General features: G+C 36.7%; 1 protein-coding gene across 18 annotated transcripts; it reads right to left on the bottom strand.

The window, feature by feature from the left end:
- Positions 1-3,634: 3,634 nt before the first annotated feature.
- RBM26 (RNA binding motif protein 26) lies at positions 3,635-87,383 on the bottom strand. 18 transcript variants are annotated; one of them, XM_061133309.1, is made up of 24 exons: positions 86,863-87,380; positions 60,634-60,752; positions 59,869-60,005; positions 55,683-55,771; positions 54,796-55,013; positions 52,832-53,092; positions 51,821-52,060; positions 51,031-51,171; positions 50,549-50,704; positions 47,124-47,235; positions 45,856-46,015; positions 43,531-43,695; positions 42,712-42,834; positions 41,360-41,431; positions 35,016-35,141; positions 34,592-34,666; positions 33,486-33,653; positions 31,739-31,843; positions 27,335-27,535; positions 24,108-24,194; positions 14,096-14,209; positions 11,298-12,459; positions 10,606-10,664; positions 3,635-6,866 (listed from the first exon to the last, which is right to left on the bottom strand). In XM_061133309.1, exons 1-22 carry the CDS (start codon positions 86,931-86,933, stop codon positions 12,370-12,372), a joined length of 3,030 nt encoding a protein of 1,009 aa, XP_060989292.1. In that variant the 5' UTR covers positions 86,934-87,380; the 3' UTR covers positions 3,635-6,866; positions 10,606-10,664; positions 11,298-12,369. The 18 variants fall into 18 exon arrangements, with proteins under 18 accessions (XP_060989292.1, XP_060989291.1, XP_060989284.1 ...); XM_061133308.1 differs by having other exon boundaries at positions 42,712-42,843; XM_061133301.1 differs by having other exon boundaries at positions 10,606-10,661; positions 42,712-42,843; positions 51,031-51,201.
- Positions 87,384-144,179: the final 56,796 nt, after the last annotated feature.

Here is a 144,179-nt window from a genome sequence, read left to right on the forward strand (position 1 = left end):
AATTACACACATCAAGGCCGTTAATTGTTCACATCTGGAACGTTTCCAGGTCCAACTGGGGAAGAACTACTACAGGTAGGTTATGTACACAGCACAGTTAAAAAAAAAAGAAAGAAAGAAAAAGAAAAAACCTGGAACATTAAATCTGGACATTAGGCGTGAATGGTATGGCTCATGCATTCCTGTCAGATTAGAGTTCTTTATGAGGGATGTGAGAACTAGCTCAAATTGCTATCCTCATCCCCACCTTGAGTGCTCTCTCAGGAGAAACACAATTAGGACCCTGAATAGATGTGCCCTGGAGACATGCTTTTCTATGGCATTTCCTTGTCTTTTGGTGCTATATAAAGCTTATCAGTTGAGAAAAATGAAAATGTACTACTTGCTTCCAGGTCAGAACTTCCACAAATGCAGGACTAAATCTATAACCTATCCTCCTCTTCCCATCCTTGACACCTTAGATGGGTCTGTTCTTTTGTGAGCACTCCCGCTCTGGGAATTCTCTCCTTTTTTCACTGCTTGTTGTTTAATCGCTAAGTAATGTCAGACTCTTTTCGACCTCATGGACCGCAGCCCATCAGGCTCCTCTGTCCACGGGATTTCCCAGGCAAGAATACTGAAGTGAGTTGCTATGTCCTTCTCCAGGGGATCTTCCCAACCCAGGGATCAAATCCAGGTCCCCTGCATCGCAGGCACACTCTTCACCGTCTGAGCCACCAGGGAAGTCCTTTCCACTGGAGACCTTGCCACAACAAAATTTAAAAGACCTACTTCTTTTAGGTTGACTGACTTGTTGGTTACAATTGTTTTTAATATATGCAGTTTTCATCCACTTACTATTATAAATACGACATGCATGAGGACTGTCATGACTAGTAACTGGTTCAGTATTCAGTGTTTTTGTCAAGATACCTGTTTGGTTTTTACTTAAATTCTTACCTTAGGCAGACATGATAATTGTTAAATGCCAGAGATCTCCTTTCTAATCATTAATTTGTTAATTCTGAATATTAACTTGATAAAAAAAGCTGGCACATCATCTACTAGTTATTTATCACCAAAAACCAAAACCCTAAACAAGAAAAATACTGCATTAAACTTAGTACAAATTTGCTTCTAATTCCAAACTTTCAGACAGCTATAATTTCTAAGTATTTCTCCAACACAGACTTTAATTTAAAAAAAAAAAAAAAAACAAACAAAAAAAAACGGGGGGGGGGTTATCTATTAAGTTTTAAGTCACAGATGTTACTTAAAAAAAAATAGGTTGGTAATGTCCCTGAAAACTCTGATTTAAATGAGATATTAAGGACAAATAACATTTTAACATTAAAAACAAAAACTGGTCAAAATGTGAGACTCTTAAGGTTTACTTTTTCATAATTTGTACTGTACCCTCTTTGAACTCAGAAATATAAAATTTATCTTTTCATTAACTCCATGACCTAACTTCAAAATCTTGAACACAAATACAGGGCATATTATATTTTAGATTATCAGAATGATTCTCAAAGCACTGAATACAAATTCTTGCATAGTACTTCAATAATACACATTTGAGATATATGAAAAGTAAATTAATGATCAACTTAAGAAAACTCTAATACTGTAAAACCCTTGAATACTGGAACTGTCATATTATATTGTATATTAGAAAAATATTAGATAAAACATGACCATGGATAGCTCAGGAAAATATTCAAGCAATATTTTGCAAAAAATCTTATTATTCCAAATAAAATGATTCTTCTAAAAAATGGACTTTTATATAAGGAAATATATGGAACCCATCATTTTCTCATTTCTACGTAATTTTTTTTCTTTCAGTTTACTTCTCTTTAATGTACTTCAATCACAAATGTTCATGAACTTCATGGGGAAGACAAATGTTCCTGGAAGCAGTTTGCAGAGCTGAGATAAAAAATAAGGGGAGTTTGTTTTTGCTCTAAATTATTTGATACCTCTTTGAGTATTCTTATAGCGGCTATGGTATTAAGAAATGGAAATTCCAGTCCTTATTCTGTCATTTGTTTTAATTTATTTAATGAAAAGGTCATCTGCCCTACTGTCCAATAAGACTAGTTATGAGGCTGTAGAAGTTCTTGAAAGTTTATAAAATGCTGTAACAAAAGTATACAAATCTGTAGTTCCAAGGGAAAAAAAATTGCTATGGTAGGGAATATAAAATCCTGCCAACAACATACTATAGAAAATAAAAATAAAGCTTAACCACTAATAACAAGCATTAATTTGCTGCCATGTTTAGAACAATTTCAGTAAGTTCTAACACATTTACAAAGAAAACTGAATGAATGCTCTTTTCCAAAGCTAAATTATGAAAATAAGTGTTCATACATATCTGCCTGTAAAAGATCAAATTAAAATGTATCATTATAAAAATAATATACTTTGATGCAGCAGTTCTGAGAAAATATCTTGAAGAAATAATCAAAGATGTTTAAGGATATGGCATTATTTACAATAAAAGCTGGAAAAGTCCTAAGTGCCCCAAATGAGGAGACAATCCACTATGAGGCATCTACAAATGGAAGGGCTTTAAAAATGGCATATAAACCTATTACCATACATGGAAAGACTACAAAGCAATATGCATTATATAATCCCATTTTAAAATGTCTGGGGATCATTTGTAAATGACAAGCTTTCTATCATCCTACCTCTGTCTTTTTATTTTGAATGTCTAGCTTTTCGACAATGTCATATGTGATTTTTTACAGGATTAAAAAAGACCAAATCCATTCATACTCTATACAGAAGTATTTCCCAGGTTAAGTGAAGGCTAACATGATTATTCTGCAAATACTCCACATATTATATAATTTTTAATAATTTTACTGTCATTATGTATTAACCAAAGTCCTCTATTTCAAGCTGGAGACTTCTATTTCATAACCAGATCTCTAATTGGATTTTTAATGACTTATGCACTTTGAGATGATAATGTATTTTCCTGTAGAAACAGAAGAAGACAGGCTATTACCAAACTTATTTAACCCATGTTATAGATGACAGAAGGAATATCTGCAATTAAAAAAAAAAAACAAAAAATAGCACAATAGTGATCATTCAATAAAAGCATGAAATGAACATGCTGAATGCTGGAAAAGCAGATCAAATTAGATCAGGAGAATAAACATTCTGATGAAAACTGAAAATTATGGAAGGACGTTCTGAAAACTTTCATTGGCCTTTGAGGTTGACAGAAATGCTTTATGTCTCTAATTTCACTTCAGAATCTATGGCAGTCGTTCTCTGATATCACAGTATCTTTATACTATCACTCATGATAAGGAGAAACTTTTTAGCCCCCAAATGAAATAAAGAGAGCACTTCTAGCAGTAAAGAGACAGGAACTAGGGAGAAATGCAATACTGAAGATTTTTGTATATGTGTGACAAAAGGAGTCAAGAACACTTTGGTACCAAAGGTGACTTAAAACAATTTTAAGTGAGAATGACTGTGAAGAGAGGAAGAGGCAATATAGAGCCATTTCTTCATATAAATATTTTCAGAATTTTCAACTGTACAATGCCTGAGAGCTGCAAATTTTCCTTGCTTTTCTATGTTAATATAATTGATGCAAAATGCAGGACAATTTTAAAAAGTTAACAACTGCTTTTAGTAAGACTATTTTATTTTAAAAATTTTCAAAATATAAAAATAATAAACATTATGGGTATTAACAAACAAAACAACATAATTCAACTATAAATAATAAAAAATGTTGACAACCCCACAGAAACACGTAATACTATAAACATTCTAGGCATACAAGAGTAGTTTTCTAGTTCAAGTTTTACCATTTTCAAGTTTTATCACTTTAGAAATAAACAAAAAAGCTGCTACAGCTTAACCAATTACTTTCGCTCCACTCAAAGAGCAGGGAATTTTTCCCCCATGCCAACACACATTCATGAAATGGGATACTTATGGGCACAGGTATTAAGAACTGGAATAACCCAGTCTCCAGACAAGAAGGAATTCCTTTGGTGTTTTTAGGTTCAACAATCCACAGAAATTAAGTTAAACTAAACCACTATTAAAGGAAATCTTGTGCCAGACATGTTCTGAAGTAATATCACACCCAAAACAGGTTCAGGATTCTGAGAATCAAAAGTAAACATCTATGAATGCTTTGCTGATACTTAAAAATTGTATCTTAAGAACATTCACTAAGGTGCTGGAATGAAGTCTTGCAGATGCAGAAAATCTGCACATCAACACGCAACTTGTACAATGTAAATAATACATCTCTTTACAACTCATCAAATGTTCTATAAATATTTAAGAATTACCCTGCCTCCTGATGAGTAAAAGACAGATGGGAATTGAAAGCAGAAGAGGATTACACCATTTTTTAGGACTAGAAACGTTTTCCATTTGCAATTGGGAAAATTGAGCCATGCTCAATGTATCTTTTTTTTTTTTAGCCTAGTCATATTGACACAATTCCTCTTATCAAAAGAGCTGCTGACAAATTGAAGAAAATATTTTCTTTCTCGGAAGTTGGACACCAATTAGCATAATGTCATTCTGCATCCTTCTCTTTAAATTACAGGGTGTTTCTAATTGGCTGGGCTCTTTACCTGACTCATCACAGACCACTTTTATAATTATGCTGCTAGATTAGATTAAGTTATAAGCAATCATAGATTTAAGCTCAGCAAAGTCTGGATAACAGGTTGAAAAATGATATTGAAAGGTTTTGTAGCACCAATGACTTTTTCCTAAGACACTTGAGGGGCTGCATCGCTTTAAAGTATTATTTCTCTTGTAAACAAGACCAAAAATATTCAATTGATCTGTACTTTGAGCACAAATATTTATAAACTCTATTTGAAAAAAAAACAACACATATAGCATGACTAGGGCAGCTAATAGTGTAATATCTAGGTATATTGAAAAATATAAAGATATATAAAAGGCTTTCATAATGTAATCAGGCAGAGGTAAACTGCTTCATTCAATTACACAAAAGTGATTCTGTACAGTTATCTACATATAGCTCCATGAGAATCTTCTTCAGGGAAATAATGAAAATCCTCATCTTTAATTAATAAACATGAGAACTTACTAAAATATGTACCTGACCTACCAGATCGCAAAGCAATTTTTCAAAAAGTGCAATGATTTTAACGACAATTAAATCATCTCAATTTCTGATCCCAATGGCATGTTCAATTTCATTTTGCTTTATTTTGTTTTTAATTTAAAAGCAAGGGGGGGGGGGGGAAGAGGAAGATGACAAAATAAGAGAGAGTAGTGGTATGTGATCCACAGCTATTAATCAACCCAAAGCTGTTAACAGCAAGTATGGTCTCTTCAGAGAATTATCTTTGGGTTTTCAGACCAGCACGTTAGAACTATTCTAACTATTACACAGACAGAGACTCTTTCCTTATAAAGAAAAAATACTGAACTGACCTGGGAAAATATCTCTGAATTCCCAGCGGCTACATGTTAGTTTACAATGTGCACTAATACAAAAGTCTAATTTTTAAAATGCCTTGTAGGCTACAAGGTCATAGGTAAGAAAAATTTCCAAAATACTTACTGTTCCTTTAAACCAAGTCTACATTAACCATGCTGTTTTCAATTAATATGAGTCAAAATAGATAATTTACATTATGTCTGATGTATTCATTCTTTTTTCCTGACAACAAATGCAATGCATACTCAAGAGAAAGTGCTTGCAGAATAGTTAACTTTGCACAAAAAGGTGAAAATGTGAGCATGGCTGAATGGAACTAAAAACAAAAGGAAAACAAGGGTGAAGAGAATCAAATATAATTTGGACCCTTTTAATGAAAAGTTGCGATTAAGTGTAACTTCTAACTTCTAAAATGTTAATGAGAATCTAAGAAGGAATACTAACAAATCAATAACTGAAAACTTTATGGTGCCCATTATAAAGAGGGTATTTTGGATGAAAATTTAGAATAAAATTTAACTTCACTCTTTATAAATAATTCTACACCATATTGCTTATAAACAAATAACACAGACATACACCTCTTAAGGCAGGAAAACTACAGTCTAACAGTGTTAGACACACTATTTCCCCTTGCTTTTAAGATTGTCTTTGATGTCTTGGTTGCAAGTAAAGAAAACAAGGAAATACTGTGTAAATCAGACATTCATTAGATATTTCTCAATATTTATAATTCACAGATCATCCCATACTACTTGAAAAGCAAATTATTCTCCTTGTTGATTTTGAAGAGTTAAGAATTTTTAAAAATTATTTGGGTAAGTGGCCTTGGCATAGACTTCAATAAATATATTTAGAAGAAACAGGCAAGTTATTACCATGTGAAAAAAATATTTTAACCATTTGTTCAAAATTACTGTAAGTAACCATCCTAACTCCAGAAACATATCCTAAAGCCCAGAAAAATTAAAGCCAAACCACGGTTTAACTTTTTAATCACTTTCATCATTCTAGATTGTTCATGCTGATGAACATAGTATCATGGCTTCATAGATTTCCTAGATACAATTTCAACTTGGCTGAGCCTGAAAACTCATTTCATGTTAGGAAAACCAAGAGGATTTTTTTTTTTCCTTCTTAAGAGTGTTTAAAAACAAACGGCTATAAAGGGGAGAAAACATTTAAATATAACATCAGACAAAGCACACACTCAGATTTACTTCTGGACTCAGATGTACCCTAAAAGAACTGGAAAAATAAAAATGCTAATTATGGTACATGTAAACATCTATTCAAACTGGTAAAGGGCAAACATAAAGTGATAGTATCATATTATAACAGTCGTCTCCAGACAGGAACAGGTCTTGCTGTTGTAGTCACAAAGCTAAATTCAGGCAATGATGATCTCCCTCTGCTGGAAAAAGAGAAGACTATTAAAAAAAACTCTGAAAACAGTAAATAAATCTAAATCTTGAATTATACCATACATTGACCTCCAACTTTTAAAAACATTACATCTGAGAAAGGAATCAAAATGAAAGTTGCAGACAAATTTTACAAATATCAACCATGGTTTAAAATGATTTTAACAAAACCTCTCTGCAACACGCTTCACTGAAACATTAAGCTGCACAGATCACAGCTCAGCAACACGGTTATGATCCACATTTTGCATTAGGAAATGTCATCATGGATCATATAGTAAATTTTTATCAGTGTGGGTTGGCAAAGTAACAATTTTAAGAAATCATTAACAAATTTCAAGATATTGGTTAAAAAAATAAAAGCAAGAACAACTGTCTTAAGCTTCCCAAGGACTACAAATAATCATGAGTTATATATATAATTTCCTTAAACTCCATGGGATAACCATTTCATTCTTCAATCACACTTTATGACATAAAATACTATACTAAGCATAATGATAAACAACAAAAGTAAATAAAAAGGAACATATCAAAATGAGACAGTGTTTGGTATACAAAAGAAGACTAATTTGGATGATGAGATGGTAAGAGTATGGATGAAATAAAGTAACAGGGAGGGAAGGGTTAGAAAGAAACAAATATAAATTGGTACAAAAGAGTAAAAAATGCTTCAATTATACTAAGCTAATAAGTACATAATACTGATAAAATGCAAGAGCCAAATTAGGAATTTCTCTACTGAGTAAGTATAACATTCTCATTAGAAATTACTAAGCATGTCAATAAAATTCACCAAGGTTTCTTTCTTTCTTGGGTCTCTTAGATAGCTGTTCTGGATATCAGATAGCTGTCATGTGATAATTTGCTGTCCTCTGATAGGTATACAATAATCAGAGAGCAAAAAATCTTTTCTTCTCTAAAAGCCTATATGCTGTATACATACCTTAAAGCAACTAACTAGCCAGTTCAAAAAGTTAATAAGATAGTTTCTGAAAATATGGGAAAAGGAAATTTTTTCTTTCTGCCTTACAAATATTGTATGCTCATGATTTATCCCTAGATTAAATTTCTACTTTTAATTATACAGGGTTTCAGAAGAATGCGAAAAGCACTGTGAAAGACCAAAAATAATAATAATAATAATAAGCTAATAAGCTTATTGAAGTAAGCTAACAAGCCAAAATTTTTACACCGGACATTTTTGTTTTAAAATGCTAAGATGTTTTTTGTAAGGGAAGAAAAAAAAATCTTACAAATATTTACATAAATTCTAGGACTAAAACTAATTTTCTATAATTAGTTCACACTACAGGTAAGGGGAAAAAAGGAAGAAAATATAAATTGATAAAATTTGTATGATACTCTAAAATAGCCATTGATATTTCAACATACTAGACGAGCAACTGTTTGTTTTCTTTTTGTAACCTTTAGAACCAGTGAGTAGTATTCCAAGTAAGACTGCAAATACAGTCCCCATAAAACAGTTCTAGTAAGAAGAAATTTCCTCCAATTAAACCATACTTTTCACAGGTAATCAGCTAAAACAGTGAAGTCTTATCTTAATAGTAAACTATCATTTAATACATTTGATCATATCACAAAGTAAAACAAGAGCTATGGAATACTATCCCATTCATGCAACATAATTTCATTAAATGTTGAATTCTGGTTAACTACCAAAATTAATTTTTAAATGTTACAATTATCCAATAACATTTAAAACAACACTGCTATGTAGAGACATAAGATACTGAATGAAATATGCAAAATGACAACTCAACCATCCCTTGAGGTAATCCTAATCAATCTTTTAACAAATGATATATAATTTCCTTCAATTTTTTTCCTGAAAAAAGTAGCTGTCTACATCTCAATTCCTTCTTCATTCCCACCTCAGCCCAGATCTATACTATGGCAAAGAACTTCTAAGGAAAATTGAAGAATTAAAAAATGTATTTCAAGTTTTAGGTAGATACTATAATAAGAAAGAGTTTTAAACTCTGAGTTTAGAACTGAAAGGAAAAGTTGTAAGTACAAAGAAAAAGTACAAATACAGAAGTTGATCTATACTTTTTAGGTTAAATGTAATTTGTGCAGCAAAAGCAAACATCTGGGAACAGTATACAAAACTGTACCAAGATACACTGTATGACTTATCATAACCAAATCTAAGTTGCTTCTACTGATGATAGAAACAGTAACAGCAACAACAGGTAGGGAGAACTGGTATAGATATGTTAAACTGTTTTAGATCAAACACTAATATACTGCCAGGGAAACGAAAGATGTGAAAGGAACCTTAAGAGATCATCTAGTCCAACCCTTTTCATTTTACAGACAAGGAAACAACCCTGGATAAGTTAAGAGACTTGTCTAAGGCCAGAAAATTAGTTACAGAGCTTGGGACCAAAAGCTAAATCTCTTAACACTTGTCCAGTTCTCTACACTCGCTCATCATCTTTGAATATAAAAAATTAATGGGATGGACTAGATTAGTGGTTCTTGACATTTCTATTCTTACACACTGATAGAAACCAAAAGGCTAACTTACTCCTTAAATAGACATTTAATACTCCAAAATGTTAATAGCTTACTAATTGCTATGGAAATTCCACTAAGACTATGTGTATATTCCTCCATCACTATTTGTAACAAACCCCACTGGTACAATACTTAACAGAATCAACTGTTTACTAAGACAGTCCCAAATAATTGAGAAGACCTTCAAGAAAGATTTCTGGAAAATTGATAAGAATTAACAAGGGAGGTAATTGTCACTCCATTATTGGAGATTTAAATATGCATTCATTCATTAATTCATCCCACAAACAACTGAATGTTCACTATGAGCCAGGTTTTATGATAATCACTAGAGATAAAGATGAATAAGACATGGTCCCCTTCTTAGAGGAGCTTGTAATCTAGTGGGGAAGACAGACATATAAACCAGATAAACTATATTACAACATAAGTACTATAACAGAGATATGAACAAAGTGCTGTATTAAAAGGGATGGTTAAGGTATGAACTGGCTAATGACCAAAAAGACTAGTAATTTTGCGTAACATCTACTATATTTACTGCAAACACAATCTTCATGCCCGACCAATAATTAGGAAGGAGGTAGCAACATAGTTTTTAAAAAAGCTGGCACTGAAATCAGAGTGCCTGCATTCAAATCTAGTCCTTCTTTTACTAGCTATCACTTTGGGCAAGTCATTCCATCTCTACTAGCCTAAGTTTCCTTATCTGTAAAATGGATATCTTTTAAGTTTTAAATGAGAACACATGAAAAGTACATGTAGAGTACTAGTATTTTTTTATAAACATATCCATTAATTTAAAAAATCCAATAGCAATTTAATACTAAATAATATTTACAATTAAAACCATATTAATGATAATAAAAATATAATTATGAACCTGATAAATGTTGCTAATATTTAATCCCCATACTTCAGGACCTGATCAAAACATACTTGCGTTCTGATTCATTCAAAGCAACATGGTATAAAACATTTTAATTTTAGGTTATGACAGAATTTAAGAATAGGGAAAGTGATTAGCTATTTATGGATTTAAATAAACAATATGTAATTTCAGTTATAACTGAATTTTACAATAATTACACAATATCACACTAAAATTTGCTAATCAAATTATAAAGCCAAAAATCAGTATGGAGATTTAACTGGCCTTTGAAAGATTTTCTTTCTTTATAATACCTGTTTGGTGTAAAGAGAAGAAACGTGAGCCTCTGCCAATTTGGCATCTTTCACGACTACTAAAAAGAAAAGAAAACAAACTTACCTAATGAATCAGAATAGCACATAGTCAACATACAAGAGACTATACATAAAAATATATCACAGCTCTAAGTATAGTAAAGAAGTTGAGTAAAGTCACTATTTTGACAAAAGAAATCTGACTGTGAAATTTTAAATATAAACGTGTGCATCAACTGCAAGCCAAAACGTTCCTATGAAACAGAACTACCATCGGGAGTATACACAACTTTAAGTGGAGGAAGAAAAGAAAAAGAGGAACAGCATCCATGAGCTACTCCACTGGCAAAAGACTATGATGGTGAAACTACAGTTTGTGACTGTGAGAACCCCAGCATGGGAAGAAAGTTTTTTTGTGTGTGATTTTTCAATATAATCACTGTAATCTCAGAAAGGGCAGAAATACTTGCAACCAAACAGATAAATTTAAAAGATAAATATGTAATCTCCCACCCTCCATTCTACAAAGAACGCATTTATTTCCTGGAAACTGCTGTATCAACTTTCAATGATCATGTTGTCTGTCAGAGAAGTCCACTTAAAAATCACAATATTGTTGCAAATGTCAAAGATTTTTTTTTTTATAGAAGTATAGGAAATGCACACTTAAAATATCAGACTGGAACACTTACCAAACAGTGCTTTCCTAAAGTAGTATCTATAGTACATTTCTTTATTCATACATCTTCAAATGGTCAAGTTTTCTTTCATACATCCAAAATGTAATGTGATGTTTTCTTATTCACCAAATGTTATCTCTACTTGAAGTCTGGTTCCAAACTAATCAGCCTGCTTTTAAATTTTAAGACATCTGTTGAAAGTTTATAGGATCAAACCAAACTGAAGTGGTATAAATTTTAAACAATGGATTGTACATTATTGTAAAGGTACCAGTAACCATTATTAAGAATAAGTTAGTGATTATAGCTCCTTTGTGATAACTGGGGAGAAGGGTAGATCACCATCTGGAATGGTCTATTTATTTTAATTCTTTTTCTTTTCTTTTTTTTTTTTCTTTTTTCTTTTTTTAAATCAAGGAACATTGTCTTTTTTTTTTTGTCATTGCTTTTTTCTTTTCTTTTCTTTTCAAGAGACCATTCCACTTTATTTTTTAACATCTGAATGCATAAGGACTCAAATGCAAAGCAGTCATACACCGTTATCATTAAAACCCATATGGTAAAATACATACACAAGTCCAACAAAAGGCTAATACATAGTAAAGCCTAAGCATACTACTATGTAATATTATGAATACATAACTTGGAGACTTCAGTTAAGAGTACTATGTTATCTATTCATTTTTTGAAAACATTCATTAAGATTTTAAATGCAAATTCATTCCTTATTTGGAGTAAAACAAAATTCTCTAAGTTATAACAAGTATTGGTCATTAAGTCTTCAGACCTATTCATTAAATTACAAAGAACCCAAAGAATTCTGTAATGTTCAGTAAGTAATAAAAACATTGCATATGTTTCTAGTGTGATGTCTTTACCAATTGTTTACTGAAATAAAACGCAAACATCAATCTTTCAAAATACAGGATTCAGAAGGTAGTTTTCTTCTCTTTTGTCTATTTGTGAAATCCATCTTCATCACATTTTACCAAAAATTGTTTTTACAAATATGTAAAAGTACATTAGATAATACTAATGAAACACAGGTAGAGTTCTATCATATGCAGATCAATGATCAGTCAAATCATCTTCTCCAAGAACGAGATTCATTGTCCTCTTCTTCTTCATCATCATCTTGAAGTAATGAATCATCCACCAAAGACTCTTCCTGAAACTTTAGGTTAAAATGCATTTAGGAATTTACCCAAAAAAAAAAAAAAAAAAAAAAAGAAAAGAAAAGAAAAAAGGTGACACTTTTAAATACTGATTACTCTCAACAGAGTCGAATACAAAAGGTATTTCTATAGCTAGAACAGTCAAGAAACAAAAAGCAACCTTCATCCGCCCAAAGGTTTCTCAATACTATCTATTCTATTGCTTATATCAAACAGACACTAAAAAAAAAAAATCAAAGTAATAAGCCTTTGTACATGCCATTTCTCCTGCCTCTCTTTATTAAATTATGCCATCTTCTACACCTACAAAACATTGCTGCACACCTTTTTTTTTTTAAAGAAAACATCAGTAATTCTTCTCTGATACTAAATCAACCAGTAACTTGAATAAAGTTTATCAATATTTATATTTCTCTTCTGCTGTATATAACAAACATTTTCTTTTACAGCATTCTTTTCTTTTCCCCATTCCCTTCATAAAAGCTTCTCAGACTACTTTTCAAACTTTTCAAAATACCTAATACCAGGAGCTCTCCTGCTTTTCTCCCCATTCAATTCAAACTCATGGAAGGACAAAGGTATAATCTAAAATATAAAATGACAAATCATGTATATGAGTTTCAAAATACACATTTTATTCTTGCATTTGACTATGGACATGTATAACAGTCTCAAATGCTCTTCAAACAAAATGAAGTGCCATAATGAAAATCTAATCAAGGTAAAACATGGAACCATTTAGTTTTCCCACCTTACCTTTATTCCCTAACTTCCTCAATTTTTTTTCCTACAGCTTATTTCATGATTAAACAAACAGAGTTGCTTATTTTTAGATTTTTGGTTTCAAAGGGCTCTCCCACTTCAGTGGTCTTCACGCTCCCCCCTCTCAGCCATAAGACTAACTGCTGTTATGCAAGAAAAAATATACTATTCCACACCTCTATCTCTGCCAATTATAATGCCTCTCTAACTATTCCCAGTCCAAGTTCTTGGTTATGAAAAGCTTTTTTTTATCACTTGGAGTTCAGCTACACTGCTACCACCTCCTTCAAGATTCTTCGGGAAAGAAACAATCATTCCTTCCTCTGGGTACCCACAGCATATTGTTCAAATCTTTATTCACCATATCATTCTGCCTTTTATTATAATTAGTTTCTTGTGTCTATCACCACCTTCTTTTCCAGATTGTATTGCTCCTTGTTGATAGGGACCGTGTCTTATTCATTTTTCTGCCTATCGTAGTATCTACCATATAGCAGGCATTCATTCTAATGAGCTAAAATGATATGAATTAAAATAAAACCTGAAATGTTGATAAAGTAATTAAGTAAAATATATACTCTAAAAGTTAAAATATCACAAGACTTCCTGTGGATAAAAATCTAATGAGTAATTATTGTCTACTAAGAATAAATGAAAACTGAGTATATATATGATTTTCATATATTCTTTTTGGATTAGCAATCCAGTTCTCATTAATACATAAAATTTAGTTATCTGCATTTTATCTGCTATCCCCTGCCTGGAAGGTAGCTCAGGAATAAAAGCTCTATGTTAAAATCACAGCCATAGATCACATTTTATAGAAAAATGTAAACATTTAAGGTTAAAAACAAATGAAAAAAAAAAACATACTTCCTCTTCATCAGGTTCAACTTCTTCTGTTTCAACAGCTGAAATATTAGTTACTGGCTTATTCCATGCCAGCTTTAGATCCTGCCCTTTGAAACGAGCTCCATGAACTGCAGCCTAAAACAATGAAAAACATTGGAATACAGAACATTAATAATTTGTGAAGAAAACAATGAAATGTTATAGTACCTAACATTAAATACAAATGAAGACAGTTGTCTATTTTTGCTTTGTGGTTTATTTCTCTATTTACTGTTTATTATTGCAGTTTATAATTTACTTTATATTGTTATTTATTTCTAAAGTCAGCCTAGTCATTTGAGTAGAGCTATTTCAGTACTGGCCAATATCTGACTAGAAGAACTATGTCTCCAAGTCTACAGTAAAATGATAACTGCTACTCAAGGCAATTATTGCAAAGCACTTCAAGATTCTGGTTTTAGATTTTAATTCTTATTAATTCACAAATGACTCATACAGTAATTCACAAATGACTCATACAGTAACTAGAAACTAGAAGCCTCTAATAAATTTTTTTGCACCTGTATTTATATTTAAATTACATCAAATAATCACAAATAACATAAAATGCCTGATGTATCACTAATACAAAATACAAATATCTCAATGAAGAAAAAAAAATTGAGCTTTTCTATTGAAAACTAAAGAACTTCCCTACAAAGCTTTCAGAATTGCATATAACAAAAACTGAGTAAGCAGTCAAGCCTAAGTACTTGCTACATTAAATGGCTGGTTCAGAAAGAGTGCTTTCAAACTAAAGTAATGTGAACTAATATAAATCAATGTTAGCAACATACCAAAATAACTCATAGTCACCAAAGATTTACAGCACACCTCAAAGTACAGCATAATGTGAAATGGAGAAACAATTACATGTTTAATGACATCTGACCATGAGTAGTACGATATAAAGTCCCCAGGTAAAAATTTTAAATCTACACATATAAATTTATGGTTAATTTAAAAGATTTCATGCCTATTAAAATGTAGCTCAGAAATTTTTAGCCCATGACCCCATCATGTCATATAACTAAAGAAATTTTAAGTACTTATATATAATATTTAAGTCCAGAAACAAACTGTAATTTTTTGAGGCTATAAATATTACATAAAAATATATTCTTGTAAGGAATTCCAACTATGTCATACAAAATGTCTACTCATAAAATTCATGTTTTCATCTAGCTAAAGAGGCAAAAAATGTTAGTGATGTCATCTATAGTAAGTTCTTCAAAAATTTCTTATGATCTAATTTTGCACATCTCTATATTCAATACTTACTTCAAATTCATAAGGTGAATCTACAACTCTCTAAAGTTTTAGTTTTAAAATTATTTACTGGGTGCTGTCATCCAGGCTTTGTTGTTCAATTTACCCGTTATGCGTATGCATTAGTCTCTCAGTTGCGTCTGACTCTCTGAGACCCCAAGGACTGTAGCCCTCCAGGCTCCTCTGTCGATGGGATTCTCCAGGCAAGAATACTGGAGTGGGTTGCCATTCCCTACTCAAAATTTACACATTATAAGGCAGAGTAAAATTAGCATAAGTCTAAGTAGCCTGGGTTTTTCGGAATGCTAAGTGACCTCTGGTTTCAGCTTCAAGGCATCAGTTGTGGGAGCCCCTAACAAAAGTCACCTGACCTTTGAAGTCAGGCAATGACTTTTCTCTAGCTATGAATATCCTAGATGGCATTTTCTTTCAATATAAGGCTCTTTCATCTACACTGAATATCTGTTTACAGTGGCCATCTTCATTAATTATTTTAGCAATAACTCACAGCAGCTTCTGTATTGGCACTTGCATTTTTATACTATGGAGATAGATTCTTTCCTTAAACCTCATGAACCAATCCCTGCTAGCTTCAAACTTTTCCTCTGAAGCTTCCTCATCTCTCTCAGCCCTCACAATATTGAAAAAAGACAGGGCATTGCTCTGGATTAGACATGCCTGAGCAACTTCACTTTCTTTCTTTACGAGGATGTTGTCGCCAGATTGATATCCTCTCCAGACCACTAAACCTTTCTCCATATCAGCGATAAGGCCTGTTTCACTTTCTTTTCATTTGTGTGTTTACTAGAGTAGCACTTTCAATTTCCTTCAGGAACTTTTCCTTTGTGTTCACACCTTGAATAACTGGCACAGGAGGCCTGGTTTTTGTCCTAGCTCACTTTCTGATATACCTTCCTCACTAAGCCTAATCATTTCTAGCTTCTGACTTAAAGTGAGTGACGTGAGACTCTTCCTTTCACTTGCATGCTTAGAGGCCACTGTAGGGTTATCAACTGGCCTCATCCCAAGGTTGTTTTGTCTCAGGGAACAAGGAGGCCCGAGGAGAGGGAGAGATGCAGAATGGCTGCTTGACAGGGCAGTCAGAACACACATTTATTAACCAAATCTGCCATCTTATATGGGCACAGTTTATGGTGCCCCCAAATAACCACCATTTGTTTTGGCGTCACCAGAACAAATATAATAATAATAATGAGAAAGTTTGGAATATTGCAGAAATTACCAAACTGTGATAGAGACATACAGTGAGCAAATGCTGTGGGGAAATGGCAGCGACAGATCAGCATAAAGTGCTGCCACAAACCTTCAATCTGTCAAACAAACAATAATATCTGCAAACTGCAATAAAGTAGAGCACAATAAAACAGGGCATACCTGTATATGTGTGTGTATGAAAACCACACACTACAGAATTATATGGAAATATCAGGAGCCTTCAATTTATTTTCTTTATACGTGTGGATATATGTGCTATACATGTATATATATATATATGTGCACATCTGTATATGAATGCATTTTCCCCCCCACTCCCAGCTTTGACCTCTGAAAAAAATTGTTATAGTTAACCTACTCAGTAGTAATGAGCATGCTTAGTACTCAGACTATGTTCTTTAAATACCTTTCCCAGTAATAAGAACCAGAGCTCCTTAGAGAAATGGCTAGTTCCTGGTTTGGAAGAGAAAATGTGTAAGATGAACCTAGAACACCTTTTCATACCAGAAAGAAAGAAAATATCATAACCCACTAGACTCCTGTCAAAACAACTCACAAAAAACCTATATAGTAGCCACTAGCCAAAGACAGGACATATCAATAACTGAGAACAATGGATCAATACCCATGAAATGTTTAAATCTATGAATTTACAATTGTATAATACCAATCAAGCTAAATCAAAATATGCACTTATTATGGATCCCTAAAGGAAGTAAGTAAAATATTTATAAGAAAACCAGGGAAATGTAAACTCTGACTGGGTATTTAATAATATTTAAGGAATAATAATCATTTTTAGGTACAATAATAGTATTTATTTATTTTATTTTGCCTCTAACATGGAGAGAGACACACTGGAAGGTTTACAGCTGAAATATGACTGGGAATGGCTCCAAAACAAGGAGGTAGAGTGTTGTAGTGGGTAGAATATAGACAAAAAAAGATTGGCCATAAGTGGATAATTACTGAAGCTCAATGAGGAACATGTGGGGGTTCATTTTACAATTTTCTCTAATTTCTATGCTTTGAAGTATAAATTAAAAGCCTGTTTAAGTGCTGAAGCATTTTATTCATAAGCTTGCTCTAGACGTTTGCCTGTTTAGTCTTACATAGAATCATTCAAAGGTTGCACCAAATTAGAAGTAAGGCAAGCAGGCAAACATATGACAGAAGGGGAAAAAAGAAAAAGGCTTGAATCTGCCAAATGAAGGAAGAAAAAAAAGTATGAAAAGTAGTTATGAGGTAGGCTCCGTATCTTACATAGAAAATGATTCTAGAAACAACATTTGGAAAAGGCTGGAATAAGCAAGGAGTGTTTGCCTTTTAAACACAAGTGTTTGCCTTTTGCCTTTGCAAGTTACTTAGATTATAAATCTAAACTGAACATACAAAATGCAGCTCTTCACAAACTTACTGACAAGAAAATCCTTTGTTAGAGCTCTTATAAAACCAATGTTCTGCAAAAACACTGTGGGGAAAACGGACCTAACGTTAGAAGAGCTAAAGCTACAATCCCAGTATATCTTTCTTTTTTAGTAACCATAATGGTAAAACTATCTATAAAATAAAGTTAAAACCAAGTTTATTAATGTTTGTAATAACCACAGTATATAATGTTTAGGCAGGAATTACATTAAAGGACCACCAAAACAACAAAACTCTAAACATGTAAAATCTGATTTTCAGAATTTAGAGAGAAAGACTTCTACTTCTTTAGCTTTCAGTTCAAGTTACATGGCTACTTTCTCACAAGCTTCAGACTTAGATTTAATAATTCTCATAGCAGTGTTCATCATGTAGCCAACACTTAACTATTAAGTAAATCAGTAAGAACACACAGACTATTAAGAACACAATTTTCACCTCGAATAGCCAAAGTAATCTTGAGAAAGAAGAATGGAACTGGAGGAATCAACCTGCCTGACTTTAGACTCTACTACAAAGCCACAGTCATCAAAACAGTATGGTACTGGCACAAAGACAGAAATATAGATCAATGGAACAGAATAGAAAGCCCAGAGATAAATCCACGAACCTATGGACACCTTATCTTTGACAAAGGAGGCAAGGATATACAATGGAAAAAAGACAACCTCTTTAACAAGTGGTGCTGGGAAAACTGGTCAACCACTTGTAAAAGAATGAAACTAGAACACTTTCTAACACCATACACAAAAATAAACTCAAAATGGATTAAAGATCTAAATGTAAGACCAGAAACTATAAAACTCCTAGAGGAGAACATAGGCAAAACACTCTCCGACATAAATCACAGCAAGATCCTCTATGACCCACCTCCCAGAATATTGGAAATAAAAGCAAAACTAAACAAATGGGACCTAATGAAACTTAAAAGCTTTTGCACTACAAAGGAAACTATAAGTAAGGTGAAAAGACAGCCCTCAGATTGGGAGAAAATAATAGCAAATGAAGAAACAGACAAAGGATTAATCTCAAAAATATACAAGCAACTCCTGCAGCTCAATTCCAGAAAAATAAATGACCCAATCAAAAAATGGGCCAAAGAACTAAACACACATTTCTCCAAAGAAGACATACAGATGGCTAACAAACACATGAAAAGATGCTCAACATCACTCATTATTAGAGAAATGCAAATCAAAACCACAATGAGGTACCATTACACGCCAGTCAGGATGGCTGCTATCCAAAAGTCTACAAGCAATAAATGCTGGAGAGGGTGTGGAGAAAAGGGAACCCTCTTACACTGTTGATGGGAATGCAAACTAGTACAGCCACTATGGAAAACAGTGTGGAGATTTCTTAAAAAACTGGAAATAGAACTGCCATATGACCCAGCAATCCCACTTCTGGGCATACACACTGAGGAAACCAGATCTGAAAGAGACACGTGCACCCCAATGTTCATCGCAGCACTGTTTATAATAGCCAGGACATGGAAGCAACCTAGATGCCCATCAGCAGATGAATGGATAAGGAAGCTGTGGTACATATACACCATGGAATATTACTCAGCCATTAAAAAGAATTCATTTGAACCAGTCCTAATGAGATGGATGAAGCTGGAGCCCATTATACAGAGTGAAGTAAGCCAGAAAGATAAAGAACATTACAGCATACTAACACATATATATGGAATTTAGAAAGGTGATAACGATAACCCTATATGCAGAACAGAAAAAGAGACACAGAAATACAGAACAGACTTTTGAACTTTGTGGGAGAATGTGAGGGTGGGATATTTCAAAAGAACAGCATATATACTATCTATGGTGAAACAGATCACCAGCCCAGGTGGGATGCACGAGACAAGTGCTCGGGCCTGGTGCACTGGGAAGACCCAGAGGAATCGGGTGGAGAGGGAGGTGGGAGGGGGGATTGGGATTGGGAATACATGTAAATCCATGGCTGATTCATATCAATGTATGACAAAACCCACTGGAAAAAAAAAAAAAAGAACACAATTTTCTTTCTCTTGACTGAATCCACTTATACACTTGGTTCTTGCCACAGATTTACTATTTATTCAGTTAGCCCCATCAATTTCTGACTTGATATTGAACTATCCTCTATGAATCCAATTTTGTGCTTCTATCTTCAGGCCTAAAGAATTAGAGTTTTGAAATCACTTCTTCTATCTTGTTACTATTCAGTTTCATTGAATTAACAATCAATTCTCATTCACACACAGACACACACACAAATATTAATAATAGCTAACACTAAGATGGTTTGGGTTTCCCAGGTAGCGAACCGGCGCCTCCGCATTGCAGGCGGATTCTTTACCAACTGAGCTATAACGGAAGTCCACAGTGGTAAAGAATCCACCTGCCAATACAAGAGACATGGGTTCAATCCCTAGGCCTGGAAGAATCCCTGGAGAAGGGAATGGCAACCCACTCCAACATTCTTTTCTGGAGAATCCCATGGACAGAGGAGCCTGGCCAGCTACAGTTCATAGGATTGCAAAGAGTCAGATATGACTGAAGCAACGTAGCATGCATGCAAGATGAATTATGTTCCAGGCACCATGTTCTAAGTATACTTTATAAGTTTTGGATCCTCACAAATACTGGGAGTTGAGGCATGGGTGTCAAAACCTACCAGTAGAACAAGAGTCTCTTTCCTTTTACTATAAAAAGCTACATACCCCTTTTGAGTTTGAGACTGTCGAGTTTCATTTTTGGGATTGACTCTTATAAAACAGGAACTTAACTATCCTATTCTAAAACCAGATACTAGTTGCTTACAAAAGTACAGGAACAATTCAGAGTAGGAAAACTAACTTTCTAACCAGTCATGGGAAGAGGTCACTTTTTTTCTGTCCTCTTTGGGTACTTATCCATCTTTAGTACACTGTGGGTGGTGACAGACAAACTGAAGAACAGAAAATAAAGCAACAGGATTCATCATCTAATTAACCAGAGTCAAACCTTAACCATCTCATCCTAAAGTTAAAATGATTGTTAACTTAACCTAAAGTTAAAATACTTCAATCTCTTTTCTGAGGAAAATTTCTTACTTTTCAGTCATATCTGAATGCCTTTGATTATCTTATTCCTTGTACTTTCACTTTGAAATATTATGCATCTACTGACTTAAGAAAATAGACACATAATCATCTAATACAATGGTTCAGAAATTATGAACAATGAAGTATTTGGAAATAAACATTAAGAAAGGTGGACAAATTTCTTTTCCTGGGAAAGCCTATCCTTTGGCTTGAGGTCTATCCACCCACATGTTGGTATTAAATTTTTCTTTATTATATATAATGATAGTGGATGAGAGGCCTGGCGTGCTGCAGTCCATGGGGTCGCAAAGAGTCGGACATGACTGAGCAACTGAACTGAACTGAACTGAGTGATGGGACAGGTAATTTTTTGTACTTTTTAAGCATTCTTCTTTGAAAAAATTAAATATTGGCAACTCAATGTCAAACACACTAATTTTTAAACTGCTCAACCTAACTCACATCAGATCCAAGTTAACCAAAGTTGTTCTGTCACATTCAATCTTCACATAATTATTGTTAAAATTTCTCTTTACACATTAATCCCTGGTCTTTAAACTGACTGCTATTTGCTTGGAAAATATATACACAGTATAAAAATATATATTAAAAAAGTTTACACCTGAGAGAGAAAAAGCAAAACCCAAGAAGGATGGTATATGTCAATAGATCTTACCTATTAAAAGCAAAACATCCAAAAATTACATAAGAGGCAAGAAGTTTTTTTTTTCCCCCGTCAGTCATGTGAATAAACAGGGAGAAGTAACAATACACATTGCCAGGGAGAAACATCAATAACCTCAGATATGCAGATGACACCACCCTTATGGCAGAAAGTAAAGAGGAACTAAAGAGCCTCTTGATGAAAGTGAAAGAGGAGAGTGAAAAAGTTGGCTTAAAGCTCAACATTCAGAAAACTAAGATCATGGCATCCGGTCCCATCACTTCATGGCAGATAGATGGGGAAACAGTGGGTGGCTTTATTTTTCTGGGCTCCAAAATCACTGCACATGGTAATTGCAGCCACGAAATTAAAAGACAGTTACTCCTTGGGAGGAAAGTTATGACCAACCTAGACAGCATATTAAAAAGCAGAGACATTATTTTGCCAACAAAGGTCTGTCTAGTCAAGGCTATGGCTTTTCCAGTGGTCATGTATGGATGTGAGAGTTGGACTATAAAGAAAGCTGAGCACTGAAGAATTGATGCTTTTGAACTGTGGTGTTGGAGAAGACTCCTGAGAGTCCCTTGGACTGCAAGCAGATCCAACCAGTCCATCCTAAAGGAGATCAGTCCTGGGTGTTCATTGGAAGGACTGATGTTGAAGCTGAAACTCCAACACTTTGGCCACCTGATGTGAAGAGTTGGCACAATGGAAAAGACCCCGGTGCTGGGTAAGATTGAGGGCAGGAGGAGAAGGGGACGACAGAGGATGAGATGGTTGGATGGCATCATCAACTCGATGGACGTGGGTTTGGGTGGACTCCGGGAGTTGGTGATGGACAGGGAGGCCTGGCGTGCTGCAGTTCATGGGGACACAACTGAGCTATTGAACTGAACTGAAGTAGTTACTACATTCACAAATTTGGTAAATACTATAACCAACTGAATGTAACTACCATTGTTTAATAACATGACTTCTTTCCAGAAAATAAATAGAACATAAAAGATGGTACTCAAGCTACCTATTCAACATTACCTTGAAAATTGTCACTGAAGGCATCATTTAAAGGAAGCTCATTCTTAACTTACACTTCTACAATACCTCTGTGAGAAAACTAGATCAAAACTCTTTTTCAATATAACATATATACATATAAGCTTATAAGAAAGTTTTAAACTTTAATCAATTATAAATTAGCTTTTATTTTCACAAAAGACCTTTAAATAAAAAGATTTCTTAAAACTTAACAAAACTCTAGGATGAGAAATTCCTATAAAACCATCCACTACCCACCAATCTAACTCTGAAACTACATTATTCCAGGGCCCAGTTAACACTTCCCTTGAGACTTCTCAGATACACAGCCTTTATATTATAGACTACAATGCCCCAAGAACAACTCCTCCCAGGGAAATTCCCAGCAATGCACTGCCAGGGGCTATTTACTAGACGAGGGTAAACCAACTTAGAAGATTTTCAAAACTTATTTAGACTGCAATCATCTCAAAACTTCTGAAAACCATCCTACTCTTCCATTCCCCATTCATATTAGGTTAACTGTTTGGCATGCTTAATACACTTTTCCCAAATCAAAAGGGTACATCTATTTCTCTACAATCCTGAACAAAGAATACACAGGGTTAAAAACGTTACTATGAATCCCCTACACCTCCTACTCATTTTTTCTTTTTTCAACCTCTTAAATCCAGAAGACAGACAAGGTTGCAAATACTTCTGGTCATTTTTTAGAAAGATAATTCAAGATACACATTTGAAGACAACTAGACTGAAAGGACTCTAAAGGCTAGCATTATATATCCACGTCTTGGTAAAAAGCTACAAAGGCCTAGATGAAGATGTGCTGAGCTAGGGACACAGTAGGGTTCAGCCAACTGAGTCTATAAAGCAGCAGATGAGGGATGATCAAGAAAAGCAGCCATCAGAATTATTAGTTCTCCTTCTACCTTATGCTTCACCACTCCTTCTGCCAAAGAAGACTTGTTTTGGGCCAGCTGAGAAAGGGAGAAAGTGAAGGGGCCCTACTGGTGTTAAAAAGAATGGAAGAATGCCTGATGTCTCAAGATAGTACAACTTGACATTCAACTTGGTGACTAGCTATTCTAACAATTCCATGTTATATACTAAAACTGCCTAACTGCTTTAGGACATTCTTTGTGGCCATGAATTCCACTTCATATGTCCTATGTCTTGTCAAAATATAGTTATTAAGTAAAAAAAAAAAAATCACTTATATTAAAACATAATTGTAATATTTATAAAACATTTAAATCTGAATTTCAATAAATTAGATTATTTGTAATACTTACTGCTTCAGCTTCTGCTCGTGTCTTGAATGTAATTACTGCATGAAGTGAAGAGTCATCAATCTGACAATCTTCAATTTCACCATATTGCTTTAAATTAAAAAAAAGTATTTCCTCCAAATAAATATTTTGAAACATCCAAAATCCTAATGGTTTTAAAATATTAAAATGCCAACAAATATAACCCAGAATACATAACAATTCAGGGTGATAAGAAAAAAACTATGAGTAATTCATTTTAGTACTTGATATTATAAGATAAAGGGTGGTCTTATTTTCAAATATTATTCTACAATTCTATACTTTCTAGAATTAGAGAAACTTGACTGAACTATTCTTTATTTTTTAAATTTTTATTGGAGTATAGTTGCTTTACAATGTTGTATTAGTTTCTACTATACAGCAAAGTCAGTCAGCTGTGAGTATACCTATATCCATCCCTTCAACTGAACTGTTCTTTAAATAATGGAAACATTGGTCAAAGACTGAGTTTCCTTATTGCCATTTCTTTTATGCTCATTATTCTAACTCCAGAAAATGCTAAATCCTTTCTAAAGCAGATGATTATCCTCAGAAAATTTGAGTTTTTTTTATTACCAATTTAAAGCTGGGGGGCAGGGGAGGAAGATTCAGAGAATTTACATAATTTTTCCAAAGTAACTAAGTTAATTACCAGGATGAGAATCCAGGTCTTTCAATTCAGAAGTTTATCTGACTGCTGTTTTCTCTCACTCTACACTTCTCTAGAACACATTCTTTGAGGACATTTACAAGCTAAACAAATTATGCTTGCTTTGGGTGTGCTGGATTTTATTTTTTCCATGTACAGGAAGATCTTTCTGCAAATAGCAGAAAACAGCACCTTTATCACATAAAACTTCAGTCCCTTATATATCATTACTAATATCGTCCTTCTTTCTTACCCTCAAATAAAATTAAAACCACAATCTCATTAAATGCACACACTACACAAAGAAAAATTCTGTAGGGCATAGTAAAGAAAATGGACCACAGAATCAGTCAGATCCCAGCTCTGTTAGTGTTAGCTGTGGATACTTGAACAAGTTCCTTAATCTCTTCATGTTTCATTTTCCCAATCTCTACAATAAGCACAATAAAAGTACCTACCTCAGAGAGGTGTCAAAATAACTCATAATATGGTGAGTTATATAAAGCATTCAGAATAAAACCAGCCACAAAATAAGTGCTCTGTAAGTTTTAGATGTAATGTTTTATTACTATACTAGTTCCAGCATATAAATTAAAGAAAGCATTTCATTAATCACAACTTGTAACAATGTTTAGTACTATAGTTTTTTTCTGATACCTGTCATATTGAAATCACAGGTTGAGATAGAGAAGCTATCTTATTTAAAAACTGACAATTTTTAAATGTGCATGACCACTACTAACTGAGTAGAATTTGAATCTCCAAACTCATGCAAGACTGAATATCCATTTAGAGGCTCTGAGTATTTCTAAACTTTTCTAAGCTTCCCTCATAGCTTAGTTGGTAAAGAACCCACCTGTAATGCAGGAAACCCTAGTTCAATTCCTGGGTCAGGAAGATTCCCTCGAGAAGGGATAGGCTACCCATTCCAGTATTCTGGGGCTTCCCTTGTGGCTCAGCTAGTAAAGAATCTGCATGCAATGTGGGAGACCTGGGTTCTATCCCTGGGTTGGGAAGATACCTTGGAGAAGGGAAAGGCTACCCACTTCAGTATTCTGGTCTGGAGAATTCCATGGACTGTACAGTCCATGGGGTCGCAAAGAGTCCGACATGACTGAGCGACTTTCACTTTCTTTCACTTCAATGTTTCTAAAACCAAGACCGTTTTAGTCTTACCAAAACATGTTCCTAAACTCACCTTGTCTGTCTGGATTATTTTAGCATATTCTTTAATAATTTCCTGATTAGCTATATAACTATAACTATATGTAATACACTTAAGTTTATCTGGATCTTCTTCCCCTTGGGACGGTACAGAACAGGGTGTATAGTAGGTAAGTATTGGGCTATAGTATCTCCAAGCTACAAAACTTTCTGATTCCTTTCTGTCTCCCTTTAAAGTTATAAAGCATAAGATATTCCAGACCCATCACCATTAAATATTAATCATCTTAGTTATTTCTTAAACACACACCATTTCTTTCAATATCTCTTGATGTCCTAAAAATCTATAGTTTCACATCTGTAACTACAGTTAACAGCCTGGAATATAACTATGAAACATTTAAATCTGAACATTCAAAAGGTTCAACTACCTGTGTGCCTATCTACAAGCTTACCTATCCTTCAAGACCCAAGTTCCAGTTTTTCTACCTCATGAAACTTTACTCATTTACCATCATATGCCTGTGTGAAAAAAAAGTTCTCTAAGCTACTGAAGCAGTTACAGTTTTTAATAAATTTAACTTGATCATAAATTGTTTGTAGTTTTCTTTAACTGGTTAGTGTTAAAACATTATATGTAGAATCCTTGAGGGTAAAGAACTGGTTATTTACTTTATATACTTTATCTAGAGCAATTACTCTAATGCTGCAGGCAAGACTGATGCTTAGTAACTAACCTTTGTGATATCACTAAAAATCACAACATGTAAGTGAAAAAGGCCTTTAGGCAGACATAATCTCCATTCTGCACATGAGCCCAACAGATTCCAGGATATCCACGTAAGATAAGATAATGGATTAGCAGGGACTGGACTCTTATTCTCCTTCCTCATACATCACTCTATTACCATCAGACTGACTCTAATTATACCCTGGTATCAACTAAGGCAACGTCGAGATCATATTCCAAAATTCTGTCTTGTTTCATTTCTAGGTTAGCTAGATCAAGAATACAGTATTAATGAATAAAATTCCACCTTACTTTTAAAAAATCTGGATGGCCCAAGCAATATGCTCAATTTTTCCTAAAAGTAAATATCAAATGAAACTAAACTCTAGGACTTCCCTCTCTGAATCAATAAGTTTAAATCATTCCTGTCATAATATCTGAAGGCCTACTAAGTGTAAGAAAAGTAACATTTCTTTCAGACAATGATTAAACAAAAAACTCCTACAATTTGCTTCTTAAATAATTAAAGATTATTATAGATTAATCAAACACTTTGGTGAGATTAATGGGTTTAAATTATTCATTTCATTTTCATATTTTCTCCTTTAACATCCATTATCCCCAACAATGTATCAGTATTTGTTTCGGTGGACAAGAAGAAAGTACCGCAAAGTGAGGAAGAAGATCTTCTCTATCACTCTCTGTAAATGCAGAAATCTCCAATGCCCTGGGACGGTGATCCACCACAGCATGACCAGGCACACCTCGACCTCGGCCTCGACCCCTGCCTCGGCCATGAGCTGCACCTCGACCTCGTGAATGAACTCCTCTACCACGACCAGATGAAAGAATCCCTCGCTTTGCAGCCTAGAAGAGATTAGACAAACAGGTTAAACATCACCATTACGAACACAAGCCAAGTGTTATACTCAGATGAGTCATACAATCTGACATCAGTCATACAACTGAATATCATATTCAAAGAATGCCCTACAGAAGTATTTAATAATTCAAGCTAGAGTTTTAAAGTGAAAGCAAATTTAGCTAATGAATTTAGAAAACAAAATAACATTAATTTAAGCAATGTTCTGAAATTATTAAATACACCTTTTCTACTAAGTCCTTACTCTCCAAGATATCAAACTGTATCACAAAAAGGCCAGCCATTTTTGAGTTTCAAATAATGCAGTTTTGAATATTACTTCAGAAGTTAGTTTAACATAGAGATACAAAATACCTATATTTATATAAAATAAGTACATTTTTCCCCAGTAATGACTTTCAAATACAGTGTTTCTATTTGCCTGCTGACTTCAGTAGATACGGTTATTTCATATTCACTAGTTTGATCACTAACACCACTATACAACCAATGTAGTATAGTAGTTTATACCCCACTGTATCACTCTATATGATTACCACACCATTTCTACATTCCTCAAATGTTTCATGAGCTCCTCCTGTGGGCCAGTCTTTACCCTCAAGAAACTCAAATCCTAAAAGGGTAGAGAAATTAAGCAGCTAAGTTATTTAATTATATTAATAAGAAGTGACTCCAAAAATGAGGAAATGCTCTACTTAAAGATATGAATAGATTATTAAAGATCTGCAATGAAGGGGTGTGTGTGTGTGTGTGTGTGTGTGTGTACGCGTGCATGCATGCTCATGCTCAGTCGTGTCTGACTCTTTGTTATCCCATATGAATAGATTATTAAAGATCTGCAATGAAGGGGTGTGTGTGTGTGTGTGTGTGTGTGTGTGTGTGTGTGTGTGTGTGCACGCGTGCATGCATGCTCATGCTCAGTCGTGTCTGACTCTTTGTTATCCCATGGACTGTAGTCCACCAGCCTCCACTGTCCATGGATTCCCAGGCAAGAATATTGGAGCGGGTTGCCATTTCCTACTCCAGGGGATCTTCCCAACCCACGACTGAGAACCCATGACTCTTTACCAGTAGCGCCACCTGGAAAGCCCAGTTTGCTACAAATAAACTACTAGAACAAAAGTTCCATGAGGAATTTTTTCCTTGTCCTATTCTCTACTTTATTCCCAGCAACTACAATAGCAGCTGAAAACCACAGAAATTTAGTATTTCTTCAACAAGTCAAAGAAGGTACAAGAATGAGCACAGCAAGGCAAGGATGAGGGGTGAGGGACGCTGCATGAAAAAGGAACCAGGGGGAAAGGACGCGGTACTTCTAAGGAGGAGTGAAATCCAGTATGGCTGAACCACACAGGATGGAGAGATGAGGCTAGACAGGCAGAGTCAGATCACGAACAACTTAAGGACAAAGGTAAAGATTTTTATTTCATCCCGAGTCACAAAAACCAATGAAAACATCTAAAGGTCAGAAGTAAAGTGATATAATCAAATTAGTGTTTTAAGATGTTATTCTGATAAAGAGAAAAAGAGAAGATGGGAAGGAAACCAGTCAGGCTACTACAATATCCCCAACAACTGAAGACAGAAGCTTGGTCTACAGTGGTGGAAATGGAGGTAGAGAGAAGTAAAATAAACATATTTAAGATATATTGGAGAGTAATATGTATAATACTTGGTAATTAAATGTATATGAATACCAAAGAAAAGGGAGAAATCAATGAAGATTTCCAGATTTCTGGTTTGAGCAACTGTGTTGATGACTTTAGGGACAAAATTAGCACAATTTTGAAAATGTGGAGTCCGAGGATGTGAGACATCCAAGTGAACTGTCAAGTAGCAGCCACCACTGCCAAAATCTCTGCAAGTGTAAATATTTTATTCATACGAAGACAGTTAATTTCAATATTAGCTAAAGTAATCATCTAAAATCCAAATAATAAACTTCAAAGGTCAAGAATTAAAGTTAATAATAGCACAGAACATACAAAAGTATCCTCTTGGGAACTTTAATGTCTCAAAATGCTCCTTAAAAAGGGGGTCCATGGACAAGTGAGTTTGAGCACTATTGAGTATTTAAATATGTACTTTGGGAGATACACAAATTATAAGCCTCTAGAAAACGATAAACAAAAAACATGTTTATCATAATCTCGTTCAAACTTATTGGGCCTCAATAGCTTTTATCACTAATACCTATTAACAAAATACGGTACTGGTGTGGTGAATGAATACACTCTGGCAAATACTGCATTACTGCACATACTAATATTAGTTGTAAACTAAAGTTCGGCCATTATAAATGAAAAACAGAAGGTGTCATTCAGTGTTTAGCTATACTATGATAAAGAACAAAAACATGAACTAATGATACAAAGAGTATTAGTAATAATGTTATTTATTAACTAAAATTATAGGCCAAAAAGTCACACCAAACACAAGTATGAAATCTCCAGAATGGTAAAAACACAATTTCTACATTAACATGAAAGAAATCTATGATTTTCAAAACTTGTTATCTTAGGCAGGACACACAGACAACCATATCAATTTTCCAGAGAAGTAAAATATATGCAGGTTTAGGACTCCAACCTATGGCTTCCTATGACAGACAATACAGGGTCTGGAGATAAGAACAGTGACTGCTGAATGTTAAACTCTTTAATATCCGGATACCAGTACTCAATTAGATTTGTACTATGCAGAAAGTGAAGAAGAACTAAAGAGCCTCTTGATGAAATTGAAAGAACAGAGTGAAAAAGTTGGCTTAAAGCTCAACATTCAGAAAACTAAGATCATGGCATCCGGTCCCATCACTTCATGGCAAATAGTTAGGGAAACAGTGTAAACAGTGGCTGACTTTATTTTGGGGGGCTCCAAAATCACTGCACATGGTGATTACAGCCATGAAATTAAAAGACACTTACTCCTTGGGAGGAAAGTTATGACCAACCTAGACAGCATATTAAAAAGCAGAGACATTACTTTGTCAACAAAGGTCCGTCTAGTCAAAGCTATGGTTTTTCCAGTGGTCATGTAGGGATGTGAGAGTTGGACTATAAAGAAAGCTGAGCACTGAAGAATTGATGCTTTTGAACTGTGGTGTTGGAGAAGACTCCTGAGAGTCTCTTGGACAGCAAGGAGATCCAACCAGTCCACCCTAAAAGAGATCAGTCCTGGGTGTTCATTGGAAGGACTGATGTTGAAGCTGAAACTCCAATACTTTGGCCACCTCATGCGAAGAGCTGACTCATTGGAAGAGACCCTGATGCTGGGAGGGACTGGGGCAGGAGGAGAAGGGGATGACAGAGGATGAGATGGTTGGATGCCATCACTGACTCAATGTACATGGGTTTGGGTGGACGCCAGGAGTTGGTGATGGACAGGGAGGCCTGGCATGCTGCAGTTGATGGGGTCGAAAAGAGTCAGACACAACTGAGCAACTGAACTGAAGTGAACTGATGTTGGAAAAAGAAAATCAAGTTGCTAACAAATTTAGAAAAAAAGCATTATTTTCAGACTAAGCAGAAACAATAAGCTAAGATACAAAAAATTTAATTATGGCAACAATGATAAATACAGACAAGTACCAACTACACTAATGATATAAATGTTCCTTTACATCAAAATGTAATTCTTATTTTTAAACACCTTTCTGCTTTAGAAATTATCATGTATTAGAGATCAATTTTATTAGCTTTTTCTTATATAAATAATCATATAACTAAACTATAAGAAACTAGTTTTTTCTCTTTTATAAATACCCACAGCACCATCTATAGGCAAAACTTAAGTAAGCATGTTCATTGATGTTAATTTTACCACAGAAACTCTGATCCTTATAATAACTCAATGTAACATGTCTATATATGCACAGAACATCTCCATAAGAACAACTGAAAAGACTTTAATAGATTTTGGTTCCAGGAAAAAATCAAAAACAGAAAATGAATAAAATATACTAGAAGTCAAGACACCAGCTGCCACCTTTCATTAAATACTTAGAAGAGATTTTTCTATTAGTTCTAAAAAAATTTGCTAATCTCTTCCTTCTTTCTTATATCAACTTCCAATATGTTTTCCAGAGACTGCCAAAGACTGCTGACCAGAATGAGAATATATTTCCAAATAAACATTCAAGACCACAACCGCTCGTCTTCAGTGTACTGTGTGGTTATGATGAAACATACCTCCAGCTGTAATTCTGTGTACTTTCTCCTAAGTTCAGTGACTTCTTCTCCAGCTTGCATCTTCTTATATAAATCCAGTTCTGTGTCAAGCAACTCTTTCTGCATCTAGAAAACAGTGTTTAGTAATTCAGGTGACAATAATATCCTGCATTTAGATATATATACACACATACACACACACTTTTTATAAGGAATGCTTTTTACATATTCCTATTTAATCTATACATTTGTTCTCTATCTCCAGTCCTACCATCCTAATTCAAGCCATCAATCACCTCTGTTCTACACTAATGCAACAGGCTTCCTAACTTGTTCCTACTTACACTGATTTCCCTACAATTCATTTTCCATATGGAAGCCAGAGTGAGATTTCTATGGACTGACACGGAAGATTTTTCAGGAAATAACTGTGAAAAGGAAAACAAAAACTAAGGTGCAAATGAGGACTATACAGTACCCCTTCACGTAAGAAGGAAAACATACACACACATACCAAGAGGGAGGGAAGAGTGGGGAACAGAGTGCCAGGGATCAAACAGCAATGATCATCTATATAATCCTTTATTTATATTAATAGTATAACTTTTGAATCATGCTAATTATTTATTTATTGAGAAAATAAAATTAGGGTAATTAAATTGAGAGTGAAACAGGAGAGAATTATGTCAATGGAGCCTCCTTCATGGTTATTACTGAGCAATTGCTAAAGATTATTTGAAATAACTTCAATTAGGGCTGTATAACCTTCGTATCATCTGGAAATTAATTCTTCTATATTAAAGATATACTAAGATCCTCATATATTATGAAATAAAATAAATTTTAACAATAAAAATACAGGAAAATTAAATCAACAAGAATAAGGGGGAGGGGAACCCAAAATTGAATATAGAAATAGACCTAACTTTATCAAATTAATAACATAACCACACAAAAGGAAAAAAACAAAACTGTGATCCTATACCACAGTTTGATTCTATACTCTTAATGGAGTATATTGTGAGGTTGTAAAGAATGCAAACAAATTCTGAATTTTATATTTAGTTAGCTGATGGAAGTGGTATTGTTTTAGCAATTCTGGAACCATCTGAATGTGAAAGTGTATACTGTATTGATGTTAGTGGGAACAAGTTGTCATTATGGGAACAGGGAAATAGGTATAAGAGAAAGAAACAAAGAACTCTGTGGTGTTAGATTAGAATCAGAAATATTAATATGAACTCATGATTACACACACACCCCCCAAGTGTAAGTATTTGTAAGTCCATGGGTTTTTAAAAATCACTTACTGTCATCTGAAATTAAATTGCTCTATTTCTTATGTCTAATCGGTTAATCTACTTGAATTTCCTCCCTCCATTCAATCAGTTCATTCTGTACAGTGACTCAAATTATTACTTCTGTTCATTAACATTTTATACCACCAAATACTTACAAAATAAAGCTTAAACTCCTGTCAAGCATTCAAGCACATATATTGTTTTGTCCTCAAGCTACTTTTTTAAGATTATCCATTACTATTCTCCTAATTATTGACTTTCTAGCTACAATGTACAGGATTCAAAAGATAAAATCAAGTTTGCTTATTTGTATTTATTAACTTATTAATTAATAGAGAAGGGGGAGAATGGTAGTATATGATCAAAGTTTGAACAAAGAATATTAACTAAAGAATGAATCTTAATGCAGTGTTTTAATTTTTTTTTGCACGCACATGCAGTATGAATAACAAAACAAACTGAAATACCTGAGTCTTAGTTTTTATACTTTTTGGAAGACAGCGTCCAGGAGAAGCAGCTTTGACCTCATCTTTCAACTTGGTAATATTTTTAGTCAAAACCTCTAAAGTTTTCATTATTTCTGCTTTATCTTCAGACTTCATTGCTTTGTTTTTCTCCAGTTTTGAAATTAACATCTGGCCAATTTTTAAAAACAAAAATATAAGACACATTTCTGCTACTACTTAGAAAGCAAACATAGCACTGTAAATATAAAAATAAATAACTACTACTTATAGCTTATGTATTCATGACAAGGCTTACAATCACCAAGACAGCAGAACAGCAGATTGGTGACACTATCTCAATTCAAGTCTTAATCTTGGTTTGCACTGTGAAGAACTATAGTACTGCTTAAGTCTCTTAGATATAAATTTCTTATGGTTATAAGCTTTAAATTTAATTTAATCCCTGAAAAGTCATCAATTTGAAATAGCAATAATTTTACTTTCTAATCCATCTGTTGATATTACTGATTCTAAGTATTCACAGTCCAAAAGCAGTCTGAAACCCAGAAAGGATCACAGGAAAAGTTTTACGGCTTCCTTTCATATGATATATTAGAAAAGTGGGATATTTAATTACCTCCTTTCTTTTGTTAGAGGGAACAGTAACTGTCTAGGCTAAGAACAATACGCTGGACGAAGATAAGAAGGAAGACGATAAACATGGTAAGGAGTAGAAGACACCACACAATATAGATTCTATAGTATTATAGTATAATACTATAATCTATAGTATTATAGATTCTGAGTCAAGATGGTTTCAGTTTTTGGTGTAAAGCATTGTGATGTCTCTTTATCAAGTATATACAAATTTAAATCAGAAAAGAAATCATTTTAAGCCCAATGTTCAAAAGGTTGTGTATTTTTAAAATTTTAAAATCTTATAACTTTTATTATCAGACATAATTAAGAACTGACACCTAATTAAGTGTCATATCTACAGCGAAACTGTGGCGTCTTCTACTACTCCCTATGACCATGTTTATCTTCTTACTTGCTATGTCGAGCATGCTGTACTTAGCCGAGCCAGATACTGTTCCCTCTGACAAATCTAACTTTAATTATTTTACCTTCTGTGTTTCAATGTGCTTTTCTAAAATTTCTTGTTTCCTTTTCCTTACATCTTGCTGAAGTTTCAATGCCTCCTAGAGAAGGGATCAAAAATAGTATTAGAAAACTTACTTTTCAAAAAAAACTCCACAATTACTTTAGAAGACAGAACTGTGCTCTAAATGAGATTGTGGCAAGAAGCTTGGAAACAAAAATAAATGCAAATTTTTCCTATGTAAAGCTTAAACAGTATGCAAGTTTCAAAGATTAATCAGGAGAGCCTTTCATTACAAGAAGAAAATTAATATTTACTAATATACTATGGAAAACAAAAGTTCAGTGGCAGCCAACATATATACCTTTATCTCTATTTTATGAAAAAACACATACATGCAGAAAAAGCTTCCCTATATGCAAATACTGTGCACTACTAACTATACTTACCTGCTTTTTTTTCTGTGCTTCATTATTATCAACTGCAGAAGTGGAAACAAGTAAGGTTTTTTGTGCAGCCTTCAAAGCAGCTGGATTATACACCGTTTTTGTTAGGCCAGTAGATGTAGACAACACCTACCAATACAAATTCAATTTCTCAAAAAATGTATCAAGTAGCCATGATCTCCTGAGTCCTATTTCCTTCAAAACTCAACTTTAAAGCACTCCTGTCAAAATTTCGCACACTGAACTAAAAGTACTTATATAGTTACAATAACTAAGTCACACTTAGCAGCTTGAAAGGAAGGGTATGAGTGGGGGATATGCTACAAAGTGAAAAAATTTTAAAGTAATATCATATACCTTCAGGAAAAAAGCAAAAAACAAACATATAAAAACTTCAAATTAATAAACACTGGTGGTATTACTGTAACACTGATAATAAAATATTAGTTGCTGAACACATTACTAGTATTCCTAGTGACTAAGGAAAAACTGTACACAAGAGCACAGCAGAGGAGGAATTATGTCCTGAAAATAATTTAAAATGATCATTTGTAATTGACATTTCTGACATTAACCTTATTGCTTTGTCTTCTCCGTTTCTTTGCTAGCATTAGCATTACTCCTTTTACTTTAAGGGACCTTATTCCCTTTAATTCATTCAGCTCAGGTTTAGCACAACCATTCAAGATCTCTGCAAAGTCCTAATCACTTATTTCTTCTACCTAGGTTCCTCTGTGAAATAATATTCCTATTAAAATATTTAGTAAAAATGACCTGATGATACTTTAATTTATATTTCTCTCTTGATCTCTCTTCCCTGTCCTTACTGTAAGAGCCCTGAAACATAAACCATGTCTTTCTCTTCTTTGTGCTTCTTCCAGTATCTAAACCTTGCTACCAACTAATTATGAAACCATGGGTGAGTTCAGGAACCTTGAAAGTTCAACCTGATGGTGTCTAATGTCCTCATAAACCCAAAGATTCATTCCATGAGGCCAAGGATTTTTTTTTAACATGGCTCACTGCTGTATCTTCAGTGCCTAGAACAGTGTCAGACACAAAGCAAGTACTCGATAAACACTTTTGCACTAAATTAAAATGAAGTGATGATAGATCAGAGTGAACAATCTTTTCCTCACAAAAGTCAATGCAAGAAAATTAAAGTGTACAGGCTGCCTTTCTTATCTTCCAAAAGAAACAGAAAGTTGTAGGTTCCAGAGAGTGGTTGATCACTGTAGAGATCCCTTCAAAGAGATCTATGAATGCCATGAAACCTAAACATGAAACCATGTGTGAGAGAGTGAAACTTTCCAGAGGAAAAAACACAGCTTCCAAAGTCATGACTTAAAAGAAGTTAGAAAAATTATGTAAGTAGAAGAGGATCAATGAGAAAGCGAGTCCTATTTTCTGACTACTAAAATGTAAATAATCACGTATAACAGAAAAGTAGCAATCTTGACATGACTGACTTTCTAATATTTTATCATGAAATTAGATTAGGGAACATCACAAAGCTTAAGCAACTCATCACTATTGTAAGTATTCAAGAATGTCACAGCTTCAAAATGAAAGAAAAAAAAAATCTAGAATACTGTAATTATACTACCTCCATACAACACAACTGATGTTTAAAAATAAAGGATTTTTACAGTAGTTGATAAGTTCAAAATTTGATAATCTTCCTCAGTAATGAAAACACTCAAGGTATCACTAACAAATATGAAATGGCTGCATTCAGTAAAATACAAAATGGACATGGATCTAGTTCACAGTCTAACTTGTCACTATTCTATCATGCTACCTTACCACACTATGCAATGTCAAACTGTATGAAAATGTAAGGGTGAGACAAACATTGTATAAGGGGAGAAACACAAGATGATCTGCTGAAGCAAAAGTTGGAGTGTTTCATAAACCATCTTCATCATGATGGTTCTATAACAATTGAAAGGCTGTGACCCAAAAAGATTTCTATATTCAAATAAACTTGGAAACAATATTACTATTTTGTCCTTTCAAACGGTATATTATCGTAAGAGCTGTGAGAAAGCCAGAAGTGAAGAAATCCATATAATTTAACTCAGCATTTCTCCAATTTCAAGAGGTAGAGAATTCTTCCTTTCAAAGTGTTGTTATTAATATCAGATATCAGACTAAGGTGTACTGTTTCAGGGTTAATAAAAGCATCTGACAACAAGAAGATTTCTGTATTCCTGTATCACTTCCTTCTTTTGTCCAGGAACTTCCTTCTGTAAAAACAGAACATGAGCTAACGTATTTCACCGAGTTTAAGACACCATTTAATATAACCCTACTAAAGGAAAAGGCTGCCAATTGTAATCATAAACATCAACAACTATAAGATACAGCCCAATTTCAGAGGTGCAAAAATGTGAAAATAAAATGTCTTACAAACGGTGAACTATATGATTACAAATGTTGCTCACTATCTGAAGCTATTTGGTTTCAGAGTTAAGATAGTAAGCGTTTGAATAACAAAAAATACTTGCATTTTTCAAAAGATAAAGATAGATTTGTGACAAAAGGAAATCTGTTAAAAATGAAACCAGTGGAGGGAAGTAACAAACCCAACAGAAAAGATGATGCTACAATTCTAAGAATATAATCAAAACATAGTAGCCTTTCTAAACAACCACATCTCTATTATCAAAAGGGTTTCTGCATATGCCATATTTTTACATATTGACTTTATTTCCAGTAACCTTACTGCATTCACTTATTAATTCAAGTTGTTTGTGAATCCTTTTGGATTTTCTACATATGTAATCACATCATCTATGAGTAAACATAGTTCTGTTTCTCCCTTTTCAACATTTATGCCATTTATTTTACTGCTTTATTATAATGGTTAGGCCCTACACTACAGGGAAAAAGTGACAGGAGCGGACATCCTTTATTCTTCCTGACTTTGGGGGAATGTATTCAGTATTTCACCATTAACAAATAATGTTAGCTGTAGGGTTTTTTTGTGTTTTTTTTGCAGATATACTTTGTCAAAACTAAGGAAATTTCTATTACTAATTTCCAAAATGTGTAATGTGACTAATTTTATCACATGTTTTTTTCCTACTGAAATAATCACGTGGGATCCAGTTCCCCTCCCTTCATTATCTACCCCATTCCTCCTCTCAATCTTTCATTTTGTTAATATGGTGAAATAAACTGATTTTCAAATGCTAAATCAACCTTGCATTTCTGGAATAAATGTCACCTGGTCAAGATGTATTCTTTCTAATACTACTGCACATTTGCTAACGTCGTATTTAGGACCTTTGTGTTTATGTTCATGAAATATTGGCTTATAATTTTCCTTTCTTGTAATACACTTGTCAGGTCTGTTAGCAAAGCTTTTGCTGAATTCATAAGATGAGTTGAAAAGTATCACATCCTTTGTTATTGAAATATATACATCACTAATACCTCTTACTTTCAAGATAAAAGTCAATTCTTCAATAAAATAGAGGTTATAATCTATTAACACCTCCTTATTCATTTCCTATATAAAATATTACAAGCCATGACTATTATTAGTACTTATAAAAAAAAGGAAAAACAGATTTTTCTCATGGATTAAAAATGGGGAAAAAAAGTATTTTGTAAAAATGATTTACTGCAAAAGAAGGTTATTACAAATTAAGTCATCCAAGTATCATTTTTTAATAACTGGTGCCAAGTTAAAATCAAACACAAAAGAAACACAGTTAAGATGACTCAAAGTCACACTCAATAAGCTAGTTCTCACATGTTTCTAAAGCAGATGCCAATTTTATTCTTCATAAATCTCTCTACAGTAAGCTGAGGCATTCAAGCATCATTTTATTGATCACTCTATTCAAATAATACCTACTTAACAGCTACTATAGTATCTTAATATTTAGCAGCAAAAATCAGGTTTTAAGTTTCCTCTTTCTTAGCCCTCTCACTGAAACCTCAGAATAACAAAGAACCACTAAAGGGTTTATTGGCTATTACAAGAGGTAGGGGATAAAATTTTATATTTGTGCACTTATTTGCCTTAACAATGACAGAAATTACTGTTTAGATACAAGGTTTGAGTTTTTGCCTGCTTTCAATTTTTAAAAAATTTAAATAACATTTGATGAATATTCTACTCTTCCCTAAGACTTCTCTGCTATCACTAAGCTCTAAGGACTATTACGCAAAATCCCTACTGACTAGGGAAAAGAAATAACCAAGAATAAGCAAAAACAAAATGCTATTCTGTAAACAGGTTCACTGAAGACTGGAAGTTACATACTGGTAAATAATTGCTTTCCTTAGAAGATTCATTACAATCTTAACTGAGTAATTGTCTTTCATAAATAGCCCACTACCATTAGTGATTTTTCATAAGTTAATGCTAATTATATTAGCAAATTTATACTATCAATTCCAAATCTGTACATTTTTTATCTAAAGCTATACAAACATGTTAAAAAATAATGATAACAAGTAGGAAAACATAGTACAAAAGTTTTGTAAAAGTTGTAATTAGTATGCTTTAATTTCAGAGTACAAATCTTAACACAACAGATCCTAAACATAATCAGGGTTGTAGACCTCTCCAGAATTGCTTAGTACTGTACTAAGGGTAACGATCCTTTATTGTTGTTATTCCTTAGTTACTTATTATCAAAGAGGATAAAAATAATCAAAGTAAATATTCAGACACTGTTAAATTTAGTAGCATAGACTAAGCCACACAAAATGAGGTGGGGGCAGAGGGGCATATATGGAAAAATCTGGAGGTTTCACAGTAGAGGTTAGAGAGATTTTCAATTTTTAAAAGAATGACTAGAACTAGAATTCTGTTAGGCAGAGGGAAATACACTCCAGAAAAACCACCACCAAAAAGAAGAAAAAAGAGGCAGGAAATAGCAAGAGACAATAAGCAGAAAAGGGCTTATTAGGGTAGAAAGGAAGACCTAAAGCAGAGGTGAAAGAACCAGAATAATTGAGGTATGATGAGTTATTAATCCAACAAAGTCATTTAGCTGAGAAAATTACTGTAAGTTTCTATAAGGAGTTAAAGAGAGTCTAAGGGTAGGATGGTGGCAGTGTAATTAGAGGGGGTGCCAGCCCAGAGGTCAGGGAACTGAAGGTGGCAGAGACCTACAAACACAAGCGGATGACTCTAAAGCTTCTAGACTGCACAACATGAAAATGGTGCCATCACTTCCAGAGGTGGGTGGCTAGGAGAAGATATTAATTTACATAGGAAATAATGAATCATTTTAGGCATTTTATGCCTGAAGTAATGCTGAGATACCCAAGAGGAAAATTTGATATTCAGAATGAGATTCATATTCAAATTTCTAGAACTGACAAAATTTAACACAGTAAATGTGGAAATAATATACTGAAGAACCAGTGAAGAGAGCAGGTCAGCTATTTCATGAGACGTTCTAATTATCTATAATGTCAATTTCCTCTGTAATCTTCATAATGGAAAGAGCCAAGGACTAGAAATAGAAGATCCAGATTCCAGTCTTAGCTCAGTAACTCACAGTGTATATGTCAACCATAAAGTTTGCAGGGCCTTACCTTCCTTTAAGGTGAGGATAAAGAAATAAGAAAGATTATCTAATTCTAATATTCTGTGATTTCATATACCTCAAAAAAAGACTAAAGATCAGGGCCATTCACTCACACCGAAACAAAAAAATAATTTATCTACACAGAACTATAAGACAGGTCCAAAAATGCTCTTAATTTAGTCAGCATTTGCTCCCCTCATTTGAGAAAAAAATGACTAACTGTATTGTCACGCTATACACAATAGCTGTTGTCATAAACAAACTTATGTATACCATTCTTTCCAATTTACAAAATACTCTTAAATAATATTTTATTTAATCCTCATAAAAGACATGAGAAAGACAAATATAACCATCACCACTTATTGATGAGGAAAAGGGTTCAGAAAGATTAAGTGCACTGCCCAAAGACATGCAGTTAGTAAGTGAAGAGCCAGACTCAAACTCAGGTAAAGTTCCTAATTCATGGCCCTTTCTATAAGGTTATCAGAGGTTTAAAATTAAAATGCACAATATCTCTAAAGAAAAAATAGTAAGTGAAAAAAACAAAAAGAATGGAGCATAAGGAAATACAGTGAGCGGCAAGTATTAAAATGCTGATGCAAAAAGTAAAAAGAGGTAGGCAAATATTTTTCTTTTTCGGCAAATGGAAAGCAAAAAGTTAGGAATAAAAGATACAGATACTATTAAGAAGCAAGAGTTTGTAACTATGAAAAAAATTAAAAAATTAAGATGCCACCTGAAAACATTTATGAAGCCAAGACACACACATCATGCTATTCTTCTTACCTTTTCAGTTGCTGAAACAGATGGCTTTGATACAAAACCCAACCTGTCCTTCACAGATAACTTAGTTACATTCTAAAAAAATTAAAATGGACATATTCAGTGTTTCCCCAAACATATATAAGTCTGTAGGGATTTTGAACATTCTCATTCTACTAACATATCCTGACTATAAGTACACTGATATTAATAACAAAAACTTGGGCCATTTGCAAAGACAGAGACAGAAAGAAAATGTGTTTGGAAAAATAAACAGTATACGGTATTACTCAATCATGGAAAATGATCATATAAATTATTTAAATAATTTTAAAATTATTGTGCCTGTCACATAGGCAGGTGGTTTGCTAAAGTCCCCTTCACTGATACAGAATCATAAATTCTTAGAATCCTATATTGACAAGTAGAAAGTCTGTACATTCTAAATATTAGAGTAGTTAAAAATGCGCCTGCTTCTTGAGCCTAAAACAAATGCCATTCTTTCCTATAGTATGTTTGTTTCATGGCCAGTATACACAGTATTCGGTGATGATTTGAGATAGCAGGATTGGAGGGTTGTTTGTTTGTTTTTTAGTACCTAATAATTCACTAATTTACATTCTGCGTGTTTTTATAAAATCTCAATGTCTTCATTTACTCTTCAGGAATAATTTGCGAAGACTATTTTAATAAGGTGGCATCCATTAGCTAAGTAGGATACTACATCCTAACTATCTTACACAGCAAATGCTGAAACATCTATAGACAAAAGAAAGTTAAGTTTCAGAGACTGAGGGTGTGGAAACAAGAAACTGCCACTCAAGTGTGGAAGGGAGTGGGAAGGGAATGACATATGGAGAAGAGAACCTGAGAATCAGGAATAAGTGATGCAAAGTTCTAAGAGAGCTGCATTAAGTAACTTGAAGCTTTAAGCCTTCCCTTCCCAAAAGCTTTCAGTTCAGTCTACTGCATAATTATGTCTGGAACAGGAGTCTAATGAAGTAAAAGATGACAGGAAAAATACGATTTAATGTACTAAAACTTTACTTTTTAGGCAGTTTTGCTAGAAAGTGTCTCCTCTATGAAGTGAAAAAGAACTCTTTCTCATAAATAAGTATTAGCTAGAGAAAAGAATTTAAGATTCAAATACTACAGGAAAAGTAGTCTGTAAAATGTTATGGTAATGGTAAAAAAAATTTATTACAGGTGCTGTTCAAATACATACAGACTATATTTCTGTATAAATGTATACACACACACACACACACACACACACACACACACACATATACAATTAACTAAAATTCAGATAACCAAGGGAAACTAATAGACTGAGAACCTATCATGTGACAGGCACAATAACATTTTTCATTTACCTGAGGAAGGTCTGAACTGGCACTCTGGGCTTCTGCTGGCTCAATAGTACTTGAAGGTACTGGACCCAACCGCTCTTTGATTGACTGCTTCACAACAGGCAAAATGGGCTGCTGAACTAAAGGCTGCATTACCTCAGAACAAGAAAAAAATGTTAAACAAGCTGATTAGTTCATGAGCAGGGAGAGTAACCTTCATTATTCTGTACTAAGTTGCCCATGCAGACAGTTTTAAAAGTGCAGCTTATAATCAAAACCTAACCACCTGCCAAATTCCTTCCTTCATACAAGTTCCCCATACATGTCTACAGATACAAAAAAATATTTATAAAGTAGAGGAAAAAATAAAAATCTACCCTTCAGTATCTTTTGTCTCTCTCTAATTAACAGAAGTAAGCTAAATAGAAAAACAAGCTGCTATAGTACACTTCTACAAGCAATTAAACTTTATATATTGACTTCCTGATTAAAAGAAAGAAAAAGATAAAAAAGGAAAAGGGAAGGATGGATTTCCAATATGAACTCATATATAAGTTTCTAGAATACATACAGGTACTACATACTGGAGTATCTCCCACTTTAAGGGATGGTTCTATATTTTATATGTATCATCTTATGACTTTCTAAACTAAGGATGAATGTAATAACAAAATGAAAGAGCAGGTTAGAGAAATTAAGTAACTTGCTCAAGCCTACATACAGTTGAGACAGGATCTGAACTCACGTCTACCTGACTGCATGCCTCTGCTTTTAAAAAACACTATGCCAAATGCTTTTCTTTCATAAGAAAAGCATTTAATTTCACACAGATTTCTCTCTTACCTTTGGAGAAGTAGTTTGCAACTGCTGGGTGCTTCCTTCTCTGTGCCAGTAAACTTTAATAAATCGATTATTTAGCACTGCTTCTGTACTTGATATCGCTTTCTTTGCTTCTTCGTATGTTGCAAATTGGATAAGGGCACCTTCAGGATCCCCATTATAGGCAACCTAAGATTTAAAATATTAAGCACAGCGAATGTGCAAATGAATCAGTTGCTTTATAAAGTAAAATGCCCCAGGAAATGAAATACTGGTCCTTCCAAGTTACAGTCTATCTTTACACTACCTTGTATCGAGATTATTACCAGAGTCTACTTTCACTCCAGAAGAAATGGTCCAACTGTGGACCACTCAGAGTAGAATCAGCCTCCTCTAAATAACATTTAAGAGAGAATGCTCATTGCATAAAGGTTATATACAAGCATTCAAAATGTTTCATTTCTTACCCCAATATTAATGCTATAAGAAATAATCCTTATGTCAGTGAGTGATGTAGAGTCAAAAGAAGGCAGTAAACTATTTTGAAAGGAATGATCTCTAACTAAAAATTACAGAAAAATCCATCTGTAAAATTTTCCAAACTGGTTAATTCTCACAAAAATAATTCCAAGAGCACACACAAAAAAATCTTAGGTGGGGGAGAGGGGAAATCTACAAAACAATAGCAACAATCATATTTTACACATAAGAAAACTAAGACTCAAAAAGTATGCGCTTCTTTAGACCCATACAATGAGTAAGTAGTATTATCAGACCCAAGGCTGCTTAGTATTCACTAACACCAGCACTTTCAAAGTGTGTTCTATAAACTACTGGGGAGGCAAAGCAACACAAAACAGGAATTAAGCACACAGACCCTGAATCAAACAACCTGGCTCTGGACAACAATACTACCCACTCTGTAGTTGTTAAGAATTAAACAGTAATTCATATAAAATGGTGGGGTGGGGATTGTACATGGGGCGGGTGGTGGTGGGGTGTTCAATTAGGATAAAGCTATAGGGTTTTTTGAAACTAACTTTTCAAAAATAAATATTTTATAAATAATAAGGCAAATGCGATACAGATACAGCAAAAGGACCTGTATGGAGATAACAATCTCAATAGAAACTAAGGAAGTACAAATTGAAACAATATAAATTAAAGAAAAAAACTGAAGTAATAGTGAGATACTCAGCTTTAAATTTCTTTAAATTTAATATTACTAATGTAGTTAACTGGGTAAGGAAAATAATTTTTCAAAGTCTATATCTACATGTGGTAGATCAAACTGAACTGCCATAAAAAGATATTTAGAGATAGTCCAGATAACATTAAATTACTACAGGGTAATATATATACTAGGGACCCACAACAAGGACCCACATACTTTTAAATACATATATATTTTTAAGCCTGCATACTAATTTATTGGTAGATACAGAAACACAAAACAAAAAATCCAAAATAACACATGGTAAGCTGTTACCAATAATGTAATAATATCATGCAGATGCATGAGGAAAGAAGAGACAAAGAGCTGAAAATATTTTCTTTAAATCTGTAGAAATCTCTACTAACTGACCCTAAGCAAGCATGCATTTTCTCATCTATTACTTAATAATATTCCTTTTTAAAGGGCAACACCACAGAATTTTCCAAAATACCAACTTAAGCTGTACTCTCTAACATCTATTCTTATCAGATTACGGGAAATAATTATTTTAGTTGAAAAGAATGCCATACAAACTGGAAAAGAAGCCCAACATAATTTCAACACTTTCAACACATCACATAATATAAACTCAATACAAAATAATCTCACAAATAACATATACCTAAGCCAAGGTCTAATTTTAGGTGAAATCAAATACAAATTACAGATATTTATCTTAAAAGACATTCAAAAGCAGTAGAGGAAAAAATAAATGTTTAAACTAATTAGGTATTTGGGCCCGCAAAGTATCTGTTAGATATGTCCCACCTTAGAGGCAGCAAAAATAAATGTGACTAAAGCATTCTGCTAAAGTGAAACTAAGGAAATGAAAACTATAGTAAGATTAGACTTTACCACTGTGGCTATTTAACTTTGCTGTAATTTTACGATAACTTCTATTAGATAAAAAGTATATAGTATGATCAATCAAGCCTCTTGCCTTTTCAAAGTAAATATGTTATTCTAAATCACATTTTTCTAAAATACAACGTTTCATTTCATATCCAATTTTCTAAATTTAGAATATTACCAAAATTTCCATAATATTTTCTTGTAAAAGTATTTCTTTTTACTATATTAAGATTTCCTCTCTAAATTAAGCAAAGACAACAGAATCACTTCATAGCTCTTACCTGCAAGTTAACCAAGGTTCCAAATCGACTAAAATGCTCATTAAGTTTGCTGATATTATTTAATTCTGGAGGAACTTTCCTAAGTTCAAGTTTCGTATTTTCATTTCCAAACTGAACCTTTTTCTGGAAGCCTGGGCTGTTTGTTCTATTAAAATTTGGTCTGTAACAAAAATCAAGTTAATTAATACATTCATTTACAAATCCTGATCCTTATCAAGTACAAAGGAATAAAGTTTTGCAACTTAAGTTTAATTTTCTTTTCAAAATTGAAATTGCTAGTTGACAAAGGAAATGTATACCTTTTTCCTTAAAAAATGAAGTTTCCAAATAAGTAGTGTTCATATCTTTCACAGAAGCCAAGTGAGAAGGGTTCTTCCAGATCATTTGTCCCTCCCCACTTCTATTCTACACCTACTTAAAATTTTCAGCAGGAAAGGTCTACCCTCTTTCAGTCAATTTGCCTATATAACCATTTCACCATTTGCACCATTTCAGCAAAAGCTAACTTATCGAAATAATCCCTATTTTTAAATACTAATTAAAAGTAAGAAATCACTGTCTCGATCTCTTTCCAATTAAAACAAAATGTGGGGAACAACAGACCATACGCTTGACACTTGAAGAAACGGGGGCAAAACTGTGGCCCAGGGAGGTTATAATTCTTGCCTTAAATCAGAGAATTAAAGGCAAAGCCAGAACTATATATAATCCATTAATAAACATACGTTAAAGCTCTAAAAGTGTAATCCTAGTCTTTCCTCAAACATGCTAAACTGTAAATGAATCATCAAACATATACACTAACATTCTGATTCTTTACCTGCTTCTCTGAAGCCCTTCCTCAACAACTTCAGTGCCCATCCTATCTCCCCTGCCCCCACCAAAGACTGCTTTCTAACTCTTAATAGGAATCGCCCACATGCTAAAGCCTCCTCCCGTTTCTTACCTAATAGCAGGCTCATGACTATACCTTAAATAGCTAGTACTCAACAACATCTCTAAGTTAAGGGTTGGGTTTTTGGGGGTAGGTGGGTACAAACAGGAAAAACAACGGGCTAACCACCAGACCATTTCTATAAGCAAGTACCTTCCAAGTACCAGACAACTAACACACGCTTTTAGAAAACAGATACTATATACTTTAGTTGGGGACTCCCTACAGAATAAATTTTACTTTGAAAGAGACCACTGTTACTGCCACAATAATACTGCAATGATTCTAAAAATCACTGCACAATAAAATTCCTCAATTTCCCCTGCCAGCTTACTTATCAAACCAAGTCTTCTTTGTAGGAACTCCAGGCTCCCCAGAACCAATGGTTCTTTTCCTTGACTCTGAATCCACTACTATCCTCATACTGCTTTTATTAGGAGGCTTTTCTGTTTGAAACAAAAGAAAAGAAAGCAAAGATTAATATTTTCTGTTAATCATAGCCACATTCTTAAATTTACATTAAAAACAAAGTTCTGGCTTTTTGTCCAAATATACATTTCAGAAGAAACAGAAAAAAATGTACATCTAAATACAGTAATCTAAGGGATTTTAATTTATTTTGAATTCCTTTCACACTTAAATGAAGAAGAATCAGTAATTCTCATATGTCAAATTAATAATAAACAAATCATCTTGGGACTCTAAGTTTATAGTTTTGAAATCAAATGCACAACCTATAAGATTCAAAATTTAACACTAGTGCAATGACCTTAAGAATCAACAACTTCGAATTGCGACTGAAATGAGCTGCTTATTTAAACATCAGCAAATTAACATAATAAAATTATGTTAAATTTTAAAAGGTAAAGATTCAAAAGATTGAAATGCATTGCAAAAGAACTGTAAACATGTACTTTCAATATTTTACACACTTTTAAGAGTTTGACAAACACAACTACATTTAACCTGTTATTCCCAAATGATCCCAAAGTTCAAAACTTGCTAACCTTAGTTCACATAGAAAAAAATGTATATTTAAAATTCCTTTTTAGAAAGGAACTGAATAAATTGGTTATTTAAATCCTTTTCTGAGTATCTCTAAACACTTGTAACCAAAAGAATTCTGGATCTGCTTCAGCACAGTCTTTCTCATGGCTACCACCATAATCCCCAAGCAGGTCTTCCTACCAAATCGATTCTTCCTCTCCATGAATCAAAGTATCATCCGCCCAATTATCCAAAAGCAGAAACCTGGTGTCTTTCATTTTACTCTCTCCATCAGCCCCATTCTAAGTCCCCAAATCAATAAGTTATAGTGTTGTCAGTTCTCTCCACTCTTACTTCCCAGCGTTACTACCCTAGTCTAGCTACCATCACCTCTCCTACAACTTTTCAAACGCCTCTAAGTGACCTCCTATTCCCTCCGACATTCCTCACTCCCTCTGTTCGAATCAAAAAGATCTTCTGGAAGTTCCACAAAACTATCACCAGGCTATATGTGCTATATCAACCCCCTTTTTCTGACTAACTCTGACTTATCCTGTATCTCTTCAGCGTATCAGGTAGAAATATCCAGCATCTGGTATTGCAGGCATTCACAGGACAAATTGTATTTTCTTTGCCCAGTGGTATCTTCACAGGACCAGTTTTGCAACAGAATTTCTGGCCTTATTACTGCCTCTCAAACATGTTCGTTCACTAGCCTTTTTATAAAGTCTTTAAGCTATCCAATATCCTTTTCTACATTAACATGTTCTTTACCTGAAGGTTCATTAAGAAAGACAGTGATGTGTTTGCTTCAACTCATCTGTATTCTCTCACTCCTATTCTCTTTCATTATTATTTATTTAAAAGAGAGGGTGTTAATAAACACACAGAAGCAAGTTCCTCTTGATATACAATTAGCAAATGTGTCTTTTAGTTCCATGTATTCTGTTTTCCCCCAATATCTTTTTAATAAATTGTTTTTCTGCTTAAAATTTTCAGCACTAGTTTTGTTGATGAAAACTACTGAGCCCTTCTTCCTACCTATCTATATCCAATCAAGAGAGTCTAGCAAGTTTTCCACTGTCTTAGAATCTAGAATGAACAATTATCAGATCTCGAGGTCACTTTTTTAGTAATTCCAAGGCAGCAAAAGGCCTAAAGTTTTGTCATTTGCTTAATAACAATAATTTCCTATGATGCTTTAAGTACGAAGCATAAAAATAGTTTGCACATAATAGTCTGTGGCAAATTTAAATGAGGCCATCTGCAGGCTATTATAAATGTATAATAATTATGTAATGAACAATATTATAAACTTTTAATTATGTATAGCTCACAATCCAGGCCAGTAAATTTCAAACTAAATAGGCAATAGCTGAGAACATTTTGGGGGGAAAAAGACTGAAAAAGATAAGGAAATAGAAGTATAGGTAACTCTCAGTTTAAATGGTTTGCTAAATCAGGTGCTTGGTACATAAAAACAATTTATGGAGAATATATTCCTGAACCAGCTTACAAAAACAGTACACGAAATATCTAAAGAATAGTACTAAAATAATCACTATGTATAATGATTCTGTGAGAAAAGGCATTCAAATTTCTAAGTAGGCATACCAGACATTTATATCTCAGCGAGCCATTTCCTGAAACTTCTAACTATAGGCATGTGGAGCTGAAATTACCATAATTCCAACTTCTACATGGTTAAGATTTATGTGCAAGGGATTTGATCCTTCTGTCTTCCCTCAATCACCACCAACAATAAAAAAAACTGCCCAAGATTTGGGATGGGTCCAATATTGATCTATAGTGGAAAACTGCAACGTGAGAAAGAGATGATTTGATGCTTCAGAGGTTCTAGTAAGAGGAAAGAATACTGGTATAATGAAAGAAAATGAGTGCTAAGTCATGACCGAAAGAAGGAAGTGGTTTTTCTCCGAACTAGTCAGGTAGGAGACACTCAGGCTGAGTCAATATTAATACAATGAACAGCCACAATCTTAACTGGCTACTTTTCAATTACAAGCCATCTTATAACTCTTATGTAAAAATTGTTAAGAAATCTCTTTTTCTGTTGTTGTTCTTAACAAAAGTCATTAGAATGCCTCTAGGAGACTTTTTGTTGGGGAAAACGGGCATTTACATGAAATGTTGTCCTGTGACCTAACAGGATATAAATATAAATTAAAATGTTCCTCACTCCATCACAAAAAGTTCTCTGAACACTCAAGACAGATGTTCAGAATCTGACAGTTTCTGATGAACAAATAAAAAAGTGCAAAGCATAAGTAAACAAATTTACTAAACCACATTAGGTATGGTATTAGGTATAAAATATTATAAGCAAATCAACATCAAATTCTAATATGTCAAAGCAAACAAAAATAAAATATATATCAAATATTAAGTCTGCACAGCTCATTTCATTTTCTAAACTATGAAAGAATGTATCTTTATGAATTAAAGCATTATTCTTAAGACTTTAAATGAACTTAAGACTGCAAATGAGAGAATATACCTCCCGAAAGCTAGAAAATTATTTCTTTGGGGAAATTCCTTTCCCTACAGATGACAGAATAAAACATCACCAATACTACAAATAGGGTACCACATATTACCTTTTCTCTCATGTTGAGACCAAAGAATCCAAAGAACAAACATAACAACACCCCTTACTCAATCCCAATAAACACAAGACCAACTGCTCTTTTTAAATGTTTTGCCACTCTTGATATTATGAAAATGATAGGAAGAAAAGATTCATCATAGTACCTCTGGGTGGCAAATCCATATCCCCTGATGTGAGCCCTATCAAGTTGGGCCTTTGTGCATGCACTCTGTGTCTATACATTGGTCTGGAAGTGTTTGTTATGCTTGGGGCTTCAGGATTGTAGCCATCTGTGTCATATGTATCTGGTAATACAAAAACTGTAATTAAAAAACAATTATAAAACTCCACTTGGTAATTTTTTATACTGATAATAGAAAAACGTATTACTAATTCATAACTCACATTTTATATGTATTTTAAAAAGAAGTTTTAGAAAAATAAAATGCTGTTAAAAACTTCATTTTTTAAAAATCGTAACTGAGGACTTATATTTAATGTATATTCACCATGTTTATTCCATAAAATTTTAGTGAGAACAGACCTGATAGAGCAATTCACTCTCTACATATTTTTAAATCCCTCACCTAGAACTCTTCTCTAAACTATATATGACATTATTAATATAGAAAGCCTAAAACTGCACCTGCAGTAAAAAGAGAGGGAGGAGCAGGAGGCGGCTGGTGATGAATGCCAGTTGTTACCACAGTAGGAACAGAGCTGGTTGCAGAGTTTGGGGGCGCATCCATGCCAGACGGTTGCAAAGGAGGAAGTGGAGGTGGTGGTCCTGTCAAAACCAAAGAATAAGAAATATCATCTGGAAGCAAACAAATAAAATAAGTTATTGTATATCCAAACATGATATGCTCATTTATCAAATAATAGTATCTATAAAAATCAAGCTCTTACAAATGAAATAGTTTTCAAGGGTAAAATATCCATTTAACGTATTCCAAAACAGGTTTGTCTTAAGCTCGAAAGGGCTACAGACAGCTGGGATTCATCAGGGATATACGTAATTCAGGGTCACCCTAAACCACAGTAAACCATGGGTTTGGCTGTGCCATGCCATGCTAAGTCACTTCAGTCATGTCTGACTCTTTGTGACCCTATGAACTGTGGTCTGCCAGGCTCCTCTGTCCATGGGACTCTCCAGGCAATAAAACTGGAGTGGGTTGCCATGACCTCCTCCAAGGGATCTTCCCAACCCAGGGATTGAACTTGCGTCTCTTACGTCTCCTGCATTGGCAGGCGACACCTGGAAGCCCACTGGCCTACAAAATATATTCCAAATGGGAGTATCTTACTCTTAATTTCTAGCAGGCATATATAGGATTACTACAGATATTTCTAACAAAGGCAAGCATCAAACTATTAACTTTTATAAAAGACTATGAATGGGTAGATAATAAGTATAGGCAAACACATTTACTTACCTGTGACAGGCGGTAGACTGGGTGGTAATGGGCCTGGCGGTGGCACAGGGGGTCTCAGATTCACAGGCGGGGGTGTAAGAATTGGTGGTGGAGGAGGGAGTCCAGGAGGAGGTGGTCCTTCAACAACAGGAGGCTGTGCTGGGAAAGGCAGCATACCAGGAAGATTGACATCTTCTACAACTACTGGGTCACTTCCATGATCAAACGGGCACATGTCTCCTCTCATACAGAAACCCTTTTCTGTGAGGAAAAATAGTTAAAAAGAAATATGAAAAGTGCTGGACATTTTCTCTAAGTCAACAAAAGTAAGATATTTAAAAATTGGAATATTTTTAATATTGGGCAAGTATAAATAACCATATCATAAGAACTACCTACTAATTTCCAGTAATATAAAACCCTCATTAAGTGATAATATAGCTAACATACACATTAAAAAATGTATCACCAAATTAACATGAGTATTCCTGGCTAGCAATATGATGTAAAATAGGTATTTCTGTCTTATTTTTACCATTAGAAACATTTCCTTTATTTAAATAAATCTCTCACTTAAAACTTCAAGGATACTGAAACTACAGTTTTAATAAATTTACAAAATTTTTACAGTAAAATCTTAAGAGACTTCAGTTCATTTATAAAAGTCTTACATAGGTGATACATTTCTAGATTTTACTTACATGCTAATAACCCTGATTTTTAAGTAAGTTTTGTCAAGGACACATCAGTCATCAATTTTCTGATAACTCAGTAGATAGTCCTCTGTTTGGTAAATTCCAAAAATATGTTAAGACTTAAGTGCAAATAAACACTATCTTTAAATTGATATTAGTCAGTGGTGACTAACAAAGACTTCAGTAACATACTGAGGAATTCATGAAGTCCCTAAAATTAATTTCCCACTATTTCCAAAAGGTTAAGTATTTGAGTAACTGTGTATAGCCTAAAATTACAGAATTTACTCAGCTGAAAATATTAATTCATACTTCATGAAGTGGTTGACAGGCTTACCATCATAGTCTCTACACCGTTTCTTTGGCATTGGTGGTCTTACGTATGAATTATGGTCCACCTGGTCTTCATGAAATTCAGACCAACTTTCGGTAGTGTTGTTACCATGATGAGTAGGAGCAATTACTGTAATAGTGCTGCTCAAAGTAGGTACAGGGTAGTGGCCAGATGAAATATTAGGTACCGAAGAGACTGGAGTATAATTGTTTTCTAATGGATCTGCTCTATCCAGGTCATATTTAGGTTTTACCAGATCCCTTTCTGCAACAAAATATAAATGACTTGAAACACCACACTCAGTTAAAAACAACAACAAAGTCCCAAATTTAATAGATATTTTTGCTAAACATAAAAAAAAGTTCAAATTTTACACAACCCTCCTTTTAAAAACTACTCAATATATAAAGAATGTTTCAAGATAAGTTATTTCTTTTTGTTATGATCTAAACTAAAAAGCCACACATAAAGTTGCTATACTTAAGAGATTTTTCTTGGAGTTTTATTTATAGAAAAGAGATTTTTTATTTTCTTCATTGAAATTTTAGTATGCAAAACTTTAGCCAATAAAACAAAATATGCAATCAAAGTAGTTATTTTTTTTGTGATGAACATTTAGTTGTTATCCATTTACAGGTCCTAACATGGCTTCATACAGTGAACACTGCTGAAGATGAGAATGGATACTTAAAGAGGAAGGAAAAGGAGTTCATAATAAATAAAAACAAATTAACTGGGCCAAGAAAAGAAAATTTACCATGGAAAGAGAAAAGATATTAAGGAGATTAGTTAAGTGAAGTAATGTGTAGAAAGGCCTAGAACACCTAGATGACACGAAAAAAACTCTTAAGAACAGAGTAACAGAAATACTGGGATTATTTAAAAAAGTCATGATTTTCTAAAGACTAAAAGCAACTATACAGTAAAGGTCACAAGGGGAGTAAAAATCTAAGCTTGAGTAAAGGTGTTTTACTCTAAAGGTGTTAAGCTGTTTTATTGCCTGCAACATATTCCTTTCAGTAATACACATTGAAAGAAAAATTATACATGTTGAAAATGACACACTCTTATAAACGCACACATCTGAAATGAAATTTTTAACTGTTTTCATAGTTTTGAGGTCTAAGTGAGAAATAAACTGAAGATACTTAAAAGATACAATTTAATGAATTTTGATCTATGCATATACCTATGAAACCAAACATCACAATCACAGTAAGGTATATACTGTACATACTTATCACCCCCCTAAAGGCATCCTTGTTCTCCTTAATGATCCACCCCTCCTTTACTTCATCCGAGGCAACCACTGAATTGTTTCCTGTCATCATAGATCAGTGTGCATTTTCTAAAATTCTCTCTCTCCCTCTCTCATACACACACTCTGTTTTCTGTGTGGCTTCTTTCAATCAGCATGATCATTTTGAGATTCATTTATTTTGTTGCATGTATCAATAGTTTTTTTTTCCTTTTTATCCATTCTATGGCTATACCACAATGTTTATCCATTCACTTGTTGATGGACTGTTTCCAGCTTTTGGTTATAACAAATGAAGCTGCATGATCATCTGTATATCTCTCTGTGTGGAAATACACTTTCATTTCTCTGAAGTAAACATTCAAGAGTGGAATGGGTCATTGGTAGATACAGGATTAACATTTTTAAGACACTGTTGAAGTATTTTCCAAAGGGTTCCAGCTTATTCCCCACCCTCACCAACTCTGAGTAAAGCTAGTCTTTTTAATTTCAATCATTCTGATGGGTATGCAGTAGTACATTGTGGTTATAATTTGCATAAAGTAAAAGTCTCAAAAGAAATTTTTTAATAGTTACTCAGACATATAAAATACAGCAAGATAGAAAAAATAAAGATAATACTGACAAAACAATTTTTAAAACCTTCAAATACAAAATTGTTTTCACAATAAAAGTGCCAGGCAAAATATACCCATATGTGATTATTTACCCCTGCTTCGTGTCCTGCTCCTGCTTCTAGTCCTGCTTCTATCCCTATCTCTGTCACGAAGCCTCTCTTTACTCCAACTTCGACTCCGACTCCTGCTGTAACTGCGACTTCGCCCTCGTCTTCTGTTGTACCGGTCTCTGTATGAATCTCTTCGAGGGGGGTTTCGATCATAATCTCTTTTGCGAGAACGATCATCTTTTTTCCTCTCATCACGACTTCTAAAGAAATATATGAACTTTTTTATTGAAAATATTCAAGTGGATACAGGAAAAACTCTAACCAAATGCAAAAGTTCTGTTTTATTCTTGTAACATTATTATTCTTTATCCCATCTTATGAATACAAACATAGGAGACTCAGAAAACTGAAAAACTTAACATGATCTGCTTAAGCACTCTAAAAGCCCTTCACAGTACCCACCCCTGCCCCAAAAAAACCCCAACTCTTTCAAAGCCTTACTCATATACACACAGGCATCTATACATATGTCCTATTGTATATTCTGTCTTGCACAGTCTCATAATTATAGGCAAGTATCACATGCACTGCACTCTAAATGCTTTTGAAGGTTTAATGGGAAAAATAATTTATTCACTCTAAAGGGAAGCTTTGGGTAAAAAAGGTCTCAGAGTAAGACTTCACTGGAATTGAAGTTAGGAATAAAAATAGTAACAATAACTAACATATACCAAGCACTGTTCTAAATCTCACGTCTAGTACCTTCAAATTTCTCCTAGTTATTCTTGATAGAAAAGGATCGAGTTACTACTTTCCTAGACTAACAAAAGAGTAGATAATACCTGCCCCTATGTAAAGGAATATCAAGTCTAAATATTCATATAAAGATAAGCAATGTCTAAAAATTAAACATGGTTCAAATCAATCACCTATTTTCTCTGTATCGGGAGCTGGACTGAGGAGGACTGTGATTTAGCCTTCTAGAAAACTTCTTCTCTCGCTCTTCCTCCTTTGTGATCTGATATACAAAGAAAAACGTGTATAAGTTTAATAACAGTTATTCCTTGCCATGTTACTGCTTCAATAACTTAGCTGGTATTAAAATATATGGGAAAGATAGAAGGCCAAAGAAGTGGGTGGCCGCGGATGAAATGGTTGGATAGCATCTCTGACTCAATGGACATGAATTTGAGCAAACCTAGGAGATAGTGAAGGACAGAGAAGCCTGCTGTGCTGCAGTCCATGGGGTCACAAAGAGTAAGACATGACTTAGTCCCTGAACAACAACAACAAAATACAAGAGCAATGTAGTCTTCTTCTGAAAGCACTCAAACAAAATAAATTTCTCTTCTAAGTACATTTAACAATAAAAGACAGGCTTGCTCAAAGTTAAAGTGAATGGTAAAGAAATTCATAAATGTTTATCTTAGTTAACAGTAGTGACAAAAACATCTTAAACAAGTGTCCTCACTTTACAGGCTTCCCAGGTGGCACTAGTGGTAAAGAATCCACCTGCCAATGCAGGAGACAAAAGAGATGCAGGTTTGATCCCTGAGCCAGGAAGACCTCCTGGAGAAGGGCATGGCAACCCACTCCAGTATTCTTGCCTGGAGAATCCCATGGACAGAGAAGCCTCGCAGACTAAGGTCTACAGGGTCACAAAGTGTCAGACATGACTAAAGCGACTAAGCATGCACACACGTCCTAATTTTAACATAATTACTCGAAAGCCAATTTTATTCCTTCTCATGAATTTGGTCTGGCACCAACACATCAGGGGTTTTAAAGGAGAATGCAATAGAATTAACCAAGTCACAGAAAAAGAAAATGCTTGAGAAAATAATACATGTGAAAATAAACAAGTGAAAATAGTTCTCTAGTTTCTCATAGCAGTATGACAGCTGTATAGTCCTCTTCCTACAATCCATATTATACAATTAATAGAAAGCAGTCCTTAAACACATTTCCATGATCAGTGCTGCTTTCCCTAAACCAGTTTTCCATGCTGCCCAAAAAACGGGTTCCACAGGACATTAAGAGGTATTAGAGAAAAAAAGGATTTATTTAGAGGATAAACAGAGAAAATATTAAACATGAGCATCTATAAATATGACAAGGCTCAAGATTTTTAATAAAAACCCTAAGATATTCTGATGCAGATAAGTCTACAAGACAGCATAAAAACAAATAAATAAATGAAATAGCATAAACATGTCCAGGTTTATGCCAGTTGTTTCAGCATCCCTTTGGGTAAAAGCCTCTCACTGTCAAGTGCCCCTGAATGAGAAAGTAAATGGAAATCCTATCAACAGACCAAACTCTGAGAAACAATGCTTAAAAGTTTTCTTTTAACAATTTGCTTTTTTTTTCTTGCTTTTAAGTACTTTGTTCAACACTTCCTATCCATTTCCACCCTCCACTTGGAAAACAAAACCAAAACCTCCTGTTGCACTTTTCCCCTTCTATTTGCTTCCATGCACTCTTGTAAGTAATCTATGTTGACAGATTGCCATATTCCATGGTACATGCCCAACTGGGAACTTTTAAAACACCCACAGCATTTAAAACACAGACCACCATCTGACATTTCAGTTCTAAAAGACGAGGGATAAACATCCTTCACAACTGGTCAAAACAACTGTGGTGAAATATTATTGTAACAACAGATGTAAGACTAAAGTTTCAACATTAATTCATCAACAGGTAAAATTTAAATGAATTATTGTATATCTCTATGTTGCATAAACAGTTGCCAAGACAATACCCAATATCCCCTTCTTCCTCACTAACGTTCTAGAACCCCTGTACTATTAGGTACAAAGCATGAAGTTGTAATCATTTCTGGTCTTCCCCAGCAGATAAAAGTAATGAGGGTGTTTTATGTATGTGTGTGAGAAACTACATACATGTACATGTGTGTAAATGCTTTCAGACATAGAAATAAAGATACATTTGAGAATTATTACATAATACATAGCAAATATATTACTACATAATAAACATATATTACTTATATAATCTGGAAAAAAAACAGAGTATCAGGTGAAAGAACCAAGGGTCACAATTAAACCACATCACCCACCACTTAACAATCCCTCAACAATAATTGCAACTATCATTTATTGAGAACCTAGTTTGAGCCACATATTCTGCCAAGTGTTCACAGACCTTATTTTACTATTCCTCACAATAACCCTATAATATTTCCATTTCACAGCTGAATAACAGTTGGAAAAGTAGTAATTTCAAGGTCACAAAACAGTGGCTGGGAAAGGCAAAAATTTAACCAAGATTTGTTTGACCTAAAACTAGACTAACCATGGACATACTATATTATAGCCTGTCAACAATTATTTTTAAAATTACAATATTTAACATCAAACTAAGGAAATCTGAATTAGTATATGATTATTAGACAAGAGTGGTAAACTTGTACAAAAGGTAAAAACTTCAAAAACTCTTAAAGCATAAGTCACTTCTATTGCCTTGTGAAGGTCCTTTTATTTGACTACCTTAAAAATAGTACCTTGCAAAATGCATGTAAGGCAGAAACAAGCAGATCTACTGACAGTCTGGTTATATTCCTAGAACAGGTGTAAGATGATATGCACAAAAGAGTTCAAAGCACACCTGTGACTGTTATCTTTGAAAGGGCTGCTGGAGACTTCCCTAATGGTGCAGTGGATAAGAATTCACCTGCTAGAGCAGGGAATATGCGTTTGATTCCTGATCCAGGAAGATTCCACATGCTGCAAAGCAGCTAAGTCCATGCGCCCCAACTACTGAGCTTGAGCTCTAGAGCCCACGAGTGACAACGACTGAGCCTGTGTGCCACAACTACTGAAGGCCATATGCTTAGGGCCAATGCTCTGCAACAAGAGAAGCCACCAGAATGAGAAGCCTGGCACCGCAACCAAGAGTAGCCTGTGCTTGTCGAAACTAAGGAAAGCCCATGTGAAGCAACAGAACACCCAGTGCAGCCAAAGAAATAAACAGACAGGGCTGCTGACAAGGGAAGCCCTCGGTTGACATCTGCAAACTATGACTTCTGGAAGGTTCCCATCATACCCTAATGATAATAGTTCACCATGCCTGAACTGCAGATGGTGACTGCAGCCATGAAATTAAAAGATGCTTGCTCCTTGGAAGAAAAGTTATGACCAACCTAGGCAGCATATTAAAAAGCAGAGACATTACTTTGCCAACAAAGGTTCGTCTAGTCAAAGTTATGGTTTTTCCAGTGGTCATGTATGGATGTGAGAGTTGGACTATAAAGAAAACTGAGCACCAAAGAATTGATGCTTTTGAACTGTGTTGGAGAAGACTCTTGAGAGTCCCTTGGACTGCAAGGAGATCCAACCAGTCCATCCTAAAGGATATCAGTCCTGAATACTCGTTGGAAGGACTGATACTGAAGCTGAAACTCCAATACTTTGGCCACCTGATGAAAGAACTGACTCATTTGAAAAGACCCTGATGCTGGGAAAGATTAAAGGTGGGAGGAGAAGGGGACGACAGAGGATGAGATGGTTGGATGGTATCACTGACTCAATGGACATGAGTTTGAGTAAGCTCCGAGTTGGTGATGGACAGGGAAGCCTAGTGTGCTGCAGTCCATGGGGTCGCAAAGAGTCGGATACAACTGAGCGACTGAACTGAACTGAAGCCTGAACTGTCTGGATAAACAATGTGGTTTGTGCTAAACATCTGCTTTTCTCCTCAGAGTTTGGAAGTTTGGTAAATCCTAGGCTGAAGGTGCCCAAGTAACCAGTACTAAATAAAAACCCTGGGCACTGTGTCTCTACGGGGCTTCCCTGGCTCACACGTGTTGTCACTACGCATTAAGTGCATCCTCTTTGACTCCACTGGAAGAAACCTCTGCAAACTTGTTCCTACCCCAGACTTTGCATGCTACACTTTTTTTCCTTTGCAGATCTTGCTTTGTATCCTTTCACTGTAAGATATCATAGCCATGACAATGACTATATCCTGAGTCCTGTTAATCAAACCTAGAGATGGTCCTGAGGACTACAACACAGATACAAAAAATAAAACTCAATTTAACTACTCCAAATATGTTTTTAAAGAACACGAAAGTTTAACACAAATTCTTACCTCTTCTTTTTTTATATCTTTTTCTTGGTGCTGAAAAAATTCTACCTTTAAGCTTCCTGATGATGGCTGCTCTGGAGGAGGTAGATAACTCTTTGTATTCACAGCATCAAAAAGTTTTTCCACAAATATCTGTGTCTCTAACAATAAAACAAAACCCAGCACAGATTAAAACATATTTTCTAGTTATTCTCCACTTCTTCACATCAGACTTCAGTATGATGAAATATATCTTGATTTTTACAAATCTAAAAACCATACTAAGACCGACAGCTTTCCAACCAGTGTGTTATGGTACAAGTCCCATGGTAATACGGATTCAGTCAACTCTCAGGATACTGAGGGCTAGAATGAATGGCAGAGCCTGTGGGTCAGTCCCCACCAGCCATCACTGGTCTCCATGTAGCCTGCCTGGTGTGCCAAACAGAAATATCATCATTACCTAGTTGCCGGCAAAGTGAAAAAAGTTGAGAAGCACTGTGCTAGACAACATCAGTAGTAGGTTCCTAAACAGTACTATCTTTCAGTCATTTTCTTAACTTTTAAGGAAAAATATCAGCATTCTTTAAGAATGAGCACAGGATGTTAACAGAAAAAAAAAAAAAAAAAAAGATTTCCATTATAAATAAGCCATGAATATAACCAGTAATTATACTATCTGTTCAACTTTATTAGTTACAGCCTGTCTCTTACCAAACTCCTTTAATACTCTCTGAATCTTGTTTTAAGTAAGTTATCAAAGCAATATTTTGAAACCAAAGATCTTACCTTTTTGAAGAAATACATCCAGTTGATCAATACATAATGCCTTTAACTCTTTTTCACTTTTGTCTTTCTTTACCAAAGCGAGAACATACTTTGCCAGGGCTGATGGATCTGCATCACAGCTGAAGAAAAGAGCAATGATGAAGGAAATTTAGCCACAAACAACTGCACACTCTATAAATTCCAATTACAAACTAAGTCAGCATGATAGTTAAACAAGTTAATATATGTAAGCATCACCTAATTCACAGAAAGCAATGATGACCTAGAAGTTTTTCTCCCTCATATTAATATACTTTACAGAGTACATATAGTCATCATTCAGTATCCTACCAAACATATACTAAATCATGTACTACAGATTCAGAAAGTTCTATTATTTTAAAAAAAAAAGAAGTGACAACAAATTATGGACAATACCAAAACATCAAAAACTAATAAGCAATGTGCTACCAATAAAAATACCAAGAGGCTATTCTCCCCTAAACAAGGTAAATAATTGTCAGACAGTATCTGAAAAAGAGGACAATAAAGGGAAACTTGAAAACATACCACACAATATATGAAACAAAAGAAAGTTTAGAAACAGACCCAAATACATATAGAAATACAGATTTTACAAAGACGACATCCAAATCAAGGAAGAAGAAATGAACTACAAAATAAATGCCACTGAGAAAACTTGGCAGTTATCTTTCTAAAAAATTAATTTTTTTTTAATTTATTTATCCCATATACCAATTAATTTATCCCATATACCACAGTAAAAACATGAAACCATTACAAGTATTAGAAGAAAACAAGAAAAAGTTATCTTATAACTCTGGAGTAATGAACACTTTCTGAATTGCATTGCAAAAGAGTACTTTGATTATATTAATACAAATAAAAACAAAACTTAGGAGTATAAAGAAGCCTTAAAAAGTCAAACAAAATACTAAACAGAAAAAAAAAAAACAATTCTTAAATGAGTAAAAATACAACCTCATTCATCCATAAGAGAAATTCAAACTTAAACTATACTGAAATATCATTTTTCTGTTACAAAGTTGAGAAAACCTAAACATATGAAAATATATCCTAAAGGCAAGACTAAGGGGAAAACAACCAGTTTTCATACATTATGGCTGCTGAGAGGAACTCAGCAGATACTAGGGTATGGCATATCAAGGTCACAAATGCAACTGATCCAGCAATTCTATTTCAGTGAATAAACTTTACAGATATACTTACATGTTCAAAATGACTTGTGTACAAGGTATTCAGTGTCACACTGATTATAAAATAAAAAATCTGCCAACTGTCCATTTACAGAGGACTGGAAAAAGAAAATATACTAAATCTACACAAGAGAATGGCATACAACAAAAGGACAAAAAAGAATGGGGGAGTTTTCGTCATGGAAAAACTTCCCTATCAGTTTGTTACGTTTAAAAGGGGAGACAGAAAACATCTGTCTAGTATATTAACATGTGTGGGGAGAAAAGGAGATTTTATACTTGGAGTGGCTTATGTCTGAATAACAGAATATGTGCAAGTATAAACTATGCTTGCCTGTTGATGGGGATGGAGAATAGCAAGTCAGTGAAAATGAAACAGGGTCAGGAGGGAAACTTTGATGCCCAAACCATGCCCATCGAATTTTTAAAAAGCAGATAATGGTTTTTCAACTAAGCTAAAGCTGTTACCTATTTAATTAACGATCATTTTCCAAGTTAGGGTAAATAAAATCATAGCAACAGCTAAGCACTAACATTTACCGAACCCTTATTTGAGCCATGAACTGTGTTCCATACTTTACACTCTGTATTTAGCTCTCATTTTACTGATGAAACCGAGGCTCAGAAAAAAAACTAGGCAAACTACTTCAGACTACATGTTAGTAACAGAACCAAGATTTATACCTGAACTTCTTACTCTAAAGTCCACTCTCTCAACACTACAGACCCCAACCACATTGTTTCTTATAGTGATCTACCCATAAACCAGACCTCCAATTGACTTACTGCTACAAACACCTAGTTACAGCCACCAATTTACTTCTCAGCCATCCTAGCAAAAGACCCTACAATGCGTCCCTGTACACTTAGCTGCTGTCCAAGGCATAGCTCCTCTAATTCATTTCCCCCTGTGCTCTTCCCCTCAGAGTCCATTATTTCCATAAACCTCTGAATTCCTCAGCCCCATTTGCCTCACTTTCTACTATTTTTCTATGCCACCAACTTGGCAAAAACCCAACTCAGAACCCACTCCACCCCCAGGTTAGATTTAACTTCCTAGCTTGGTTTAATTTCACGCCAGCAATATAAACAATGTTCAGTAAATTGGATTTTCAAAGGACAGATGACACAAAAAGACTCACCAATCATGGCTTTAAAAAAAGGACAAATACATTAGGGAATCACAGTAGGGAGAGACTGTGACTACAAACGAGGAGGAGAGGTAGGATAACTTAGTTCATTTGAGGAAAAACATGATTCATTAGAAAAGACCCTGATGCTGGGAAAGATTGAAGGCGGGAGGAGAAGGGGACGAAAAAGGATGAGATGGTTGGATGGCATCACTGACTCAAAGGACATGAGTTTGAGCAAGCTCCGGGAGATGGTGAAGGACAGGGAAGGGAAGCCTGGTGTGCTACAATCCATGGGGTCACAAAGAGTCGGATCCAACTAAGCGAATGAACAACACAATACATGACATCCTTCCTTTTTATTGCTCTTTATTGTAAAATTGTTAGCAATCTTAACTCTAACAATAATAAACACAAAATATAATTCCACAAGTTCTACTAAAAGTTCAAATACTAAGAGTATTAATAAGGAACCTATATACATTAAAGCTAGAAAACTATGCTATAATACATATACCAAAAAGTCTTAATTCCTATACACACCTGGAATGTAACAATTCTACAGAAGTATACAGTAACACATCACTGAATCAAAAAGCACATCTTAAAGGCAGTGGGCAACTCTGGTTGCACAGTAGTAACACTTACGGAAAATCTGACTGCACCTGAATCAACAGGTCTAATAGGTAACCATCTGCATTTTGTTTCATTTATCTTATAAAAGCTGCACAGGTAAGTCTGATACAGTATCAGAATTGAGAACTGCTCTGTTAAGGAACCAGTACATTTATCATATGCTGTGAAGATTCCCTGCAGTACATGGCTCTGGTGACTGTCTTCAAAGTCTTCAGTCTTCCCTTCAAAAGGCAGAGCCAAATTCCCCACTCTTTCAGAGTAGACCCAATTTAGTGCCTTGCTTCTAAACAATCAGAGTACAGCAGAAGTGACAGTATCTGACTTCTGAGGTCAGATACCATCGACGTCATAAAAGACACAATGGCATACTCTTTGTTCTTTTTCTGGAATCATTTATTCTAGAGAAATCAGCTGCTATGCTTCAAGGATACTCAAGCAGCCTTATGGGGAGTACCACGTGGCTACGAAATGAGGGCCCTCCCAGGGTGGACTAAGGTCTCTCGCCAGTAGCCACATATTAATGAACATGGAAGCCGATTCTACAGCCCCAGTGAACCTTGAAAAGACTGCAGCACTGACCAAGAACTTGACCACAATCTCTTGAGAGACTACGCAGCCAACCTGCTCCAAACTTCTGACCCCCAGGAATGAGACGTGTCATGAGGTGATTCATGTCTGCTGTGCTACCAAGCTAAGTTTCGGGGTGTCTGTTAGTAATCACAAATCCACTTTCCTCAGACCTACTTCCATTTATTCACAAAGACTCGAAGTGAATTACATCCTAAATAGAAAGAAAAAAAATTCATTTCAATGGTACATGAGATTTTTAAGCACTTTCTCTTTGAAATTTATTTTAATATACTAATTTAAACCAACCATTTTAAAAATGCAGACAAAATGACTTGTGGTAAGTTATTTTTTCATGTTTACCATAATGAGCATGAAAGTACTTAAATCTATGATGAAATAAGCATGAAGAAATGGGACAATAACCTCAAGCTGTACCTACAGACACACTTATACTGGCAATCTGGTAACTGCACAAGAGATGATGAAACGATACTTAATCATGTTAGGTAACCTGAATAAGCACCGTCAACTAAAGCTTAACCTAACAAGGCATTAAGCTAAATACACTTTAGTTTACCAGAAATCACTGTGGTAAAATACATACATACATATATATATGTACATACATATATATATATGTATATATATAATACTATCACTATCTTATACTGTTTTATTGCAACTGTTGTTAATGAAAAATTCAGTCTGTCTACACTGAGTCCAAATGCTATAACTTGACTGAGTATTGGATTGATAGCTGTGACAAATTTTTAGTTTAATAATGACCTTTCTAATAACTGTCACTTCACATTTCTCTTAGCCAAACATCAAATCTATTCCATTCCCTCCATTATTTTTTAAACAGGACACTTTAATAGTGAATTAAAATGTTAGCAGCTAAAACTGTGGAGAAAGATATTTTTAAATTATGGTCTAGACTGCAGTTTTATAAAACAACAAGATAGAATTGCTGAATCTTTGCTCAAAATCTCTTATTAGAAGCAATTCAAATCAAGACTAAGAAGTCACAACAATCATAATGAATCAACAACCATACAAAAAAAATGCAAAATACTTAAAATGGTCTGAAAGGCAGATTACTTTTTAAAATGTTAGACTACAAATTACATAGTAGAAGTAAGGTTTACAATTTCACATTTAACAGCAAAGCAGGAAATATGTATTTGGGAGGTAATTTTTCTTAAGTCCTATAGGAAGCCATTTCATTTTTATTTCAATACTTTTGAAAACAAAAGAAGGTATGTACTTACAAATTACAGCTAAGTAAAAAATAATCTGAACACAGAAGTTTAATATACAGAATGTCGTGGGTCAGGGACAAAAGGCAAACAATGTGCTCTTTTTACTATTTGTCTTAATTAAAAGTACCACTGCTACTTCATCTGAGCATAGAGCAATAATAACCTACTATGCAAAATTAATGAAGTAAAAATATTTAAATTATGAATCAAAAGAAAACTATATTCTGATAGTAAGGGGTCAGTTATTTTTAAAAACTGTCTCCATGGTAAGCAAAGACTGTTCATGAGGTACTTTACCAGTTGCTGCTACTGACAAAAGGTTTGTGATTTGAATGACACTTTATCTCCTCAGAGCCAGGCTTTACCCTCTGCTATACTACTAGCATTCTGGAAGCATATGAAAGAAAAGTGGGGCTGAAATCATTCAGATCAAGGAAAGAGAAAAAAATAATCACATTCTGAAAATGTTAAGGACAAAGCAATAATACTGAAACTGTGATAAAATTCATTTCTACTTAGAAAACAGGCTGAATTTCCACGAAGTTTCATAAGTACTTCTAAGACCAGCAAAAACATAATCTGCCAATAAAGAGTAATTCCGACCAGCTCCAACTTCAATTACCCTTCTGTGTGTCTATTGTGGGGAAGGGAGTCAGGGAGGGGAGAGGGGGAGGGGAGCAAGAAAACACAAAACAAGAAACTACAAAATAGCACTGAGGAGTGTGAGATGAAGGGGAAGCAACCTCATATTTTAATTTATAAAAGCCAAATGAGATAACATGTGAAATGAAGGAAAAGAGATCATCAAGATGAGATAAAACAGAGAACGGAGAACTCGAGAGTAACCGGTGCCGCTCTGGTGTGCAGCAGGGAGTGCCACCGCTTTCACTTCTAGGTGCCACCTTTTTATCAATGTATAAACAAACCCAAACACTCTTAGAAAGTGACCAGAATGGAAATGCATATCATCATCAGAGAGCTTGCTAGGATTCTTGGCCTGGAAAACTGAAATGTCAGAGTGAACTTGGTAGGTTTTCAAATAATTGAAGGGCTATCACAAGAAAGAAGGATCACCTTTATTCAATACATACTCCGTGGGATATAGTTAGAACCAGTTAAGTGGAAGCAAGAGATTCTGGTTTAAAATAGAGATGGAATTTTTTAATAATCAGAGGCCTCCCAAAGGCTGAATAAACTGCCTGAAAGAAAGTGAATTCTCTATCATTAGAAAGATTTCAAGCATAAGTTCAACAGCCCCTGGCAGACAAGTACTAAATTAGATAGTAAATCCCTTAGAATCCTCAAAAGAGTGTAATCCTTAGGTTTAATTTGTTCATGGGGTATTGTGTAGACATATAAAAAAATAATACAGCACTCTTCAAATCTATAAAAATGAGTAGCAACTTTATAGTATACTGATAAAATATAAACTATAAAATAGTTTCATCAAAAGTAAAATCCAAAAATACAACTTCTTACTCGTATATGTAACCTCTGTACCTAACACAGTACCTGAGACGATACTGAAAGAAAGAGAAAAAAGAATATACGTACAAATTTCACTAGATCATTAGCTCATTTGTCAGGGCCCTTTCTTTTCCATTTTCATAAATTTCTGAGAATAAAACTTTAGTTTATAGATTATCTTCTAACAGCACATTCACCTTTCAAATATTTAATAACCACCTAAAATTCCAGGTACTGTTCTAGAATCCTGGGGATACAAATTTGAAAACAATAAAGTCCCTATCCTTACAGAATTTATTTCACTGGGGATGTAGGTAGGAGACAGACCATACATATGTACAAGGCATTCTCACACAGACAAGAGTTCTGAAGAGAAAAAATGCCAAGGTAAAGGAATACAGGGCCTCCCTGCTAGCTCAGAGGTAAAGAATCCACCTGTCAATGCAGGAAAAGGATATGGCAACCCATTTCAGTATTTCAGCCTGGAAAATCCCATGGACAGAGGGGCCTGGCAGCATAGTCCATGGGGTCGCAAAGAGTCAGACACGACTTAGTGACCAAACAACAATAAGGGAATAAAGTACAGAAAAGGAGTGAAGGGGGAAAAGAGAAAGAAAAGCGAAGGAGAAGGAATGAATGAGTAGATCCTAGGTAAGATAATCAGGGAAGGATATTTAAACAGGGATCTGAAGTTAGATAGGGAACAGAACGTAGTACAAGCAAGCTTTTTTGGCTTTCTAGAAAAAGGTCCTTCTAGAAAAAAGAAGGAACCCAACAGAAAAGACCTCAGGTGGGCATGTACTTGACACATAGGGGACAGGAGTCCAGTGAGATGGAGCAAAGTGAGCCTTCACAAACATTTGGCTCTCTCACTTTTGTAAGGATTTAAAATTAACATCGGATCACTATGAAGTCATTCAAATCAATGATTTTAAAGGCACAAAAATAAAACGTTAGCAATCTCTGAATATACTCTGTTAAGGTGGTGATGGACACGGAGGCCTGGCGTGCTACGGTTTATGGGGTCACAAAGAGTCGGACACAACTGAGCAACTGAACTGAACTGAACTGAAGGATACAACTAATAATAATGCCCCTGGAAAGCATGGGGTGAACATCTAAGAGGCTCCTTCTCCTCCAGCTGTATCTGGGCAGGGGAACGCACGCACTAAATAAGCTAGAAAAGCCAAAGCAATGCGGCATATCAAATTTTTAATAAAATCTCCCAAAAGAACTTAATTTTCTTCAGAAAGACTTCAAAAAACATGAATCTCTGCTACACAGCAGAGACTGGCACAACACACAACACTGTAAATCAACTATGCATTTAAAAAAGAGCCCTGATAGAAAGGGTTAACGAATCCTAACATCCTCGTCACATTAGTTTTTACTTTTTAATTAATACTTTCAAAATAATGAGACAGTAAAGTGAAAAAATACTGTACTGCAGTACAATATTTCAAAGAGTGGTTGGTTTCATTTTCTTCAAGTTTCTTGGAGGCTTTAGAAACTCAGTGGAAGATAACTGATGAAATGTAACCCAAGCTTCCATTTTCAGTAATCTTGAGAAGGAGGAACTGGAGGTGGCAGTGGGAATTAAAAATTAAATTTAAATATGTTAACTCAGTAACTTTAGAACACGGATATACACCCACGTCTGTTCCTACCAAATTTTCACTTTATAGTCAAGAAAAATATCTAATTTGCATCAAAGTCATGCAATTATATTCTGTACTTCGAATTACTCTTTTAAAAACCCAAATTCCACTGCAACAGACTATATACATTGAAAAATTCCATCACCATAGTTTATTATACAGCTTCATCCAATTCAAATAAAGAGGGAAAATAGATTATTTGTACGTAGTAATTAGTTACAGAAAAGGTTACTCATTTAGAATTATTACATGCCCACTTCATTCTACAAAATAAAATGAACATCACAGCAAGCATATCTAAACATGATCCATCCATGACCAACACACATACCACTTCTTATCACTGGTAAAAACTTACCACAAAACATGCAATTATAATGCTGAAAACTACTTAGTTAGTTCCTTCATTCTTTTATATTACCCTCAAGAAATGGCAGGAATGCCTCCTTACCTTGAGAGCACTGGTTCTCGAATTTTTGGTCACAGAATCCCTTTTATGCTTTGCAAATTAGAGAGAACCCAGAAAAGTTTTTATTTTAAATGATTATATATGCCATTATTTATCATAATAAAATTTAAAACTGAAAATATTCTACATTATTTACCTTAAAATAACTAAATAAACCCATTACAATTTAACATAAATACCTGGGAGGAGGCAGGAAGAGTAAACAAGAGGAACCTATGGATATAAACAAATGGGAAGTCCAAGTGTAGGCACAGCTGGATCCAGGAGTTCAAGTGCTGTTACCAAGACCTTCCCTTTCCATTCTGCTTTCCTTTGAATTTTCTTCATTTTGAGGCAGGCGTTCTCCATGTGGCAACAAAAATGGCCCTGAGCAGTTCTGAACTTACATTATTCTGACAGCTAGAGCAGCCTCCCCTCTCTCCAACAGCATCACCATATTGGTTCTGAGAAATGCCTGACCTTCTCTAATTTGAGCTATATCACCACAGCAGGGCAGGGATGCACAGAGCTCAATGACTAATTGAATAACCTTAAATTAACACACGTATCCCTTGCTTTTTGAAAATTTGCTTTATGTCACTTTGTGAAACTTTTACAGAAGAGCTATACTGCTAATAACCACAAGAAATTTGGAAAGGATTTTCACTTTTATGAGAAAAGATGAAAAGCAGTCTCCAGCATTTGTTTTCTAGCAAGTTGAAGAGAAGTAGCTATTATCATGAGCAGACAAGACTGGCACTGCTAAGATCCTTTCCCAGAACTACACTAGGCATCTCAGCATCAGGCCACCATAGCTCTGAACTGTGTCCGTAAGTATCTATGCTTTATCCCAACTTATTTTGTGCACCCATTAACAAGATGTGTCCTAAAGTAATGACTTCCTCACTTTATGACATTTTGGCTTAAAAAAAGTTTCACAGGAACACTGTTTTCAGAAATCAGGGGAAACCTGTACCCTATACTTTTTATTCCCACAAGAAAATAAAACTTCGGTAAAACTGATAATGTTTCTTTTTTGGGGGCAAATACCACTGATGCCTGGCTTAAATTATAGACAGGTTCTTTTACCTTTTACATTTAATCTGTCTTAACACACTGTTTTGGTTGAAATATATGAAGAAAATACAACCTCAACTGGCATACAGTTGGAAAAACGGGGACCTCACAGACTCCATGAAAAGGTCTCAGGAAATCCCAGGAGTCACACAGTTGAGAATCACTGCTTTAGAAGTTATTCATCAAGTATTAAGTGTCTAATTCAAAGACAGTCTTCAAACTCCCCGAGAGTCAGACTTCATACTGTTCAGTGCAAAAAGCAGTAGCCCAAATAGCAAATTAAGCATACACAGGTATGGTTATACAATCATTTTACAGAATTCTCTCTCAAAGGAGAAGCAGACTGCAGGTGAAATGCTGATATGGCAGCCCTCAACAAAACTCCATTATTTCTTTTTCTTTTTTTTTTCATTTATTTTTATTAGTTGGAGGCTAATTACTTCACAACATTGCAATGGGTTTTGTCATACATTGACATGAATCAGCCATGGAGGTACATGTATTCCCCATCCCGATCCCGCCCCCCCACCTCCCTTCCATTATTTCTTAAATGTTTTTTACATTCCAATTCACAGCTGAGGAAGAATCAAACTCTCTAGGAAAAGGCTATGGCTTCCAAGGGCCACTTCTTTAGTTACTTACATGTGGGTTCCCATTTACCTAGTTACAAAACAGATCTGAAGCATTTCATCCCTTCAGTTACTAGCAGAGGCTAAGGAACATTTTCTCCCTTGACTAAGAAGGGGCAGAATTATCCAAAAGAAATAGCACTAAGACTAGAAATCTGAAAAACCTAATTCTGTCATTCTATTTTCAGTTAAATTCTTACTACCTGCTCCCTCATATGTAAAAAAAAAAAAAAAAGTCTGGCTTATACTGTGTAGCTTATGATAGACTTCTAGGTGTTTTCTAATATTGCCACAACAGTTTTCTAATATTGCTATCAAATCATGCTGAAATTTTTTTCATTAAAAAGGGGATACTTTCCACCTCACAAATCTCACAGCGAAAAAACTAAGCTTCAGTTTCCTTATCTGAGAGAACAGCAAATTAGAAGTAATTACAAATAAATATGACTACAAACGAGAAAACATTAACCTGCAAACACCAAAGCAAATGCACTACTAATGAAAAAAACAGAATAAAAATGTGAAATTATAAGATGCTTATTATTACCACTCCCTTTGAAAAGATGTTAAAATTTAGTTACTATATTTTAAGCCCTATTCCCTTTCAAATCTATGTTCTCTTCTAAGCCAAACTGTCAGCTTTTCCTTGAAGCAATCTGGTATTGAAAAGCACTAAACTCCAAAAACCCAGAGGTTTTCAGACTTCTAGTGTTATCTTACTTTATTCATTTATTATGTAATCCTGGGTTAGCATTTTATTTCTCTAGGCTTCTGCTTTCTCATTTTTAAAACAAAGGCACTGAACCATATAACCTGACTAAGTGGGTCATTTTTTAGGAATAAGATACAAAAGCTTTCACCATCATTGCACTCCCTCCCCTATTTTAACTGAAGTTAAAATAATTCAGTATATAATCTGAAAAAAAATTTTTTTTGGAAAAAAAAAAACCCAAAATGGATCCTCTAGATCTTTTTCAAAAGCCACAGAACTCCCTCTTCTGAACACTGGTGAGTAAGGTTTGAGCCTTTGGGAAAGATAAAGAACAACTAAATTCTACTAAGTAGAAACATTTTACATATTTTTCCTGAATTCCCAGGAAACAAGATTTGTACACATTTCTATCACTGTTAAAATGTTACTACTGGTGTACTTGTCTGTTTCAGACCAGATAACAAAGTCTACCTTTTCCCCTAGAACCAATCACACTGGTGAAGAAGTAAGAAGTGTACTAATTATCACAATTTATAAGTAATAGCATTTTTAATCAGGGGTATTATCAACCAAACTACACACAAAACAATTTTCAGTTAAGATCAAACCCAATTATAGCAAATATAAAAGTGTGCCAACAAGTTCCAAGCTGTCATGGATCTCAAAAAAGGTCAATAAAAAAAAAGTCCACAAGCATTTTGACAAGTACTTCCTGGCTGCTTTTTCTTCCATACCCTGACTGCTGAGATGGCCCTCATTACATTCAGTACATATGTTCAAAGAATAGTACTTCTATCTTCCTACCTTCTGCCAAAGTCCAAATTTAGACATTTTACAACTCACTCTTAAAACTAGACTAAAAAACTATTTAGTCTTTCTTGTCTCCAAAATGTTACAACTTAATCAAATCTCTAAACATCATCTTTTTCTTAAAAGAAGTTCTGACCAATTACTCCATTACTTTAATTAACTCTCACAGTATCCTATAAGCTAGTCCCCAAAATGTCCATACACTTCAGTATGGCATGATTCATCCCTTCTTAATTTGAAACCAACAAAGACTAGCTGGAATCAAAAACCTTTTCCTAAGCATAATGAATAGTCCTAATTCCTCACAGAACTGCTCTTCCAGTTTGGGGCACTCACAAGTTTCAAAACTTCAACACAATCCAATTTAAGAAAAGTGCTTGAAATACTTCACAGACTGAAATACTTGAAATACTTCACAAAATTTATGAAAGTCTTCAAAATGAGATCTCTTTCACAATCTGTTATTATAAAAAAAACTTTTTTCAAAATGTAAAGTAAGTACTATAGCCATCATCAAATAATGTAAAAATAACAAGGGTCACACTGACAGCTTCTTTTATTTTTTAAAGTTTTTTATATATAACTGAAGATTTTTATAAATGCTTTTTCCACATCAATTTTTTTAAACTGCCAGTAAGCAACAGAAAATTGATGAGAATATACGCAGAGCAGTTGTTTTCTTGCTCCTTCCCTTTTCTTTTTGTAGGGTAACCAACCAATTCTCTGTGAAGACCTGGAATCCTAAAAGGAGTTTGCTCAGCCCTCCTATTCTTCTAGACTTTGCTAGTTGAAAGCTGGGAGTGCCCTGGCAGACCTCTTCTAGTTTTCCTTCCCTACTTCCACAACTACTCTTGTGGTTTTAGCTGTTAAGTGTAGACTGTTTATATACTTCACTGTTTTATAATACTATTGCCAGGGTCCCTCATCGATGATGATGAGCAATTAGGCACTATTTGAGTCTTTTTTCTCCCTTTGACGACTTTTAAGTCTTTTTATTTGGTGAGCAGTGTGTGACCATGAAATGCTCACAGCTGTGTGTGCATGTGCACGCATGCACACACGCACACACACATATTTTATCCTGCTTGATTTTGCCAATTTGGATTTATGTTTTAATGTCTTTCACCCATTTTGGAAAGTCCTCGGTTGTTATGTCTTCAAACATTTTTTCTGCTTCATTTTTCTTCCCTTTTTCCAGGACTTCAGTAACTTATATTTTAGACTGCTTGATACTGTCTTACAGATCTCAGATATATCTTTTAAAATTACTTTTGTCCCTTTGATTTGGATATTTTCTATTTTCCTACATTCAAGTTCACTGCTTTTTTTTTCCTTTGGTGTCCAGTCTGCTTATTTCTGCTATACTTTTCATTTCTAGATTTCTCTATTAAATTCTTCTGAATAGCTTCTGCGTATTAACTGAAGTTCCCCATATCTTTATGCATGTTGTCCAAATGCTTAAATAAATTCCTCAGCATTTTTATCATAAAGTTTTTGTCTAATAATTCTAATACTTGAGTCATCTCTAGGTATCTCTTCATTGACTATTCCTTCTCATGTGAATCTTACTTTCTTACTATTTTGTGTTCCTTGTTACTGTATTAAGCAGAAAATTTTGTGCAAAAGAACACAATGAGGTGGAGACTGAAGTCAGTAAGATTTATCTTCAGTAAAGGGCATGTCCTTTCTTTTGCTAGGACACTAGAGTGGAGTCAACTGTTCTGTAACTGATATGGCTTGGGCTTTGTAAAAAACTTAGTTTGATTCAGTTCACCACTGACTTCAAATGTTTTTGAGGGCATGATCAGGATCATTTTTTTTTTTTTACTGTTACATTATGATTAATCTAATTGCACAATATTTGAAATTACAACCCCTCTAGATTTCTAAGATTATGCATGCCTCTATATTCAATTTTGCACTGTTACATTTGAATCACATAGTGAATTTCACATCATGATGGATCAATTCAGAACTCCCATGGAAGACCTCAAATTATATAAAATGGAAGCAATTTTTAAAGGTTTGTGGCCATGATGTTCAGTCACCAACATTTTGAAGTACCTGATACATAATAGTCCAACATAGCTGGTTAAAAAAATAAAAAGTTTTTATCACTAGCAGGATCCTCCCTTTTATAAGAACTGGAATCTCAGCATTAACAAGATTCTGGATACCTGCCTGTGCTTTACCTCCAGGCCCTAGTTTTTGAAACTACAAGAAAAATATAAAACCAATGACCTAAGCTTTCCTCTGAAGAAAGAAGGAAAGCCAGCAAATTAAACTCTAAGTAGAAAAAGGAAATGATAAAAATACAATATTAAAATAGAAAACAATCAAAGCTAATACTATTCTTGGTAAAAGATGAATAAAACTGATAAACTATTAGCAAAATTGGTCAAGAAAATAAAAGTAATATTACCAAAATCAGGTATAATTTTTAAAAGAGGAGGGGAAGCATCAAAACAGATTCTATAGTCATTATATGAATAATAAGACAACACTGCAAACTGTGTCAGTAAATCTAGCAACTTAAGAGAAAAATCCTTGAAAAATATAAATTACTAAAAGTGACACAAGAAGAAACAGAATACCTAAATAGATCTATACCTATTAAACAAACTGACTTTGTAATAAAAGATCCATTTCACAACAAAATCTTCATTCTCAGATGGCTTCATCAGTGAAATCAACATTTTAAAGAAAAAATAAAATACACACAGCCCTCATAAACAGAAGCAAAACTTAACAAAATATTATCAAATCCAGCAATATGCATAAAAATGGTAATAATTACATCATGACCAAGCAGGGTATATCTTAGAAATGCAAGGTTGGCTTAACGTTTGAAAACCAATCCATGTAATGTACAATATTAACAGAAAAAGAGAGAAAAGCACGTGATCATTTCAATAAACGTAGACAAAGAATTTGACAATTCTTTACCTTTTTATGACAAATCACTCTGCAAATTAAGAACAGAAGAGAATTTCTTCAATCTGGTAAAAGGCAATTATAAAAAAGTCTAGCACTAACATCAGTTAATACTGAAACACGAGGTCTCTTTCCCCTAAGACTTGGACAAAACAAGGATGTCAACTCTTAGGCCACTTCAATTTAACTTGTGTGTTGTTCCTAACCTATACAATAAGAAATGAAAAATTTTAAAAATTTTCAGAAAGTAAAACTATCACAGATAACATGACTGATAAATTCCAAAGGATCTATAAAATAGCTACTGTAAATAATAAGTGTATTTAGTTGCAGAATACAAGGTCAATATGTAAATATCAATCATATTTATATAAATAATAAAATTTGAAAAATGATCTTCTTTCTCCTAGAATTGATCTCTACATTCAACTCAATCCCTATCAACAATCAACACAGGCCTTCTTGTAGAAACTGAAACACTGACTCTCACCTTTATAAGGAAATGAATCCAGCAAAACTCAGTTTTGCAAAAAGACAAACTAGGAGGATTTACATAACCTGATTTCAATAATTATAAAGTTATTCAGACAGTGTGGTATAAGCATCAGAATAAATACCTATCACTGGACCAAGATAGAGTCCAGAAATAGACTCATATATACAGTTAATTATCAACCAACATGCCAAATATCAGTGGACCATGACAGAGTAATTAAGTACAGTTAATTATCAAACGACATGCCAAGTCATCCAATAGGAAAGTCTTTTTTAGGGACCATTTATGGAAAAATTAACAGTATACTTATTTTAAAAACAAAAAAAAGAGCCACTGGCCCTACCTCATTTCATATGCATTTCTGGTTTCTCGTTTATTGACTCCAAACAGCCTTGAGCCAGGGCAGTCAGTCCCTGTCAGGGAGAGTCCTCCTGAGTTCCCCAGAGCAACATGAGCTCTGGCAGGTGCTGGGGACCCAGGCAAGAGGCTGCTCCTGGGCAGGGTCAATCTGCCACTGAAACAGACTACTGGGCTGGCTGCTTGCCAAAACTGTTAATAAACACAAGTTTGTGTGCCTGATGGACACACAGTTAGGCCAAACAAGCCTAAATGTCAGAGTTTGGAGCAGAGAAACAATTATTACAGGGCCAAGAACAGGTGGCTTGTCTGAATGCCTCCATATGTATTATTTAAAAAATTCATTTGAGATGAAAGGACCTAAACCTACCAAGAGGCAGAAAATTTCTAGAACATATAATGTCTTTATGATCTTGGAGGAGATAAAGACTTGTTAGACATAACCATAAAACAAAAATAAACTGGACTTAATAAAAAAAATTTCTGCCCATAAAATGACATTGTTATATAGTAGTCCCCCCTTATCCACAGGGCTTCCCAGGTGGCTCAGTAGTAAAGAACCCACCTGCACTGCAGGAGACATGAGTTCAATCCCTGGCTTGGGAAGACTTCTGAAGAAGGAAATGGCAACCCACTCCAGTATTCTTGCCTGGAAAATCCCATGGACAGAGGAGCCTAGGGGGCTACAGTCCATGAGGTCACAGCGAGTCGGACACGACACAGTGACTGCACACACACCTCATGCACAGTGGAAATACATCTCAAGACGCCCAGTGGACGCTTGAAACCACAGACGCACCCTACTACACACTAAGTTTTCCCACACGGGGATGTGTGTGCCAAGTTGCCTCAGTTGTGTACAACTCTGAGACCCTAGGAACTGTAGCCCACCAGGCTTCTCTGTCCATGGGATTCTCCAGGCAAGAACACAGGAGTGGGTTGCCGTGCCCTCCTCTAGAGGATCTTCCCAACCCAGGCATCAAACCCACATCTGTGTCCTGCACTGGCAGGTGGGTTCTTTACCACTAGCACCACCCGGGAAATCCAAGAATACCGAGTGGCTGCCATTTCCTTCTCCAGGGGATCTTCCCCACCCAGGGATCGAACCCAGTCTCCTGTGCGTCTCCTGCATTGCAGGCAGATTTTTTACCCGCCACTTATACACACATACCTATGAACATATTAGATATAAATTAGGCACAGTAAGAGATTAACAATAATAAAATAGAATAATTATAACAATATATTGTAATAAAATTGATGTGTGTGTAGTGTTGCTTTCTCTCTTCTTTCAAAATACATTATTGCACAAATTGAAGGCCTTTTCCATCTTAGGTACTTACCACACAGCTGTCAAAACTTTTGCACTTTGAAGTGTGACAGCAAAACTAGAAAGAATTTTTCTCCTTTTTCACAGTTTCAGAGATAGAAGATTCATTCTTACTATAAATCTCAGCAACTTCAGTACTGAATTTTTTCTTTCCTTATTAAGAATTTCCACCTTTTTGTTTAAAGGAAGCATTTTATGGCTTCTCTTTGATATGTTCAAACTGCCAGTGTCACTAATCTTGAGTGCTGCAGTCATAATTAAGCAAAATAAGTTACTTGAACACAAGCACTGCAATATCTCGAGAGCAAAGCTGATAACCAGGACAGTTACTAAGTGACAAACGGGTGGGAGATGCTGGACAAAGGAATGATTCACATCTTGGGCAGGACAATGCGAGATTTCATCATGTTATTCATAAGAGCATGCAATTTAAAACTTATAAATTGTTAATTTCTGAAAATTTCCATCTAATATTTTTAAACCATAGCTCGTCACAGGTAACTGAAACCACAGAAAGCAAAACCACAGATAAGGAGGGACCACTGTATACAAGTCACAGATTAGGGAAAAAAAAACCTGTAGGACATGTATTCTACATGAATAAAGAGCTCCTGGAAATTGGCAATAAGATAGCCCAATCTTAAAAATAAGCAAGACTTAGCCACGGGCTTCCCTTGTGGCTCAGCTAGTAAAGAATCCGCCTGCAATGCAGAAGACCTGGGTTTGATCCCTGAGTTAGGAAGATCCCCTGGAGAAGGGAAAGACTACCCACTCCAGTATTCTGGACTGGAGAATTCCATGGACTACTCCGTATACAGTCCTGGGGTCGCAAAGAGTTGGACATGACTGAGAGACTTTCACTTCACTTCACTTCAGCCACTTTACAAAAGATGTGACAGTCAATAAGCACATGAAAAGGTCCTCAACAGTATTACTCATCAGGAAAATGCAAATTAAAACCATAAAGAGAATTAAACCGTCAGTCCAAAAAAAGGTAAGATGTCATTTTATGCTCACTATAAAAATTTAAAAAGAACAACAACAAAAAAACTTAACAATACTAAGTAATGCTGAGGATATGAAGCAACTGGAACCCTCACAAATCATAGGTAGCAATGTGAAATATGAAATAGTTCAACCACTTTAGAAACAATTTCTGAAGTTTCTTATAATAGAAAACATGCATCTACCCTATGACCTAGCAAATACCCTCCTTAGGTATTTACCCCTCCCCCAAAAGAAAATATTTTCACAACAACTTAAGAATATTCACAGCAGTCATATTCATAATGCCAAAGTTAGAGTGGATGTCTTATTAGAAAGAAAAACTCAGTAAGAGGCACAAGAGAATATTCCAGAGAAAGTTCTAGATCCTGTTTTATATGGTGATTACACAGGTATATGTAACTGTCAAAACTTATGCAACTAATCTGTTTATGTTCATTATAAACTGACACATGATAAATACATACACTATGGTTCTATCTGTTCAGCAAATCAATAAATGATGGTTAAATAAATTATGGTATACCCATTACATTAACATACTATGCAACCTGAAAAAGGGGGGTTGTCTCCTATGTATTATATTGAATGACCTCCAATTATAGAAAAAAGGAGAAAGAAAAATATATATAACATACTTTTGTACAAGTGACTGAACACACACACACAGGCAGAATATGTCAGAAAGAACCAATGACTAACATACCTCCAACTTTACTGCATCTTTTACATACACACAAAATACTAAATGTAACCTCAAGTTAAAAATAAACTTTTACCTATTTCAGAAGTTACCACCTGTAAACTGAAAAAGATTTTTCCACAGAAACAAAGTAGTATGAAGGTAGTAGGTAGGAATAAGTCCAGAAGGAAGCATTTACCATCCACTCATTCCTTGGGACTAAGGAAGCAGAAGGAAGAAAAATTCCTAAAAGCCTACCCTTAGCTCAAGTTTTAGTCATTCTCAACACAAACATACCAAACACTGGAATATATTTTTTTCCATTTTGTTACTAATACTATCCCTACACCTGGATTTATGCATATAAAATATTCATTTAAAAGCACTGTAAGCCAAAAAAAAAGGAATTCCTAAAATAGAAAATGCTAAATGCATTTTAACTGTTCATCACTCAGATGGAAAAGTCAACTAAGGTGGCAGCAGTAAAATGTGCTAAGAAAGTCATGAAAAATATTCTAGCTAATAATTAATTACAGAAACTCTTTTACCAGCTATAAAATTCATCAGACTAGAATTACCATAATTTTTTGTGCAGCTCTATGGAGCTAAGCAATCTTGCATACAGCAGCATTCACATACTTTAATGAGTAAATGCTAATATTTCTCAGTGTCCTTTCCCCCTTAAAAAAAAAAAAAAAAAAAAAATCACAGAGTCTTTAGTTAATTTGAAAGTGCTGTAAGGTTAAAAAAAAAAAAAAAAAACAGACCCAGAGATTAGTAAATCTTCAAACTGCTAACATATCTGCTTCTTCAAAATAGTTTTATACAAATGCCTCTTCTCTCTCCTTAGATCATGGGTGCACAAAGAAATTTCAACTAATATATTTGAAACCCAGGTGTACACCCCCCACGAGGCATTGTGCTGGGTGCTATACAGGAGAACACTTAACATTTTGAGTTTTATTTTCAAGGACCTTAGACTCTAATAACAGTAAAAACAGAAGAATTAACTACTGAACAAGTCTGCAAATGAAGAGTGTCAGAAAACTATGCAAACTAGCACTAGGAGAGGAGACTCATGGAAGAATCACTGATTTCAACTGGACAGATAAATGGCTGTCTGGATGAACTGGAATTGCAATGGACCTTTGATTTCAACACATATAGAAGAAACTGAGAAAGGCATTACATCACAATACACAGCAAAACTCTGGAATAGAAATGTCTTGTCATTGATCCTGTCTCTTATCATTTATTAGCTATGAATGAAGTACATTACTTAAACTTCCTAAGAGTCAATTTCTTCATCTTTAAAATTGGGATAACAGAACCCAGCTCACACACAATGAATGCATAAAGATTAGCAAATAGTAAGCACTCAATGAATGTTACCTTCCACATAAAGTTGGGGGAGAAAGGACAGTATAAACTACGTGACAGAGAATCAGAATGTAGAGTTCAGCTTTTGTTGAAATTAAGACTTACGTAAAAAGTAGGAAGATATAAACTGGAAAGATAATTTGAAACAGACACTAGTTCTGAAAGTCAAGTTAAGAAGTATGCAATTGATTATTTAGAAGTGCTGAAGATTTTGATCACACAACACAATAAACAAGCTGGGTGTCCAGGCCAAAAGAACTCCAAACGAGAAGACTGCAGATGGGGAGGTTTGTTAGAAAACAAACTGCAGTGGTTTAGCTAAGGAGTGCAGGGTTTCCTACTGACCACTGTCATTAGTAAGAATTATTAAAAGAAAGAGACAGAACCCAGTAATTAACTGAATGGGGGGAAAGGAATGAAGGGAGAAGCCAAAAAAATAAAAGTTCAAGCCCAAAAGTTTGGAAAAATGAAATGGAAATAAGTGAATATTTTATTTTCAGAAACATACAGCAGTTTGAAGTTCAGGTGAAAAGGATCAGGCACAGAGCTAGCAATCAGAGTTTAAGAGTATAAAACTTTGAAGCAGTTAAGCCTAGACATACCTATGAGAAAAATAAATGCTTACAGGTACTCTTGAAAAAGCGCTAAAATTCAAATACAAATATGTATATGCAATATCCTGGGGAAGGGAGTCTTTAATCACAGTTTCAAAGCAACTATAACACACACACAGTTTTTAAAACCACTGGCACACATTACAATAGAAACCATCCATAGGAATGAATGTGAATAAAGGGTCAGGAGTGGTAATGATTAAGAAAAAAGAGTCATGGGAACAGAACAAAGAAAAATACAATTCAAAGGCAGGAAAAAGAGCTTAAGGAGGTAGAACTGCTTTGTAAGAAAGAGAACCAAAATATTAGGGATCTAAGTCATGAGAAGTATAAAGAAAAAAAAGGCAGCTATCAACACTGTGAAAGAGTGAAAGAGATGAAAGAACTAAAATTTCTATAAGTCTTTACATTTAATAAACAAATTCAATGATAACACTGGGGTAGATAATTTCAGTTAAACATGAGTATAAAGAAACTATTTAAGGCATTAAGAAGTAAATGGTTGGGGACAAATAAGTGAAAAATTAAAGGCTGACTACTATTTCAAGATTTAACAGTGACAGGAAAAGAAAGCTAGCATGAAAATGACTAGAAGTATGATTTAATTCTTTGTTTTTTGCTGAGCTTAAGGAATGAGAGACTGACTCTATACCCAAAAGGGTCTGCAGAAAAATGAAACATCAAAGGAGGAGAAGAGTAAATAAAATTCACAAATAAAAAGACCACCTTTCAGCTCTTCCTTTAAAACAAAAACAAATTTTAATGTGGTGAGAAAGGTATAGTAATAAGTGTGCGTAAAGGAGAAACAACTACAAAACTCTAGGTTTCTGTAATCTAAAGACTCAAAAAAAAAAAAAAAAAAGACTCTAAAGCACTGATAACCACAATGCCTAAGAACTTTGTTCCTTGTTCCTTTACAATAGCAGCTACTACTACAAAAATCTAATAGTAAAAAAAAGTACACATACACAGGCACACACATAGAGAAGCAGGAAAGGATACACTGCATTATGTTGTAGTGAATTATGACCAAGGCTCCAGAGTTTAAATCTTGAGTTAAACTTGAGTTTAAATCACTGTTCAGTCACACGTAAGATGTGTGACTCTGGGCAAGTATCTTAACTTCATGCTTCAGTACCTCAGGTGTCATCACTTGCAAAATGGAGGTAACAGTATTTACCTCATAGAACTTGAAAGTAATAATACAAAGGTTTAACAATGTATACAAATGTTAACAGTAGCAATAATAGCAATGTAACCTGTGTTTAATCAAACTGGTATTTAAGATCAATACAGGGTAACTGTTGTTACTTACATCTTAGTTATTACTGTAGCATCTGTGAACCTTATCAAACTTATTTGACTTGTCACAGCTGTTGTAATCTGGTCCGTTGTTTTCTATGTTGTTGGCAGTAGATAATATAGCTTTAAAATACCTTGGACTTGAGAGCAGATAACTTATTTAATATGCTTTTCCCTGGTAACTGTTGCTAAAGTGTTAGGCATTAAATACTATATCTGTCTTAAACTTTAAGTTAAAATTCTGGTTAGAGATAAAAGAGGAAGAAAAGGTCAAAATAAGTGAAAGAAACCTAAGCAGACTGAAATAATGCCTGCCTGTGAGAGAGCTCCCCAGGTTGCACAGCAGGTACCCTCTGTATTTCAGAACCCTTTGGGTAAATGCTTTTTTCACTGCTAACATATATATATATCTCCTATATATATATATCCTGGGAGTGGGGGGGAAGGGGCTGGGATCTTAAAAATATGTCTCATTTAATTCTTTCACCTACAGAAACAGGTATAATTCTCCCTATCATCCTAACAAGGAAAAGGGAGGCTCACTTGCCTGTTCACTTAGTAAGTGGCAGAGCTGAGAGATCTGAACACTGGTCTATGTGGACACAAAAATGTTTTCTTTCCACTGCACAACGCTACCTCCACAGCACAACCTAGTAGCAGCATAAACTGAGGCATTCTGTTCCTCACTACTAAGCTCAACAAAACCTGGGCACACCATTAAGTCTATCTCTCAATTGTATTTTCTGAAAAACTAAGGGGTTTGATTAGATCTTGAGGTTTCCCTTAAACTGAAAATAATCCATGATTTTATTAAATCACATTTAGTGATACGTAAATTCACAAAGTTTTAAAATACAGCAGAAAACTTTTGTTTAAAAAACAAAAAAACGTCAAAAGAGAGCTTAACATTATGAAAAAGAAATCAATGATACAGGAAAGACAAATATCTATTTTATTATGAGCATGTATGACTAAGCAAATGTTTTGGAGAACAAAAATATCAAGTATTTCAAGATGATAATTTTAACACGTACATTTTCAATAAAGTATGAAAAAGAAAACCTGGAATCCTGATACACTTACAGACCTTATAATCAAATAAAATACAGATTTACCAACTTTTATTTCATGTTGAAACTGCAACCAGGTTGACACCCCACCCCACGCCCCCCAAATGTCCATCTGAAAACTCTCCTCCCCGAAAACCCTTCACTGGCTTCCCACTATCCTTCAATGACATCCCGAAACCTTAACATGACTCAACAGTCTCATGCAATCTGGCTCCCGTCTCAGGAGCTATCTGCCGCTATGCTTCCCCTGGCTCTTTTTTTCACCTTTCCTTACTTCATTTTAGGGTCTTCATACGATCTGCCCTCAAAAACCTTGCTGTTACAACTCTCCATTCCCATTCTTTTGCCCCAACAAACTACTCCTCATCCTTCCTGGTTGAGATGAAATACTGTCAGGCAACAGAAGTCTTTCCAGATATTCCAGACATATATTTTCACAGTGTTCTGGATTCATCATGCTCACTAGTCTCATAGTTACTTGTTTAACATCTGTCTTCCCTGGTAAACGATATGAAGATGGTCATTTCATGTCATGTTTCCTACTGTTTCACCAATATCTTAACACACTGCTTAGCACAGAGTCAATTAAGTGCTCAATAAATATTTGCTGAATTAATACATTTAAACTACAAGGCAAGTCCAAAACCATGAGATACTTCACTAGCGCAAATAGGTAAAAAGTTCTATACAAATTTCAAGTTCTATCTTCCTATGGTCCTGCCTCAAATAGGTGCTATTTGGTCAAAAAAAAAAAAAAAAATCTCTTTAGAAAACAAACACATCTTAAAGTTTCACAAACAAGGTTAGAAACCATTAAATAACTGGAATCAGCTTTAAAAGTCATCTAAAAGAATTCACCTGAAGTGCAGTTAAAGGGACAGGAACTTGGATAAGGGTTCAATTTTAACACAGCAGTATAAAAAGGACCACTCCCAGCTCCTCCCACTGTCTAGGTTCTACAAGTAGTATCTTATTCCAGCAGTAAAGACTGCAGGGCTACAGTCATCTAAGTATGCTATATGATACCTGAATATGCTTTATTAAAACTACGAAAAAAAATTACAAGCACACTAATCAGCTATAAATAATCCTCTCTTCAATAAGAAGAAAAAATGGTAATAAAACTAAGTAATTTGAGAACTGAAAGCTTACACAAGGGAATGCTATTTTAACACAAAACATTCTAAGTTTTCCGTTCACCTAACATTTACTTAGTGCTACTTACAAACCAGACAGGGTTCAAAGATTTTCTTAATACATATTCATTATTTTCCCCCCTCTCAGACAGGAGGAAGCAGAGGTACTGAGCTAAGTTACTTACCCAATATCATACAGAAGGTAAGTGGCGGAGGCAGAATTCAAAGGCAGCCACTCTGGCTCCACGGTTCTCGGTCTCAACCACTATACTCTACTGCTGCCCACTCTCTCCAACCCATTGAAACAGGGCTTCTGTCTGCACCATCCTACCCCAGTGAACTTTTCAACAAGTTCACCAGTGACTTCTACCTTGCCAACACAAGAGCCCCTTCTGTCTCCATTTTACCCATTATGCAGTATCCCACCAAGTTGACAACCTTCCTTTTTTGTCATACATCTCCTTCATTAGTGACATACATCCCACTTTTCTTCCAACCTCAGACCTGGACTCTCTTCTTTTCCCTATCTACACATTCTTCCTCAGAAACTTCCCAGTCTCATGACTTTAAATACTACCTGCATAACTCCAAGTATCTCCACTCCTGGCCTGAGTTCTGGACTCATACCCAACTACCAATTTCACATCACACTTAGATGTGTAACAAACACTTTCTACTTAACAGTTAAAATCAACCACCCGTCTCCCCTCAAACTGTTCTCTCCAAGCCTCCTCAACCAACACACATTCAGCTGCTTAGATTAACTTCTTAGTCATCAGTCACCCTTTATTTTCCTTTCCTTTCCCTTATCTCCCACATCCAATCCATCAGCAAGTCCCACCAGATCTATTTAACATGTCTATTAAACATATTTGTCTCCACTCTCACTCTAAGGCAAACTATCTACAGCTTGGCCTACAACTTCCTTCAGCATGGTCCCCTTATTTCTATTCTTGACCCTATAATCTCCACAAAGTAGGCAGAGTTAAAACAAAATCAATCTCTGTCTGCTTTAAATCATCTAATGTCTTCCCATTCGATTTTAAGTAAAATCTTAGCTCTTGACTATAGCCTAGAAGATCCTACATGATTTGTCCCCTTCCTACTTCTCCAACTTCACAACTTTCCTTTTGTTCCCCCTTCACAAGATTCCCTGCAGCCACAACAGCCTTTCTCTTCCCCATCGAACCATGATCATTTCCGCTACAGGGCCTTTGCACTTGTCATTCCTTCTGGAAGGAATGTTCTCTTTCCAGACTTTTACACAGTTCCTTCTCCTCCTCAGGTGTTGCTCCGCTGTCGCCTCCTCCGAGAGGCCTTGTTACCACTATTTTACATGGTCCTCTAGTATTACAGTCACGACTCTTACTACCCCAAGTTTGCTCATTTACTTTTCTATTATGCCTTGTCGATTTTGGAATTTAAAAACTCTAGCCCCAATGCCTCCCACAGTACATAGAAGGCGTTTAATACATCTATTAAATAAGTGGATAGTCCGCATTGCATTTTAAATTGTTTATTGTAAATCATCCAATTTTGATCAAAACACTTGGCTCTTGATATATTTTTTACGTATTAAAAGATAAATCCTTAAACTCAATTTTTCCAATCTAAGACATTTCAGCACTTCGAACCCCACTCCCCAACACACACACACACACACACACACACACACACACACAGAGTGCACTTATAAGATTCTACTTAAAACTGCCAAACAGTCCATATGGTTAGACTGCATTTTATTCCTCCAAGCGACCAAACGTGCAGAGATGAGAAAGGGGAATTTTGCTGGGCACCTTAGCACCTGTTACATTTTCAATCAGTTAAGAACCAGACAGCACATGGTAGACACGGCCTTTCTTTCAGAGACGGTATTTAGGTAAAACGTGAATGGGCTGGGCGAGAACTGTTCTAAATCCCTAGAGAGCTGGTCACTTCATTTAAAAAAAAAGGGGTGGGGGGGGGGGAATTATGCTCGAGTTCGCCAAAAGAAACCGACCTGGGGGCCCTCGGCAAATAACGAGTTGTGTGTTTACGCTGGGGTCGGACTACAAATAACGGGAAAACGAGAGAAGAGTCATCGGTTTAAGAACCAACTCAACGATGAGGTAAAGATCAGCTCAGGCTCCCAGGCGTATTCTGAACCTGGGAACGAAGGAACGACGGTGGCGGAGGAGGCGAAAACACTGAGCCCGGGACCTCAGTTCACCGCTTCGGCCTCCACAGCAGGCTCTTGGGGGCAACTGGGAGTCCACCTATCTCCCCCTTCCATCCCTGCAAGTAAAACAGCTCCCGAATACTCACATGGGCTCGAGAGTCTTGCTGAGCCAGGACTTGAGTGCCTCGAAGTTTTCAATGATCATTTTAGAAACCATCCACAGCGGCCCCGAGGCCCGTCACACTCCTCCGCCCGCCCAGGTCGCGGCCGCTACAGCCGCCGCTGCCCCCGCCCCCTACTCCGCGCGCCGCCCGCGTGGGCCGCGGTGGGAGGCGCCGGTGGCAGGTTCCCGCGAGCCCGGATCGGCGAACAGCTTCGCGGGGACCGCCGTAGGCCGCGAGTCCACGGGGTGCCAAGAGCTCCCCCTCCCCGGACCCCGGCCCCGGCTGAGGCAGCAACGGTTTGCCCAGGCCCTCCCCCTTCCCTCCACCCCAGCGAATCTCCCTGGACCAGAGCGCGACACGCGCCTAGACACGGGCTTGCCCTCAGCCCTGAAACCAGGTGCTTGCTGGCAACGCAGGAGAGGAAAAAGTGAAGAAAGCGAAAACGAAGGGCAGCTGAATGGAAACGATTCGGGGGGTCTTCCCGGCTCCCAGCACCCCCAAGAAGATGGCTGCCGATAAATGTCGCGAGAATTGATGAAATCTCGCGGTGACTCCCGGAGCCTGCTGGGAAGAGACGTAATTTTTTTCTTTTTGTTTTTTTCTGAGTACACGCTAGGCAAGTGTGGCGAGTGTTGCTTCTTCGCCTGGCTTGTGGGCCTTGTGCTTTTCCAGGCTTTGGTCTTCCTAAGGAGTAAAGACTGTTTTTTTTACTAAGAGGGAAAGGCCGCTGACTTCAGAACCAGCAGGAACTTCAGCAGCTCGAACTCTGTACCAGACGGCGTGGCCCATTGGCTGGAACGACACTGCTACTGGAGCGCTTTCTTGAGAGCATCCACTCGGATGTGTCGGCACACAGGAGATCAGGGGGTTACAGGTGTGCTGCGCTGTGCCTCCTCCGTTTTTTCCCAGGGTTCTGCAGTACTATATTTTGGATATGCTGTGCTGTGGACAAGATTGGGAAGAACGGGATGGTCTCATCCAAACGCACTGAGACTTCCGGAGGCTTAGTGAAGTCTTGTTGTCCAGAATTATTCGATTAATGGGCAAAACACTATTGATACACTAAAGACCTAGGGATTCCTCCAGCCCTTAGTTCTCAAGTAGTTTGCTATTATCCAAAACTTTCAGACTTAACCCCTAGCTAGAAATAAGGGAAGTGTTGTGTTTTTAATTCTCTCCATTTAGAACTGATTCAACCAATTCTGTCCACTTAGAATTGATTCAACCCCAGATAGGGAAGTGACATAATATTAAAAGGGAGAGCCTTTCTATCAGCATCCTATATAAATTAACTTCATTTCTCCTGGGTGGCCAGATAAATTTGATTCCTGCCTCAGTAGTTCTATTCTCTGTTATTTACTTCCATTAAGGTACTAGGTGGGATTTTACAAAATGTCTACTACCTGTAAACTATAATGAATTAAAAATAATTCACAGTATAAAGACACTTAAAGTGGACCAGTAAAAAGCTTTTTATGGCAGATGCAATGGTAGACTAAATTGTTAAGAACTCTGAGTTTGTAATTTTCTAAAGTGTTCCTTAAGCAATAAGTGGAAAAGATTTGATCAAGTAAGAAAATCAAGACATTTGTAAAATATAGCATAAAAAGTATTTTGCAAATTAGAAGCCAGCTTTTGATTAACCAGAGTGTTGATTAAAGTGATTTAGCTGGATGAAGCAAGCTGAATGCAAAGGGGCGATTATTGTATGTTTCCACTCATGTGAGGTACCTAGAGTAGCCAAACCTGTAGAGACAGAAAAATAGAATGTTAGTTGCCAAGAGCAAGAGGGACAGGGGAGAATGTGAAGTTATTTTTTAATGAGTAAAGAATTTCAGTTTGGAATGGCGAAAAGATTCTAGGGATAGGTGGTGTTGATGGTCACACAAGTGTGAATTGTGAGTTCAGTTCAGTTATGTCACTCAGTCGTGTCCAACTCTTTGGGACCCCATGGACTGCAGCGTGCCAGGCTTCCCTGTCCATCACCAACTCCCAGAGCCCACTTAAACTCATGTCCATCGAGTCAGTGATGCCATTCAACCATCTCATCATCTGTCCTCCCCTTCTCCCACTTTCAGCATCAGGTCTTTTCCAATGAGTTAGTTCTTCACATCAGGTGGCCAAAGTATTGCAGTTTCAGCTTCAGCATCAGTCCTTCCAATGAATATTCTGAGCTGATTTCCTTTAGGATTGATGTCCTTGCAGTCCAAGGGATTTTTAAGAGTCTTCTCCAACACCACAATTAGAAAGCATCAGTTCTTCAGTGCTGAGTCTTCTTTATGGTCCAACTCTCACTCCATTCATGGCTACTGGAAAAATCATAGCTTTGACTAGACAGACCTTTGCTGGCAAAGAAATGTCTCTGCTTTTTAATATGCTGTCTAGGTTGATCATAGCATTTCTTCCAAGGAGCAAGCGTCTTTTAAATTCATGGCTGCAGTCACCATCTGCAGTGATTCTGGAGCCCAAGAAAATAAAGTCCGTCAACTGTTTCCATTGTTTCCCCATCTATTTGCCATGGAGTGATATGACCAGATGCCATGGTCTTCATTTTTTGAATGTTGAGTTTTAAGCCAGCTTCTGCACTCTCCTCTTTCACTTTTATCAAGAGGCTCTTTAGTTCCTCTTGAATTGTGAACTGTACACTTAAAAATAGTTAAAGTAATTTTTTTATATTTGCCACAATAAAAAATGATTTATAAATTTAATATTGTTGGGAAGATGTAAAATCCTAATTGTTTAGTCTGTTGTTTAGTAGCCTTGCCACAGGCTGACTCCACCTCAGCCTGTTTTCAACCTCATCACCAACTGTTGACTCTTCTGTTAAATGCTATGTACTCCTGTAAACTGATTTGCTCACCCGTCCCTCCCCTAAACAGTTACTCACTGTTCAGGGAATGCTTCCACTTAACTTCTTTCTCTGGATACCCAAACCTTGCCCACCCTTCTCTTTCTGTCATCTCTGCTGCTATATTTTTGAACCTTCTCTTATTTTTCCTAAACAATAGTAACAGCTTTTTAACTTCTCTGCCCTTAGCTGCCCTCATATCAGTTCATCTTCAATGCCTTCATCACCATTACTTTTAATAGCAATCTTTGTAAAATGTGGATGTAATCATGTCACTTCCCTGCTTAAAATCTGTCTCAACTTCCAAATTGTCTTCAGGATAAAAATCTAAAATTCTTAAATATCTATAAAAGACCTCTTATAGTCAAACCCTTCCTATATGCCTTAGAAACTTCTTTACTGCTTTTCAGTCTTTGCTCCAGCCATCCAACTATTTCATGTTCCTTGAAAAAAATGTGTGTTCTCTCACTAAACTGATCCATTGCAAAATGTTTCCCTCCCTTGCACTTGAACCCCACTCATCCATCAAAATTCAGGGCATACAGCAAGCATCACCTTTAGAAAACCATCCTTGACCTCCCTGCACTAAAGAAGGAGTCCTTCTGAGGCTTTTATCACATCAGCCTGTACTTGTCTATTGTAACAGTCATCGCTTTATTTTTGCAATTATCTGATTATCTGTTCATTAGTAGACTAGGTTTTCAATCTCCTATTCCATGCCTAGCCCTTGATATATAAATTTGTTAAATTAATTAGTTAAATTTGTTAAATTAATTAATTCAATTAGTTAAATCAATTCATTAAATTAATCAGTTACAGCCTTACTACTTCCATGAAACCTTCCCTGAACAGTGTAACTGATAGCAATCTCTTACTCCTCTAAACAGTTAACAGTGCTTGTTGCAGTAACTTATAGTGCTTGTTAGAACTCCACAATGTGTCATCAGTGCTTCCTAGCATGATTCTTTTTCTCAACCATTGTTTATGCCTCATCAGTTCAGTGCCTCATTTTTGGCTTTGTCTTCAAAGGTGATAATTAGCTAATGTCATAATCAGTGCAACTGAGAAAAGATTAAAACAACTGCCACAGACTACTTTCTCTATTCAATAACAACACTTCAGAATCTCCAGTATTAGGTTACCTACTTAACATTTTCCAGCACACCGTGTTCCTTCAAAGCCCTGTGACTTTGTTAGTGCTGTTCCTTTTGCTTAGAATGACTTTCCTCACTGCTGAAATGCCAGATAGCCGAGGCAAATGTTGCCTCTTGGTTCTTACCTGTAGTGTGTGTGTGTGTGTGTGTGTGTGTGTGTGTGTGTGAGTGTGAGTCGCTCAGTCGTGTCAGACTCTTTGCGACCCCAAGGACTACAACCCACCAGGTTTCTCTGTCCATGGGATTCTCCAGGCAAGATTACTGGAGTGGATTGCCGTTCCTTTCTCCAGAGGATCTTCCCAACCCAGAGATCAAACCCTGGTCTCCTGCATTACAGGCAGTTTCTTTACCATTTGAGCTGCAGGGAAGTCCTGTAGAATAGGAGTTAAAACAGTTTAAAAAATAGTTTTTCATCTGTCTGCCTAATTAGATTATGAATTCTTTAAGGACTAGGACTCAAGTTTATTCATCTCTGTTCTTTCTGCACTTGGCATACTCTCTGGAACTCAAAACTGTTGAAGGATATAGGAAGAAAGTAGAGCAGGGGAAATATTTTCAATAGGTAGGTCATAATGATATATCTTCTGGTAGACCTGCATCTCCTTATAATTTACTTAACTGCCCTGATCCTAGGAATATTCTCTGGAGTATACTTAACTCCTCCTTAGGTTCATCTAGTTCTCTTTCCTAGCGGATGGAGATAATCTTATCAGTGGTGCTTCAGGAGTTTTGCTTAAAAACTTAGCCTGTGTTTCACCATCACAAACATTTTCTGTATTTTTTGCTTCTATTTCTTTTATATTCATTACTTTTTCCAGAGAATCACATTTAGGTGTTTATTCTGTCTGGACTACATTCCTTTATTTGATCTACTGTGAGGATCTAGTCTATTTTTTTTTCAAACAGCAAGCCAACTTTTGTCTATGATTCTACTCAATAGTCTCTCCCTTCCCCATCGATTTTTGATGCCACCTTTATTGTATATGCATATTTCCATTTATGTATGATTCTGGTTCTGACCTTTTCTTCAGTTGGTCTCTTTGTCCATGACTATGCCAGTTCCATGTTGTCTTTATAGACTACCTTACTATGTAACAGGGAAAATCCTTCCCTTTGCTCTTCTCTTTCAAATTTGTCATAGCTAAATGTGAACTCTTGGTCTTCCAAATACTTCTTAGAGCAAGAATATTGAGCTTAGCAAAAAAGAAAAAAATCCTTCATTGAATTTATTGAGTAATTTGGGTTGAATTGGCATTCTCTGTGAGGCAGTCACAGAGGTACGTTGTTCAGATCTGCCTTTGAGAAAGGACTGTAAGGCATGTAGTTAGCTGACATTCTTCAGTTAATTTCTTCTGGATTCACCTCAGCTTCCAGGCATGTAGTTAGCTGACATTCTTCAGTTAATTTCTTCTGGATTCACCTCAGCTTCCAAGCTGAAGTTACCCTATTCTCAGGGCTACCTCTCTCTCCCATGCCCGTCCTCAGCTAAAGACAGCAAGGTGTAGGATAAGGATATACTCAATATTAGGATGCGAGTGGCTTTGTCAGTCCTGCATGGCAGTCTGACAACTCCCCCTGTCCAGTACAACTTCCTCCCTTTCTCTTTCACAAATGCTATTCTCCAATAAACCTTTTGTACTTCTACCTCTGTCTCAACATCTGTCTTCCAGAGAACCTAACCTATGGCACAAATCATCCAATTCATTCTACTTTTATAAATTTTTTAAAAATTATAGTTAACAATAGGGGCCTCCCTGGTGGCTGTGTGGTAGAGAATCCGCCTGCCAGTGCAGGGGACACAGGTTCGATGCCTGGTCCGGGAAGATCCCACGTGCGTCAGAGCCTGTGTATGAGGGCCACAAGTATGGAGCCTGTGTCCTAGGGCCATGAGTGTATGTGCTGCAGCTCCTGAAGTCCAAGGGCCCTAGAGCCCATGCTCTGCAACAAGAGGAGACGCCACAGTGAGAAGCCCATGAATCACAACTAGAGATCAGCCCCCACACGTGACAACTAAAGAAAACCGTGCAACAACAAAGACTCAGCACAGACAAAAATAAATAAACTTATAAAAAAAAAATTATAGTTAACAATAAAATCCAACCATCCCTTCTGGCCCAGTAACTTCTTTGAAACCATCCCTAGCCACCTTAATTTAATATGATCTCTCCCAGGACAAATCTTTTACATTCTAACAAACCTTTTTCTTACTATGGTCTTCATTGACTTAGCCCCTATCATTTTATTTTTTGCTGCACACACACTTTAGCCTCTATGGCCTCTTTAGCACTGTGTTTCATCAGTCGCTTCCTTATCTCCCATTTCCACTCTTGTACTCTACTGAGTCTTTCCAATTCGTCACTCGACAAATGTTTACTGAAGGTCTGCTCATTTTCAGACATACTACTACTCTTTACTGACAATACAGTGATGAACAAACAGGTATGGTATCTGCTCATGAAGCTTGTAGCCAGACTTCGAAAGGGAGACATTTAATGGAAAGTAATATAGGAAAAAAATGTTAATGTTTATAATTAAATTTTAAGCTTTAATACAAACTATTTAGGTATTATGAAAGAAAACAAATATGAATCATTTTAACAGTTTAGACTGGAAAGACTAAAGCATAGATTCTCTTAGGATATAGTGTTTAAATGGCTAAGAAAGGGAATAATGAGTAGAAGCTAGCCATGTGAAACAAAAGAGAGACAGGAACATTCAAGGCAGACGTAATCGCTTGTGGGATGTTCCTGAAGTAAGGATGAGCTGGATCTACAAGGAAGACAGGTGGGAGGGTATCAAGTTAGGGGGAAACATGGTGTGTAGGCCAAATTAGGTAAACAAGGGCCATGTTAAGATTTTTGAACTAGATTTGATTTAAAATCTGATGCACAGTCATTGAAATTTTTTCCATATGACAGGATGAATTGAACACACGAACAAACACACACATGCATACTTCTTTTAAAAGAGAAAGGTTAATTAAATTTGGGACTTTTTCAGTAAAAGCAGAAGGGAGGCAAATCACTTTTAACATAATATCAGCAGGATTTTTATTTCTGTCTAAGTGATCAAGAGCATGTTAATAAAGGGAATACAGTTTTCTCATCTTGAGATTAGACACTGATAACTTGAAACGAAAAATAATGTTTGCTGTGATGAGGTATATCCTTAGGTAATTTAAGAGAAAAGGCTTCAGCAATTGCTAACAGTATGAACTGGGATTAGAGGATATTCTATCATTTCCCCTAATAAGTTCAGAGCACTTCTAGTAAAACAGTTTGTGAGACAGTCTTCAGTGCTTCAGTGGACTCCATTTATACCTATAATTGCTTATGATGACTCCATAGAGCAGTACTTTTGTGAAAGGGACCCAAAACAGTACAGAATAAGAGAACTAGGAGTCGCGCTATGAATGCACTGAAATTTTTATTTTATTCCATGTAAGGAGAGAAAAAGGGGTTCCCTGGTAGCGCAATGGGTAAAGAATCCACCTACAATGCAGGAGACCCCAGTTTGATTCCTGGGTTGGGAAGATCTCCTGGAGAAGGGATAGGTTACCCACTCCAGTATTCTTGGGCTCCCCTGGCGGTTCAGATGGTAAAGCATCCATGTGCAATATGGGAGACCCGGGTTTGATCCCTGAGTTGGGAAGATCCCCTGGAGGAGGGCATGGCCACCCACTCCAGTATTCTTGCCTGGAGAATCCCAAAAGATAGAGAAACCTGATGGGCTACAGTCCATAGGGTAAAAAAGAGTCAGACACAATTGATCAACTAAGCACAGCATAGCACAAAGAGAAACAAAATCCTTAGACTGAAAAAAACAAAAATACTGTCCAATAAAAATATGTGAGCCACATACATAATTTTGTAGTGGCCTCATTTTCAAAAGTAAAAAAAAGTGAAATTAATTTTAATAATATATTTTGTCAGCATATCCATAGTATTATCATTTCATTGTGCAATTAATATAAAAATGGTTGAGATATTTTACTTTGTTGTTGTTATTAAGTCTTTGAAATCCAATGTATATTTTTACACCTCCATCACGTCTCAGTTCAGGCAAGCTGCATCACACATGCTCACACATCACTAGTGACTTTGGTACTGGACAGGCCAGCTTTCAAACTTTGGAGGATGCCTCTTGTGGGCATTTAATTGTACCTGAGGGCTGTTGTTTCAGTGTTATTAGTCATTTCCCTCTGCTCAGATTCCGGCCCCCAATAAGAGTGGGCTTGAATTTCAAAAGCCCTAAATAAGGTTCTGCATGGTTACTTTTGTAATAGACAGTTTTGTCCTAAGACTTCTAAGGAAATGAGAACAAAATGTAGAGGTGAACCTTCTTCAAAAGACTGTTTATTCCTCCCCCCTCTTTTATTAGCCATAGTATAAGAGAGACAAGGGGAAGACAGGGTACATAGAGTTTTCTTCTGATTGTTAGCTTGAGGGACAAAGACATCCCCACAATGAATGTTGGTTGTTTTTTGTTTTTTTTAAGCAATGGAATAAAATGATATGACAGAGTCCTGCAGAAGATTTCTAGGGACCATATGGATATAAGCGTGTAAATACCTACTTCTCACGAAATACTGGAGTGAAGTTTGTGGATCTGCTTTGCTTTCTCTTGGGGTGGTTTTCTTGAGGTCTTTTTCCTTACAGTAGCTAATGGGATATCCCGTGTAGCACAAAAGATGAAAGGAACCCCGGGGATCTTGGCTCTCAGTGTAAGCTGTCAGACTCACTCAAGCTATGGTTTTTGTTCACCGGTGTTCATTTCTTCAGTGAATGCATACTGAGAGCCTACTATGTGACCATGAATTGCCCTAGGCCCTGGAGATACAGATAGACAGGCAGGGTCTCTACCTTCATGGTACATGTATTCTAGCCAGTCTACTAGGCCCTCCAGGGATCTCTTTGCCTGCCTTAATGTATTTTTTAATGTTTTTTGTTATGGAAAATTTTTGATGTGTACAAAAGCAGAAAAAAGTATAATCTTTCCCATCATCAGTTTCAATGATAATCAACTCCTGGTCAGTCATTTCATTGATACTCCATCCTTTCTCCTTACCCCATTTAAGTTATTTTGACAGACTGACATCACGTCAATTCACTGACAGATAATTTTAGTAGTGTTACATATTTGATTCCGCTGGAAACAGATTTTCTACACTTGTCATCATCTGTGGCAGTTTGTGTAGGAGACATTGTGTGTGTGTATGAATATGTAATACATGTATATATGCAACATATAGCATATATATCATCAACCTTCCTGCAATCAGTAATACATACTGAATCTCCCTCTTAAGAACACTTAGAATCTACTCACTGTCATGCAACCTAGGCTATACACCACAGCCAAAGAAATCCATAAAAGCCCATTGTAATCATGTCACTACTTAGAGCCCTTTACTGACTTCCATTTCTCAGGATGAAGAACAAATTTATTAACAATGACATCTAACTGAAATTAAGTGTGTTTTATTATATTAAACCCTGTGCTCTGTACTTTATTATGTTAATCATCACAGTTTAGCATCTCCGTTGTACAGCTGGGGTAATTAATGCATTGAGGGCCGAGGCATGAACCCAGGTCAGTAGACAACAAAGACCACGTCTCTAACCACATCTTTGCTCGACCTTTCATTAACTGGTGCCTGCCTGGCTCTCCAGCTTTCTCTCTCACTTCTTTACACTCTAGAGCGTACACTGTACAGTGTACTTTACACGCTGCAGTGCTGCCACACTAAAGTACTCGCGGTTCTCAAAGAAACAGTGGTGCGTTATGCAATAGACAAACTGGGATGTGCTGAATACCAACACAGGAACATGAACATATTAATATATTTCAGAGAATTCAAAATTTCTTTTAAAGTATTAAACTATACATGATGAGAAAAATCAGAAGGACTTCCCTACATTCCTACATGTATTTTATAGTTAGCATTCATTTTTTAAAAATTTTATTGCTTATTGATTTATTTTTGGCGGTACTGGGGCTTCACGGCTGTGCTCAGGCTTTCTCTAGTTGCGGCAAGTGGAGCTACTCTCTAGCTACGGTGCGTGGGCTTCTCACTGCGGGGGCTTCTCTTGTTGCAGAGCCTGGGCTCTAGGCGCCCAACTACTGGCTCAGCAGTTGTCGCACAGGTTTAGTTGCCTGTGGGATGTGGAATCTTCCCAGACCAGGGTCTGAACCGGTGTTCCCTGCATCAGCAGGGGAACTCTTGACCACTGGATCTCTAGGGAAGTCCTGAAGTTTAAATGGAAGAACACTGCAGTATTTCTGATGCTTTGGACCTATAAAATCCTTAATCTATTCCTAGCTCTCCTTTATTCTATTCTAAGAATGCTGTCCTTTATTCTGTTTCTTGTACAAGGAGTCCCTGCTGTTTAGAACATTTACTCTGCCCAACCCTATGCTTTACCTAATTCCTAATCAACCTTCAGGATTTACCCTAAAAATCACTTCCTCCAGGAAGACTCCTCCAACTGGGCAAAGTGTTCACGGTGCTTATCTGATTATAATTATTATCACCCTGGAATATTCATATTTGTCTATCTACCACATTAAAAGTTTTGGTTACTTGAAGGCAAAAGCCTTTTCCATTCAAAGTTTTATTCTTAGTATCCAACATATAATAGGTAGTACTTTTTTTTTTTGTCCAAACAAAGGTTTATTAGCTTGGTGTAGCAAGGAGGTATACACATAATGGAGAGCACAACATTTTAAAAGGTGGAAGTTAGGGAAGATACCTGTAGAGTTTGCAGGACTGGAGTTAGTCATTGGATGGCATTGGCAGAGATTGGTCAGAATTTGTAAACTAGGAAGTTGTTGGAACAATCAGTGGTCTAATCTTCAGAAGACATGACTTTGTGTGGAGTTACTGCTCAGATCATCAGCTTCTCAGCAAAATTCAGGCTTAACCTAAGGAAAGTGGGGGAAACCACTAGCTAGGCCAGCCAGATATGACTTAAATCAAATCCCCAATGAATATGCAGTGGAGGTGACCAATAGATTCAAGGGATTAGATCTAGTAAATAGTGTACCTGAAGAACTATAGATGGAGATCCATAATATTATACAGAAGGCAGCAAACAAAACCATCCCAGAGAAAAAAGAAGAGCAAGAAGGCCAAGTGGTTGTCTGAGGAGGCTTTACAAATAGTGAAGAAAGAAAAGAAGCGAAAAGCAAGGGAGAGAGGGAAAGGTACATCCAGCTGAACACAGAGTTCCAAAGAATAGCAAGGAGAGACAAGAAAGTCTTCAATGAAGAGCGCATAAAAATAGAGGAAAGCAACAGAAAGGGAAAGACTAGAGATCTCTTTAGGAAAACTGGAGATATCAAGGGAACATTTAACCCAAAGATAGGCACAATAAAGGACAGAAATGATAGAGACCTAGCAGATTGCAGAAGAGATCAAGAAGAGATGGAAAGAATACATGGAAGAACTATACAAAAAAAGATCTTAATGAACCTGGTAACTGTGATGGTGTGGGCAGTCACCCAGAGCCAGACGTTCTGGAGTGTGAAGTCAAGCGGGCCTTACGAAGCACTGCAGTCAATAAAGCTAGTGGATGCGATGGAATTCCAGTAAAGCTATTCAAAACCCTAAAGGATGATGCTATCAAATTGTTGCACTCAATATGTCAGCAAATCTGGAAGACCCAGCAGTGGCTGCGAGACTGGAAAAGGTCAATCCTTATCCCAATCCCCAAGACAATTGCTCTCATCTCCTATGCTGGTAAGGTCATGTGTAAAATCTTGCATGCTAGGCTTCAGCATTACATGAACCAAGAATTTCCAGACATCCAAGCTGGGTTTAGAAAAGGCAGAGGAACCAGAGATCAAATTGCCAACATTTGCTGGATCATAGAGAAACAAGGGAATTCCAGAAAAACATCTACCTCTGTTTCATCAACTATGTTAAGCCTTTGACTGTGTGGATCGTAACTGTGGAAAGTTCTTAAAGAGATGGGAATACCAGACCATCTTATCTGCCTCCTGAGAAACCTGTATGCTGGTCAAGGAGCAACTGTCAGAACCCTGTGTGGAGCGATGATTGGTTCAGGATGAGAAAGGAGTGTGACAGGGCTGTCTGCTGTCATCCTGTTTGTTTGACCTATTTGCTGAGCACATCATGAGAAATGCCAGGCTGGATGAGTTATAATCTGGAATTAAGATAGGCTGGAGAAACATCAACAACCTCAGATTTGCAGATGATACCACTCTAAGGGAAGAAAGTGAAGAGGAACTAAAGAGCCTCTTGATGAGGGTGACGAAGGAGAGTGAAAGAACTGGCTTAAAACTAAAAAAAACTAAGATCATGGCATCCGGTCCCATTACTTCATGGCAAACAGAAGGGTAAAAAATGGAAGTAGTGACAGATTTCCCCTTCTTGGGCTCTAAAGTCACTGCAGATGGTAACTTCAGTCATGAAATCAGAAGACAGCTGTTTCTTGGCAGGAAAACTATGACAAACCTAAACAGTGTGTCGAAAAGCAGAGACATGACTGCCTACAGAGGTCTGTATAAGGCTATGGTCTTCCCAGTGGTCACATACGGTTCTGAGAGCTGGACCATAAAGAAGGCAGAATACCAAAGAATTGATGCCTTTGAACTGTGGTGCTGGAGAACACTCCTGAGAGTCCCTTGGACAACAAGGAGACCAAACTAGTCTAAGGGAAAAACTAAACTAGTTGTAAGGGAAATCGACCCCAAATATTTGCTGGAAGGACTGATGCTGAAGCTGAACCTCCAGTATTTTGGTCACCTAATACGAACAGCCAATTCATTGGATAAGTCCCTGATTCTTGGAAAGATTGAGGGCAGAAGGAGAAGAGGGCATCAGAGGATGAGATGGCTGGATGCCATCACTGATGCAATGGACATGAACTTGGGCAAACTTTGGGAGATGGTGAGGGACAGGGAGGCCTGGCATGCTGCAGTCTATGGGGTTGCAAAGAGTCCGACACAACCAGGCAACTGAACAACAACTGCTAAGTTAGTTTGTTGCCTTATTCAAAACACTATGAAGTGTTGTTAAGAGTCTGATTGTCTTGATAATCATGGTTTTGTACAATTTTTCTATTTTATGACTCATGATACAGTTTTGCAAGTTGTTTCTGTTTCAACTTTCAGTCCCCCACCCCCACCTCCTAGGTGCCAGCTGAACTGGTTTTTCCTTTATCAGAAGAACAATTATAAAGTTCCTGTACTCAAGAAGTTCCCAGTTTAGGTTCTTACAATATAATCTGATATGTGTCATAATAGAGATATGAATAAGTTGTTACAGAGTTCAGAAGAAAAGACTAACTTTTTTTAAACTACCGTTTTGCTGAAATCCTGCCATATGCAGAACTCCATATATAATTATGTACAAGGCAAGTTACATACATTATTCTTAATCCTCAGCAACCCTATGAAATTGGTGCTGTTTTTCTTATTTTTGTTTTAAAGTCAGGAAATTGAGATACAAAAAGATTAAATAACCCACTGAAGGTCACCTACCTAAGAAATGATACATCAAGAACTTTATTAAACGTTTGGTGGTAAGCACTGTCCTAGGCACTTTATCCCATCTCCAAAGTAGACTTTAGAAATAACCACTGCTGTTTATCTTATTTAACTGTGGAGGAAACCAAGAGCTGGGGACGTAAAGTGACTCATCTAGGATGAGAGAGCATGTGACCTCATTGTAGAGACAGAATTCAGACCCACGCAGCCTGGCTTCACAGTCCATGCACATCACCACTTTGCTGCTGCTCTTGAGCCCTGCCATGGGGCTCTTACATCTTTGTTCTTAACCACTGTACCATTGTGCATTCATTGGCAGAGAAGTTTTACAGAAGGGTTGCATGTGGGCCAGTGAGGCAAATAAGTAGGATATTTCCAAATGGGTCAGAGAGATGAAGCTGTGCCATTTTATGTGGAGGAGGGGCCTGTACAAAGCCCCAGGGGCTGGAAAGGTTCTGCTCACTTGGGGAACGGCATTTGAAGAACTCTGAATGCATAGGGTGGGGAGTGGTGGCACCTGATAGAGACTCATGTATTGGGACCAGACAGGGACTTCACAGTCGCCTCTCACACTTGACTGAAAGGATATGCTTCTTCTCAATGCCACTGTTGGCTCTGAATGGCTGTTCTGTTCATAATGCATCCCCAAAGGAAAGAGACTTGTCATCATCAAAGGTACTCATGCTAGAGACAACTCCAAAAGAGAATGTCCACAAGTGGGTTAAGCAGAGAGACCTTTAGAGGAAAAGTGCTGCTTAGAGATATTTTTATGTCACCACTTTCAATCAGTCCAGACTCCTGAAAAGTAGCTTTTATTTATGGAGTTCTGGGAGATGACATGTATTTGCTCTTTACATCAATCCATAAAGTAGGTATTGTTCATGTCCCAACTGTATAGATGAGAGAACTGAGGCTCAGAGGACTCAAGGAATTTTGGCAAGTGGTAGAGTCAAGATTTCAACCTAGTATGTCTGACTCTAGAGTCTGTTCTGCCATATAGCCTCAAGAATCTGTGTCCTTTTAGCTTGTGAGTATGCAGAATATTCCAAACACAGCAGGCAGGTAAATGTCTTGGAGAGCTAGTAGTCACGAGAGGGAAGAGCAGTGGTGACACCAAGAGGGGGGCACTTAGAACTTCATCTACATCCATTCTGTATCAGACCCACCCCTATCTGATACATCACTGGGGTTTATTAGTTTCCTTGGTGGCTCAGATGGTAAAGAATCTGCCTGCAATGCAGAAGACGTAGGTTCAACTCCTGGATCAGGAAGATCCCTCAGAGAAGGGAATGGCAACCCACTCCAGTATTCTTGCCTGGAGAATTCCATGGACAGAGGAACCTGGGAAGTCCATGGGGTTGCAAAGAGTTACTGCTTGGATAGCAAGAAATAATCCAAAAAACTAAGGCATAAAATTATGATCCCCCTTGGGCAACAGAGCTCCCCTCAGGTTTTCTGGGACATGGGCTTACTAGACAATTAGCAGATGTGTTTATGTTGACCCTTCTGTTACCAACCTAGTGATTTTATTAATTAACTAATGACTGGTAGCCTCACTAGGAGCTGTAGGCACAGAAACACCTTCACTGACTCTGGACAAGTGATGATCTTTGTGAATTTGGGGTTATGGCATTTCACTTCCTCATAGAGTCAGGGAGAAGGTGGCAGCCTCTAGTGAGCTCAGACTGCACATTCTGAAGATGAAGGAAATTATTTATTATAATTTTTTTTTCTAGAGAGTATGTGAGTGGATTATTAACTGGTTAACTTAACCTAAGTTTGACCTGTTCCTTTGGCCCTGTGGCTGTCCCTACCAAGGGCAATGGTAGGTCATGTAGGCAACGAGAGCCTCAGGTGTAGTTAGACCAGCAGGGTCTGCATCCTGATTCCTTGATTTATCTTGGGCAAGTTGCTCAAACTTACTGCACATTAAATTTTTTCACTTCTAAAATGGGAATAATAAGATAACACATTTGAAGTTGTCATTTATCTTCGGAGAGGGGAACTTCTGTATAGTAATTGTGATGATATATAAATTACTAGAGTAATGGGCCCCACAATTTGTTCACACTTTCCACATTCATGCACTTTCACAGTTTCCTTCCACAGTGATTTTGGACTTAGCTGTGTGATTTGCTTTGACCAAGTGAGACGAAAGTAAATGTGCTGAGATAAATGTGATACAAGTCAACAACTTGAGAAGTGTTGCACATCCTTTTGAACCCTGAAAACCCTGAGACCACCATGTACAGAAGTCCCAACTAGATCCAGCCTGCCAACCACCAGATGTGTGAGAAAGGTCAAACTAAACCACTCAGCTTCTGCCCAGGCAGCCCAACCGTAGCATCCCAGCAACTCACAGAATGATGAGAAATAATAAATGGTTTTAAGCCACTAATTTGAGGTGGTTAGTTATATAGTGAACACTAACTGATACAAAGCCCAGCCAACACACAACTGGGGCTTGTAGTTTCTAAAACACATATTTTTCCTACGACACAGCTCTAACTTTCATTCTATCATTCATTCAACCAATATTCATAGTTGGTTTACTTGTAAAAGGAGATTCATGTTTGAATGAAATTAAGCTAACTTATGCCATCGAATGCTAACAGGAAGCCTCTTAGGCACCAGAAACCAGCACATCTCTAGGAATCAGAGCTGCCAACATATGTTCCTTTGCGGACATTTTCATAGAATGCTCACGCATCCCAAAGACGCAATAGCAAGCACCTACTCTGGGTATCTCTGTTCAAGATACAAATGATCAGGATAGAGAAGCTAAATGATTGAGCTTGAGTCTATGCCTATTTCTTCACCAAGGAAGAGGGATTTACTACCAATGTAAACTAGAGAACAGGGCACATCATCACCCATAACGCTTCGATAGGAATCAAATTCTGATTATTTTTCGTTAATAATGACCTTGCTTGCAAGTGATTTTCCAGAAGATGGATGTTAACCTAATTTGGTAATTGTATATCCAAAAGGCAAATTCAAATCACAAATAAAACACACAAGCACCTAAATAGCCCAAACAAAACCAGTGGCAATTATCTTTGGGGAAGACTTACCGGGAGTTGAAGAAGCAATGATGATCCATGAGAGCTGCTTAGCTGAGAGGTTCTGATGAGGGCCTCTCATGAAGTTGCAGGAAAGATGACTGCTGGGGCCACAATCTTTGAAGCCTTGCCTGGGGCTAGAGGATCTTCTTCCAAAATAGCTGTTGGCAGGAGTCCTCGGTTCCACACCATGTGGCGCTCTTCATGTGGATGTTTGTGGCCTCATGACGTCGCAGCTGACATCCCCCAAAGCAAGGAAGCCAAGAGAGCAAGTAGGGGGCCACTACATCTTTTATGAATTAGCCTTGGAAGTCTAGTACCTTCACTTCCACCATATTTTACTCATTAGAGTCAAGTACAGCCCACATTCAAGGGAGAAGGAATTAGTATTCACCCACCCTGGGGGCTCAGCTGGTAAAGAATCCGCCTGCAATGAGGGAGACCTGGGTTCGATCCCTGGGTTGGGACGATCCCCTGGAGAAGGGAACATCTACCCACTCCAGTATTCTGGCCTGGAGAAACCCATGGACTGTATAGTCTATGGGGTTGCAACAAGTTGCACACGACTGAGCGACTTTCACTGTGGAAATAAGATGCATGAAAGAGTCTGTGGGTGTATTTTAAAGCCATGGCACTACCCTTAAGGCTGGGTGAACACTACATCAGTGATTTCTCCAGGAGCCTCAGGAGAGAATTGGCTGTGTACCTTTGCCGATAGAGACTTTGGTGATGAGTTGTTTAATGTTTAACATCTCCCTTTCTAGAAAACAAAATGCATAGATGTGTATGTATAAACATAAGTTGTACTGATACAAAAGATGTGTAGCACAGAATTTGCAAATAATAAAATATACAATACTCTTTACTTTATTATAAATTCCACACAACAAATTGGTTCTCACAAAATGTTTTTGTTGATTTTTGCCAGGTACTTATATCTTAACATTTTCTGCATCACTTTCTTACCTCTAGACAATCCACCAAACAATACATCAGGCCCAGTCTCTGAGCACTTGCCGTTTCCAAATGCTCCCACCATAGCCAATTTCAAGTTACTGACATGGTATCACTAAATGCAGAGCTGGAAAGAAATTTACAGTAACACACCATCATACAATATTTTCACCATCCAGATACAACAGATGTAAATAATCTGAGTCACGTAAATAATAATAAAGTAGAATAATTAGGAGTATATGAGTTTTGAATACTTTTTGGTGTACTTTTTTGCCTTTTTAATAGAATTAATGTAATTTTAAGTTTAGATAATTTTGTTTTTAATAAAAGCTGTGTTTAACATCTAAATTGCAACCTTCTTGAAAAATTAGCAGTCAGGTTTCATAGGCTGCTAACAGCTGACTCCAGCACACCATTATTTTCCACCATGTGGATAATTCCCAATATTTCAACAATCAGAACTGAAAACATGAACCGACCAAGAAAAGCAACATCTTATGCAAGAAGCATGAAAGGGGAATATTAGCAGAACAAACAATGGGTAAATACAACTGATAAAAGAGAGAGTTGAAAACCTGAACTGCTTTTTAAAAGCATCCTTAAAGAGATTTAAATAAAACAGAAAAAAATAATTTAGTAGATAAATTGAAGAATAGGATGGTCACCACTGATGCACTAATCAGTGATCTGGAACATAGAAATCATAAAAAGATAAGAGAAGTAGCTTGTGATTTTACACAGCACATCACAATCATAGATTATGCTATCATGACAACAAAATATTTACAATTACTCAGAACTGGCATTGTTTACCTATGCATTTGTTTTTATATTCCTTCTAACTTCAAAATATGCATATGGTATTTTAAACACATAAAATGTTAATATACTAATCCAACACACAGGTTTTATGGTAAAGCTGTAATAAATTTAAAAACTCAAAAGAGAGTTTGGGGCGGACATGTACACACCGCTATATTTAAAATGGATAACCATCAAGGCCCTACTGTGTAGCACAGGGAACTCTGCTCACTGTCGGGGCAGCCTGGATGGGAGGGGATTTGGGGAAGAATGGATACATGTAGATGTATGGATGAGTCCCTTCGCTTTTCCCCTGAAACTATCATAGCATTGTTTGTTAATCAGCTAAACCTCAATACAAAATAAAAATTTTAAATAAATAAAAATTAAGTTAAAAGCATGTTTTAATAAAAACTAAAATTTTCCTTTACATACTGTGGTGTATGTAGATTTGTGCCTGTGCAACCCACTTACGTGGCACCATGTTCCAAAATAGTAAAGGCACATACTGAATAAAATTTTAAGATTTTATATTGAATATATGAGTGATATATTAGCAAAACTTCACAATGATAAAATCATGGAAAACACAGTTTAGAGTTAAACATTGGCAAATGAATTAAAGGCATTAACCACGTGCAAGTTTGTTTCATAAAACCAAAATTTATCTGCTATGCTACTACAGTGCCAGCAGAGGGAGCTCAAACGTTTTTGTTTGTCTTAACTAGAGAAAACAATTTTCTCTTTTAGAACTGCTGGATTCTGAAAAATAATGTAGTTATTTTTCAAATAGTAAAAATGTATTAGTAAAATGAATATCATATTTCTTGTTAATAAACATATTATTTAACAATGTACTTTGTATTAATATCACTTATTTCACTTAGAAATTACAGGCAATTAAAATTCTTTCCATTTATTTTTCCAATAGCCTTTACTTAAAAACAATTTTTTACCAAGCTTTTGTGGACTGAACTAAAACGAAAACCTTCCAGTTGCATATATAGAACATGTTTCATAAATCATGACACATTTTAAATGTAATTCTTCCATATCTAATAAGACAATATAAACATGTTTCCATCCACTTAATTCTCAGCCCCTCCACATTCATGGATGAACATTCATTATTAGTTTCTTTATGTGTCTTTCCAGAATTTCTCTATGAATATACAGATTTACCAATACATATGTTTCATTGTAATCCATTTTTTTCTCATGCAAAAAGCAGTATGTCATACACCTTATTCTATACCTTACTTTTGTTATTAATATATTCTATTAATATTAGTTTTGTTACTAATATGTCTTGGAAGTCTTTCCATAAGTCTACTTTTTTTCCCACTTGTATAGTGGTTAGCAGGTGCATTTTAAGAATATATCATAGTGCATTTATCTGTGACCAGCTGATAAACTTTTTAGTTGTTTTCAGTCTTTTTCTATGGCAAATCTTCAATAATTACCTTGTATACATGTGCCATGTTATATATGTGAAAATGATGCCTGAAGGATTGGATAAAGTCCACAAACTGGAATTGCTAGGTAAAAGGACATGTGAATTTGTAATACTGATGGATATTGTCATCATGAAGTTTATACCAACTCATATTCCCTCAAGTGCAATGTAGTCATTTTGTTACAGTTTTGCCAACTGAGTGTTATCAAACTTCTGAATTTTGCCAATCTAATAGATGAAAAATGTATCTAGTTGTAGGCGTATTATATGCTTCTCTTATTATGAGTGAGTTGAGTATCAGTGTTAGAGCTTTTTGTATTTCGCTTCCATGAACTTACTCTCCATAATCCTTTGCTTATGTTCTTTGGAGTTGTCAGCTCTTTTGTTATTAATTTATAGGCTGTCTCTTTGTAGTAGGGAAATTAACCCTTTGTGATGTGTGTCTTTGGACTTACAGCACTCATTTGGCATACAAAAGAAAGATACGAACTTCAAGTTATGAAGTAAATAAGTACTTTTTTTAAAAAGGTAGTTAACACAGCTGTACTCACACTTCAAAATCTATCTTCCCTACAGAAGGCAGCAGCTAAATTTCTGTTCAAATCTTTTGGCCCTGTGTGTGTATTCATTGCTCAGTCGTGTCTGACTCTTTTCAGCCTTATCTGGACCCTTTTAATCTGTCATATGCAAATAAAGTTTAGGTTTCAAACTAAAGATTTGAGCAGAGAATTTGGAATTTTCTCTTTTTGGATGTCTCCTGTATAAGATTTTTTTCTCTTTCCTTTTCTTGCTTCTTTAAGCCAGTATAACTGTGGGTTTCCATCCAAGTTTTAACTCCCTCACTGGAGACCACCTTCAGGATAAAACTCATCTGTTACCACATCCGTCAAGTTCCTACTTCCCTCCAGCTTCTGCCTGATTTTGGTCACTCTCCAGCTCATTAAGGTAGTTGTTTTCTGAGCTGTTTTTAAAATCATGATGTGTATTTCAATGATCACTTTGATGCCCAGGTAGAGAATTGGGTTTAGTGAACAAAAGATCAGATGCAGGAAGCCCCAAGTAACAGAATGATGATGTCCTAAAATGGGACAATAATCATGAAAGTGAAAGTGAAGTCGCTCAGTCGTGTCCGACTCTTTGCAACCCCGTGGACTGTAGCCCACCAGGCTTCTCTGTCCCTGGGATTCTCCAGGCAAGAATACTGGTGTGGGTTGCCAGTTCCTTCTCCAGGGGATCTTCCCGACCCAGGGATCGAACCCAGGTCTCCCGCATTGCAGCAGACGCTTTAACCTCTGAGCCACCAGGAAAGCCCTGGTGAAGGCCAAAAACAATGAGAAGGCCAAAAACAATGAGAACATCTGCAGTCTCATATTGGTGAGCTTTGCGACTCTGAACAACCACATGTGACCCATCTAAAATGTCCTTCATTGTACAGAAAGGATCAGGAAAGAGGTTGAGCAGCAGCAGCCAGTATTATTAATGCTTGTTACCAAAAATAGATGAGGGGAAAAGAGAAGTGCTTATAACTTTAAGCAAAAATATTCCTGTCCCATTTCTCTTTACTTGACAGAGAATAAATTCAGGCATCTCCTGAAGTACCATTGATGTTCAAATGTAGAGTTGCATTATGTCAAGTAGGAATTTTGTCAGCTACTGGCAATAAAAACTTGACTACAACGGCTTAAATACCTTAGAGTTTATTCTTTTACATATAAGAAACTCAAAAGTGGGCTATCCATACTGGTAATGAAGTTCTACAATGGCAGCAGGAATCCTTTCTTGATACACGCTTTACATCCTCAAGGTCACAAGATGGCCACTGGAATTGCAATCATCATGTGTCTATTTCAGGGAGGAAAAAGTGGACGGGCAAGGAGCAGAACTCCTCCAAGCTTTCTGTTAGTAAGACTCTTCTAATAAATCCCAGCTTATGACTTATGTCTATCATCTCTTTGACCAATACTTAGTTACATGGTCATTCCTACCTATAAAGAAGGCTGGGAAGTACTTTTTAAAAAGTACACTAGGACAATTGGCACCTTGAATAAAATTGAGATTATGTTACTAAGGATAGAGAGGAAAATGGAAATTGAATAAGCAACCAGCTGTCTCTGCCACATGTACCAAATGATTTTGCTGAAGCTCTCTCAACCAACTTAAGGCAGTATTATATCATATATATATGATATATATATATGTATATATATATATGATTGTATATATACATATATATATTAGATTGTGTATATATATATACATATATAGGATATGTACGTATATATTAGATTGTGTGTATATATATACTATATGTATGTATACACATTGACCTGAATTAGCAAACTCTTGTCTCTGTCTAGGCAAACCCAATCTACGCACTCAAATGATCACTGGGCAATTTTACTTCCTTTTATCTCTCACCTATGCTCACCTTTTATCTCTCAGCCAGCTTAGATGGGCTCTCCCCTTATAGTGGCAAGATAGCTACTAGAAACACTGAGCTTACATTTTCTCAGTCTAGCAATCCCAGAGAAAAGAGATCACCTGTTTCTTACTAATGTTAGAATGAGTCGTATGAGGGACTCCAGGTCCCTCGAATCACATGCCTATTCTACCATCACTGTAGATAGGGCACGTGCCACTCTGATTGGCCAGATCCGCATCAAGGACCCCATCTTTCTGGGTCAGTCCTGATCAAACCATATGAACTGAGTTGGAGGAGGCATGTTTCCCTAAATTAAACTCAGTTCCAGATAACAGGTAGCTGGGTACCATGCAAGCAAATAGAGCAGACCTTGTGCAGAAGGCAAAACTTTGAAGGAAAAACAATAATGTAGGCACTTCCAGTCTAGGAATGAAAAGACAAAATAAACAAAATACTGGTGGTCTATAAATCTCTTGCAGAATTCCTGTTGTCTTCAATAATATTCAACAATACAATGTCTACAGGGAGGAAGTTTACCACAAGCCAAGGCTGGCAATATTTTGAGCATTATGAAAAGCTTTCATAATTCTGAAGCAACCACCAAAATACCAAGAAGATTTTTAGAAGTATGTTATTTATAGGAACATTTAATTGTGATCACTCCCATAATACCTAAATCGTGGAGATCAAAGTGATGCACAACTATAAATTAATCTTTCCAACACCCCATAATGAAAAATATTATGAGGAGAATAAAGCACAAGGCAATGACCTGTTTTTTTCCCCAAGGTCACAAATTGAATCAGTAGCCAACCAACGCTGCTGACTTGCAAAATAATATGACTCATTCTGCTCCACATTTCCATACCTTATTTTAGTTTATCACAACTATTGTTCTTTGGGGGGCATTTGTGTGTGTGTGAGTGATTGGCAGAAAATGAAAATGGCCGTATGTTTGCAACTTAGCATCATCTGCCCTAGGGAGATAATCAACAAAAGAGGAGAACACAAAACCTCAAATGAAAGAAGCAAATAGAGCACAGCGAAACACCTATGGAGAACATTTGCAGTAGCTAAAAATAACTGAGTGGAGTGTAAATTAAGGTATCAGAACTTTCAGTATTCGGGATGACAGTGTGTACACTTAGAAAGGTCTTTCATTTTGTTTTCTTTTAACATAATACTGTACTTACAGAAAAGTTTCAAAAATAGTACAGAGAATTCTGGAATAAACTCCACCCAGATTCCTCAAATGTTAACTTTTACTGTGCTCACTCTTCTTCATTTTCTCTCTTTCCCTCTCTCATGTGTGTGCCCACCCACATCCACATCTGCAACACACACACACGTGTGAATCATTTAAGAGTAAGTTTCAGATACAATATTTCTCTCCTGCTAAGTACTTCAGTGAATATTTCCTAAAACCAAGACCATCTATATAGCCACAGTACAATTTTCAAAATTAGGAAATTAATACTGATACAACACTATTATGCACTATACATCACTTACTCAGATTCCACTAATTGTCCAGTAATGTCAGTTATAGCAAAAGAAATTGAAGATCATATATCACATTCGGTTGTCATATCTGTTTACTTTCCTTCAGTATGGAAGTCCAGAGACATTCTTTGTATTTTATGAAGCAGACATTTTTGAAGAGTGCAAAACAAGGATTTTATAGAGTGTCCTTCAAATTAAGGTTTATCTGATACTTCTCATGATTAGGTTCAAGTTCTGCACTTTTGGTAGGACTATGATAGAAATGAGGTTGTGTTCCTCTCGGTGCGTTATAGGAGGAGGAATGCGCTGTTGATCTGTCCCACTAGGGTGGAAGTTAATGTTGATCATTTGGCTATCATATGGCAATTTAGTATCTCATTTTCTCCCCTGTAGCATTACTATGTTATCTCTTATAATTAATAAATACTTTGTGGAAACATAATTTGAGATTATGTAACTATCTTATTGGACTTCCCTGGTGTCTCAAATGGTGAAGAATTCACCTGCAATGCAGGAGACCCGGGTTCAAACCCCAGCTTGGGAAGACCCCCTAGAGAAGGGAATGACTACCCACTGCAGTATTCTTGCCTGGAGAATCCCATGGACAGAGGAGCCTGGTGGGCTACAGTTCATGGGGTCACAAAGAGTCAGACACGACTGAGTGACTGAGCACACACAAGTATCTTATTACTCTTCAAAAATTTACACACCAGTTTTACCATCTACTGATGACTACTGCCTAAATTGATTAGAATGAATATCTTTTAATTAAACGTGTTTCTAAAATGTATACCAGTCATGCATGCTAAGTGTTAGCATAGCTATAGGACTTTCCTTATATTTATAGGTACATTCACGTAACCTAAAAAACACTACCATAATAATGAGGAGGAGTTAAGATACATTTTTAATACACCTACTAATGATCTGAGTGTTTAGTCATGTCCAACTCTTTGTGACTTCATGGACTGTAGCCAGCCAGGCTCTTCTGTCCATTAGATTTCCCAGGCAAGACTACTGGAGTGGGTTGTCATTTGTTCCTGCAGGGAATTTTCCCAACCCAAGGATAGATCCCGTGTTTCCTGCATTGGCAGGCAGATTCTTTATCACTGCTCCATCTGGGAAGCCTACTAATGATCTAAGGACCATCAGTTACCATGAGTGATCTTATTAGGGCAAGAAAATGTTCTAAAATTGACTCCATAAAGCTACTAATTGCATGATTGAATTATACACCTGAAATAAGTGATTTTATGATATGTAAAATATGCCTCATTAAAGATATAAGAATAGGAAGACATATGGGTTAAGGAAATAATAAAATGATTTAAATCAGAACACAGAAGCAAATGCCAGTGAAAGCAATTATTCAGTTATTCATGATATATATATATATATATATATACATATTATTCATGATATATATATAAATAACAACTTACATCTAAATCAAAGGTTCTTAACCTCCTTTTATATCATGGACCCCTATGGCTGTCTGATAAAGCCAATGGATCCCTACCAATAGCCAAGACATGGATGCAACCTAAATGTCCATCAACAGAGAAATGGATAAAGCTGTGGTACATATATACAATAGCATATTACTCAATCATTAAAAAGAATGACATAATGCCATTTTTAGCAACATGGATGGACCTAGAGAGTATCATACTGAGTGAAGTAAGTCAGAGAAGTAGGACTATCGTATGACTTCCCTTACATGTGGAATCAAAAGGAAATGATACAAGTGAACTTACAAAACAGGATGAACTCACAGACAGAAAATGAAATTATGATTGCCAGGGGAAAGGGATAGTTAGGGAGTCTGGGAAGGTCCTGTGCACACAGCTATATCCAAAACAGATAACCAACAGGGCTTAATTGTATAGGACATTGAGCTCTACTCAATGTTAATGGCAGTCTGGGTGGGAGAGGAGCTTGGGGGAGAAAGGATACATGCATATGCATGGCTGAGTCCCTTCACTGCTCACCTGAAACTACCACAACATTGTTAATTGGCTATATCCCAATACAAAATCAAAAGTTTAGAGTTTGGGAAAAAAGAATCATGTTTTAATTCAAATGTATTTATTTTTTATATATTTATTTTATTTTGTATATTTAAATTCAAATATAGTCAGCATTTCTTATATAGTTTGCAGTTTTAAATTGTGAAATCCATTTCCTCTTTAATCTGCTAGATTACTCTGTGTCTAACTAAGTGTGGATAAGTGCCTGTGTAGCCAAGCGAGACCAGTAAAGCTGCTTTGATGTTAATACCGCAGGTGAGCTTAAGAGCAATTCAAGGGACAACGGAGTTTGAAAGGAATTTAAATTGGTTGATTATCATCTTTGAAGTTTATGCAGACATTTGTATTAGTACTAAATAACTTGTGCATGTTAAAAATTTGTTGTTGGTAAGTATCAGATAAAAATATTCATCATTTTTGCCTAGCAATGACTGGCCCCTGGTACGTTTCAATAAACATTTTTTTAATTAAGTGAAAATAAGTGTTTTGAATAATATGATTACTAAACAAAATCAATTATATTGAAAAAATTAACATTTTTTTGTACTGTAACAATGTATGAGTTTAAAAATATGCTAAATAACGATACATTTAAAATACAGGCAACTCAAATTTAAATTTTATTTTTACAACAGTTATCAGTGTGAAGCCTGTTGTTACTTAGAATGAATAAGAATGACAAACTTCCTTTGACAGAGCAACATACATGTCCAGTGACATCAAGTTTACTTCCAGTTACTGTGTTTTGGCTCCGAGTGCTGACAATCCATGTTCTCAAAAACATATTTTCATAACTTTAATTAAAGTTTCCATTGCTTGCTTAACAAGGAATGAAAAGTTTCTCTCAAAAATCTCTGAAGTTGTTTGGGGTTAAATTTCTACTATGAGGTTACATAGCTTCACCACATGGAGGCCCTGTGGTGAAGAATTGCTCTGCAGTTGGCCAGCTCCACTGCAAGACTATCTGTGGACAGGGAGACTGAGAGCTAATACTGCAGTATCTTTGAGGGAGTGATGAGCATAAATGGTATTTTGAGATATATGCAACAACTTCACTGTGATTTGAAAGTCTCTGTGATTTCGATTGGTTATGATGTCACAGGAACTAAAATTTTTTTGCCAACATTCATACCTGGAGGACTTTCTAAATTTCAGTTAAATATTACTGCAAATAAAAATCAAAATATTTTTACCCATCAAGACAACAACTTGCTGAATTCTATCCACAAGAGTTTGAGCATCCAAGAACTTCAGGTTAAGAAATCTTGATATAAACAGATAAAGTAAATGGAATTTCTATTCCTCACATTTTGACTGTTTGGTACAGTTACGTAATGCCTAAAGACAGCATAAATATATTTATAAAGCCAGGATGTTTTAAGAAAAGAGGAAAATTCCTGGTTTTGTCTATGTTAAGCCTGAAGACTCAAAAATAGAAGCCTAACTCTCAGTTTCTTTCAAGATTCTTCCTCATAAAATGTGGTCAAAATACTTAGCGCTGTTAAAAAACATCCAATGGTGAGGCATCTCTTTCTGTTCTTTCATTTCTAGGCGTTATTCCAGCCTGGGGTTTTTCTGCCTCATCATTTGTGATAGGAAGAAACTGATCTTTTGTTTCTTATTCTTAGCTCCAGTTTGAGGTTACCTTTTCATTTTTTTCATTTCCATCTAAATTTAGATGTTGAACTCTTCTTAAACTCATTGCAAGCAGGAGAAGTCCAATTATTTGCTCTTGAGGAGTTAATTCTTTCCCATTACAAACAAGATTCATTTTGCTCCAAAATGTGTATCAAGTCCTTTCATTCTCTGAAAGAGAAAGATTAGAGATATTTTCTGCTGCATGCATGCTCAGTTGCTCAGCTGTGTCCGACTCTGTGCAACCCCATGGACTGTAGCCCCCCAGGCTCCTCCATCCCTGGAATTCTCCAGGCAAGAATACTGGAGTGGCTTACGATTTCCTCCTCCAGGGAGTTTTCTGCTATCTATATATTAATCAAAAGAAACATTTCTGGAACTAGGAACTTGGATATAATGAAAGTTGAACTGCTTTAAAGTCAAATTATGCTTTAATCTGTGTTACGCCAAGTCGAGTACTTTTAAGACTGTCTTTGAACCTCAGTTCTCTTTACGTGAAAAATGAGTGGTAATGTTATCTAATCTCTAAGGTACTTTATATCGCTGCATTTTCAAAAATTTAAAAATTTAACAAATCAAGATCATATCTTCTGGACAAAGTTGGTGTCCCCTCCCCCCACCCACCCCATCTCCCGGTTTGATCTGGCTGATCTGTCCATACCCTAGCACCTCTGAGTACCTCTTGTTAGCAACTCAAGCTGTCCTTGACCCAGGAGAACTGCTGTCTTCCCTTCAGAGGATCAGGAGCCTGGAGCAGCCACACCCTGGGGAATATAGCCCCTATTCAATAATTGACCAACAAAAGGCACCAATAATTGACTGACAGAAGGCCCAAAAGTTGGCCCTCTTCCATCAAAATGAGACCAGAATTTCCCGTAGGACTGGACTGAAGCTAGTGTCCCAGTGAGATTACATCCCTGCTAAGCATTTATCCCCTGTACTAACCTGCCTCTCTCACCCACACCGTCCTGAGATCACTCTCAACTAATTATTTCTCTTCAGTGAGAATCTCCAACTCAGGTTTTGCTTCTAGGGAACTCAATGTAAGATAGCATCTTAGAGTAGGCGTTCAGCAAATCTCTATGGACTGACTGAGTGAATGAATGAATGGAATGAATCTGCTAATTATTAATCATAAAAGTTATAGACCAAGCCTGAGAAAGCTTCATATAGTTTCTAGCAATAACTATGTGTTGGCAATCTTTCCTAGCAAGTACTATGGCTATGTCTGCCTGTAAATTTGCCTCTCTCCATTTCTGAGAAAAAAGTGATCAAAGTCATGAACTCAATATAATGGAGGAAAGGAAAACTGAAGCTCGTATCCCCAAAGTTTAGCACCTTTGATTATTTATTTCTAATGCAAGGGGGTACATTATCAACTTATTAACAATGCAATATTAAGAATGTATGAGAAGATGATGCAGTAAGTGCCTAAGTGCGAGCTAACTTTCAATTATTCAGTAACAGAGTTGAGTAATGTAGATGTGTGGGATGGGAACGGATTATACATCTTGTACCAAACTGCAGAGAACAGACAAAACTCTCATTTATCAACACATCTTCATATATCAACTAATAAGACAGTTTTTTTCCCCCAGTGGAAAAAAAAAAAAAAAGCAGTGTGTTAGTTTTGAAACATTGTACTGGAAAGAAATTTCCTGTAATTACTCCTCAGAACAATTGCAAATACAAGAGTTGCACCTATTTTGTAAGAAGAGTAAAACCCCAGATAGCATCATTTGGATTCTAGCTCCACTGATGCATGGACCCTGTCTCTACTCAGTTCTAGTTGTCAGTTCCCTGGCCTCAAATTATCATCTGTGAGTATTCAGTTGTTAGTGAGCACCTATTTAGCGATCTTAAAGACATTCTTAGTTAAATGTAGTATAAAATTTACTATTTGCTTTTTTACTTTTTGTCAAAGTGCAGCTGAGCAGAAAAAAAAAAAATGGTTTTCTTTAAAATTTGTCCATGGCTAAACTGCATTTCCCACTCCAGTACTCTTGCCTGGAAAATCCCATGGATGGAGGAGCCTGGTAGGCTGCAGTCCATGGGGTCGCTAAGAGTCGGACGTGACGGAGCGACTTCACTTTCACTTGTCACTTTTATGCACGGGAGAAGGAAGTGGCAACCCACTCCAGTGTTCTTGCCTGGAGAATCCCAGGGACAGGGGAGCCTGGTGGGCTGCCATCTATGGGGTCACACAGAGTCGGACACGACTGAAGCGACTTAGCAGCACCAAACTGCATTTACATGTTATTGTTATGTTTTTTCCAGTAGTTGTGTACGGGTGTGAGAATTGGACCATAAACAAGGCTGAGGGCAGAAGAATTGATGCTTTTGAACTGTGGTGCTGGAGAAGACTCCTGAGAGTCCCTTGGACTGCAAGGAGATCCAACCAGTCCATCCTAAAGGAAATCAGTCCTGAATATTCTTTGGAAGGACTAATGCTGAAGCTGAAGCTTCTATACTTTGGCCACCTGATGCAAAGAGCCGACTCACTGAGGCTGGGAAAGATTGAGGGCAGGAGGAGAAAGGTGTGGCAGAGGATGAGATCACTGACTCAATGGACACGAGTTTGAGCAAACTCCAGGAGATCATAGAGAACCTGGGAGCCTGGTGTGTTGCAGTCCATGGGGTCGCAAAGAGTCGGACATGACTTAGCGACTGAACACTACCACATATTATTGTGGGGCTTTATATAGCACAGTGCAAAAAAAAAAAAAAGGTATGATTTGTTTTAGCCTAGCATACAGCAGACATATATTTAGCCTAGCATACAGCAGACATATATTCAAATGTTCAATATTCAAAAAATATTGAAAATCCTTGTATCCATTTTCTAGGGCTGTTATATAGCAAAGTAACACAGACTCAGTGGCTTAAACAACAGAAATTTATTTCTCTGGAGGCTAGGAAGCCCAAGATCAAGTTGCAATTTGTCAGCGAGGCTGATTTTTTCCAAGCCTCTCTCCTTAGCTTGCAGAGGTCCATCTTCCCACTGTGTCCTGGAGGGATCTTTCCTTTGTAACTGTGTCTATGTCCAGTCTCTTCCTATAAGGACTGCAGTCATGTTGGATCAGTGCTCACCTCATTCTACCTTGAACCTCCTTGAAAGGCATCATCTCCAAATACGTTGAGGTACTGGAGATAGGATTTCAAAGTAAGAATTTGGGGGTGGGGGGTGGGGACATAATTCAGACAATAATGCTCCTTTGTATTGGTCTTATACGTTTATAACTCTGGCTTATATACTAAGAGAAAGCAAAAATAAGAAATTATTTTAAAATAAGAGTTACAAATTATAGAATCACTTTTTCCCTAGCCATTTGTTTGGAAAATTATGTGTACCAATTAAAGTTCAGTCATTGTCATCAGCTATATTTTTGCTTTGGTTTTATTTTTTCTCTTCTTTTGCTAGTTCCTAAATTCAAAATTTTATTGATTTGAGGCTTTTCTTCCCTTTTCATATAAATATTTAATGCTGTAAATATCCTAGTAAGCACTGCTTTAGCTACTGTCCCTCAACTTTAAGATTGGTTGTATATTAAGATTATTAGCCCTTTGTCTATATTAAGTATCAACATGTATCCCAACTTTCAATTATACTTTGACTTTTTTATGGCTTTCTTATCATACAAAATTTTAAAATTTATGTAGTCAATTTTATTATTTTCTTATTGCTTTTGGATTTTGAGTCATGATTAGAAAGTCTTTCACTGCATGGAGTTTGAAGAGGACTTCATCTATTTTTCCTTTAGTACTTCCATGTTTTTTTAAAACATGTATGGGTTTTAAATTTTTGCATAATTTTTCAAATTTATGCATAAATTCCTAATTTATTTGGAGTTTATTTTTGTTTATGGTGTGAGATATTAATCTAATTTTACCTTTCTACAAACAGCTACCCAGTTGTCCCAGCACCACATACTAAAAAGTCCATCTTTAACCCAGAGATTTGAATAGGCACCTTTCTCATGTACTAAATTTTCATAAATATTTGGATCTAATTTTGGCTAGTCTGTTATATTTCACTGGCTTGTTTGTCTCTTCATGTGCCAGTACCACACTGTCTTAATTATGGCAGATTTGTATGCACTATGTTTTAATAACTGGTAGGGCTAGGTTCTGGGGTTCCCAGGTGGCACTAGTGGTAAAGAATCTGCCTGCCAAAGCAGGAGATGCAAGAGATGCAGGTTCAATCCCTAGGGCGGGAAGATCCCCTGGAGGAGGGCACAGCAACCCACTCCAGTATTCTTGCCTGGAGAATTTAATGGACAGAGGAGCCTGGTGGGCTACAGTCCATGGAACCACACAGAGTCAGGCATGACTGAGTGACTTAGCATGCATGCACGCAGGGCTAGTTCCCTGGTAGTGTTTCCTTTTTCAGGGTTTCCTGGCTACTCTTGCTGTGTATTTTTCTATATGAACTTCAGTATCAGGTTGTATAACTCCACAGAGCTTATTAGTATTTAATCTTGTTAAATTAAGTCCCAAATTTAGGGTCTAAATATTTTAATATCTTAACTCATTCAATTTATTCTATATCCCTTCCAATTTTATTTCATCATAGATTTGATGAAATAAATCTCCAATCATTCCCATTCCAATCATATCATGATCCATGCCACTTACCACTGTGTGATACAGTAGTGGGCCAAGAATTCTCTTCTCTATTGATACATTAGACATGTGCTTCTCAGGTGACACTGACTGGTGAATCTTTTGAAAATGGGTGTTCAATTATTTTCTAGTCCAAGCCATCCATTTAATCCGTATTTCCCTAAATGTTTCATGGCATTTGTCAAATATTCTACTATGGTTCAAGCCACACTTGATCTAAGCCATTTTCACTTTTTGCTCTAAAAACAAACATTAAAAAAGTCCTCTCTTTTAGGAAAATGTATGAAGCCAGAGGCCTAGAAGCAGTTGGCCTAACTGATTAGTACATGTATTGGGCTAGCCAAAAAGTTGTACGGGTTTTTTCATAAGATGTTATGGAAAAATCTCAATGAACTTTTTGGCCAATCCAACAAAAAGTCAATTATAGTTCCAGTTTGGGAGAAAAAACGACCTTGAAGATAAGGCGTCTGTCTTAGGGAATACATTTATAGAAATACTTTGAATCAGAGACTTGTATGGTACTCTCTACTCCCGTACATGGTAGTAGAGACCAAGAGGTAGAAGCAGGAGCAGCTTCTCTTTCTGGTCTGCCTAGTAACCCACTTACAGAATCTTTGCTTCCTGTGCTAGCAGTTTTGAGCTCCACTGGTTTGGAAGTCTTAGTTCTCAGGAAAGAATGATTCCACTAGAAGACAAAATAATGGTTCTATTGGATTGAAAGATAAGATTTCCACCTTGTCATTCAAAGGTGACAGGAAGAAAAAAAGGTACTCAACTGGCTGGTATAAGTGATCTCAGTTCCTCAGGGGAAGTTGAGTTGCTACCACACATAGAGGTAAAGAATACTTTATCTGGGATCCAGGAAATTCTTTAAGGCTCATTACTTGATGGCTTCAGATTGGTAAAGAATCTGCCTGCAATGTGGGAGACCCGGGTTTGATCCCTGGGTTGGGGAGATCCCCTGGAGAAGAGAAAGGCTACCCACTCCAGTATTCTTGCCTGGAGAATCTGATGGATAGAGGACCCTATGAGGTACACTCCCAGGGGTTCACAAAGAGTCAGACATGACTTAGTGACTGAACAACAAAGGGAATATTAGACTTTGCCAGTAGGGGGCACTGGTGTGCCCCTCTAGGCAATAGCCTCAGTAGGACACTTCCCTTCCTTCCCCTCCTAGCCTACTGTGCAGAGGAGCTCTGTCATGTCTTGAGGCCATGATCTCCCTACCACGTGCCTGAACAGCTCTGCTCCGACCTACCTTCACCTTCTGGCAAAAGGTGTATCACTTCCAGCCCCTCACCACCTCCAGCAATGGTGGGCTCCTTCCACAGACCAGTGCCAGCCTGTACTCAGGCCACTTCTTGGGCTGCATGGCAGGCTGTGTTACTATAGTAGCTGCTTTCTCTCTGAAAAGACTCAAATCTTAGCCTGGGGAGGTGGCAGTCGGGGTAGGGGAACATCTCTTGGTACTTACTTAGTTCCTTTACTGTCTGTTTTCACCGCTTACAGATATTAGCTTTATTTATTTATTTATTTATTTTGCATCCGACATTGCTGGACTCCTTTTACTCAGTTTAGTAGACGACCACCCTCTATTATCTAACAATTCTTTATATTGACCTTTACCTGTTTAAATAATTGGTGTGGTTTCTGTCTCATAACTAGACCCATTGAGAAGAAAATCATTTATTTTTTTTCATCAAGTAAATTGCCTTTTGCTCATTGGATTTACTAAGGTAGGAATAAATGTCCTAAAATAGATTAAATTTTGTTTTACAGAGTACTTTCTGTTCTCTAAGCTCCTGTCCCCAAAATGAAGAGGATGTGCTCCGGAACCTGATGTTATCTATTATGAAACACACAATAGGAATCTTTGTGCTTGACTAAGTGTTAAAGTTGTGTGAAGCATTGTTGTAAATAATTGCCTAGAGTCACTATATAATAGCTAGAGTGAAAATTGATGATGGTTCATAAATTGTATCAGTTGGTACAAATGAGTCAGCAGCAAGTTCACCAAGTTTTCTCTTTTTAGGTCTTTTATTTTCAGCACTATAAAAAGCTCATTGTAACTCTCAGTGGTTAGAAAAAAATGACATTCTCTGCGGCAGACCTTTTTAACAAAACAGTTTGTGACTGATCCCTGAAATCTAAAATGCAATGCAAAAACTGGGGGTAGCTTTTTTAAAGAAAACTAATACTTAACAGTCAAGACAGAAGCTGGCCCCTGAAATTAGGCTGAGTTCCCTACTCCCATTAAAGCCAGCTGCACACTCTAGCTGACATTCCAGGGAAGTGTCTCTAAAACTTTCGTTGTTCCAGAATCACCTGCTGGGCTTGTTAAGACACAGACTGCTGGATCCCAGTCAGAGCTTCTGATTCAATACATCTGGGGCAAGAATTGGGATCTGCATTTCTAACCCATTCTCATGTGCGGTAGGAGAAGGGAGCGACAGAGGATGAGATGGTTGGATGGCATCATCGACTCAATGGACATGAGTTTGAGCAAGTTCCAGGAGATAGTGAAGGACAGGGAAGCCTGGCATGCTGCAGGCCACGGGGTCACAGAGAGTTGGACATGACTGAGCAACCGAACAACAACTCAGGACTTCCTTCCTGTTTTCTCCCATTATTAATCATATTTCTCTCCCTTTCCTCTGACTTAACCCCAAACTGTTCACATTTGCTGTCAGTATCCTGAGATTCATATTTTGGTACTATATTTTGCCTTCAATTCCTATATCTCTTCATCTTTGTTGTTTAGTTGCTAGGTCATTTCCCCTGGACTGTAGCCTGTCAGGCTCCTCTGTCCATGGGGTTTCCCAGGCAAGAATACTAGAGTGGGTTGCCATTTCCTTCTCTGGGGGATTTTCCCAACTCAGGGATCAAGCCTGTGTCTTCTGCCTTGGCAGGCAGTTTCTTTATCACTGAGTCACCTGAGAAGCCCACCACTTGATCTAACATTTTTTAAAACTTGGCACTTTTTTTTTCTCTTTTTGTTTCCTTAATCATCTGGCTTTAACGTCTCCTATTGCCATAGCCTTCCCACTGCAGGTTCAGTCAGTTCAGTTCAGTCGCTCAGTCGTGTCCGACTCTTTATGGCTCCATGAATGGCAGCACGCCAGGCCTCCCTGTCCATCACCAACTCCCGGAGTTTACTCAAACTCATGCCCAACGAGTCGGTGATGCCATCCAGCCATCTCATCCTCTGCTGTCCCCTTCTCCTTCTGCCCCCAATCCCTCCCAGCATCAGGGTCTTTTCAAATGAGTCAACTCTTTGCATGAGGTGACCAAAGTATTGGAGTTTCAGCTTCAACATCAGTCCTTCCAATGAACATCCAGGACTGATCTCCTTTAGGATGGACTGGTTGGATCTCCTTGCAGTCCAAGGGACTCTCAAGAATCTTCTCCAACACCACAGTTCAAAAGCATCAATTCTTCATCGCTCAGCTTTCTTCACAGTCCAACTCTCACATCCATACATGACCACTGGAAAAACCATAGCCTTGACCAGACGAACCTTTGTTGGCAAAGTAATGTCTCTGCTTTTTAATATGCCATCTAGGTTGGTCATAACTTTTCTTCCAAGGAGTAAGCGCCTTTTAATTTCATGGCTGCAGTCACCATCTGCGGTGATTTTGGAGCCCAAAAAAATAAAGTCTGACATTATTTCCACCGTCTCCCCATCTATTTCCCATGAGGTGATGGGACCAGATGCCATGATCTTAGTTTTCTGAATGTTGCTGCTGCTGCTGCTAAGTCGCCAGTTGTGTCCGACTCTGTGCAACCCCATAGATAGCAGCCCACCCGGCTCCCCTGTCTCTGGGATTCTCCAGGCAAGAACACTGGAGTGGGTTGCCATTTCCTTCTCCAATGCATGCAAGTGAAAAGTGAAAGTGAAGTCGCTCAGTCATGTCCGACTCCTTGCGACCCCATGGTCGCAAAGAGCCTACCAGCCTACCAGGCCTCCAGCCTACCAGGCCTCGGTCTGAATGTTAGGTTATGCTAAATTCGTTGCAGCCCTTCAGCCAGTGCCCCTCTTCTCCATCCCTCCTCTCCCCCTTTTTTAAGCCCACAGACACTTTTCTCTACGCCAGTAATGAATAGTATGCATGGGTTTTGGAGAGATGAGTTTAGGATGTATTGATCTTTTCAAGTTAATCCATGCTGGAAACTAGAAGGGCATGAAGCAATCTTTAATAATCCAATTTAAAATCTTCCTTGGGATCAACCATTTAAGAAATTCGTAGCATAATCCTCTTATCTCTGCTGAAGGTGGTGTAATCTTTATTTTACTCCTGCTCTGAATCCCTCTTTCACAGTCCCTCAAGCACCACAAATACAAAGGCAAGTTCTTGTTCACACTTCTTGGCCTTCCTTACTCTGCCTTGTCTCTACCCTGCTCGTACTGTTCTGTGCATCTCTGAGATTCATCTCATGCATTGCCTTTTCTGGGAATCCTTCCTAAATGTCTCCTCCCATAGGTATAGCTAATCTGTAACTATTTATCACACAGCTGATATGGAATTTACTTAAGTGAGGAGACTTTATTGCATGAAGATTATGGACATGTTTGCAACCTCTTCTTTCATTGTAGGTTTCTATATATTTTTTTTTTAACTAATATTCATTTCATGATTGTCCACCAAAAAATTTGTTCTCTCTGGAGAGAAAGTATTAGAACAGCATAAAAATGAGAAGTGTGCTTTCTTTCTATCATTAGCCTGCCACTGGTTCTCACTGTGGGCCCATCCCATTAAGCTCGTGTTTGTTATCATGTAGGCAGCACCAGTTAAAAGCAGGGTTACGACATTTCCTCCATATTTAGACTTGATATCTGTTTCTGACCACCATGGTTTCTGATGTTTTTCCTCATTTCCTGTTGATGACCTCATCTTCACCTCTTGGCCCTAATGATTTATATTACTCCTCTGATGACAACCAGAGAATCTTATCAGCCTGTCTATGTCCACTCTGAGTAAGCCCTGTTTCTGGGATCATAGTCTAAAGTGATAACTCAGTCTTTAAAGGGTAGTAAAAGTATACACTCTGATATATATATCTTATATATTGTGTAACTTCCAGTGAAATATTTTCAGTAGAGAATACCAGAAGATAGGAAGCTAGGGTGGTCTTTCTCAACTAGTTCTGTGAGCAAATTTGGCAATATTGCACTAAGTCATCTGTTGTGTGCAATGACTTAACTTCTCTCCTAAGTATCTAGAGTGGTTCTAGTTATATAGCCTGGAGAAGGCAATGGCACCCCACTCCAGTACTCTTGCCTGGAAAATCCCATGGATGGAAGAGTCTGGTAGGCTGCGGTCCATGGGGTCGCTAAGAGTTGGACACAACTGAAGTGACTTAGCAGCAGTAGCAGTTATAATAGCCATCTGGAGAGAATAGACATAACTGTCACTCATTTTTTCATGTTCTTTGAAATGTGGGCAAAGTGTGTTGCTTCTTGAGTCTTGCGAAGTACATGTGTTTGGGTGCTGGAGATGGTTTTGTGATTGTCCAGTATATGATCCTGCCACATCAGAGAAAGTCCCTTATTGGAGCAAAGGCAGATTAAAACTTAAGCTTTAGGGTCCCTTGCTTGCATAAGTCCTCCTTGGGAAGGATCACAGAAAATTTAAATTTGTCTATTTTTATTTTGTCTTCAATAGTGTCTCCAAACTGAATACATTTCAGATCTCATAAAACCAAGATTTGCTGCTGCTCTTCTTACTTAAATCATGCCCACCTGAAACTCCAGGGTAATTAAATTGTTGTTGTTGTTTAGTCTATACATCTATAAGTCTATAAGTCATGTCAAACTCTTTTCTGACCCTATGGACTGTAGCCCATCAGGCTCCTCTGTCCATGGGATTTCCCAGGCAAGAATACTGGAATGTGTTGCCATTTTCTTCTCCAGGGGATCTTCCCGACCCAGGGATCAAACCTGAATCTCCTGCATTGGCAGGCAGATTTTTTACCAGTGAGCCACCAGGGAAACCCTATAGTTAAATTATATGGTTTCTAAAACTGTCTTAAGCAAATGCTATTATGTGTGTCTCATCCAGGTTCTAGGTAGAGTTTTTACTGTGTCATAGACACCATCTTACTCCTGGTACATAGGTTATATAAAAATGACTTGGGCTTATTAATGTCTTATTGGCACCATGCAACAATGACCAACTGCAAACATGCGTGAAACATGCATGAAACATGCATGAAACATGCATGAACCATGGCAGGCTTGGCTGGGGCTCCCCCAGGCAGGTGCTAGCCCCTGGAGCTGGAACTTGGGCTTCTCCTTTCTTTCTCCCCCTCCTCCCCTCCTTCCTTTCCTCTCTTCTTTTCTCTCTCTGCTTTTTCTTCCTTTTCTTTCTGTCTCATTTTTTTTTCCTTCTTGGTCAAATATAACCAAAAAAAAAAGAAGGAAGAAGCGAAGGTGTGGGGGAGGAAAGGAAGTAAGCAGAAAGGAAAAAAGAAATAGCTTGCTCTGTATGGTATTTAAAATATAATCTCAGTTTATTCTTTAGGCATATATCTATCATTTCACCCTGTCCATGAGTGCGTGTGTGCTAACTCGCTCCAGTTGTATCTGACTATTTGCAACCCCATGGACTGTAGCCTACCAGGCTTCTCTGTCCATGGGATTCTCCAGGCAAGAATACTGGAGTGGGTTGCCATGTTCTCCTCCAGAGGATCTTCCCGATTCAAGAATTGAACCTGCATCTCTTATGTCTCCTGCATTGGCTGGTGGATTCTTTACTACTAGCGCCACCTGGGAAGCCTATTCCAGAGTTATATGCTTTTTTTCCCACTCATAGACATATATACACATGCATGTGTGCGTGTAATATCACATATATATATATATATATATTTATACACAAAAATTATATATGTAAATAAATATATACACACAGAATTTAAATGTGAAATTACAAAAAATATTCAGTGTGAATCTTACTTTTTCTTTTGATATCTCCCCTTTTACCCACTCATGAATGTACTAAATCAATAACACTACAGTGGGCAGCATCTACTCACTGTGATTACCAGTACCATTTGAATTATATAGTGAGAAATATTTCTGGAGTTTTAAACTCTCTTGAACTATACTGGAGCCTTATACTCTTTCTTCTGAATTGCTTGAAATATAGTTTTTTAAATTTAGGAGACTTGCTCTAAATTAGATTTTAAACTACCTAAAATTAGATTGTGCCCAGCCTTTCTCTCCAGACCTACGACAAACTCTAAAATAACAAAATGTAAGCTCCTTAACACTCTCTCTCCTGCATTATCTTCTGCCATTCCCACCTTCACACCTTATGTTCCAACAAAAGTGAGCTGCTTAAAATTCTCTAATCCTGTTGGCTCCAGGGCTGGCGATGTGAGTTAAGTACAAACACAAAGATGTTTTCTATGGCTCATTCACTAGGGTTTCTCCACTTTATGGGAGGTTAAAATGCTAAAAAGTATGCCAAGAGCTCTAACAGAAAATGTTAGCCAGGAAGTTTTTTCAAAGGTGAGGATATTTAGTTATGATAACAGTTTTAAAGTGTAACAATAAAATAAAAAATAATAATAAAGTGTAACAATAAAATAAAACAAAGATACTGGGGTTAAGACATCTTTTTTTTAAAAAATCACTTGAGATTGCAGTATAATGTACAAATTGAATATTGGAATTTTGCTTGCACTGGTAATCTTTGTCATTCTAGGAGAGATACTGTATATAAAAGTTTTGAATAAACAGACCCTAAATAGAATGCCTAAGATTGCAGCTCTATATTTTATTTTGACAATTACTGATAGCATTTAATGGGAAAATGTAGTCCACAGTCCCACAGGAAATAAGAGCCTCCTACTCTTTTCCCCCCAATGGAAAGAAAACATTTTATCCAGGAAGCAGAAGAGAAAGCCAATTTTACATAAATGGTATGCAAAACATAGTTATTGATTTTAGACTTCATTATACCTGTGTTCAAATAAATAAGAGCCCTACAAGAGAAACGACCAAAAAATAATAAAATAAAAACAGGGATTATTCTTGTTGCTCTAAAAGGTCATTAGAGAGAAAAGAGGATGAGTCACAAACCACCTCAGCAGAGCTGAAAATTGGGGCAATTCCCCAGAACTCTGCCTGTGGAGAAGTGGGGGCGGAGTGTGTTACTACTTAGAAAACAAGCACCTAGCAACAGCTAGGCAGTGACTCAGGGCAGCGACTCAGAGGGAGGAAATGGCTCAGCCACTGCTGAGACAGGTCTAAAATCTGGGTCTGTAAATCAGTACACGCCAGCGTCTACTGCCTTCAAAAGAAAGGGTTGGACTGCTTCTCCCTTCTTCAACGACATTCCAATTGCCCCTGTTTTCATATCCAATGCAATTCCACCTCTAAAGAAATGTGGGCCAACCAGCTGAAGGGAAGGGTGAGGCTGTGATGTTTGTCCTCACCCAAACTGTTGTAGAACTTCATGAAGGGAAGTTAAATCAGTTGGATCCTTTTGGGGGGTAAACAAAAGAGAGAGAGATGAATCTGAGGCTCATTTGACAGCTGGAGAAGGTGCATAGATTCTGGCTACTTGATTGGTCTTTTAGAAAAGATTTAAAAAACAAACAAAAAAATGAAAAGAACTACAAAGTGTTAAGTTTAGCTCAGTAAAGAAAAAGAGTCATAGACAAAGAAACTGAGGGAAGTAATTCTGTGTGATAAAGTTTGTGGATCTCAATTATTACTGTGCATAGTATCAAAATAGAAAAAGCTAAGCAAGTAGCTATCATCTCTGAAGCACCCCAAGTTACTTCTGAACCCGTAGCCAGAAAATTAGAAGACAAAAATAAAGTTTAAATTGATCTTTTAGTATAGAGAGCTTAATACACTCAAAATAAGAAAGTTGTCTGGTTAGAAATCATTCTTGGTCCATTACATTGTCTAATATCTGCTGTCACCTAAACCACACTTTTCAGTTGTATCTGAATTTTTTAAATGTTGCTCCATTAACTAAATTAGGACAGTCCTGAACCCACTTTGAGAAGCAGGAATTCTGATAGTACATCATTCCTGGTGATCTTAGAAAGAGTGTTAGTACATTAGCTCCTTATATTTCTCCAATGAAGGCTGCCAACCATCCCTTCCTGACCTGATGCCCAAGTATAAACAGCCTAGTGCATACCTAACATCCCCCTAAATATAGCATCTCTAAAAAACAAAAACAGGATGAAATGAAAAGTGGTGAAGAAGAGTTCTTAGAAATTTAACTACATGGTAGATAAAATCTTTGATAGAAGAGATGAACAATGAATTTAAGAAAATTTAACCAAAAAAAATGACAAAATATCAAAGAAAAAAAAAACCCTTCATTAAAAAAATGTAATAGATCATAAGGATCAATCTAGGAGAATATCTGAAGAAAGAGGAGTTCAAGAAAAAGAGAACAAGCAAGTTTCCCAGAATTTAGGCCGTAAGTCTTCAGATTGAAAGAATCCTGTTGAATATCAGCAACATAAATGAAGAAAGATCCAAACCAAGGCATATAGTCATAAAATTTCAGAACACCAGGCATGAAGGAATCATGAAAGTGTCTTTTTGTTTTCTGAGTGTCTTTACATGCAAGAGAATTAGAACCTTAAGGCATCAGACTTGTTAGCAGCTATCCAGCATCCTAAGGACAAGGAAGCCATTCTTCAAACATTTGTGAGACAGTGATTTCCACCCAGACAAATTGATGATCAAGTATGAGCACAGATGGGCTCTCCACTGGCTCAGTGGTAAAGAATCCGCCTGCAATGCAGAAGATGCAAGAGACACAGGAGACACAGGTATGATCCTGGGTTGGGAAGATCCCCTGGAGGAAGGCATGGCAACCCACTCCAGTATTCTTGCCTGGCGAATCCCATGGACAGAAGAGTCTGGTGGGCTACAGTCCATGGGGTCACAAAGACTCAGACACAAATAAGCGACTGAGCATGAGCGCAGTGAGGATAAATAAAGACATTTGCAGATACCTGAGAATTCAAACATATGACTTTTGTAGGCAACTACGCAAAGAGTCGGACACGACTGAGTGACTGAACTGAAGTGAACTGAACTGGAGAAGATACTTCAACATGAGGGAGAATCCAGGACAACAAGTTTCAGGGGCTACAAGAAGGAAGGGAGCCAACACAAGTAGGAGACAAAGGAACTGGCCAATAGAGTAATAGCAAAAGGTCACCCTGTATGACATCTGTGTAACATCAGTTCAGTTCAGTTCAGTCACTCAGCTGTGTCTTATTCCTTGTGACCCCATGGACCACAGCACGCCAGGCCTCCCTGTCCATCACCAACTCCCGGAGTTTACTCAGACTCATGTCCATCGAGTCGGGGATGCCATCCAACCCTCTCATACTCAACAATAAATCAAGATTAGAGCAAGAGAATGGGGGAGCACCTGGAACAAAAAAAGAAAAATAAAATATTATCTGAGGGCTTCTGTCATGGCCCAGTGGTTAAGAATCTGCCTTGCAATGCAGGGAACATTGGTTCGATCCCCAGCCCAGAAAGATCCCACATGTCTCGAAGCAACTAATCCCTTGAGCCATAACTACTGAGCCTGGGGACCCTAGAACCCACGCTCTGCAACAAGAGAAACCACTGCTGTGAGAAGCCCTCGCACCGCAACTGGAGACTAGCCCCCACTTACAGCAGCTAGAAAAAGCTCATGAGCAGCAGCAAAGACCCAGCACAGCTATAAATAAATAAATAAACTTTTTTTTTAAAAAAAGAAACATTATCTTACATGTTTGAGTACTTGAAAAATACTGATATTTGAGAGATAAGATGGACAATGTATCAAAGACTCTTGAGACATTAGGAAGTTACCAATATTAATGCTAATAAATGAAAAAATAAGGCAATTATTAATGCTGGGGAAAATGGTGTTTAACAGGAAAAAACATGATTCTGAAGTATCAACACTGACATAGTCATAAAAATATAAACATTGAATATCGATTTAACTTAAAACTGTGGTGTAACTACATTGGGAGAATGGCGGATGTAAAGGAAGTGGGATTGGTGGTATAAGAGATGTAAATCCCCATTTACCATAGCAGGATATTAATAAATAAATTTGAAATTGATAAATAAGACATACCAGTATAAGCAGATTATTTACAAACATGGAGTTAAATACCAGAAAAAAGTGTAAGCATTAAAAAGAATTTCATCTGGAGAATAAAATGGAGATGGGCTAGAGGTCATAGTAAGAGATTGCATTTTTAATTAGATATTGCTTTACTAAAATTTATTCCTTTCTTTCTCTCCTTCTCCCTCTCCTGGCCTTTTGTCTCCCTCTTCTTCTTCCTTCTCCTCTCTGTCTCTCACACACATAAATACACACATCTATGAATTAAGAGTTTGAGTGTCCAAGCGCAACTTGAAAAGAAAGGAAACCAAGAACAAAGACTGATTTCTAATTCTATCATACCTTAATTTATGGGGTTTATTGCCTTGACAGCTGAAAGACCTTGAATGGAGATGAGAAGATTAAAGTCCAAGACACTGGCAGCTCTCTGGGACATTGTTCATTGGGTTAAGGTTAGTTCATGACTAGAACTGGGGCTGTTGGGGTGCTTTTCGGGGTGCTTTGGGTGTGAGATTGTAAGTTAGGGTGCTTGGAGCAGCACACAACCAGTTTGGATCTGAGTTCATATAGTGTCCATGTGCAACTTATTATAAAATACTCTTTCTCAAGGCATTTATTGCCATATGCCAGAAAATCATAGTAATAAATGTATGTCAGTGATGGCTATGGACATGAACAGAGCTTTCTGGAATTGCATAATCCAGCAACAGCCCTACTGACAATTAGAGGTAAGGAAAAGATGGATGAGGATTGTGAGGGCTCTGAAGGGAAACCGTCTCTGTTTCATCATTTCCTTATGATAATTAAACAGATGTATGGAAATGTTTGGTAGATTCTTTTCCTCTAAACCAAGGAGCTGTAAAGATGAAAAGATATAATTCATTTCTCCATAATCAGCTTCTATTAAAGAGCAAAGCTCAAGATAAACATTCAATAATAATAATAAATGAATAACTGACCTGTTGAAAATTATAAAATCTTCTTCACTTTCTGTTACATGGATTGCATTCCTTTCACCTTTGGGAAATTTAGAGCTAGAGATCTCTTGTCAGCCTGTCTCAAGCTGAGTCCTAGTACCTCTACCTTCTAGTTCCTAATCTTAGGCAAGTTACTTAACATTTCTGAGCTGAATTTCTTCATATGAAAAACGGAGTATATGTGATACTTCACAGAGTTTTTATGATAATTAAATGAAATAATGTATAGTAAGTATTCTAGAAATTGGCACATAGCAAGCACTCGATGAGTTTTACTGTTATTACTAATCCAAACAATTTGTTGCTGTTGTTCAGTTGCTAAGTTGTATCCGACTCTTTTGTGATCCCATGGACTGTAGGCCACTAGGCTCCTCTGTTAACGGGGTTTCATCACCTTTAGTCATATTCTTATATAACAGTTGCATCAGATGGGATTAACATTTGGCAGCTAGTAACAACCAACAAAAATAACAAATTCTTTTTAAAGAAATTTATTTTTGGTTCTGCTGAAGCTTCATTGCTGTGTTCAGGCAGAAGCTACTCTCTAGTTGTGATCCATGGGCTTCTCATTGCTGCGGCGACTCTTGCTGCAGAGCCTGGGCTTCAGGCCCACAGGCTCAGTAGCTGTGGTGCAAGGGCATAGTTGCTCCGCGGCATGTGGAATTTTCTTGGGCCAGGAATAGAACCTGTATCCTCTTCATTGACAGGCAGATTCTTAACCACTGGACCACCAGAGAAGTCCAAAAATATCAAATCCTTTAACTGCTCTTCTCTCAGGTAAAAGAACTTTGAGGATGGATACTTGAGATATCATAGGGGAATGCCAGAGTCATCCAAGACCCAGCTTATTCCTATATTCCTACGCTGCCTTTTGTAGCCGGCTTCCATCTTCAAGTTTTTCTCATGGTCCAAGATGGCTGCTGAAGCTCTAGCCACCATGTCTGAGTCCCAGACAGGAAGCAAAAGAAAGAAGAGAAAGGAAGAAGGGTGCAAGCAAGCTGACTGTTCCTCTATTAAGGATCCTTTCTGAATTCCGTATCTGGCTGTGTTGGAGGCTGTGAAAGGACTTCTTTAGTTGGTAATATTGCTACTTGGAATAAAATCAAAGTTTTGTTATTAAGTAAGATGAGGAGAATTGTTTTGGCAGCTAGCTTCTTCAACAACTGTAAATCAGGACCTTAGCACTGCTATCATAATGAAGGTTTAATTGATCTAAACATGACTCCAAAATTATGTTGTCTTAGTTTTGCCCTGAGCAAAGATATGTTTGAACCAATGAAATGCAAGTTTCCTTGAACTTGAGGTTAATTTACTTCGAGGTACAAAACTAAGATTTTTGAGCTCTGAAAGTAAGACAGGTAGCCAGTCATTTTTATTCTGCATTTGGTACACAAATATATACATACATACATACACACACATATGTATTTTGTCATCCTGTATTATTCATGAATCACAGGATATCTCCAAATTGGTATATAAGGGATGAAGTCAATCTATATATAAGGATCAACTCTTTCCTTGGCCCAATCATTTAAAAATGGCACAACTAATTAACATGGAAATAAATATGATCTTACAATTGACATACTTTTTCAGTAAGAATGTCCTAAGAACAGTAGGACAGTTCTTACATTACAAAATGTAATATAACATAATATATAAAAATGTAACTTTCTTCTTATAAATTCTTATTTTTTATATAAAAGAGAATTTAAGTAATGAAGATAACTTTTTTGGAAGAGAAAAATTATAATTCTCCTATGAGAATTAAAGTTTCATAATCAACATGGAGACATCACTGGCTTAAAGGCATCTACTGTGGTCAGGGTAGATCCTGCTTGGCCTGGGATAGTTCCAGTGTTAAAATGGAAAACCCAGGACTTCCCTGATTGTCCAGTGACTAAGATTCTGCACTCCCAATGCAAGGGGCCCAGGTTTAATCCCTGGTCAGGGAATTGGATCCCACATGCCACAGCTAAGAGTCTGCATGCCTCAACAAAGACCCAGTGCAGCCAAGTAAATAAATAAAAATAAATATATATTAAAAAAGGAAAATCCTCAATCCTGGAAAACTGCACTTCTGGGAAAAACTGAGCAGTTGGTTACCCTACTTTTAGCTACTGTTAGGGTAGCTAGTTTAGGATAGCGTAAAAGAAATGATTAATTTTTTTCAAATTTGGATAACAGAAACCTAACAGATGATTCATTTATTAGGAAACACTGATTTCCAGAGTTAGAGATGAAGGGGGATGTTTCTGGAAATGGATCAGGAGCAGGTGGGAAAGAAACAGCTCAGCAGTCACATGCTAACCAGTCTTGCCTGTAGTTATTGTTGTGTTGTGAGCATGTGTTTGTTGCTGACACTGAGTCATGCTTACAAAGCAAGTAAGTATTAATAAGTGAAGAGGACTTTCATAGTGAACCTCAACCTTAACTTTAAGTGTTAGGTCATCAGCCTCACATCTTATTTTTCAAGCTCTTAGATAGGGTTACCAGGTAATACACAGAATGCCCAGTTAAATTCGAATTTTATAAAACCAAAGAATAATTTTTAAAAGTTAGTATTGAGAATAACTTTAACTAAGTTTGTGTGTCCCAAATATTGCATGAGAAATACTAAAAAGATGTCCATTGCTTAGCTGAAATTCAAACTTAGCTAGGCATCTTGTATTTTTATTTGCTAAATCTGGCAACCATGCTGGGAAGAAAATAACCCAGTGTGCCCGTTAATACCAGGACAAACACACCGTTTCTTCCCTGGATAGGGCTCTTGATCTTTCTTTATCTTTCTCTCACGAGCCCTCTCTCATCACCTGCTTGAGATGGACAGGTCTGGGGCAAGGATGGTGGTGGTGAAAGGGGAGAAGGAAGAATTTCTGTAACCGAGTCCCTTTCCCTCCATCCCCACCTGTCCATGTCTATGTTCCTACACTTTCTTCTTCAGTTCTGATCTCAGAACTGAGATCCTGCTCCCACTGAGAGTCATTTCCCTGCCAGATAAAGGCTATGATCTCAACTCCCCCAGCTTCTCCCTCCCCACTGGTTCTCTTTGGCAGGTGAACAATCATAGCTCTGATTTTTAACCAAAGGCGCCCCTTGGCCCTCTCCTGCCATCCTCTCTCTTCTCTTTTCTTTGAGGGACACTCTGCACTGGTGGGTTTCACACCTGAATAAGCAAGAAAACACTACCTGGAAAATGTCACTAAACTATCTGCTCCATCCCTCTCCAGACCAAGCAGTTTCCTGGGGTGTTTACCTTCACCACATTTAGACAATTCTACCTCCTCGCTATCTCCGGGCTTTATCCCTGCCTCTGAGAGCCCCCAGTCCTTGCTCTGGCCCAAGGCAACATGACTCGTGCCAGGATTACTGTAACACTCTTTCAGTTGCCCTGCGTGTGTGTGTGAAGTTGTGTCCGGCTCTTTGCGATCCTATGAACCGAAGCCCGTCAGGCTCCTCTGTCCATGGGATTCTCAAGAATACTGGAGTGGCTAGCCATTCCCTTCCTCCAGGGGCTCTCCCCTACCCACGGAATGAACCCAAGTCTCTTACGTCTCCTGCGTTGGCAGGCGGGTTCTTTGCTACTAGTGCCACTGGGAAGCCCTCCGGTTACCTTACGTGCCTCCAATAGTCTGGACACACTTCCACCTGATCCGCAGATTAATTGTAAACCCATACTTTATCTTGTTACTTTGCTCATTGGAGTCCTCAATTGACTTCTCCTTGCCTCCAGGATAAAGTCCAAGTTCCTCAGCATGCCAAATAGAGTCCTTAATTATGTAGCTTCTCCTAACCATAGCGCCCAATCACTCACCATCCTTCTCCCCAAGAATATTTAACCACCTGCAATTTCTGCAGGCACTGCACATTCTTGTTTCTCAGGTTTTACTTGGGCACTTTCAAAATTCCTCCCACTGGGAACATCTTTAGCCCACTTTCTAACCTTACTCCTCCTTATCCTTTAAAATAAAGGAATTACCTGCTCACCTCTCTACTTTTGCTATATGGATAGTAAGCTCCTCGAGGGCAGACAAGGTATCTAATTCTTTTTTAGGACCTCACTATATACCATGGCTTCCCTACTGACTCAGGCAGTAAAGAATCTGCATGCAACGCAGGAGACCTGGGTTCAATTCCTGGGTCGGAAAGATGCTCTGGAGAAGGAACGGCTACCCACTCTAGTATTCTTGCCTGGAGAGTTACATGGACAGAGGAGCCTGATGGGATATATAGTCCATGAGGTTGCAAAGAGCTGGACACGACTGAGAGACTAACACACTACATGTCATAAACATTATTGTTGTTGTTTAGTACCTAGAAATACTGTTGTGGGTACTCCATAAAAGAAAGAATGCCTGGATATACTCCTGAAAGATTGAGTTAAAAAAATTTTTAAAGCTACAGGCTATTTCCCTGGTAAGAAGGGTTAGAATGCAAATTTAAATTTCAAAAGGCAACTGAAACTTAGAATATTAAACTTACAGGTGGACAGGATCTCAGAGTTCTTATAGTCCAATTTATGAATGCCTGCAGACTTTAAAAAGTTAAAATATTAAATGTAACTCAAATTTACACATCAGGACCAACTAGGTCTGTATTCAGCAACGTTTCCTGTTTTTTTAAAGTTTTGTTGTTTTTCTTGTACCCTTGATTCTTTGACCTTTCCTTTGGTTGTCTTTCTCTTTATTATAAAATCCAACAATGGCTACCAAATTTCCTAAGAGTATGTTAGTCACTCAGTAGTGTCTGACGATCTGTGATCTCATGGACTGTAATCGGCCAGGCTCTTCTATCCATGGAATTCTCCAGGCAAGAATACTGAAGTGGGTTTCCATTCCCTCTCCAGGGGATCTTCCCAACCCAAGGATGGAACAACAATCTCCTACATTGCAGACAGAGTCTTTACTGTCTGAGCCACCAGTGAGTTCAGTAAATCCAACACCTCAATCTGAATGAAAGCATGTCTTGTCTATTCATCCCTGTATCTGAATCTCTTTGCTAAACAGGTTGAGTGTTTCACAGTCCATTTTCTGTTCCTTACTTGTAGCCTGGGAGTAGGATGTTTTAGCTGAGTCAAACAACTTATTTCCTTCTATCAGTGCAAGCTTTTATCATCAACTTTTTATGTTTTCTGCATTGTTTTACTAGTAACTATTTTCTCTACATTATATAAAAATTATAAAAACTCTGGGCAAAAATGAGTTCCTATGTGAATAATATTGTTCTTCTACAAGATATATAGGAATCACTCCTGTATTTGTGTATGGTAGATTTGCAAATACATGTGCAAAATATTTACTAAATCTATGTTGCTTCACCCTTTATGCAAAGTTTGTCTTCTGTTACAAAGAGCGGAAGTATAGTGTGTGGTGTTTTTCCAATCCTTTTTTGTGTGTGGTAAAATACAAGTAACATAAAATTTACCATCTTAATTGTTGTTTTAAAAATACATATATTATTTATTTGGCTGTGCTGGGTCCTAGTGGCAGTATGTGGGAGCTAGTTCCTGGACCAGGGATTGAACCCAGGCCTCCTGCATGGGGACATGGAGTCTCAGTCACTGGACTATCAGGGAAATCCCCGTCTTAATCATTTTTAAACTGGATGTGTGCTATGCTTAGTCGCTCAGTCGTGTCTGACTCTGCAACGCCTTGGACTGTAGCTCACCAGGCTCCTCTGTCCATGGGATTCTCCAGGCAAGAATACTGGAGTGGGTAGCCTTTCCCTCCTCCAGAGGATCTTCCTAAGCCAGGGGTCAAACGCAGGTCTCCTGCATTGCAGGCAGATTCTTCACCATCAAAGCCAATAGGAAAGCCCAAGAATATGGAGTGGGTAGCCAATATCCCCCGTCCAGGGGATCTTTCCGACCCAGGAATCAAACCAGGGTCTTGGGCATTGCAGGTGGATTCTTTACCAGCTGAATTACAAGGGAAGCCTGTAAACTGTATAGTTCAGTGCTATTGAGTCCATTCCTATTATTGCACAATCATCACTAACTTCCACCTCCAGGATTCTTTTCATCTTGCAAAACTGTAACTCTATCCCTTTCCCCAGGTCCTGGCAACCACCATTCTACTTTCTGTCAGTACGATTTTGACTACTTTAAGTACCCCATGTAACTGGGATCACACAGTGTGTGCCTTTTTGTGACTGGTTATTGACTTAGCACAATGTCTGTGATGTTTATCCATGTTGAAGCATATGTCAGAATTTCCTTTCATTTTAAGGCTGAATAATATTTCACTGTACATGTATACACCTTTTCCTTACCCACTTCATTCATCCATGGACACTTGGGTTGCTTCCATGGTTTAGCTATTTTGAATAATGCTGTGATGAACATGGATGTACAAATATCTTTTTGAGGTTCTGCTTTTAATTCTTTTGAGTGTATATCTAGATGTGGAATTGCTGGATCATAGGCTAGCTCTGTTTTTAATTTTTTGAAAGAAATGTCATGTTACTTTCCACAACAGCTGTATCATTTTACATTCTTACTGACAGTGGAGAGGGTTCCAATTTCTCCACGTCCTTATCAACATTTGTTGGGTTTTTTTTTTTTTTTTTTTTTGGATAGTTGTTGTTGTTGAGCTGCTAAGTTGCATCCAACTCTTTTGATATCCCATGGAATGTAGCCTGCTAGGCTCCTCTGTCCGTGGGATTTCCCAGGCAAGAATACTGGAGTGGGTTGCCATTTCCTTCTCCAGGGGATCTTCTTGATTCAGGGATCAAACTCATGTCTCCTGCATTGCAGGCAGGAGCTCTTTACCACTGAGCCACCAAGCCCCTTTTTTTTTCATTTTTTTTTTTTCATAGTTCAGTTCAGCTCAGTTCAGTCACTCAGTCATGTCTGACTCTGTGCAACCCCATGGACTGCAGCTGCATTGTAGGCAGCTCTTTACCACTGAGCCACCAAGCCCCTTTTTTTCATTTTTTTTTTCATAGTTCAGTTCAGTTCAGCTCAGTCGCTCAGTCATGTCCGATTCTGTGTGACGCCATGGACTGCAGCACACCAGGCTTTCCTGTCCATCACCAACTCCTGGAGCCTGCTCAAACCCACATCCATCGAGTCAGTGATACCATCCAGCCATCTCATCCTCTGTTGTCCCCTTCTCCTCCTGCCTTCAATCTTTCCCACCATCAGGGTCTTTTCCAATGAGTCAGTTCTTCGTATCAGGTGGCCAAAGTATTGGAGTTTCAGCTTCAGCATCAGTCCTTCCAATGAACATTCAGGACTGATCTCCTTTGGGATGGACTGGTTGGATCTCTGCAGTCTGACTGGTTTGATCTCCTTTTTTTTTATAGTAGCTATCCTAATTGGTGTAAGGGCGTAACTTGTTGTTATTGTTAGGATTATTTGGCCTATTTTGAATAATTGGATAGCCTAAAGTACTTTTGTTTTTATTGGTTGTTTTTGAGTTTGTTTACAAAGCTGTTGTTCTTGCAAATAATAGATGAAACATACTGCTCTCATTTCCTGAATATTGATCCCTAGTCTCTCTGACACCAAATGATCAGTGACCTTGAACTGATGACAACGTCACACGGGCTTCCTAACCTTGAAATTTGCTTTTAAAGTAAAAAAAAGTGACTGGCCCTTTTTTGTTTGTTTTTGTTTAGTGACTATATTTAATTATGTTAAAAATTACTGCTAGGCTTCTTTGTTTTTAGCTGTGGAAATGGATATTGTGATTATGTTTAAAAAAGAGTTCTTACTTATGTGGCAATCATTTCACATATATGTAAGCCAAGCCCTTAAGCTGTATACCTTAAACTCATACAGTGCTTGAGGTCAATTATATCAATAAAACTGAAAAAAAGACAAAACGAAATATCACAAATAAACAGAAAGAGTTCTTACCTTTTGTTTGTTGCTTTAGTTGCCCAGTCATGTCTGACATTTTGTGACTCCGTGGACTGTTGCCCTGCCAGGCTCCTCTGTCCATGGGATTTCTCAGGCAAGAATCCTGGTGTGGGTTGCCATTTCCTCCTCCAGCATCTTTGTCTTTTTCTGTTGTTCAGTTGCTCAGTCGTGTCCAACTCTTTGCAACCCATGGACTGCAGCATGCCAGCCTTCCCTGTCCTTCACCATCTCCCTGAGCTTGGTCAAACTCGTATCTACTGAGTTGGTGATGCCAACCAACCATCTCATCCTCTGTCATCCCCTTCTCCTCCTGCCTTCAGTCTCTCCTAGCATCAGGGTCTTTTCCACTGAGGTGCATCAGGTGGCCAAAGTATTGGCCAAAGCTTTGGCTTTAGCATCAGTCTTTCCAATGAATATTCAGGACCGATTTCCTTTAGGATTGACAGGTTTAATCTCCTTGCTGTCCATGGGATTCTCAAGAGTCTTCTCCAACACCACAGTTCAAAAGCATCAATTCTCTGCTGCTTAGCCTTCTTTATGGTCCAACTCTCACATCCATACATGACACTGGAAAAACCACAGCTTTGACTGGACGGACCTTTGTTGGCAAAGTAATGTCTCTGATTTTTAATATGCCATCTAGGTTTGTCATAGCTTTTCTTCCAAGGAGCAAGTGTCTCTCAAGTTTGTGACTGCAGTCACCATCTGCAGTGATTTTGGATCCCAAGAAAATAAAGTCTGTCATTGTTTCTTATGTTTTGAAGATATATATTAAAATGTTTACAGAGGGACTTCCCTGGTGGTCCAGTGATTGAGACTCCAAGCTCCTGATGCAGGGGCCCTGGGTTTGATTACTGGTAGGGAGACTAGATCCTGCATGCTGCAACTGAGCAATCCCCCGTGTCACAACTAAGGGCCAGTGCAGCCAAGAAATAAAATATTTTCAAATTAAAAAAAAATGTTTACAGAGAAAAATGAAATGATGTCTGAAATGTGCTCCAAAATCTTCCAGTGGAAGGTGGAGGGTGAGAGCAGGTAGGTTTCAGATGAAAAAAGATAGGTCATTAACTCATAATTGTTGAAGCTGAGTGATAGATTCAGGGAGGTTTGCTGTATTAGTGTCTTTACTTCTGAGGAAATTGTAGTATCTCTTTATAAAACACCTTTTTAAAGCTGTGTTTAATCCTGTAAGTTAAGTATATTAAAAGAAGTATGGTGGTATGGTGAGAGCAGTTTTTCACTTAACGCAGAAAGTAAAGTGAAATAAAACATGTTTGTCACAGTCACATATTGCTTTTCTTGCATTTGATCTTAGCATAGATGACTGATGGTGTTCTCAAATGATATTAAGCTTGTATAATATTAGAAAACATTTTAATTACTAAAATCTGCTTGATTAGTAGAATAAAATTGGGGCAAAAGCACATTACTCATAAATAGACCCATAATGCAAAGTCTACTTTTGCTGAAAGATGTACCACAGCTTTGTCCAATAGAACTTTCTTTGGTGGTGGAAATGTTCTATATCAGTGATTTCCAGTATAGTAGCCACTTTACATATGGCTATTGAGCTGGCTGGCATGACCAAGTGGCTAGTGAAACTGTAGAATTAAAATTTAAATTCTATTGATTTTCACTTGTACTTTTAAGTGCTTTTCATTAGAAGATCTGACAACTCATATTTTTCAGTGAAGATGTCTATACCTTTGACAAGTAAAAAACAATTACAAATTTAGTCCATAAATTTAAAATTGGTGATTATAAGTCTAATAATACTGCTTTATAGATGATGTTAAAATTTAAGCTGAGGAAGCATTATAAATATTATCTACAAATAATGTTACAAGATTTTAAATTTAGTCAATTACATCTATCTTGCTTTGCAATTTCAGTTTTTAGTATATGATATCAAAGATTTTTAATAGCTAACAATAGATAATATTTATAGAATGCTTAGCATATGCAAGGCACTATTTAGGTATTTTATATGTATTCAGTGTATTAAAGATTAACAAATTTAATCCTTATACCAACCTTAACAGGTAGGTACACTATTAATATTTCCATTTTTCAGTGAAGAAACTGAGATAGAGAAGTAACCTACTCAAGCTTATGCTAACAACTTGTGGGGTTGGGGATTTGAACCCAGAAATTTGGCTTAAGTTCATATTCTTAATTGCATTGCTATATTTCTTCTTTTGAAATAATTTGGCTAGAAAAGGATTAAAAGGATTAATTAGTTGTCAAAAATGTGTTCATAGTTTCTCATCACTTAGGAAAATCCTATGTAAGGTGTTGTATTACAAGGTTAAGTGAAAAAAGATGTAAAATTGGATACAGAGAATCACTCACTATGTTTATTCCTCCTTTCTCCTCTAAAAAGCTATATATAGGGGAAAAGACCAGAAATAAATATTTTTGTCTTTTTTGTATGTTCAAATTTTCTATAATAAGAAAAATGTTTATAAAAAACTTTAGCTAAAATTATAATGCATATTTAAAACTTCTTTATGGTCAGTATTAATATTTGGTATTAGAGGAAATCTAAATCAAGATTATTATGAAACTTTATTAAAAATTCTCTTGAAAATTTTAGCTATTTATTTTCCCAGATGCTCACTCTGAGAATGTGTTAGTTGACTCTGAAGATACTTTTATTTCTAATAAGTTATTACGTCCACATTCCTTAAAGATATGATTTTACTTATTTGTCTGCTAAACAAAATGAAATTTTTTATTTTACCTAAAGAGACAAGTCTTTGGTAGTCCTTAAAATGGAGCTCTTTGAACTGACCTTTTAACCTCTCTGAGGCTGGCAAATAGATAGTGGGTAGAATAAAAAGTACATGTTTCACAAATGATTTGTCTTCCATTATCGATTTGAGTATTTCAGAAGCCAAAAATCCCTTTTGGATATGCCATATGTACACGACTTAACATGACTTTTTCATAAAGGGGGACTACATTGCACACATTAGTTTGGACTTCTCCTGAAATTTATGAAACAGACTTTTTAATTGCTGACTAGCAACATGAATCATTGTTTCCAGCTGTCATTTATTGAACATAGATTATCTGGAAGGCACTCTAGTCCAGTGAGATGAGTAATTTTATTTCCATTTTACGAATGAGAAAATTGACATGCAAAGGGGAAATTCAGTGTGGCTGAGTCAGTTTCTGTGTAAGTGACAGAGCCAACTTTGATATTCAGGTCTACCATGGGTATTAATTCTGAAGATTAAAGAAAAGAGCCCAGGAGAAAACAGCCCAAATATCCATTGATGGATGAATGGATAAACAAAGTGTGGTGTATACACATGTGTGTTGTGCTTAGTCGCTCAGTCTTTCTGACTCCATGGACTGCAACTTGCCAGGCTCCTCTGTCCATGGGGATTCTCCAGGCAAGAATACTGGGGTGGGTTGCCATGCCTTCCTCTTCCCAACCCAGGGATCGAACCCAGGTCTCCCACATTGCAGGCAGATTCTTTACCATCTGAGCCTCCAGGGAAGCCCAAGAATACTGGAGTGAGCAGCATATCTCTTCCCCAGGGGATCTTCCTGACCCAGGAATCGAACCAGGGTCTCCTGCATTGCAGGCAGATTCTTTACCAGCTGACCTACCATGGAAGCCCGGTATACACATATAATGAATCATTAATCAGTCTTAAAAAAGGAATGAAATTCTGACATATACTACAACATGGATGAGCCTGAGGAAATAATGCTAAGTGTAATAAGCCAGACACAGGAGGACAAATATTGTACAGACAACTTGTTTGAGGTACTCAAAATAGGCTCCTCTGTCCCTGGGATTCTCTAGGCAAGAATACTGGAGTGGGTTGCCATGCCATCCTCCAGAGGATTTTCCCAACCCAGGGATCAAACACATGTCTCTTATTATCTCCTGCATTGGCAGGTGGGTTATTTACCACTAGTGCCACCTGGAAAGCCTCAGTTAAAATAATTAAATGGTAAATTTTACATTATATATATTTTACCACAATAATAAGCAACTCATGAAGACCCTTTAGTTGAGTTCTAGCCTATTATGAGCTTCCCTGGTGGCTCATAGGGTAAAGCATCTGCCTTTACCAGATGGTTCGATCCCTGGGTCGGGAAGATCCCCTGGAGAAGGAAATGGCCACCCACTCCAATAATCTTGCCTGGAAAATCCCATGGATGGAGGAGCCTGGTGCAGGCTACAGGTCCATGAGGTCACAAAGAGTCAGACACGACTGAGCGACTTCACTTTCACTTTAGCCCATTATAGAACCAAGATGAGATTGAGGCTCATAAGAGACTCTAATCTATAAAAATAAATGGAAGTGGGAAGGAGATCATTAATGGGATGTTGTTTAAGTGGTCAGACCTCGTTCTATTTACATTTAGGATAAACCAGGGAAAATTTCTTAGAGAACTATTAGGTATTTCCTAAATCTCATTTACAAAGTATGATATTTTGCTTTCCTTTTGGAGCATCTCTTTGTTGATATTAAAATCTCTTTAAAAAATAAGACAGCATTCTAAGAATGGATGCTATGCATCTATTGAAAGAAGAAAGTATTCACTGCTCAGTCGTGTCTGACTCTTTCTGACCCTATGGACTGTAGCCCACCAGGCTCCTCTGTCCATGGGATTCTCCAGGCAAGAATACTGGAGTGGGTTACCATTTCCTCCTCCAGGGGATCTTCCCAACCCAGGGATCGAATTCAGTCCTCCTTCAATGCAGGCAGATTTTTTACCTTCTGAGCCTAGCCCTGAAATGGAGGCTTTGATTAATTATAGACAATAAATCAATAATCAGGGCCTACTTTATGCAAGGTCCCATGTTGGTTACTGAAAGTAGACACATCCTATCCTCTGCAGCTAGGGCCTGAAGGCAGGAGAAGTAAGTCTCATAAAAAGGTGTGAAAAAGAGAGGTGAGCAGGCCAAGTGGCTAAAGCCTTTTGAAGGTAATGTTGAAAGGAATAGACACTGAGATGGACCGTTTCATACTCACATGGACAAAGCATGTACTCTCTTACTCTCTGAAATTAAAAGTCAGATTTTAAAATATATTCAAATAGATGAGATACTGATGGATAGTTCTATACCAATGTATTCCTCCTAACCCTATTTTATTCTTTATTTATTTGGCTGCGCCAGGTCTTAGTTGCAGCATGTGGGATCTTTTGGGATCTTTAGTTGAGGCATGCAAACACTTAGCTGTGGCATGTGTGAGTTCCCTGATCAGGGATCAAACCCAGCCCCCACCCCTGGATTGGGAGCGCTGAGTCTTAGCCACTGGACCCTCAGGGAAGTCCCTCTTGACTCTATTTTGGAGTATGATTTCCCCC

This window comes from Dama dama, chromosome 30 (genome assembly GCF_033118175.1).
Source record: "Dama dama isolate Ldn47 chromosome 30, ASM3311817v1, whole genome shotgun sequence".
NCBI classification, from domain to species: domain Eukaryota; kingdom Metazoa; phylum Chordata; class Mammalia; order Artiodactyla; family Cervidae; genus Dama; species Dama dama.

Bases quoted from the DNA above. Each gene is read 5' to 3' on its own strand.
- RBM26 (XM_061133299.1), bottom strand. From the start codon at position 86,933: ATGGTTTCTAAAATGATCATTGAAAACTTCGAGGCACTCAAGTCCTGG. The intron at 31,844-33,485 runs GTATTTCAGTTT...ACTGTTTTCTAG, and splicing joins GTATAAAAACTAAGACTCAG to ATGCAGAAAGAGTTGCTTGA. The intron at 24,195-27,334 runs GTACTTTCTTCT...TTTAATTTAAAG, and splicing joins ATCTTCTTCCTCACTTTGCG to CAATATGGTGAAATTGAAGA.